Source organism: Diadema setosum, chromosome 6, assembly GCF_964275005.1.
Source record: "Diadema setosum chromosome 6, eeDiaSeto1, whole genome shotgun sequence".
NCBI classification, from domain to species: Eukaryota; Metazoa; Echinodermata; class Echinoidea; order Diadematoida; family Diadematidae; genus Diadema; species Diadema setosum.
Window position 1 is genome coordinate 24,267,260 of NC_092690.1, and position 144,179 is coordinate 24,411,438.

Sequence of the window (144,179 nt, forward strand, 5' to 3'; positions counted from 1 at the left end):
TCCACTCATCCACATTATTCCACAGTCTTTACCGCACAATATGCTTAGCTGGACATATTTTTGTATTCCACCGCTTTTTGAAATACACGCACCGCGCACAGAGACATTTATGTTACATTTACAAAATTCATGCAAACATCTCTTACACGCCAGACATTATACCGCATGTCCGTCAACAGAAGCGAGTAGCAGACATTTATGTAGGGCCTACATTGAATGAATGATCGTTCGATATTCCAGTCGAAGCGGTAGTCTGGTGATTTGAATTTCGGAGAAGACGAACAATAATTCATCGCCTCGCCAATCGTTTAATACACGGCCGCGCAGGCCAGACGAGATACCTCGGAAATCCGGGGCCCAGTGCCAAGCGAATCTCAAGTCTGCCCTTTGTCTCCATGTTTTACAATCTCGTCGAGGTTGAACATGACCTCTTCGTTTTGACTCACCGAGGTTCCCAAGGACACGTGACTGCATCAGCTCTGGTCTGGTAGGCACTAGCCTTTTGTCAAGACCCTCTCGCTGTAAGGGACGAACAACCCCACTCAGCTTGGCTCTCTTCACCATACAGCGAGAGGGCCTTGACAAAAGGCTAGTTAATATAGGCACGGGCATGCATGCCAGTGCTCTCGTGCAGTTGAAATTAAAGCCTCCGTTACTCCCAGCCATATAGGCACTTAGATATTTGTCTTTCTCTTTTTGTTTTCATTATTTGCCTTTAGCGAAAGAATAAGTTATGGATTGTAGACTGCCTTATGAATATCTTCTTGGACTAAAATTTAATTTTCAGGTAAACTGTACGCTTAGAAACATCCGTATTAAAGTGCCTTATGAATGTATTGTATAATAATGATAATGATAATAATAATAATAATAATAATATTAATAATAATAGTAATAATAATAATAATAATAATAATAATAATAATTATTATTATTATTATTATTATTATTATTATTATTATTATTATCATTATTATTATTATTATTATCCCACAGTATGTCAGCGCAGATTCTGTATAAAGTACAATGTAGGGCCTAGATCCATAATTAATGGCCTATGTATGCTTGCAGGATGCTGGTGCGTGTAGGGCTCTAGGAATCCTACACGCGACAGTAAAAAAAATAAAGGTTCAAATTTGCACCCTATTTGTCCCTATACCAGCACCCTGGGGTGCACATTTGTACCCTTTATTATGCAAGTAGAAAATTAAATCTCTGAATATTTATATTCGTACCAACAAAGATGCGGACATATCCATTAGAGTGTAAGTTTGATCGTACGAGTAAAACCTGGTACTCGTGGTCCAAATGTGTAATTGACAATGTATTAATGTTTATGGTGCATGTTTGCACCCTTGATTAGCACAAAACTGAGGGTGCAAATGCGCCCCCCTGCGGGTTAAAAATTCAGCAAATTGCACCTCTAAGGGTGCAAATTGCTTATTGCGGTGCAGAGTTGCACCCATTAGGGTGGTTGTACAGGGACAATTTTGGGGTTTAAATTTGAACCCGAATTTCTTAGTGTGTACTCAGTATAATGCAAACGGAAATATCATAAGAATATACCTACAGTAGTCTGAACACTTTTACTATGCGAGAAAAGACCTACAGCAGGCTGTCGCCTGAGACTATGAAACTACTTTTTGTCGAGCTTGCAAGAACACATTCAGCCCATAGTCACATAAGAAATAGAGCATGAAAAATATCGCTAGATCATTTGCGATGTAATTTTATGACTAATAGATTAGGCCCTACACATAATACAATAACCATGATCATTAACAGAGTACTTGCAATGCTGTATCTAAGTTGACATGCCATGTCCTGTCGACTTGGCAGTTCCATATAAACATGAATGATAAATTGACTCTCTCCGAATGATCAATAATGTGCAGGATGATACTGTGTCGTCGGCTTATCAAATTTGTCCGGCCCTTGCGTGATCAAACGTTTCTAGAATTGTGAATTTTGATCGCCTGCCTCGGCGCGCTGCCCTGAATTAGTCGCAGGAATCTAATGGTAATGACCATGTAGGTGTAAATGGCTTGACACCATCTGTTTAGAGAACCAAAGTGTGATGTCATAGCTATTCATCGCCATGGAGACTGGTTCTAAACAACCTCACCTGGCCCCAAGTGTTGATTACTAGTATGCGCGCACCTGGTTCGAACCCAAGCCATAACAAGACAGTGACATCATCATTTTGGTACTCCATAGTCTCACACATTATCCAGGGTTCGTCCTGTATGCACGCAGACTGTCATTTTCCCCACTAATAATCAACAGCCCATCCGTAACTCTGGACCCGTCAAAACTTATTTCGTATTTCGTCCACGCTGTGCAAAACACAGGTGTGGAATTTTCCTTCCCCTTGTGCATATGCCTGTATAGCTGTGGTGTGATGTAATTTATGTGCCAATCAGACACATCCAGCACCTGTTTCTTGAATAAAAAAAAACAAAACAAAAAAACAAACAAACAAACAAACAAACAAACAAACAAACAACAACAACAACAACAACACTTAACAACAACAACAACAACACTTAACAACAACAACAACAACAGCAGCAACACACCGCAGAGTTTTAAAGGGATGGTATAGTATTGGTGCAGATGAGGATTGAGCTTTTAACTTTTTGCGAGATACCAAGAAATCACTTATGAAATAGTATAGAGCATACCATGCCATTAAGAGCAATTCAAAGTTTATTTGATGAAAATTTGATGACTGAGACATCCAAAGACAAAGGAAAACAAAGCGGTCGTATCAGTAGGCGGGTCCCACATTTTATTGGGATCGTTTTGTTTTGGATATCTCAGCCATTTCAAAACCAATTTTCATCAAGTAAACGTTGAATTCCTCTAGGAATCACATGCTCTTTCATATTTCATAAGAGGTCTCTCACCAAAAGTAGAAACCTGAAGTTATGACACAACCACAACTATACGATCCCTTTAAAGCTTGATATTATGTAGAGTATAGAACCTTGAGTAGAACCAAGAACTGCACTGCCGACTTATGAGCAAGTATCGATCCAACTCGAATCAATTTTGACCGTACAAAATAATCAGCTCATTATACCGAAACAGTACTAAAGTCGGTACTTTCTGGTTTATCAAACGCGTTTATAAACAAGGTGTACTGCACGGCTCATTTAAAAAAAATCTGAAGCATCAACTTACATGCTTTGTGATGAAAAACAAATAAAAATCACGGAGATTTATATAGTCAAAATTAAGCTTTATTTGAGTGGGAGTGCAGAAAACGAGTGAAAGTGAGGAATTACCGGTTCTGGAACACTGAAGACAGCTAATCGATTAGGAATTAGGTTTACTAATGTATTCAAATCTATGGATTTTTTCCGATTGACGTTTGCATGGTTTGAGAGGCTAATAAGCTACTTCATATTTTGCACCTATACTCCGTGCATATTGATTCCATGAATCCATTTTGCATGCATTTACGATAGTTGTTGCTATACAATAAAATAATGTGAGACAAATCGTGGGCAAGGATTCTGGTTTTTACCAGATGCTATAGGCTCAGATAATTTTTAGTTTCAAACGGCTATGATTTTTCAGACAGCTGTCAGTTTTCTGTCGATGCTCAAAAGAATTACACAACGGCATTTGTACCTTTGATCTTGCCGCTTGATGCTGTCATCTTTCAAAGCAATCTGAAGATTTTTGTTTAATGTTAATTCATTGCCGGGTATTTTTTGTTTGTTTATTTATGAAATGAAACGAACCTTCACGTAGTGATAAAGCATGTAGAACAAAAGTCAATCCCGTCCAGAAGTATGTGCAAAAGTGTAAATCTGACCTATATGTTCTGAAAATATTTTAAATCTTACCCTCCTGGAAAGCCCATTTTATCACTTTTCCGATTAATTCCGACAAATGAAACTGCGTGATATGGTTTAATTTTCATAGTTTGTATTCTGCATAAATCGATATGTCAAGAGTCGTGGCCAGACACGGCCAGTACAGTAATTTAGATGCTGATTTATTTCAAGGAAATATGACAATTAATTTTGAATGTTAGTTGTCCAATTGGGCCAACAAAATATTACCATTCTGGAAGTTTGGTGGCCCGATATAACTTTTTAATTGGCCACGGGCCACCTGGCCATCGCTAATGTCGAGCCCTGTCTTATGCATGCACACACAATGTCATTATGAATTAAATACATAACAAAGCTCTTGTCCGTTCTAACTTTAACCCGCTCCATACGAGAACCTGATGGCCCGTGTGCAGTGCACCCCCGTTATAACGAACTCGGTTATAACGGAATTCCGGTTACAACGAAGTAAAGATTCAGGCCGCAACATTATCCATTCTGTGCATTTTATTGTGTATTTGTTCGGTTATAACGAAATTTCGATATAACGAAAGAAAACTGCCGGTCCCGAGGACTTCGTTATAACGGGAGTCCACTGTATCAGCTCGATGGGGTTTTGAGATATACAGAACGGGTAAATGCTAAAATCTCGACAATGATCGCAACGTTCTCCATATTATACAAGTCGAAATCCATTCGGTTCTAGGCAGTTTGCCATTGCCTCGGCTTCTCATGTTCGTTTTATCTTCATTCTATCTTTGTTGTAAATTTCGATTCAGTAATATCCGCTATGTGCATGGGACTTATTAGGGGATGTTATGATGTCAGACACAGGATGGTCCTAACAGACACCATTTCCGAATATAACCTTAACACTCATTATAGCTCGAAAATTGACGAAACGTGCATGTTACTAATATTTCCTGGAATATTCTTCTCTCTTTTAAGTGGATGACTTTAAACAAAAAACAAACAAACAAACAAAGCAAAGCAAAACCAAAAACCATGTGGTCCCTGTGATCATCACACACAGACACTCATTTCCCTTTTGGGTACCTGTGATGAGCTGCCATATTTTGCTCAGAATTTCTTTATTGTTATTTTTTTCAGGTAAGGCCTTAAATGTTGCTGATCCTAAATGGATGTGGTTTTCTGACGTATATCTTTCCGTCAAAAAATTTCTGAAACAAAATCATGAACAATAAATGATATATAAAATGTGTTATAAATCACTTTGAGTGTAAAAGAAAATGTAAGCATCGAAATACGGGCATTTTAAAAACTGTTCAAGAGAAAACAGTGGTGCTGTTGGTTTAATGTATTAAATCTTGAAAAGGGATGGACATTCCTCATTGTGACGTTTCCAGCCTTTAGCCGTTCCTGTGCTAATGAAAGAAATGTGCACAGATTTCACACATAAACCTACGGTCAGGTGATATGATGTGGCACGAATGTCTCCTTGACTTCTTCGAATTATGCAACGTTCAGTTTGGCGATGTTGGTGTATTCATAGGTTTGCTGCGCGAGATTCGGCACATCAGCTATATGCCCACGACTTTAAATTGGAAGATGGAACACCCTTTAAACGTCATTCGTGTCTTTAGCCCGGTCCATCAGATTTATAACTGCAAAAAATGAAATAAGAAATCACTCTCCTTGTTACATCTTGTTTTAAAACAGGCAAACAGAGTGCTTCCGTTTACTTCCTGGGAATGGACTAAATTGCAAAAACGTTTATTCCAAAATTGGCCTGGCATGACAGGGACGAGATGTTTTTGTCCCTACAAGTTCTCAGCAAACCGGATCTGGGGAACCGATTGGGCGACATGTTTAACGGCCTGAGGGCACCGATGTACTCTATAGGCATAGAGGAGTAAAACGTGCAGTCATTCCAATGACTTCTAGAGCACCGATACAACTACAATTATGATTATGGTGTAGTAAAGTGTGATGTCAGAAGGATCCATCGCCGTGGAAACTAGTGCACGTCGCGAGTTCGACACCCACGAATTATATACAGCCCACGAGTCACACAGCCCATGAGTTCGACACGACGCAAGTAAAGCCCATGAGTTCGACACTAACCAAACAAAGCTCATGAGACCGACACACTAAGCCCCGTGATGTAATGTCGTTCTCGTGAGCCGTTTTCACCTATCAGTGTCGACCTCGTGGGCCTTGTTTGCCTGGTGTGGAACTCGTAGACCGTGTTTGCCTAGTGTCGAACTCATGTGCTGTATGACTCGTGGGCTGCATGACCCTCGAACCTTTTTGTCAACTTCGAACTCGTGGGCCGTATGGCACGTGGGTTTCGGGCTCGTGGGTGACCCCATGGAAACTGATTCTAAACAACCACAACCTCACCTGGCCCAAGTGATTATGCGCGCACCTGGTTCCAACCCAAACTAGATTGACTGTGACATCATCACTTCGATACTCTACAGACAACGACGTGTAAAAACAAACAAACAAACAAACAAACAAACAAAAAAACAAGAAAAAATACACAAACAAACAAACATTGTACCAGTTCTTCCTCACACGAACGGTCGACACGAAACTTACAACTAGAATGTCCCGCTGTTTTCAAGTCTCGCCGTTAATTAATTAACTTGATGTGTTTTATGATCGCGAGCGATGAAGTATTTTCATTACACGTTCCGGTGTGCTTTCAATGCAAATTGCGGCTTGTTAGGAACACGACGCTGTCAGTCGTATACTACAATACTAGTATTGTAGGTTTAGCTGCGTCACCATTACAACATTGTAGGTACAGGACTATGGATTGTGATGTACAGTTATTAATACCATCCAGTCAGCCCTGAAGAACATAAATTGCAGAAACTGTCCCTGAGTGTAGCTACCACTTAATCAATGAACAAGATCAGTTTCGTGATCTCAAGTAGATGTAATGAATTAGTTTCAGCACGGTTTCAATGCCAATGGTTATATCCGGATCCCAAGGAGACCTCTCCAAGATAGTGAGATATTATTTGTGTAAGTCGTTAAAAGGCGAAAACAACAACAACGACAATCCAATCAAGATATTGGATTAAACTGCGAGGAATAGGACAACGGGATGAATTAACCTTTAGAAATAAAGAAACAACAACAACAACAACAACAACAACAACAACAACAACAACATAACTATTTACCTTATCAACCTCACCAGGTAGCAGTGATATCTAGGGCATAATAATGCCCTTCCGCGCCATGGTCATTATTATAAAGAAGTGAAATTTCTAAAGAACTATAAGGCCTATGTATTATACAACAACGTCGAAAAACACCACCAGTCATGTCGGCAAAATTTTGGCTTCTGTACGAACATTATGAAACTTTAAACTACAACATGGTATTAGGCACGCCATTGTGATGTTGGTCACATACACGCATCCAAATTAGCTGAAGAGGCGACTTACAAATTTCGCTTTGGTTCGTGTACAAAATAGTTGGGTCCTCTCCCCCCATAACTCAGTTATTACAACATTTTCTCATAACAGCTGCTGATCACTTTCATGTTAGCTCAACAAAATGTAATGCGAAGGTCACAACCTTTCAATTGCCATCATGACGCTTGCCAAAATATCAAATTAGTGAATATTTTGTTGTTGTGGTGGTGGTGGTTATTGTGTGTGTGTGTGTGTGTGCGCGCGCGCGTGTGTGTTTGTTTGTGTGTGTGTGTGTGTGTGTGTGTGTGTGTGTGTGTGTTATGCGCATTTAAGTGGGAAACGTAGGACAGCTTCCCCTCTCTTGCAATCTATTAGAATGGACATGATGTGAATGAAGATGCATGAATATATCGTATATATAGATATTGCCTTTTAGTGGCGTATATAACACTTGAGATTCCCGCGGGAATTATATTTCCCCCCGAGATTTATAAAACCCGATATTTTCCCGAAACGCTCAGCGCTGAGACTGTCTTGTTGTAAAAGGTTTGCTACGATAAACGAGGCAATATCTATGGTCAACATAAATACACATTATTTCATTATAGCCCTTTTGGCAGCCAGTCAATTTCTGGAATTATTACTATACCTGAGGTGACGTCACTACTGCAGGCACACGATATCATCGTTGCTTTAGCCACGTGATTGCATTATGACCAATCACCGACCAGTATTTATGTACATCATCCGTGTACTGAAGAAGGACACAGGCCTTGTTTAATGAACTGAGGACAGCCATGTTAGATAGACAGATTTGGAGGTGCAACTTCGTTTATGGCACCCGAGTTGGCATAGGCTGAAGTTAATACATGCCCTCGAATTAATGGTAGTTATAATAATTATATAGTAGGATTAGTACATCATTTAATATACGTGTAGGCATACATAATATTATATTCATGTAAAGCACTTTCATATTTGCATCTATATTTAGCCAAAACATACAATAAACACACACACACACACACACACACACACAAAGGGGATGATTGTGTAAGAAAAGCGGGCCCAGTGTAATGTACAATAATAATTGCTGGAGACGAGGATACCAATTAAGAATGGACAAGTAAACGTTCATTATTCTTAGTAGATTATGAAAACTTGTGAAAGAGTGGCTCTGTGTGTGTGCGCAAGCGCGTGCGTCTATTTGTGTATGTGCGCACGCGACACAAGAAGTCGATAACATCCCAGCTCCGGCTTTTGTATGACGGCTGGAAAAGGTTTGCCAATGTCTCGTTTTTCCATCAGTTATGGATACATCCCCGTGTTTGCCACATCTAACCACAGTCTGTTTTCATAACACGTCGTAGTCGTAGTCCTTTCAATTGCCATCATGACGATTGCCAAAATATCAAATTAGTGAATATTTTGTTGTTGTGGTGGTGGTGGTTATTGTGTGTGTGTGTGTGTGTGTGTGTGCGCGCGCGCGTGTGTTTGTTTGTTTGTGTGTGTGTGTGTGTGTGTGTTATGCGCATTTAAGTGGGAAACGTAGGACAGCTTCCCCTCTCTTGCAATCTATTAGAATGGACATGATGTGAATGAAGATGCATGAATATATCGTATATATAGATATTGCCTTTTAGTGGCGTATATAACACTTGAGATTCCCACGGGAATTATATTTTCCCCCGAAATTTATAAAACCCGATATTTTCCCGGAACGCTCAGCGCTGAGACTGTCTTGTTGTAAAAGGTTTGCTACGATAAACGAGGCAATATCTATGGTCAACATAAATACACATTATTTCATTATAGCCCTTTTGGCAGCCAGTCAATTTCTGGAATTATTACTATACCTGAGGTGACGTCACTACTGCAGGCACACGATATCATCGTTGCTTTAGCCACGTGATTGCATTATGACCAATCACCGACCAGTATTTATGTACATCATCCGTGTACTGAAGAAGGACACAGGCCTTGTTTAATGAACTGAGGACAGCCATGTTAGATAGACAGATTTGGAGGTGCAACTTCGTTTATGGCACCCGAGTTGGCATAGGCTGAAGTTAATACATGCCCTCGAATTAGTGGTAGTTATAATAATTATATAGTAGGATTAGTACATCATTTAATATACGTGTAGGCATACATAATATTATATTCATGTAAAGCACTTTCATATTTGCATCTATATTTAGCCAAAACATACAATAAACACACACACACACACACACAACGGAGATGATTGTGTAAGAAAAGCGGGCCCAGTGTAATGTACAATAATAATTGCTGGAGACGAGGATACCAATTAAGAATGGACATGTAAACGTTCATTATTCTTAGTAGATTATGAAAACTTGTGAAAGAGTGGCTCTGTGTGTGTGCGCAAGCGCGTGCGTCTATTTGTGTATGTGCGCACGCGACACAAGAAGTCGATAACATCCCAGCTCCGGCTTTTGTATGACGGCTGGAAAAGGTTTGCCAATGTCTCGTTTTTCCATCAGTTATGGATACATCCCCGTGTTTGCCACATCTAACCACAGTCTGTTTTCATAACACGTCGTAGTCGCTTGTTCATCCGGAGATGCGATTATAAGGGAGCAAAGTTCAACTCACCGTCGACGATCGCAGCATGCTTGAAATCATGTGGAACATGAGAAAGAGAGAGAGAGAGAAAGAGAGAAGGGGGGGGGGGGAGAAAAGTGGTCTGTCCTGTTTGAATAGTGTGGATATGTAAAGGAAATGACGCATAGTAGAAAAACGATAATCATGATAATAACGTAGTGACAATGATAATAACAAAATAGTAAATGATAATGATAGGCTTAATAATAATGATAATGATGATGATGATAATAATTATAATGATAATAATGATAATAACAATAATAATAACGATGATGACGGTAATTCTAACAATGATGATAATAATAATAATAATAATGATAGTAATGCTAATTATGATAATAATAACAATGATAATATCAATAACTATTATAAAGACCTGCACTGTTTAAAGATTGTGCTCGGAATTGTTTTTATCACTCGAAGTAATTTCACTTGTGTGCGTACGTGTGTGTCGTGGTGGTGTGTTGTGTGCATGGGTATTATATTTTGCCTAAGAGAGTACATATGGCTTATCAAGCTTTCAGCGTAGATTTTTAACTGTGAGCTCGTTATTACTATGAATATAGCATGGAGCTACAATGTGTTGTATTCATAGCTCCATGTTATTAGTGACTCTATTTGCCCTGCAAGCATGTTCCTGGCTATAAACGGATGCTGAGATAGAATTGTCTTCTTTGCGAGACTTCTTGAAATTCCGACAGGGTGTAATTACCAGGTAGCCTTGAAAGTGTCATTATTGAGGTGGAAGGGAGATCTATAGAAATCTTTGTTATTGTGATAATGATTCTTCCTGTTATTATTGCTCTTGTAAATGGTTCAGAAGTAGTCTTATGGTGATTTGCTCCTCGTGTGATGAGTCTTGGACTGTGCTATCTATTATTAGTATTTACCATTTACCATTTATTTATTTTGTTTATTTATGTACTTAGGTACCTGTATTCATTCATTTTTCTTTTCATTTACTTTTTCTCAATACCTTTGACTTTTGCTGTCATTCTTTAATCGTCAGACCTAAACTAATTCTTGCAATCAAATTTCCAATCCTGTCCTGTAATGAGATTCAAATTGTGCTATCATTCTTGTGATAAATTCTGTAGCAATTGCGGCACTGACTTAATAATAATAATAATAATAATAATGATAATAATAATAATGATAATAATAATAATGATAATAATAATAATAATAATTCGTGCACATGTAAAGGGGGGATTGTTAATGCCCTTTACCACTCAGTCTCAGTGCTCAAAGGGCGGGAACTTATGCTTGTTATTAATATACATTCCTGTTATTGAGTCATAACTGCCTTCTAATTTTTTATCTTATCTTAACCGGAAAAGATTATTTCTATTGATATAATTACAATGCTTCCTTCCCTTTCAAACCTTCTACAACAAAAGGCAGAGGGAAAATAGAGTAAACAAAAGTTCTGTCAATATTTACATTTCTGGAGTTTGCCTGATAGTTTCGGTCATCTTCGAAGAGGGGGCTATTATTTATGAACCATCTCAGAAGCAGCAACCAAAAACTTCATAGAATAAAGTTGCCAGTGTGTATATAGGAAATAAAGGTGTGTACTTAAGTGTGTGAATCCTTATCTGCAGCATGCATTCTCACGGCGTGAAACTTATGTTATCTACGATCCCTCTCATTGTTTTTTTAACTTAACATTAAATAGATGGTGTAGTTGTACTTGAGATGGGGATCCAGATTTTAACTTTATGTGAGATGATTAGAAACTACTTATATGACATATTATACAAGAGCATACCATTCTAAGACGAATTAAAACTTTATTCAGCATGCTCAGTGAAAATAGGTTTTGAAGCGGCTGAGATATCCATAAACAAAGAGATCCCGAAATGATGGGTCCCACCTTTAATTAGGATCCCTTTGTTTTACTTTGTATTTGAATATCTCAGCCTTTTCAAAACCAAAGTTCATCAAATTAACCTTTAATTCCTTTTAGAATGGTATGCTCTTTAATATTTCGTATAAGTTGTACATAATTATCTTGAAAAAAAAGTTGAAAACGTGAATTCCCATCTCAATCAAAACTATATCATTCCTTTAACGTACCTACAATAAAATGGCCGAATGCTATTTAAGAAAGTCGTACAATATATCAGTTATTATTAGTCATACAGGCATGACAGGGCGCAGCATAATGAAGTATTTACTGGCTACACTGATGAATGGCGCTTTGTGCAGCCGTGTGAGAATACAGTTTTACAACCAACGAAGGGGGGGGGGGGTAGGTCTGGCTGGAGAATAGAGAGGAAGGCTCGTCTTCGCGAATGAATGAAAATGATTCAAGGAGCATCATCATAGGCGACGCACTCGGGAGGATATTGCATCCGGGAAACTGGTGAATCCATCTCCTTTCCCGCGATTATTATCTATCTCTCCGCAGCACTCGATGTAAACCTCTCTCTCTCTCTCTCTTTCTCTCTCTCATATTTAGGGCCTATACGTAAATAAATGAATAAATGAATAACTAAATATACCTAACTAACTAATTAACTTAATACAAAAACGAATACATGTGTAAATAGATAAATGAATAAATAAATGAATAAATAAATAAATGTTTACATAAATATGTTTGTAATACATATAGGCCTACATATATAACTCTTGCTCCAGCTTTTAGGGAGACATCGTGTAGATAAGCAATGCCAGTAGTAACGTTTGAGATTTAAGGGATTTAATATAATATATGAAAATGTTAAGCAGACGCAAATTGGCTGCTAAAAGTCGTTTGTCTCCTCAGTATGGTAATCATGAACATTATTATGTCTCTCTAAAGCTGGATCCACATGCAGTAATATCAATACAAGTTGTATATAGACAAATATAACATAGGTGTGTATATTTAATGTTATCTCCTTGCCTGCCCTTTCACAAGTAAATCTTTTAGTTTTGTGTGTGTTTTTCCCAAACTCATAGTGGGATATATCCAGCGATTTTCATGATTGACCTAACATGCATGGTGACGAATTGGTGGCATATTTCTGATCTGTATATCACAAAATCGATAATGGAAGAGTGAGAGAGAATGATAGAATGAAAGAGAGAGTGAGAGAGAGAGAGAGAGAGAGAGAGAGAGAGAAGGGGGATAAGTGGAGGAAGGAAAGGCACGAATAGTGAAGAACATGAATGGAATGGGTGTGTGCATGCAGACAGGATTGTGTAGCTAATGCAAGGGGCAGAGTCCACTATAAGAAGCATCACCGAACATTACCGAATCACGTACAATCAAGGCGGTCTCTTACCCATGAGTAATGCCTCCTTGGTACAATGTTCACTCATGTTGGCACTGAATGATTGGAAGAAAAAGTGTGTGTGGTATGCTACGGTATGAAATGCATGGTGTATTCGCGTCGCAGTCTCAACCAGTTGGTAATACCCCTTTATTTAGACCTGTTTTGTTTGTGCTGTTTTAACGTTAATGTCTATTTCAGTCATAAGGGGGGGGGGGGGGGGGGGTCCAGTCTGCCTAACAATAGTTGATTTATGCACTGACAGAGCAAAGCACCTGACTCATTGACATAACCCACTGAATCATCTTTTCTTCATATTTTGGACCCCCCCCCCCCCCACTCCCGTTATGGTCGACATGAATTGCAGTGAATATAATTATATTATATATATATATATCTATATATATCTATATATATATATCTATATCTATATCTATCTATATATATATATATATATATATATATATATATATATATATATATATATATATATATACATAATATATATATAGATATATAGATATATATATTATCATTGTTATTATTATTATGATTATTATTATTATTATTATTATTATTATTATTATTATCATTATTATTATCATTATTATTATCATCATCATCATCATCATAATGAGTAGACATGGCGCCACGACACCGTCTCAAACACAATGCGTAGCAATAATGTTCTGGTTTTACGCTTGAGATCCCGAATTTCGTCACACAAACACTCGTGCGGTTTTGTTTTTTTCGTCCTGTTTTCCGTATTGCAATTTTAGAACAGATAACGTTTTTGTAAATATACTCTTGCGTTTACATTACTGTGTCTGATCGAGGGCAAATTTAACATCAATCAATAAATCTATGTCTCCCAGACATTGTGGTCCTTATGCCGACTGTGAAAATCTGTTTGATACGACGTGACGATCGTCAACGCTTCCAACCGGATGTTAGTTCACAAAACAAAAGAAAGTCCACAGGTTTAAAGATAGATCCATAGCATTTTAAAATAAGCTTGTATTAATACTCTCTTTCCCTCTCAAAACGAAAGCATGTATTGTATCACATCTTTCAGGACGAGTGGGATTCTAACATGAGATATTAAACCTGTTTCTCCCGCGTTTTTTTCCTATATCTCCGCCCTCTCCCTCGAGAATATTCTCAATTTTCTCTTCGCCCTTCAACTTGTGTGTCTTTCTGCCTTCTTCCATGTCTGTCTAATCACTTACTGTAGATTTCTTCCACCACATCCCAGATTTCACCCCCCCCCCCTTCCGCCCCTTCGATTGAGCTGTAAGACAACACGATTACGCCGTGTCCGTCGCACGCAGACTTGCGGAGCACGGAGAACCCCCTTTCACGGGGTCTCGCGCGCGATGTTCAGAGCTAGCGAGTGTGGGGAGAATCCTGCTACCACCACATCTACTGTTGACAGGCGAAGAGTTAGGTAAGGGGAGTGGAGAGTCCCGTAGGCGACTGCTGCACATATCACGATCTGAAAGGCTTGCCTGCTTGGTTTGCTGTCCTGGGCTGGGCTAAGCCGCCAGTCCGCACATCATACACACGCAGGCGCACGCACGCACACACACGCACACAATCTCGTTCGTGGCGAAGATTGATCGCAGAAACATCATCACGTCCTCCGAGGTAAGCTCTTGCTAGTCTGTTGCTACAGACCACTTTAATGTCATTACCCCTGTTTCACCTCATCTACTAACCAAGGAGGTAACATAATTAGGCAATCAATATAGCATTTGTGTGTGCATGTATTGGTTAGATGTATATTACATCTATGTGTCACGGGCCAATAACTATTATGCTCAGAGGTGTTCATCTAATAGTCAAACTTAGGAATACATTTTTTTTTTTTTTTTGGGGGGGGGGGGTTCGCACAGAATCGTTACTAACTTGTTACTTGTTGTTAAAGGGAAATGCCGCTTTATTTTCAGTGAGTGTAGAGTTTAGAGTAGAATCAAATTTAAAACACCAGCGAAATAATCAGCAAAATTTGATAAAACTTGAAAAAAAAAAGACCGCTAAGTAGGGCGTTATCAGCAAGTACGCATATCTACTACAGTGAAGATCCTTCGTGACACACATCTTCAAATTTCAAATTCAAATTCAAAGTTGATTTCATTTTTCGACAAAACATATGTTTCACTTCCTTTGATAACAGAGAATAAGGTAAATAGAACATAGTGAAATGAAAAGACTGTACAACAATTGAGGACCTATAGTAATCATACATTGTATAGTAAAAAAGAAACAGAAGTGATCGAAGTGAAGTACATTGTATACCGTTGTGCGAAAAATGGAGGGACCCACTAAAAAGACAGAGCTTGTAATGTGTGGGCCCCTCATTTGTTGGTGCATGAAAATAATCTAAATCCTTTTCATTTACACCACAGCAAATACTAGTCCTTTCTCGTATGAAGTAATCATCTCTAATTTATCGCAATAATATAATAATGTATTCATTAATTCATATATTTCATTTCCTGCCTATTTCCATCTCTGTACAATCACTTACTGCAGAATACCAGTATCCCATCACATCCAATTTACCTTGTTTATCTACATTATACCTATGAACGAGGTAAATTTTAACTTGAAAATAGCCTATGGAACAAAGCTGCGATGAATTCAAAAGCGACAACACAAAACATGGATTTTTGTTAAAATAAAGTACATTACTTAGTTTTAACAAGCCACTGTTCCAATCGCCTGTGTCTCCCCGATGATTTTTAAAGTGCAAAAAAAAAGAAGTAATTTTCAGGCAAAACTCAAAGAACATTTTGTAGTAACCCATTGGTATTTCTTAATTGTATGGATGCTGAACTGTTTCATTTCTATTTCAAACCATACATTGTTCATAATTCGGCACCTGTCCTCGTAGAGCAACGCATATTTTTTGTTTTTGTTTAATGTAGAAGTCTGTTCATAATCCATACTAGATTCACGAGGAATACTTAGAGGCATCGATTCAGACTATGCTTATATTTATTGAGAGTTGGCATGGCAGCCACACATCACGAATTTCACGTTTTAAGGGAACAAGGTCCATTCGATTTACACCACCGACAGTATTGTGTTGCTGCATTTGCTGCGTGCCCGTTCATTGAAGAACATTGATCAGGGTCTTTCCCATTCGTGAGCATCGTCTTTCAACCATGCCTTTTACAGATCGTGCTTTACCACTCAGTTTGACAGAGATAAATCAATTTGAGGATGTAGTGTTAATTGTTGCCTCACTTTTTTTTTTTTAAAAGTCTTCCTATTATCATTCTGTCGTCTTCAGATTCCCGTGCTTGCTCAAATTGCCGCCTTATCAAATATGCACATCATCGTACAGTCGGGAAGAGCGTAATAATGAAACTGCTGATTCTCTGAAACTTTTTAATCCTCTCCTCTCGATGTTTATACACGCTTCGTCGCTTGAAACACTTCTCTCCTTTTTTTTTCCTCCAACACGTAATTCTTTGTAAATTCCTCTACTTGAAATATCTGAAATCTCTCTCTTCCTGCCTCAAAACTAACTCAAGTTTTTGTTTAGAAGTACATTCTATTCATCACAGATTGCACAAAAATGCCTGTTTGACTTTATCTCTCACTTTCATTTTGTCAAGCATAGCATAAATTCATCCAAGTGCTATCTACTTATAAGCCATTTAATGGTGCACAGTAGCGGATCTGGGGGGGGGGGGGGGTTAAGAGGGTTTGCCCCCCCCCCCCAGAAAAAAGCCGATTTTGGGAGAATGATGGCGGGAGGAGGTTTTGTTTTTTGTTTGTTGTTGTTGTTTTTTGGTCGTCATAACCCATGGTCATTGGGTCACCCCCCCCCTTACCAAAACGCTAGATCCGCCCCTGGTGCTTTCAGACACACGTCCATACAATGCATGAATGGATATACGATGTATCGATATAAGACCATTTTAGACAAAACGTCCCGGTCGTATGAAGATACACACACGCTGTACGTGTACTGAGACACAAGGACCTATATACATACATCGTAAATTCATACGAGAACTCTCTATACAAGATAAGTGTGTGTGTGTGTGGGGGGGGGGGAGGGGGGGGCTACACTTCGATTACGGGCACCGGTTATATTGTTATATCATATTCATTTCTCGAGATCTTTGCAAGACCATACGAGAATGGAACCATATTTTGTTGCTTTTACTGATATTTCATGCCATCCTTCATTATAAAAATGAGTGTACGTGCATGTGGGTGTGTGTGTGTGCGCATAGGAGGACATTACAAGGACAGGGTATTACCGTGAGAAAAAAAAATATAGAATGGATTATATATCTGTATATTCATGTAGACCTATTAATATTCTACCGTGAATTCATCATGACGTAAACAGCCGAAGATAATAGGGGATGACAGTCACACAATATGGCTGTCATTAATTATTCACTATAGCTGTCAAGTTTGTATGTGTAGGCCTATGGTGAACTAGTGTAAGTGCAACATGTATAACTATCTATGTATATTATATGTGGTGTGTGTGTGCGTGTGTGTGTGTGTTTTACCAGTGTTGTACCCACGTACTTGTTTGCCTGTGTATGTCTTTGTATGTGAAAGCGCATTCATTATAGTATCCGTCCTGTTTTTGATGTCGACATTGTTATGGTGTAGGGCCTATGTATTAATGTACGTGAAATCAAGCTGATGAAAATGGTGACCATGTTGACTATAACTAGCTATCAAGTCACCCCATGTATCCAGGTGTGACAATACTTTTTCGTATGTGCAAAACACTTTTATGTGTAGGTCCTTATACATCGCCGAATGTTTCGTTGGTTATAACCAAAGGGAAAAAAGCAATGCAGAAAGATAATGTATGCCTTGGAATACACATCGCACTGTCTTTCTATACGTTTTATTCTATAGCTTCCTTACCCTTTGATTAATTTCATACTTTCATCCTTCAAAGATGCTAAGTATATCAGACTGGCATGAAAGAACCCAAATGAGGTGATAATGCATATTCCCCGGGTGAGAAATTCCCAAGGCCTTGTGTCATCTTGACACGTGTGTCCATGAAATATAACAAACGAACGAACAAGGTAGCGAAGCAAAATGTAATCGCGAGGCCTTGAAAGGCGACTAGGCGCGGAAGTACCAGTCACCCAAATCGCGTCTCATTACAAAGGCAGACACAAAATGCATTCGATGCATGCTCGAGCGCAATTACGGAATAGCGCAGACACTCAGGCAATTCGAAGCATCCGAAGTTAAGCCATTGATTGCTATGTATATACCCTAGCTTCGTAATATGTAGAATGCTCTTCGGGTTGAGCGCATGATAAATGACAGATTACAGATGTGTAGCAGGCATTGACTCAACCTAAGTGATTTGTCTCTAATGGAGATTGTTGTGACTGCGGGCTGCGATTTTGTTCCGAATGAATCTTTGAAGTGTATCATCCGACAGGCTCTCATTACAGTGTAATTACGATTGTGAAATTTGTATACAATTCTAAAACAGATTAGTGTTGTTTATTTCCTTTTTAAGGCAATGGTTTCATTGTGTGCGTGCTGCATAGATATTACTGGCGGCATTCTTTTCCTGTATGTGCTTTGCTCATGATTGTATTGTTTTATTCAATCGTGTTTCCCTCATGAATGGCACCTAAAAATGTCTACACCAATTGACTTACTGAGTGTCCCGACATCTTCCAGACTCCTACTTATTTCACAAAATACTGTATAATTACCATGTGAAAAGATACACTGTTCCACGGACCCATTTGGAAATGCGAAGAAGATAGCATGAAGATTGCCTTGTGTGTGTGTGTGTGTGTGTGTGTGTGTGTACGATTATAGTAGATAAGAAGATAGCTAAGATATATATATATATATATATATATATATACATATTTACATATATTATATATATATATACACACATATATAATCCTTATATATGTATATAATTATGTGTGTGTAATGTGTGTATGTGTTTACATTTAATGTAACTCAAAAATGACGTCGTCTAAACTGAAATCAATGACAAAGTAGCAAGGTTATAGGAAAATCGCACACAAAGAATAAAACTTACTACTATATAGAACAATCCAGGGAGGTGAACCTCCCTGAACAATCCAAAGTTGCGTGATTGTGCAGTGATGTCGTTTACTAGTCCGTTATCTAGATCTGATTATGTGGCGTCACACTCAGAGAAATCTGTCGAATGAACTATTTGGTATATATCTCTATGTTTCTCTGACATTCTCAAAGCGTTTGAAATATATATATATATATATATATATATATATATATATATATATATATATATTATATATATATATATATATATATATATATATATATATATATATATTTCGTATTTTTCAATAAAAAACACATCAGATGTGGCAAAATAATGATACATATCCAGCCAGGATGCACAATAGCATATTGCAAATAGACGGTCAATAGTGAAAGTTTTAATCTAAGAATAAATGCGGAAGGTATATACGACGGGGCCTGCTTAAATATGTATATATATATATATATATATATATATATATATATATATATATACCCTAGTTGGCACCTTAGGGATACATATTGGGGGGGGGGAGTGTCTTCATTAGGGAGACAACTGGTCATTAAGGAGACAATTTTCGTGTCTCCATTGCGTAAACTGCCATTGAACATGTAATAATAAATTTGCATATAAAACAAATGGAAATGTCTTCCAAATGACCCATCTAGGAGTATATATATATATATATATATATATATATATATATATATATATATATATGTATATGTATATATATATATATATTATTTTGAAACAGGAATGTTTCTGTGACAGAACATACTCGAGTATAAAAGGGAGAGCCAGGAAAATAGTGTCTAGATGAAGAAGAAAATGGTAGACTGGCCATGAAATTATGTCATCGACCTAAACAGAGAAAAAACAAGTAAAGATGAATACTTTTGTTACTGGGTGTGCCCACCGAACCTCACGTTTGATAGCTCGCCAACGCGTGATATGCCATGTCTGTAGTAGTGATATTGGTCCAATATTGGGTTTTCAGTTCATCATTTATCATCATTAGGTATAGTATTGAATGTTTAACATTCCCCTTCCAACTATAGGTAGCCTACTGCTCGTCTGCCATTTAACTATGACAGTAGATTTAAGGGATATCTTTAGCCACAAGGAGTATAATATTTTTAGTCAGGTATTATACTTTAAAAAAGAAGAAGAAAACTACGTTTATTTTCCTCATATGCATACATGTGTTGCAAATGTTGCCTGTCCTATGTGGTAGGTCTAATTACGTACATATCGCAGGCGCCATCTCACGCGCCGTACAAAGCGCGGCAAACCTACATCATTGTCTATAGTGCTGTGTGTGTATTGTCTTATTTAGTCGAATCTTGTGCAATATAAGCGCTTAACTGAAAAACAAAACAAAACACACAGATGTTGTACAGAAACACTAATTGGTGTTATGTTGGTCACAATATTGTCATGTTGTCGTTCCCAGAGATGTTGCGTCCAACGAATGATAATCAGTGTATTTATATAATATGAATATACATGAAAACTGGAAAGAGTTATGCCCTTGGATGAATTGATGGATGGATGAATGAATGGATGGATGGATGAATGAATGAATGAATGAATGAATGAATGAATGAATGAATGAATGAATGGATGGATGGATGAATGAATGAATGAATGAATGAATGAATGGATGGATGGATGAATTTACGAACGAACGAATGAATGAATGAATGGACGAACGAATGTATGGATGGATGGCTGAATGAATGAATGAATGGATGAATGAATGAATGAATGAATGAATGAACGAATGAATGAATGAATGAACGAATGTATGGATGGCTGAATGAATGAATGAACGAATGAATGAATGAATGAACGAATGTATGGATGGCTGAATGAATGAATGAATGAATGAATGAATGAATGAATGAGTGAATGAATGAATGAATGAATGAATGAATGAATGAATGAATGAATGAATGAATGAATGAATGAAGAACTAAGGTCTATTCAGACGGCCATAACCATGAAATTGCATTATTACGCACCCACTAAATCGTTGTGAATAAGCGCGCAACTATACATTGGGAATGATTCGTGCACGGTATCCTGTAGTATATATCGCTTGCAGATTTATTGCGCCTATAGACACATACGCAATCGATTAGCAGGAGTTTTTCATCATTGTTCCTATTTTTCTTTCTTAAGGAACATATTGCTATTATTACACTACGCTATTATTACACTCTGCTGGCTTAAATGTTTTTGTCCTTGGAAGAAAACGATATGAGGAGACTAAAACAGTAATGTGTAATTTTTATGAAAACCTAAACCTATACCGTGACTAAATTGGGTCATGTTAATATTGTATGAATAAATTTTCCGTGTTTTTCCTGTGCAGGGTAGCATGTTCAAATCTGCAGTTTTGTTGTGTTCATTACAAACGACGGTCGTGCGAGTTTGCATCTTACAAACACGGACGTCATTGTATCATGATTTTCCCCGTTTGATATAATATTTACATATTTCATGTATTTTATACGCGCAAATACACAGAGTTGACTCAGAACAGTTACACTTCAAGTTACATGTAATTTCTTTGGACAACACTTTTCAATCGCCAGCGACAATCACATCTTGGACAGCACATGTATTGTGTACAGCTGCCGGTCGTATAAGAGTGGCAACACTATAAAGCCAACAGTGTATGATAATCAAATCTAATTGGTACCAGGCTGCTTGCTATATGCTGTAACAGACGGTGCAGGGGGAAGGTGGGTCATCCAATTAAGTCCGTCACACTAATGGCCTGATGATATTCTTCTGCCTAGTTGACTCGACCGATAAATTTGATGCATTGTGACCACCCTCAGAGAAGGCTTGCAGACCGTCTTCCGTTTCACGTCTGATTATTGAGGCGAACGTCCGATTTGATTTAAAGGACAAGTTTAACCTTAAAGGGATGGTATAGTATTGGTGGAGATGAAGATGGAGCTTTTGCATTTTTGCAAGATACTAAGAAACCACATATGAAATGCTAAATGCTACAGAATATACCGTTCTAAGATGAATTCAAAGTTTATTTGATGAAAATCGGTTGTAAAGTGGCTGAGACATCCCAAAACAATGTAAAACAAAGCTATCCTAATAAGAGGTGGGTTCCACCTTTCATTACATCGCTTTGTTTTGGATATCTCAGCCATTTCATTTCATTTTTTTTTATTTATTTTTTTTTTCTACAGAAGAAGAGGAAGAAGCATTTTTGTATCGTATAATTGGTATACAACTGACTTCTCCCCTTCCTTGGTGGTTATGGGTAGGATGGGTTTATCGAATGATAAAGGTATGCCCATGTGTGCCCCAGTATTGAGAGACTTGTCTTGGCGTAGGATCAAACGTTACTTAAATTCCGGCGTATTAATCAGATAGATCGTTTCCGCTGCGAGTAGATCCTGAAAGAGCAAGAGGGCCAACACGTTCCTTGCTTCCTCGGACAGTTGCTTGGTTTATCGATAAGACAACGCTGTAATTAGGCCTACAGATACGGCTGTCCTATCTCTCCCCTCCCCCTCTTTTAAAGGAATTGAAGGACCGGTGGTAATTTCACTGCAATGTGTTCAGGCTAAGCAGCTAAACATTGACTAGTAAAATTTAAATATAATGAATTGAAAGATACGCCATCAAACCACAGAAATAGATGTGGTTTGTTGGACTTGATTGGATAAAAGATGACTATTCTGAAACTTTTTCATTTGTGCTTCAGGGTGACAGAATATACACTCATTATTTTTTGTTTTGTTTTATTTTCTTTGTTTTTGTCGAAACTAGTCGTAAATGAATCAAACACATACCTCCCATGCGGGAACAAGTTAGTAAACAAAGAAACAGACTGAATAGTAATGTGCATTTTATTCAGGGGCACTAAAACAGGTACACATTTACACGTCCTTATGATAATATGAAATAAATGCTATTGTATGCTCATCTCCTTGTTCCGGTATCTGTATTCCATTCTCCTCCTCAGCGCCCGCCTTCCCTTTCTGCCTTACTTTACTAAAACCGCGCCACGACACAAAAGCAGTAAAATTCATATCAAATCTCCCCATTCCAATAATGTTCTGCCTGCACTAATAGGTAGAACGAAACGGGGGAAAAAGCGCCAGCTACAATACGTAGTTTGACTAACGAGCACAAAATTCGGCTCCGCTGTAAGACACTCGCGAGAAGTCGTTTAGTGTATGCAATTTCGGATGGGCAGATGGGTATAAGTTGGGTAGCACGGGGGATATGAAACGCGTTATTAACATCTCGAAATCAGTGGCCATGAATTATCTTTATGCCTTTTCTTGTTTCGTGGCATTCGTGGCATTAAGATGTTATGGTCTTTACTTATATCCGAATAGAGGGGGTAAGAATAATTAGAGGTTAGAGACAAAGAAAAACAAAAAGACGGAGAGACTAATAGATAGATGGGGAAAGGTTGAATTTATTAAAATTAATCGAAGGCTGACCGAGTGATAAGATGTACAGAGACAAAGAGAATGGGAGAGTTTCTCTCTTTGATGTTTGAGGGGCTGACCTGGGATTTAGTATAAAGAGCGATTGGACGAGACTGCAACTCCGTTTTTTGTCTACATCACAGTCCCTGTTCACACTCGAATTTGCAAGTATAGGAACAATCGGTATGCAATGGTCAGTATCTTTCAAAATGATGAAATTTTCGCATCGAGTTGTGTTTACGGCAACTGATTGACCAAATGCCCTACATCGACTTAAATGATATTTACGTCGATGTAGCGCAGTTTGCCAATGAGTTGCAATAAAAAAGACTGGATGCAAGAATTTCATTAATTTGACTAATTACGCAGTACCCGCTGTGCTATAAGGATTACAACTAGCACTGGTTGCCCGGTGTGGAAGCTCGATGGTCTAGTGGATTAGACTCCCGTCTGGGGATCAGGAGGTTCGAATCCTGCTCGAGTTTGTATACCCATGATTTCTCTTGTCATGGCTACTACAAGACACTTGTCAGTTCAGTGCTTGTTTACGTTGAAGTTGGGCAGTTTGTCGATCAGTTTCAATATAATTATCATCTTTTATCATAACGATGTTACGCTCATGTCCGTTGACTTTCCAGATACGGGCCGCTGTCTTTAATGGTTGACGATCCACAGTAACTATTATCGTCAACCTGTATCTTCTTTCTATCTACATCACACAGCCTGTGCCCTAGGTCCTCATTTTGCAAGTATAAGAACAATCAGTGCGAAATGATTAGTATTATCTCCTATTATAACTTGCGCGATGTGACTCTCATTAGCCATGACTATCCGGATTGGGGCCATTATCTTTAATGATCCATAAAGATTGTCATCAAGCTGAAATTTTGTTTCTATTCTGCATCACATACCGTGTCCACACTCGATTTTGCAAGTAAGAACAGTCAGTACATAATGATAATTATTATCTCCTAAACTTGGTGCTATGTGACACTTTTGTCTTTTTACATCAGGATAGGGGCCAATGCCATTACTAATAGATAATAATAATAATGATAATAATAATAATAATAATAATAATAATAATAATAATAATAATACATTTATAAAGCGCATAATAAGCACATGCTTCTCTATGCGCTGTACAATTCAGATACAACATACAAACAAATGACTAATAAATGTAACACTCAACACAATAATACACCTTGTCGTCAGTTTTATCCGGCATCTCGAACTGCTTTGACCCTGATTGCAATGTCGGTGATTTATCCTCGAAATAGATGACTTTTTGCACAAAGTTGCAGAATTTCAAAGCAGCTGCTGAGACAGATACCACTCTTCTTAAGAAGACATGTGAAACCTAAAAATTTAGCATATTTCTTGTCTTAAATAGGATTTGATGAAACTTCTGATAATTCTGATGATCTCACTATGTTCGTTACAGATAACTTGAACATGGTATGAAGTGACATTTTAATCTACGTTTGAAGAACCTGATGGTAGAACCTTTAATGTATCACGCAATTCCCTTGACCTTTAACGTCAGAGACGGATGACATCATGTTCACCTCGTCTTGTGTGATCAATCCACTTCAGGTTCGTCCGTGATATTCCAGCGAGGGATGACAGTCGAGGAGGACTTTGAGAACTTCCTGAAGCAGCTCGGGGAGAGCATCTCGGAGGATGAACTGAGGGCGCTCACGGCGGCTTGTCAGGATGTCATACCCAACGAGGCCAGAGAAAAGATACAAAAGCAGCGCGACCTCTTCGGATACCTGCAGAAAATTAACCAGCTGAGTCAAGGTAAGAAGTGGTCATGGAGATGTAAGGGAGCTTTGAATGGTACCAATAAAGGCCCGAATTCACGAAGGTGGTACAAATAAAACCATGGTTTAAACCATGGACAAAAACCATTTAGCGCCAAGTGTCGCATGGAATATTTCGTCACGAAATCAGTCATTTCGTCGATGAAATTATTATTTTGTAACAAAATGACAACATTTTGTAACTAAATGAACATTTCGTCCACGGAATGATAATTTCGTTAACGAAACCTGTCATTTTATCGACGAAATGACCAATTTCGTAACGAAATATTCCGTGCGACACTTGGCGCTCCATGGTTTTTGTCCATGGTTTAAACCATGGTTTTGTTTGTACCACCTTGGCTCAGCGACTAGGTGGCGACCTGGTGGCGACCTGGTGCTGCTCTGGTGGCGACCTGGTGACAACTTGTTGGCGACCTGGTGGCGACCTGGTGGCGACCTGGTAGCGACCTGGTGGCAAACTGGTGGTGACCTGGTGGCGACCTGGTAGCGACCTGGTGGCAAACTGGTGGTGACCTGGTGGCAACCTGGTGGCGACCTGGTGGCGCTCTGGTAGCGACCTGGTGGCGGCGACCTGGTGGCGACCTGGTGGTAACCTGGTGGAGACCTGGTGGCGCCTTGGTAGCGACCTGTTGGCGACCATATCTCTTGCGGCCAAGTCACAGAGACCTATGGAGACCTACCTACCGACGACAATGTGATGGAGACGTCGTGGGGACGTCCCGAGATTGAGAAGATGTCTTAGAGACGTCGAGGTGACGTTCCCGCTACTTCCGGGCAAATAAAGTTGTCACCCGAATTGTTTGGAGAAGTCTCGGAAGTCGCCTGGAAACGCCTCCTTCGTGAGAACGCAAACCATCTTTTGGTCTTACTCTTAAGAGTTGCGGAAGTCGCGGCGTTATCTCCACTATGAAGTGGGATGGGCCCTTAGTGAGCCGTCTGTTATTTTAGTGATTGTAATGCATCATTTTCTTGCCATGAATTAGTTTGTTGTTGTTGTTTTTTTTTTTCAAGGGAAGTAAATGGATGGGGGAAATGGAACAGGTAAGCCGATCTGCATTATGAATTCCCATTGACTCTTTGCTGACGTAGTCATCAGTGGTCATCATTCCGAATAATAGCTATTTTCTCCCGTAGTCGGTGTGGATACGTATTTCCTTGAGGTCGTTCACTTTGTAAGCTTTATATGAGAGTCACACATTGAACAGTCATGTTTAACAAAGTCATGTCTGTAGAAAAGGCTAGCTGACAATAGCTACATTCCTTTCAAGTAATACGCATAAGAGAACAGCTGGGTCCTTTGCTTGGACAATAGAGTAAACATCTGCAAAGATTTTTCGGCGTTGCAAAAAGCATAACTCTTGAGTCATTTATTGACTAGCAAAACATCGGCTGAGCTTTGAATCCACCCCTCCCTCTACAACTCATGATTTATCTGTTGTCAAAGCGTGATGTTGTGCTATTAAGTAATGTTTCGACAATGTCATCGTCAAAAGGTTGTCACTGGTATTGAATATTTATCACTATTTTTTTTTATTTTTTTACAATTGATAAGATTATCGTCAACATCATAAATCATCGTCATTGCGCTACAATCCACAAGTAGATCGAGCTTATGGATCGATGCGTTTGTATGTGTGTGTGTGTGTGTACGTGTGTTGTAATGCAAGTTGTGTCGTCTCTAAATTATCATGCATTTGATTATTCATTCGGAAATTAATGCGTTAATCTGAAGGTGGAATGATTATAATCCAACGTGTAGTTACTATGGTAATTATTATCAGCACCATTCTGGGAAAGATTATTTTGTCGATAGTAGTGCATGAATCTATATGTGTGTGTTCATGCTATCCGTATTCCAGCTTGATGACCGTGACCATAAACGGAAAGCAAAATAGGAAAAAAAAAACAGAAACAGGAGTTCCATACTACTTGCGTTTGATTTCGATACACGCTAATGAAAGAGAAAAAGAAAAGTATACTCATTTCACAAGAGAGAAGTCCTTTAATAATGCGTGCGCAATGTCAGTAGACATTGCACATGTGTGTGTGAGAGAGTGAAGTGTGTTTGTGTCTGTTTGGGGTGTGGGGCTTGCATTTTATGTGTGAATGTACGTGTTATGTCTTTATGCGATTGTGTGTTTGTGTGTGTTGCGGTGAACAGGTGGTCGGGTGTAATCTAATACGTTGCTTTTATGATCCACGGTCAGAAGAGGGAAGAAAAGAAAAAAGAAAATAATAGAAATCGAAAAATCTGCGATGACTCATAGGTGGAGATATTTGCATTCCCTTCGAGGCAGCCTCCGTCTACATACCCTCAGATTATGTTGCCAGAGCAAGCATGTGTGTGTGTGTGTGTGTGTGTGTGTGTGTGTGTGTGCATCTGTCTGTGTAAATTTTCTGTTCTATAAAAAGGTGTCAGACAAGGCAGCAAAGACAAAATCAATACTGCAGTTATTTGCATGGGGCAGAAGGGTTTTTCCTCGCAGGGACGTCCTACTGCTCATATATACTGCTGGGGAAAAACCAAGTTCGCTAATTCAGCAAAGAAAATCAACACGGCTCTACATCACTTTAAATTTTCAGACTGAGTGTTTGTTCGTGTGTGTGCGTCTGTTTGTGTGTGTTTGTGTCTGAGGTTGTTTGTGGTGTATGTGTGTGTGTCGATTGTTTTTTTTGTGTGTGTGTGTGTGAGTGTGCGCGCGCGCGCTTGTTCCTTTTCAAATTCTATATAAGCATTTGAATTATGATAATATACTCAAAAACTTCATAGTATTGTCTTTTGAGAGAAAGTGCTAAAGATCTTAATTATTATTGATATGATCGCTATGTATTGATGTTTGCCTGCAGGATTGTGTTGTCGTTACTACAGCAGATTCTTTGTCGTAATATGATTGGTAGATGCACGTAAATACACTACACAGATGGAGCAATTGCAATGATCATAATACATTATACTTTAAACATAATATTTTGCTGATATCACTAAATAATTGGGATGATGATTGTTGACTGAAATTGATCTTAAAGAGTATAATCATTCAGAGTGGCAGCTGTTGATTAACAGCAAAATATATTTGCACTCGATTTTGTGTAATGGACTAACGATAATCAAGCCGGCCAGTAAAGCAGCTCCCAATAGGTCTAGTTTTAGTGGATCGGTTGTGACGTCCAATAAGCCTGACCGATGTGATATTTCGCTTCAATTTCAATGAACGCTTTATACAGTTTTGCTTTTGTAATAATCATTTAATTCTTTCCTTTCTATCCACCGTTAATAATACCGGTTGGATTTATCCCTCTGAGACGGAAACGTCGTTGTCGCGTACGTGAACTTCCTAATGACAGATTGATTGCAAGACTTGTCATTGTTATCCACCGAGATTTATACTTTCGCTTGCCTCATATCGCATGACTCAAATTCATGTCTGAAACATTAATTTCAAAATTATTGAATCTTCAGAGGAATGCCCTTGACTTTTAGCTAGTTAGCATAATGTTTCGTCAAACAGATGTTGTTTTGAGTGGTCACACGGACAGTTAAAAAGCTCTCAACTGAGAACATTTTTCGTTCTTTCGTTTCCTGGTGAGCGGATAAGAATGTGAAGAAAGTTTAATTACCAGGGTCCCGTTGCTAGAAACTTTGCGTTTAAACGCAACTTGCAACTGATTGTCACTGGCCAATCAAAATCATTGTTGCATGCATGTCTTCTTAATAGGGCAGACCCTGAGCCAATCAGAATGGTTGTTTCAAAATTAGCAATTATTTGCAATTGATTGCAACTTTCTTGCAACGGGGCCCAGGTCATTCTATAATTTTCTTGCTCTTTTCTTTCCCTCTATTAATATCTGTCTATCATCTATGTATAATTTGTTGTTGTCCTTGCATATATTTCGATGATATCAATAACACTTTACCTTTACCTGGGGCCATCTTCCTCGTCAAGCTTAGCTTATGATGATGGTCCCCTGCATTTCATTTTTATCATTTCCTATTGCTTCCTTTTATATATAATATTCGTTCTTGAAAAAAAAAAATGTATGTATGATCCAAACGTTACGAATATTAGCTCTGTAAATGACTATGTAAGTATTTTGTTGATTTGTTGATTTGTATTGATTTTGAAATGCAGAAATAAAAGCTGAACTGAACTGAACTGAACTGAACTTCGCCTGTCCTGCTCATTGTCCATTATAGGGGATGGCTAGTAACTGATCAGTGGGAATCAGTGGGAATGCTGGGGGTGAATGTTCCAATCCTTGTGGGATTCATTTAAGAGTACATTATATATCTATTGTTGTGTGAAAATTATTTGCTTCAGAATGATCTCATATTCAAGTAATGTGAAGTTAAATGTTTCCAGGTTAGCATGCCTGTACAGTGACGGGGCATTAAACTACACATTACTTGAATATGAGACCGTTCTGAAGCAAATAATTTTCACAGAACAATAGATGTATAATGTACTCTCAAAGGAATCCCAAAAGGATTGGAACAATCATCCCCCAACATTCCCACTGAACCCACTGATCAGATACTAGCCATCCCCTTTAAACGTCTTTCTTCATCTTGCCTTATTTTATTTCTGCAGTTACTCAATTTACCTACCTTTTCCTATCGTTTTAGTATCTGTGCTATAATTTTTCTTTGCAACATATTCTTCCGCATCATTATCTCCATTGTAATATAATTCCTTTTCCGTATGTCTGTTTATATTCTTTTGTTGCATGCTGGCAGACAATTTATGTTACCTGGAACACGCCTTAGAGAAGATCTGCAGACCGGATCTCGTTACCATGGTGATGGAATTCAGAGTCAACGTCCCCGCCAGCAAAGACCTTAGCAACGTTATAACGGGACCCGCCAGGAAATACAAAGGTATAGTGTGACGTTTGCCTAGCAACCGTTTTGAAAGCGTATTAGGGCGGCTTAATCGGGCACAATGTGACAGCAACCCGTCAGTGAGGAAATTGCTGCATTATACATCAATTCGTAAATGAAAAAACAACAAAGGTGTAGATTATAAGATCTTAAAAGTTATCCAGCATCAGCAGGGATAGGGAGTATAGATGACTGATTTTTATGAGGCGTGGGCGTAAACGTCCTTGCCCTTGTTTGTTTGTTTTTATTTTTTTTTCTGAGTTATTGAATAAAGAGGACAACTTATGTTGGAAATAAGCAGGAGAGCTTGGTTTTGATATGATATCACTTTGGTGGACACTGGTGGAATATATTGCATTGTTTTTAAATGCATAACGCGAATGTTTTAGAGCACATTGCATGATACAGTTTTATCGGCCATGCAGAATGATGATTATTGAAAATGTCGCACATGCATTCAGATGCCTCCATGGCATAACGTTGAGGTGTACTTGTAAAACAAAACAAAAACAAAAACGCAGTATGCTATTATAAATGAACTTTGACAGCTGCCTTTAATATTAAGGCGAGCTGGCATTCATGTAAAATGAATTTATTTCAAATGATTGTCTCATGTCCTGTAGGTATAAGGTATTCTGTATGTTTGAATACTATAAAGATAAAAGATAGTATATGATCAGGGAAGAAATCTATTCCTCATTGTTTCAATCTTTGTGGTATTTATGTAAGAGTAGCCTACATTTTGTATATCGTTGTGTGAAAATTATTTGCCTCAAATCGGTCTCATATTCTAGTAATCTGAAGTTCAATTTCTACAAGATAGCGTCGCTGGTCAGGCATTATACTGTCTGATCTGTCAAGGCCTAAATTCGGCACAAGCGCAGTGAAATAGTTGATCAGTTTACCAACGTGAAATTCAAAGCTCACTTGTTCTTTAGAAACAAAGATTTTTTTCTCTGACAACTAAGAAGCTTGAACGACGCTATTAGACCTGAGACTTGCCCGACATATTATTTATACGCAAGACCGAGTGCATCAAACTAGGGCTCCCGAGCACTAAAATGCATTACATTGTATTATACAGGTGGGTGGAATATAGTTTCTACGAGGCAAGCAACTATGACAAACATAAATTTGAATGCACGGGTATATATAAACGGATTCATTTTTACTCCTGTCTAATGTCAGTGCGTGCTGGCAGGCATGTAAAAATTCATAACTTGTTCGCATCTTTATAATCAAATGCCCCTCTGGAAAGAGATCAGATCTTCGAATGTATTCCCATGGTGGAAAAAACGGGACAGACAGTTCCACTTGCCATCAATCTGCCTGTCGCCACTGGCGAGTATCAACAATCTTACCGGAGAAGATGGTTAGGTTCCAAAGCAAGTTCAGGCAGTCAAAAATGATTAATTCGACTCGCTGATTTTAGGCCATTAGCTGACAAACTGGATTTTCTCGAAACTTCTTGCTCAGGAGTGACAATAACAAATCAATGATAACAGTGACCATAAAATCACAAAATTGACGTATAAGTATTTAGGTTTTACAGAAAAATGATTCTATGTGATGTTTTCTTTCAAATCTGTTAAATTACACCTCTGTCACTTTGTGGTCGCAATCGCGTTTTGAATATTCGATGAATGGTAGGAACCTCCATTCTGGGTGTCTAAGTTTGACAATGTTTGGATTTCTCGAGTTTCAACATGGTGCCCCGGAGGTTTATTCATAGCCCACGTCCATCTCCTATATGATGGATACTCCGCCATTGTTTCCCCGGCGCGGCGGTGGTGGATCGCGGGGAGAAATGAGGACAATGGGGGTGAAATAGAATGGGGGGGGGGGGGGGGGGAGGGGGGAGGAGGAGGAGGAGGAGGGGGGGGGGGGGGGAGGGGATTCTGTAGTTGGTGTTTTCGGGACCCTACCCTGGATTCTCGGGCCGAGGTGCGTATTTTATTGTGAAAATATTCACCTCTTTTCGACAGGTGCCGCATTTTACAGTGTGCCACGAGAGGATGTCTCATAGTGATGGCAAGCCCCACGTATAGGACACGATACTCTCATTTTGTTTCCTGGTGTCCCATTCGAGCCACTAAAATCTCTTAATTCAAATTTTGGTGGCCCTAAAATGAAATGTAGTGGACCGTAATAAAAGAAAATACAAAGATTCATTTTGAATTTTAGCTGTCAATGCAGCCACCAAATGTATATATTTACTAAATTTGAAGTTTGGTGGCCCGATATCAATTTTCAGTGGCCCCGGTCACCAGGCCACCACTAATGCAGAGCCCTGCTATATGGATAACCAAACCTTGTATATCTTATGATGATAGTTTTGTTACATGGGCGTTGACAAACTGGAATACAGAATTTAAATCTTTTTACCTATTTTAAGGAGGTATTATAGAAACATAACCGTGATCAATATCCATGTTTTGATGTTATTGTGTTTAATGCGTATATAAGCCCATAGAAGCCTTAGAAGATACAGTTAATAAGGCTAAATGAAAAAAAAAAGACGGTGAGACATTGCATGAAGCTGTGCACCTTTCACACGAAATATTGAAATCAACTGAAAACACGAGAGGAAACTATAAGTTAAATTAACACGCACCTCAAGAAGTATACAATTTATATACTCGTCCATACAAATAATATATTACATATATAGATGGATAGTTGGATCAGGGAGGTGAGACAGCCCCTGGTTGGATAAATGATAGCCATCAGTTATATTCGAAATAAATGGCATGTCGTACCTCGATACTGATTACCATAATTTGTCACAACTATCACATGGCACAGAGAATGCATACTGTAGCCTTTAATCTAATAATGCAAAATAAATGAAGTGTCCGCGGGCAACCATTCACTGTGCGTAGGTGTTCCCTTTCGAATTGATATGTGCATATTATAGCACATCTTGCAAGCATGGGATGCTTTGCTGTGAACGTGTATTCATGACGTGAGGGTTTTTTTTTTCACTATTATTATTGGGTATAAAAAGAGAACACGACACCCATTATCACCGAAGAGACACTACATTATTATAAAATGCGACGACTCACACTGTATAGAATATCGCACTTATGAATTTGCTCGCACAGCAGTACCAGCGTCATGGGGCTTACGTCACATCCTGAATGCAATGTTATGCAAGTGACCACAATTAATAACAAACCGTTTTTAATTCTGGCAAGGAACTGTTTATTCGAATAACACTACGGCCTACATGCTTCCATATAAAATAGTATAAAAATAACGCGTGAAGGCGCCAGTGTGATACTTATGGTATAAGACCATTCTTTATGGTTGCTTAAATTCTTTAAAACGTAATATCACTTTTTCGACCACTAATATACATCGTGGCGTATCAGATATTAACTTGTTGCCCTCATAGTATATATATATATATATATATATATATATATATATATATATATATATGAAGAGTTTGTTTGCAAAAACCGATAAGTCCATTTTTGAAGATTTTGAAGTACGCTCTCTGTCATAAAGTACAAAATAATCCCTTTTAAATTATATATTGGTCACTACATATAAAGGTACATTTTTGAAGTTATGGTCAAAAGAAGCAAAATTTTTCTTATTATTCTCTTTATTTTTCTTGACCTTTAATCGCAAATATCTCCATTTGTCAAATATGGACTTATCGGTTTTTGCAAACAAACTCTTCATATATATATATATATATATATATATATATATATATATATATATATATATATATCATACATATATCATCTATGAAGAGTTTCATTACAAAATTGGCTAAAGCGCATTTTTAACATTTTAAAGTGATTTCATTGTCAGATACATCAAAATAAACCTTTTCAGTGATACCTCACTTTTGACATGACAAAAGATATTCTTGAAGTTATGATTAAGAATATCCTTTTTTTTCTATTTTTCTTTTTTTAACAGCTGCAAATGGCAAGAACGGTCTTAACTCACTTTATCTTCAAACTATTCATAACACACACACACACACACATATACATAGTATATATATATAAATAAATAAATAAATAAATAAATAAATATATATATATATATATATATATATATATATATATATATATATTATATATAATTATATATATATAGTCTGAAGAAGAAAAATTAGCTATATAACTTTAGAATCTGATTTATGGGGTCAAAGATCACCACATTTAACTACATTTTGTAATTCAATTTATTTTCTGGTCATGTTCTACAAGGTACAATCAAACATTTTCTCCTTTTTTTTTTTTGGTGTAACATGGATAGGTATGAAGTGGAAAAGTGGTCATCGGTTAACGATACTGGACCTCATCAAAATGTAAATGAAGCGCCATAATCTATCTATAGACGAGGTTTCATGACGTCAAGTGACGCGTTGCCTAAGGAGCAAAAACAAATCACTTACAATAATAATTATACAATGACACATGAATAAATGACATATCGTACGGTACGATGTACATAATTGTATCTCCCCCCTGTCTCTTTCCCCCTCCTCCTCCTCTTCTTCTTCCTCCTCCTCTTCTTCTTCTTCTTCTTCCTCCTCCTCCTCCCCCTCCTCCTCCTCCCATTTCTTGTGCAATTTGCAGAAATGAACAAGGACACGGGACAGGTGCCCGACGATATCTTGGAAGGTTTAGCGAAAATACAGCTAGCCGCCCCTCCGTCGAACGCGGAGAGACGAAAAGGGCGGGAAACCAGATGAGCAGACGACGCGCAGAAAGGATCTATCGACGTTAAGATGATGAAATCGTCACCAACCATGTTCTTGTCTTTGTTTCCTTTTGTATAGCATAATATCTTACAAAGACAGATGTGATTTTATGTGTCTGATGTAATGCACACACTTTTCTCTCTTGCCTTCACTATATATGTCGTAATGCTGTTCATGGTTGATTTTCTTTTTCTTCGTTTTCCAGTGGATATATTTGCCATTTCTTGCGCTCTTTCAGCGATAACATTCTTTTCATCATGTCCGAGCGATGCGCTTGATCAGCTGGTAATCTGAACCGACAGAATTAGATTACTGGTGTGTCTGAATTAGCGACTTGGGTAGAGGCTACTATATGAGGCTCTCCTCTGATATTTGACAGAGGCGATTGGAGTAGGTGTACGTGTTGCAATTTAGGCTTCCCTTGTCGCTGTGACGCGCTCATTCCACGTGTAAGTGTTGTACGAATGAAAAAACCCTGTGCTCCCAAATTGCACGCATGCATGGCGGCTTGACGCTAGTGGCGCCAGCACTTCGAATGCTCTTACCTCCACATGCTCGTGCATAATTTATTCCATGCCAAGCCATTGTCAGGCAGACACCCGGTAGGTTAGATAGAATGGCTTGACGTTTTGTGCGGAGATTGTTGATTTCAGCAGCTTGTTGGTTTGACACACACGCGGAGACGTACACACACACACACACATACACACACACCTCCTCCTTTCTCGCTCTCGGGTCCTCCTACTTTTCTATTCAAAACACTAAACGTAGTAATGAGAGGCTATACTTCACGCAGGAGACATTTGAGATCTAGCACCTATAGAAACGAGTTCATCGCAGGCTCCAGGTTCCCTCGCATGAAACAAAAGCAAGAGAACTGCATGTCACCCTGGCGAAAAATTAATCATAAACTCTTCTAGGTCGCTTCATCCACGACAAATTTACTAAATCTGATTAGCCCGTTGAGGGCAGTCTTGATTTTGGATATTTCCCTATAAGTGCTTCTGCAAATTCTTATTTTTATCGTTTAATGCGATTTGACTTTGAATTTTTGATTCGTTGCCAAAGGAACGAAAAGAAAACCCCAAAGTGACGCATATCTCATACTATAAAAGGCTTAAGGAATTCTTTAAAGAAAAAGAAAGCGCGCAGGTACTTGGGTTACTTCAGTTGAAAGTGGACGATCTTTTTCTGTCTGTCAGTCTGTCTGTCTGTCTGTCTCTCCCCCCCCCCTTCGCCCCCCCCCCCCTCTCTCTTATCCACGTTATGTCATAATTGTTATGTTCGTATATATATCAAAAGTGTATGGACTTCATTGTGAATCTCATACTTCCATACTCTCCTTCAATATATTTTGTTGTCGATTTCAATAGGCCTACACTGCTGTCTTCACTGTGCTGAATCTCATATAGTACACAATGTATTCGTTTTATCCATATCCATGAAAGATTTACTCAATCTGATTAACCCGTTGAGCTGATTTTGACATATCACACGTTTTACGTTTCCCGTAGACACCTGATCAAGTACAAAATACTCGAGACTTTATAGTCTTCGACAGGTTACAGAAGCGGGTGACATGGTCTGTCTGTTTCAGAGGCTGAACAATATTGTGGATCGTTTTGTGATTATCTTGAGACAATGTGAATTTATGTAAAGAAGAGAATGATATCGTAAGCGAGTTTTTAAATTGCCAATATTGAAAAGAAAAATAAGATTTCGATCATCTTAGTAATGGATTAGCTCTCTTATATTATATTCAGTTACAGAACTGACTATAGCCGACTATATCGATTACTCCTCCTTTTATATGCGAGTTTCAATTAATGCTCAGTCACCCAAACCACACGATATTGCTTTAATCTCTAAATCGTATTTGCACTATTCATCGTTATTGTTATCACGGTCGGCCTCATTATGACAAGCTTCTCCCGCCGTCATTCTCGATCAGTACTTGCTGGAGTATAATGATGATGGTTTGCTAAGATTTAAGACGGTGGTGGTAAGCTGCGGCAGCAGGCGTGGATATTGTTTTGGCGCCAATAAGATTATTTATCCCCTCGACACGCTCAAAAAGCTCGTGGCGGGAGAGAAAGTTGCATCCGATTATTGTCATCCACACCTTCCCGAAGTGCTCCTCGAGTACCCAGGCCACTCGTGATGACCGCTTGTCATCACCTCGGTGTGAAAATGTTGTTAATAGCTCACCCAAGGCTATATGCCATTATAATATTTTCATCTCCGTAATGCGATGTCACCCCCAGACAATTTTCTTCTTGAGTCACCCTGAGCGGGCATAATAATTACCACGTGGCATGGGATGGCAAGTAATGCGTCCTTATGTTGATATGTAGCAGTCACTTATATAGTCTAAATAACCTAAGAAGGAATGGATTGTTGTGAAACCAAAAGCATAAGTCTTGTCGCAGCTAGTATAGGCATGTATGTGTGTGTTTGTTTGTCTGTGTCTGTGGAAGGTGCCATCTTGTTTTCGCGTCATTATCGTACATGATTGCGTCTCCAATTGACGCTTGAAAATATCTCCACAAGATGAGCTGTAAATGTTCCATTAAACAAAATTGGTGGTCCAATTCATATAGAAAATGTCGAGCGTTGCCGAGTGGCCTTTAAACAATAATACGGATGTTAAATGGACTCAAAGAGTACTCAAGATATTAATTTTGAATAGGATGTTGACACTATATTGAAATATCTTCGAACAAACATACTAGAAAACATTTCCGACATGAGTATTCTACACTGTCTGTGGAATGAGAATTGATGTAGTAAATAGGACCACCTGCAGGTTTTCCCTTTTTACAAGAATTTGCCCATCTATTTGAAACTGCGGTTTACAAGACCTTATTCTGTAACAAAAAATTTTCATATACATTGTTTGTATGTCGGGCATTGTTAACTTTCTCAACTAGATTAAAAAAGATTAAAGATAACAGTTGATGCAAACTGTTAAACGATTGGTAATTCGTCCTCCCCCCCCCCCCCCAAACGTCACTGTTTGTTGCTTGAAAAAAAAAAAAAAAAAAAAAAGGAATGAGCATTTTAACGTTGGCACTCTTGACGTTGAAATTGGGAAAGGTTTTGTGTCGGTGTGTGCCGTTCCAGCCATCGAGGGGTCGCTTGAGTAGCTGGAGTGTAAAATGGCGCGCTGCAGACGCTGCACAATTTTGCCCCTGTCATGAAGTCACCGCTAGGTGGCGTCTTACTGCATGGAGCCGTTGAGCACATGGAATTGAGTGATTGAGATGTCGAAGAAAAGGCCAATCGTAGAATAGACTCCAGTTTGTTCGCCTTCTAATTCTATCCCCTCCCCCGATTCTGTCAGTTCTTCCTCCCTTCTTTCTCTCTATCAAAATGTGCTCTTCTTTTACTATATCTTCTCTTTTTCTATCTTTGTTTCATTTTTTTCTCCTTCTCCCAATCGTCTTTCACATCTCTTGTTTTCCTATAAGAGCAGATTATGAAAATAATTCCACGTATATCCTTCACTCTACAAAACGAATTTAGCAAAATGATTAGGGAGAGAGAAACAGTCAGAGTGATACGCATGATATATTGAGTGCAATCATAAGCTGCCATAAGCTGCTAGAAACCCATAGAGAGCATGGAAAGATTTTTTTTTCTTCTCTTTTTTTTTAGCCCTTACTTCATTTCGAATTATCTAATTATGATATCGTCGGCACAGCCAACCGCTGCCTGGTGTGTTGTCGCGTCACTAACTCGCCGGCGCGTATTTTGAGCGTTTATGATTCCTTTGCAGATCAGCTATGCGTCAAATCTGTCATGTCTAACAAGCATTAATAATGTGCACACACATTCGCTGCATGCTTGATAACGTCATCGCGTACGCTCCAGTTGTTAATGTGAAACGTTTATAATTTCCAGGCTGGGGATGCTTTATTTGATGAAAAATATGTGGATGGTACAAGGTATACGATTTCCAAATAGTGGTCCTGTTATTGTTTAATAATACTTATGCTAACATTCTTGCATTTGAAAAATATTGAAGGTACTCTCATTATGACGATTAATTGTATGTATTTATAATGTAAATGAACACTTGACCTGCCTATTATAAAGAGAATGTATTATTACTGTAAGTGTGTGATTCCAAGCAATGATTAATCTGACTAATTACAGTCCTACTCTTACTATGCCTTGTTATGACTATCCGTATCAATGTGTGTGTTGACGAACAATTATTTGAATCATTGGAGTAAATGATAAACAATCTTTTTTTATCTAAATGTTCTGGTGGTTGTAAAACATTTCCAGTAAATACGTTTGTTTTTGTTTTTTTTAATTGGTATTGGTTTGAAGATAATGATATGATTGCATTTTAAATTTGGAAAGCTAAGAGGAATGCTGTGTACTCTGCCGTCTTGTATTCTCCGTTTTGGAATCTTTTGTCTGTTTTCGATTTAGTTCTGTAATCGTTCGATTCGATGCCTTTAAGACATGTGTATCGTAAGAATGATTATTTTTTTTCTTTCTTAGATAAGATTGCTCTTGCTTATCTTCGTCGAGTGAATCAACCTTACGAAAAAAAAAAAAATGACACTCGTAGAGTGTAAAAATCAATGAAAAAAAATATCAAACTGAATGATGATATAATATTTTCAATATTACAATAATACCATTATGCAGGGCTATAGACATAAGCGATGGGGTCACTAAAAACTGATGTCGGGCCACCAAATTTCGAAACGGTTATCTTTTGATGGCCCGGTCGGGCAACTGTAAGATTCAAAACAAATTGTTACGTTTACTCTCATTTCTGGCCAATAATACTTTTTTTTTTTTCGGGCCACCAAAATTTGAGATTTAAAGACTTTAGTGACGCAATCGGGCTACCAGAGGAAAATGTTAATGTAGAGCCCTGATTTGCCTTGTGTTATGTTTTGTTGGAAGAAAAAATGAGAATGAAAAAAAAAAGAAGGAATTGAATTGAATTGAATCATGTTCTGCATAACATAAAGGTGTTATCTTTGATATTAGTGCAGGCATGTGGGCCAGAATTCGCTAATGATGTCAGGCATGCACCGACCAATTTGTAATTTTCCTGGAGACCATTCTAATATATAACTAACTAGCCTTACAGCTAGTTTTGAACTTGGGTGTGCCTGGCACTTGTCATATAGTGAAAGAAAAAAAAAAAGAAGAATGATGTACTATGTGTTATACATCCAGTCGCATGCTTTAGTCGTATACGAGATTTATACCCATTCTATAGTTTTCCTTAGATTAGATGAATAATTCAAAATGTAGTGTGTTTTCTGATGAAAAAGTAAAAATATTACTAAATTTATTTCCTATATAATGTAATACACATGTTAACACGTTGTGCACCTGACACTTCACAATGTGTGCGCTAATGAAACGAACAACAACAAACAAATGAAACTGGAAGTAAAATAATGACTAAACAATTATTGTGTCCTACAGGTACTAAAGAAAATGATAATGCATAACAATTACTTTGCCTTCGAATCCGTTATAATGATAGTGTATTCAATCGAATAGCCAATGATGTACACTAGTTGTGTACAGTAGGTATAGACTTCTTCCTATCTATGGTATAATGAATACATTTATGTATACTTAATGTTTTGCCACCTGCATTTAGTGACAAATTGGAAACATCCGTTGTGGGTGAAATCCCCAGGTTGAAAATCGGCTGTCTAGAGTTATTTCAGTTTACTGATGTTTATACTGTCAATACTTTTGGCTATAATAATCATTGGCTGCGACGTGTAGCCGTGAATTCATCAACACATTTTTTTTTTTTTTTTTTTTTTGTGAGCTTGAGCAACGCTTAATTTGTCAATTAGAAAAAGGAAAATGCCCAAGACAACTATACCCCTCAGAATAGGTTTTGTAATCAAATTTGATATGTCATATTTCTCTTAAACCGGCATTAGATAATAATATGACAACATAAGAAAGCCTGATTAATTATCTTTAAAATGACTCCTGACTTGCTATTCATTTTTCATTTTTATTTCATTTCATTTCCGGCCAAAACATACAATATGACAATTTCATATAAGCAAATTAAGTACAATGTAACTAGTACATTTCCAAATGAAATTTAGATACACGTCATTTGTTTACATGACTCAATAAACATACTAGTTGAAAAAAGTACATGGGCAAAATGTGACTGAATCATAAGAAAGAAAAGGTCGGAAATGGAGGGGACTGCTAAAAAGCCAAGCTTGTAGAATGCAGTCCCTCGTGAGTCGTGAAAATTATAGTAATAATGTAGCAATGACTGGGTGTTCCTAGACTGGGTGTTCCTAGAATAATGTAGCTATGACTGGGTGTTCCTAGAATGTGCAAAACAGCTGAGTATGGCGACAGATAAAAAGTGAAAAGTCGTAAGAAAATTGGTGTTGATAATGACTGTTTCGATGAAAAGGGGCTATTGGCGAATTAAGGCCAATTAATCCGGCTTTCTTGTGATGTCACATTTGAATGAATGATGTAGTTTTGAGACAAATTATAGGATACATCAAACTGGATTGCAGGACTTTTTTTTTGGGGGGGGGGGGTTCTAGCCAATGAGGGCCTTAACCCCTTTTTTGTGCTCACTTTTGGGTATCGGTTGACACGGAAAACACCTAGCATTTCCGCACCATATAAAAGTCCCTGTATGGCAAGGAAAGGGATTGGGGCATTGTGTTATTATGAATGTCATTGTTGATATGTAGTTGAAAACATTGTTAATGACATTGTTTGATTGGAAGCATGACAAAAACTGAGTAGATAATAATTGCATTGCTTATGAAATTGCATGGCTTGATTATGCTTGTCGATACAAACAAAACAAAACAAAACAAAACAAAACAAACAAACAAACAAATAAACAAACAAAGAATACTGTCGTCCTAACTTGTTCTTTGGATTATTTGTAATTGGCGATGGTTGATGCTTGCTAAATGTAATTGGCATATTATTTGCTTTTACTTCTGAAAGGTCCTTTCAAAGAACCTATGTATAGAAAAAAATCATTTAATCTTTACAAATAATGTGCAATCATTTTTCAAACGCTGCGTAAGCCCAGGTATTCGTACTAAAAACACCATGTTGTCTCGGACAAATTAGTAGCCCAAACGGAATTTATTTCAAAATGCCTCTTATTAAAATTTTACGGTTCAAACAGTCAAACGTGATGTTCGCGAGATATGACATCACGAAAGAGTGAATGCCGAACTTTCGCTTCTCGTAAAGGATAACGACCTGTTCAACTTAGTGTAGTGTAAACAGTTTACTCGCTTTAAAAAAAAGAAGAAGAAGAAGAAGAAGAAGAAGTTAGGTAATCTCTATGATAGGATATTTATTTATACTTTTTTGTATTGATATTTGTTTATTGTATATACCTATTGATGTATGAAACACTTCCACAATTAAACATTCACAGTGAATATTACGATCAAGAAATTTACGTGTTTGACATCAATTATTTGCCTCCTTTTTCTTGTTTCTGTGGCTGGTAAGAGTACAAGTCAGTCAACCGTCAGTGCGGCTAAGTTAATTCTTCAACATTAAATCACATCATAAATTTCGCCGTTCACTGCATGGATGAACAGCAAGCAGGCTGTAATGTGTGCAGGATGAAGTGCTGTGAAGTGTGCGTGATGCTGTGATGATGCTGATCTGTAGAATATGTTCAAAGTATTTTGAAGTATGAATATGAAAATTGATGCAGTTTCTCTGCTTTTTCTCCTTACAATATGCATGATTATGAAGCGAGAGTCGTCGCAGAGGTCTCACTTTAGTAATGACAAAATTATTATTTCAATCATTGATCGCAAGGCGGGGTTAAGTTCCATAATTATATGTAAACATTTAAAAATGAGTATAAATATCATCAGATAGAGCAAAGCAAAATTGTTCCAGTGATACGTCTCTACAACTGTTGCATAACAATTAGGGATATTCTTGAAGTTAAAGGGATGGTATAAACTATAGCTTTGGTTGAGATCGGGGTTAAGATTTTAACGTTTTGAGAGATAATTATTTGAGAAATCACCTCTCAGAGGAATTCTAGGATGGATTCAAAGTTTATTTGACGAAAGTTAGTTTCGGAATGGCTGAGATATCCAAAAACAGAAAAAAAAGGGTTCTATAATGAAAGGTGGGTTCCATCTGTTATTAGAACCTCTTTGTTTTTTAATATATCAGCCATTTCAAAGCCAATTTCATTGAATAAAACTTTGAATTTCTCTTTGGATTGTAGGCTCTTAAATATTTGTAAGAGATTTCTCATTATCTCACAAAAAATTGGAAAGCTGAAGGCCCATCTCAACCAAAACTATACTATCCCTTTAATCCGTTTAAGATAAAAACGTTCCAGACATGTTCTTATCATTTGGTTAGTTTTCTAGCAGATTACATTTTAGATATCTCAAATCAACAAGAATTGAGTTGACTCATCATTTCTTCAGCAACGTTTCCCCAGGGAGTTTATTCGTTAAACGAATATAGGATTGCCAAGTGGCTTGTATTCCCATCGTTAATGGAGTTCAGCCTGAGATATATATGTGCGTATACACTGGAGACGGGCGAGTGGCATCTGTAGATGATACAAGTAAAGCGTATTTTAGATACACACCTTACCAATATGAAACACTGAATGCCAGGTACAATAAATGTACACTTAAAAAAGCATAATGTGTACGTGGATTGAGTGTATGCAGAAATAATTAATAGGACGACAGATCAGTGAAGTATGAGGAAAATCAAAAGTTATTTGAATTTTCAAAGTAACGCCATCTCAGTATCAGAAGACTATTCAACAATTCATGATGTCATAGTCAGTTCTAATGAGAATTCCACAAATGTTCATTTTTAATGAAAAGTATACAGACATTCCGTCCACTTATACTGTATGACCCATCATGTTGAGGGTAATAGTGTATTTCCCCTGCCTTTTGAAAGAGGTAAGCCAAGTTCTCAAAAGTGAAAATAATGATGTTGAATTCTCTGTAGGGATGTTTTCTTATATCGTGATCCAATCGAAATTCGACATCACGATTTGCTCTATATCATAGTCTCCTTATCCAGCGATGATGACACGGAAACTTTAAAAATTCATAAAGTTTGAATGAATTTTTCTCAAACTTCGCTGGTGCATTTATTCTACATTCATTTAGCTCAATCCACATGATAGTTTGGTTTATGTATTCAGAGTGTGTGTATTAAAGCAAGTGAATGATTTTAGATGATGCGTGTGCATCAAAATGTGCATATGCGAAGTTTTTGTGTGAATGTGTGCGTGTGTAATTATGTGTATGTAGTATGTATGTATGTATGAATCACTGGCGTAGCCAGGGGGGGGGGGGGGGCGATGGGGGCGGTCGCCCCCCCTAAGATTTGGACCGGGATTTGGGAGGCGTAAAAAAAAAATGCGTGTATACTGTATGCATGCACATGAAGCGGGTCTCCTTTGCAACCTTTCATCAAATAAGATATTTTTTTTTGAATATTTCACTCAAAGTGTGCACCAGATCGTTGAATTTCAATTCAAAATATGCAAAATCTCTCGTGCTTGGGGAGGGGGTATCCCCCTCTGTGCCTCTTTCCCTAGCTTAGTACACTTTTTAGATTTACAAAAAAAAAAAAAAATGAATAATTCCTGAGTGCACAAGACTTATCACTATATTCCGAAAACTCAAGGTTCCCTCATGTATAAGGGAATTTCCCCTTTTAATCGACCCTTTCCTCCCTCAGCCCCCCCCCCATCAGTTTTTTTTTTTTTTTTTTTTTTTTTTGGTGATTTCCCAAATGTTGATTCCATCAAATATGCGTATACGAGATATCTCAATTTCAACCTTAAAAAGGCAAAAGCTCCATCGGAAGGGAAGGGTGGACCCACGCCTTCTCCCTGCTCGCCCGCCCCTCCCCCCCCCCCTTCCGCCATGCATAGAAGTAGACTGTGGCTATACCCAGATCGCTTTATTTCAATTCTAAAAACGCAAAAGCTCCGCGAGCGGGAGGGGGAATCCCCCTTCCCCTAAGCTCTTACTAGACTTTATACATACACACAGATGGTGCACATTCGGAATAAGAGCTAAATTCCGTGATTTTAACACTTGATGAAAAAGTATTGCACCAAAAATTTGCACCAGATCGCTGAATTTCAGGTCTGAAAACGCAAAATCACCTTCGTGTGGGAGGGGATATGTCCCTATCTACACCCTCGTGTGCATGCTTTTCTGTTTGATTGCTGAACTGCAGACAGCGTTCATGATATTCACTGTAAGAATTAATACACGAAGATTATTTAAATGATATACCATTTTATAGGCAAATTGTTCAATAATAATCTACACTAATACTGCAACCTTAAACAAGTGGGACTGTTTCAACTCGCTAAAACACGCAAAAACATGCATTAAATTGCACCATTTGCAACATCAAAATGCAAAAAGTTCTCACCGTGGGAGGGGGACACCCCCCTCCCACACCCTCCCCTCCCCCTCGCTCGCTCCGCTCGCTCGGGTTCAGTCGCGTTCATGATAATCAGTGAAAAGAATTAACACAAGATGTGTATTTAAAATTGTACCATTTTATAGGCAAATTGTTCAATAGTAATCTACATCAAAATATACTGCTACCTTAAACAAGTGGGACTGTTTCTCGTCGATAAAACGCGCAAAAACATGCATCAAATTGCACCATTTACAACATCAAAATGCAAAAAGTTCTTACCGTGGGAGGGGGGACACCCCCCTCCCACACCCTCCCCTCCCCCCTCGCTCGCTCCGCTCGCTCGGGTTCAATCGCGTTCATGATATTCAGTGAAAAGAATTAACACAAGATGTGTATTTAAATTGTACCATTTTAGTAATAGGCAAATTGTTCAATAATAATCTACATCAAAATATACTCCTACCTTAAACAATTGGGACTGTTTCTCGTCGATAAAACGCGCAAAAACATGCATCAAATTGCACCATTTACAACATCAAAATGCAAAAAGTTCTTACCGTGGGAGGGGGGAGACCCCCCTCCCACACCCTCCCCTCCACCCTCGCTCGCTCCGCTCGCTCGGGTTCAGTCGCGTTCATGATATTCAGTGAAAAGAATTAACACAAGAAGTGTATTTAAATTGTACCATTTTATAGGCAAATTGTTCAAGTGGGACTGTTTCTCGTCCATAAAACGCGCAAAAACATGCATCAAATAGCACCATTTACAACATCAAAATGCAAAAAGTTCTTACCGTGGGAGGGGGGACACCCCCCTCCCACAACCTCCCCTCCCCCCTCGCTCGCTCCGCTCGCTCGGGTTCAGTCGCGTTCATGATATTCAGTGAAAAGAATTAACACAAGAAGTGTATTTAAATTGTACCATTTTATAAGCAAATTGTTCAATAATAATCTACATCAAAATATACTCCTACCTTAAACAAGTAAGACTGTTTCTCGTCGATAAAACGCGCAAAAACATGCATCAAACTGCACCATTTACAATATCAAAATGCAAAAAGTTCTTACCGTGCGAGGGGGACACCCCCCTCCCCCACCCTCCCCCCCCCCCCCCCCCTCGCTCGCTCCGCTCGCTCGGGCTCGGTCGCTTCGCTCCCTCGCAGACTAACCGCCCCCCCTAAGATCAAATCCTGGCTACGCCGTTGGTATGAATGTATGTATGTATGTTTGTGTATATATGTAGGTCACTGTAGGCTCTATCTGTTTGCATATGTGTGTGTGTCTATAATCACCATTGTATGTATGTATGTAATCAAGACAGTACTTATTTTTTTATGCCACAGCATTCATCATGGTTCATTATGACACAGTTTTACAGGTCCATACAAAGGAACTGACATTGATGCTAAGACTCCTTAGCTGCAATCTGTGTTAAAAACAACACACACACACACACACACACACACACACACACACACACACACACGCGCGCGCACACACATACACACAAAAAACCCACCAACACCAATTTATATTCAATTAATGAAAGTATGTTCACGAGTGGTAACATTTTGTAAATCGGTGTTTGTGTGCTACTATAACAGTTCACTCTTCTTCTTCTTCTACTTCTTCTTCTTCTTCTTCTTCTTCTTCTTCTTCTTCTTCTTTAAGTGTTTCGGAGTAGGCATTTGTGCGTTATATGGTTTTTATTGATATCACGCAAGATATCCAGACAGTGTATACTCCTGTATATAATGTGGAATATGAATAACTTTCATTTCATTTAATTTCATTTCAAAATGTGCTGATATCCTGCCCAATACAATTTTAAACATATTTTGCAATGGCGCCACCTCAGTATGTTTGCCGATGACTCGACTAGTGACGAAGCTTTGCTCTACCAATGCACCTGCAGTGCAGTCGCATCCTTTTACCCATGCACCGTTCGCCACCGTTCGCATCAGGAAACTCAACCGCTCGATACGCGTCACTGGTTACCTCCGTCGAGAAGCCTTCCAACAGTCCGACACCTTCTGTTTGGTGTGTGTGCGCCAGAACCGAGCATCCATCCGTTGATCGAGAGCGACAAAAGTTCAACCTACTGTGATTCAACTGCTGTATCAAGTCAAAAGTGGTGAGTGTGACTAGATATTGAAAGTGCCAAAAATTCCCACGAAGTAGGGCCTATTGTGTGTGTGTGTTTTTTTTGTGACAGCCGTTTCGTATTTCTGATCCTGTAGCAAGTAGCAAGAGACCAACTTGTCGCATCGCGCATTGCCATTATTTTGGTCTGTCCATCAATCCTCCATCATCATCATCATCATCATCATGATCATTGACATCATCATCATCATCATCATCATCATCATCATCATCATCATCATCATCATCATCATCATCATCATCATCTGACCGAAAGATTGGTCTGTATCTGATCGTTGTTTGACGTTGGTGGTTGGGGATATGTTTCGCGGAGACTGCGTCTGGCTTCACGAATCCCCTCCTACACGTATAAAGTTAAACTTTACATGTCTACGGACATGCGACGGAGGAGAGCGATAATGTCAACAAAAAAAAAAAAATAAAAAATAAAAAAATGAGAGGCTCCTCCGGACAGACGGATCTTTCTGTCTACATCATTATCATCATTATCATCATCAGTATATGGAAGTAGTAGGTAGTCCTGTCGAGACTTCCGGTCGTTCCTTCACATTGTACATGATCCCACCTAAAGGGAGACTGTTCCAAGAGTCGACCACTCTTTGACTGAGTGATTGTGATCACCATGATCACGGAGCAGCATCAGATCATGTTACATGCGTTCACCACCAAGTCTAGAATAAAACACAATGTTTGATAGAATTTTAGAGCTCTCATCTTTTAAACTTAATAAATATTGCGCCATTCAATTGAAAAACAAAGTTTCAATGAGCATTCATAATCTGACCTTCATAAACAAAGTATTCAGATACAGATCATGAAAAGTGATCAGATTTCTGTTTTTGGAATAATTTTGTAGTCTAATGTGTCGCCTATCATCTGCCGAAATTTCGAAGTATTTATGATCAAAGCCCAGGAAAGGCAAGAAATTAGTGTTTTTCAGGGCCATGATTTTCCGACTTTCAGCGGAACAGAAACGTGTCCGAAGATTTGGATTTAACACTGCAGATAGACTCTGCCCCTAGCAACGAGGGAGTGATCTTATTGGTCAGTGCGTGGCACCCCGGTTACTGATTGGTCATGTGTAGACCGCTAGCGCAAAGTTTGAATGAACATCGCGGAGGTTGCTATGAGCAGACCTTCTAATGTCAAGAGGTGAAAACTGTCTTACCTCCCTTGATCACGATTGCATCGGAAAGAAAACTTTGAAGGCAATTTTCTCGAAACGCTGATTTCCTAGACCACTCGTCATGGTCTCCTAAAATCACCAATATCTCTGCAAATGAGTAGCGTGCTTTTATGAGTCGTGTTATATACGAAATTAAAGCGGAAGAGAAAGGGAATAGTATCATGTCATTTTTGGAAAATCATCCTCCAGCCGGCCCCCGACTTTGGGATCCTTTTGTTGTAGCGGGTCACATTTTGAGTACCCTGGTGGGGTATCTGTATGTACCGGTACTGGGCAAGTCCAAGATTTAAACGCGCGCGTTACGTATGGGACATTCAGAGACTTTTATGACCTGAAAAATAGTGTTAATGGCTTTTGATCATATTAAACTTTATCATGGTGATTGGTATCTAAGAGAAGTATAATCATGCAAAAAATGGAGAAAAATGACCTTCACAATTATATTCTAGAAGAGAAAATATGTGCCGTTACGTATGGGACCAGAAAAATTTTGTTTTTTTGAACATTTTTTTCAGCCTCAAAACTCTCTGAAAGTATTTCATTCTACAACTTGTAACTCACTGTGATGAAAGTCACAACACTCAAGATTATCACAGGTAAGTTTCGTGTCATTAGGCAAAAAGCTCTAATTACAGGTTCTAATTAAAGACAGACATGACGTGTTACGTATGGGACAGTTACGTATGGGACACTTTGTGCCCCATTCGTTTAGTGTGTGGAGAACCATGTTTATGGGTATTTTGCATAATTATTGAAGTAAAATCAGTTGAAACTACTCAAATACTGATCCAGATTGTCAAGGAAACAATATTCCCCAAATATTCACCGTCCTAATCATATTCAATCATATTTTTATATTTTTATGACCAACCTGAGTATGCATGCCCTTTGTCCCCCATTCATTTAGTGTGTGGAGAGACATGTTTATGGGTATTTTGCAAAATAATTTTGCAAAATACCCATAACCAAATTTTTGCATAATTATTGAAATGGAATCAGTTGAAATTACTCAAAAACTGATCCAGATTGACAAGGGAGCAATATTCCCCAAATATTTACCATCATAATCATATTTAATCACATTCTATATATTTATGACCAACCTGAGTATGTATGCCCTATTTTTATCAGGATAGTTACTACTGAAAAATTGAATAGTTTAAAGTGTTTACTTTTATTGATGAAGGGCAGTTTGCCATTTCGTTTCAATAAAAAACAACGTGACACAAGAAATATCAATTTTATAGATAAGCAATACCTGCTGCGTGGAACCCCAGTGATGAAGCCTGTCTAGCAGTCAGGTCATTGATTCGAGTCACACCTCAGTATGCATACCCATGAATTTTGTCATGGCTATTATTGAAAACTGAATAAGGACAATTTGTGTGTCACTTGTAATAAAAAAAATCATTTTACTTTATATTTTTTAATATGTATCACAACCATTTCAAATTGGATCTCCCTCACTAAACTTTGAATTCCTCTAGTCTTAGGATTGTATGCTCTTTAGTAATTCATATAATTGGTTTCCAATCATCTCATTAAATGTTGAAAACTGAATCCCCATTTCTACAAAAAAAAACTATACCATCCCTTTAATGCTGATTTTGCATTGTGTATTTTGCCATTTTCCCCTCCCCCTTTCTGAAAATTGTTCAGTCAAGTACATGTATTGTTTAAAGTGTCTATAACTCAAAAAGTAGCTACAATGTTGGGATGCTTTCTTCAGGATGATTGACCATTTGTGTACTGAGAGACCTTCCCAACTAGCTACATGCATTCATATGCAATGTTTATGTATGAGGATGTCCCATACGTAACACATTTGTCCCATACGTAACATTATTTCAATGCCTAATAAAAAATATTTCTTTTACTGTTTTTTCTTTTTTCTATGGTATTTGATTTCTCTAGACGATAAATTAGAACTTTCCAAAAGGGCATTAAAATAACCTTAGCAATTTCAGAAAAAACCTAAAAAAATGACCTCAATTTGTTACGTATGGGACATCTCATGATAGGACACGAGCTAATTTGCATAATCATTTGCATAATCCCTAAATTTTCATACCAAGTTAAACTATTTGATGAACTTCTTATGTCCACATATTAACCAAATATCATTTGCTTTCCTTTGAATTAATATGAATTTTTATAAATGTCCCATACGTAACGCTGTGTTTCACATTTATGCAAATGAAGCCCTTGAAATTTGCATAAATTTACATAATATAATTTTTTCCTCCATGGAAATCAAACTTCAACTCATAAGCTTCAAAATGATACCAAACATGTCAATATTGAGCAAAGATGAAATTTTTCCTTCTGAGGGGACCTTATCTTGGACTTGCCCTACTGGATATATCTCAATACACTGTCACTATTATAGATCACTACATAGTGAAGACAAGACTGGCTCCTATGTACTTTTGTATCCATGTGGATATCTTGAATTCTGCATGCCAAAATTTGCACCAAAATCACAAGAAATACTGTATTACTTTCAATCACTGACATTAGTTTGAACCAAATTGATCACAGGGAAACGTTCATTTTGACATTGACTTTCATGTCATCACTCAAAACAAGTCACTCTTCGCAAGCAATGGTGATATGAAGAGTTTGTTCGCAAAAACCGATAAGTCCATGTTTGCCAAATGGAGATATTTGCGATTAAAGGTCAATAAAAATAAAGAGAATAATAAGAAAATTTTTGCTTCTTTTGACCATAACTTCAAAAATGTACCTTTATATGTAGTGACCCATATTTTAAAAGGTATTATTTTGTACTTTAAGACAGAGACCGTGCTTCAAAATCTTCAAAAATGGACTTTTGCGAACAAACTCTTCATATCATAATTATACACTGCACAATCTGAAACTAATGTTAATGCGACATATCTTTCAAGTACGTAACTGGGAGCTAAAAATCAGTGCACAATTTAATGACTTATGGCAAGTTGAATGACGTCAGTTGAAAAATTTTTAATGCAGTTCCTAAAGTGCACATAACACACACAGACAGACCTATAGACAGACAAACAGACACAGTCAGATGCATATGTGTGTGCACACACACATACATTTCTCAACTGACTTCTTTCAACTTGCCATAATCATTGTACACTGATTTCTTCTGAACTACTTTCAATAGAGATGAAGTACACTGTATGAACCTCTGGGTAGATTATTTTTGTGGTTTGTGCAGTGCTGAAAAACGAGTGTGCCGTAGTGCATTGTTTAATCCTCGGTAAAAGTTCATTAGCTTACTGTACAAAGTGTATGTAACATTTTTCAAGTCAAAAGTGCTCCTTGTGCAACTCCAAGTAAAAAAAAAAATGTGTGACCCGCTGCAACGAACGGATCCGAAAGTCGCTGATGGCTGAGCCGAGAAAATCAAGTTTGAAGTCAGATCGTCAAGATCGGTCAAAACTGTCAAATTTCTGTTGTTGGTATTTAGTGTTGTAGTTTAATGTTTCGTCTATCAGCTGCCAAAATTTCGAATTAAATGATCAAAGGAAAGGCGAGAAATTAGTGTTTTCCTGGGCCATCATTTTCTGTCTTTCAACGGAACAGAAATGTGTCGGAAGATTTAGATGTAGCGCCGCAGTTAGACTCCGCCCCTAGCAACGAGGGAGTGATCTTATAGGTCAGTGCATGGCATCCTGGTTACCTTTGATCACGATTGTGTCGGAAAGAAAACTTTGAAGGCAGTTTTCTTGAAACTTTGATTTCTTAGACCGCTCAACATGGTCTCATGAAATCATTCAATATCTCTGCAACCGTGTACTTTTATGACTCGTGGTATGATTTACAGTTCAAGAGTAAGGGAATGCATTTCAGAAAATCAGTTTCCCTCAACTTTTGGATCTTTTTGTTGTAACGGGTCACATACACTAGCTCCTCTTCGAGGTTTGATGCAGTGTTATCCCAATCAGCTGCCTCTTAAACTGTTCTAGGGAAGAAGCAACTGGCACCCTGAAAAAAAAAAAGGGGGGGGGGAGGGGTCTAAAGTATAGTGATGTGTAGTGTACATCCCTCATTGGTGAAATCCTGATCAGTGATTGGTCAAGATAGTGTCATGTGACCAAACATAACATTGCTATGATTTTTATGATGTTGAAAACAAAACATCAGTGGAGGACACGATACAGTACCATAACAATGTCTTTGGTATATTGCACTTTGGTTCTATACGACGAATGCCGTCATCTATCAAACATTCGAGCGATCAATATGGTTTTCCAGCAGCAGCAACAAACAAATGAACAAGCAAACCAACATTACAAGTTCAGTACTAACTTTACGGAAACTACTACTAGGTGTTGCAAAATGAACCCTATGCATGTGGGGATTGCAACAGCTCAGCAGCAGGAGTAAGTACGTACATACTGTACATGTAGCCTGTGGACTGATAAATCTGCCTCTTGTTCGGTGGTCTCTTGTTTACTGTATGGTCATAATACAGTCGGCCCCTCAAAACAGATAGACATTTTCCATTCAGTCTGCTGTGCGGACTTTCTTGCCGCACAATGGCAAGTAGGAAACGCATATACATAAAACTGGGTAGTTTTATTTTTTCTGTTACAAGAGATCACAAAAAATGGCATTTTACCTTTACTAAATGAGCCAAGCTTTCCAATTTCATGATTTATTCCTCTTATTGAAATACAGAGAAATTTAGGGAATATTTAGTTTTTCAGATATTGCATATCAGGCAAATATTTTGCAAGGTTTTTATTTTTGTGAATTTCATTAATTGGGTGCTATTCGCAAATTTAAAAACACATGAAAATATTAACTCTGATTCCGACATGAGTTTGATGTGCACAGATTCATTTCTTTGTTCAGTATTGTACGGGAAGTCCTGATTCACTGAAAATTAGACTTGCTAATGTACTGTATATGGCATGAAAGTATAACACAGTAATTCACAATGTGTCACGGAACCAAACATAGGCAGGGACAAGACTGTTGTGCAATAATAAACTTTGGAAGGAGCAATCTTTGTCAAGCACATTGAACACTCTATTTTCACCTTGTCATTATCAGAGATAAATTCTGTTTTTGTTTTGTTTTTGTTTTTGTTTTTTGTTTTTTTTTTTTGGGGGGGGGGAGGGGGTTGGTTAGCACACTTGTCTTTCTAACTGCAAAAAATATTTGCTATAATTATAAACGCATGTGAAGAGTGAAGTTATGGACAATCTTTTTAATGCTATATACTTTAAAGCTGATTTGTTAGATTCAACACTCAGACAGAGACAGCTGAGCTTTAATACAGGTCATATACAATGTAAAATGGAAATTAACCACCATACGATTGCATCATAACCAGATGACATAAAAAGCCAATTATCATAATGGTATTCATAAATATGTATGTACATGTATACATGTATAAAGCCCCAGGCCCAATGACACTTGCATGTCTGGGAATTCAATACGACGCCATCAATTGCTGCATGTATGAAAGCTTCGCAAATTAATGCTAATTTCGACACATCAAGAGTAGCACTCAAGTGGTTGCAGAAAATGCAAGTTCATCACAGGGGAAAGGACACAGTTACATCGTACCTCCCCTTCTCTCTCTACATCTCTTTTTCTCTCTCTCCCTTTCTACTCTTCAACACACTCTAACCCTGGAGGGTTCAACCACAAGAAAAAAAAAATGCATTTTGTTCTCCCCATCGTGATTGTAGGTGTGAACTCATACAATGTATGCACTGTTGTCTGGCACCAAGCAAAGCTGCACAGGCATTCTTAAGTGTCACTGTTTTGACAAGCTTTTCTTTGCAATTTCTGATGGTGTTATTTCTTGATGTTGTCATTGTTATCATTATCATAATTGCTATTATTATCATCAATGTTATTATTGTTATATTATTATCATTATTATCAGTAGCATCATTATCATGTTTTTTAAACATATTCAGCTAAATGGCTAGAGTGCAAATAATAATGCTTCTATACCCAGTTTTCATTTCTGCTGCACAGCATAGGTCAAAGATTATTTGCTGCTTAGAAATGTGCAATGTGTTGTCTAAAGTTCAGTAAGCATATTCATGAAAGTTTATTTTGTTATAAAAATGTGCATTCATCGTACATTGTACATTCATAATCCATTTCATTGCATCAACTCATTTAGTGTCTACATTTTAAATAGAATTTGATAACTCTGACAGGAAATTTGCCCATTTCTGTGATCTCTTACAACTCAATTACTATTTCTGTTTAGGTTTCCTTTATGACCATAAACATTAGTTTTTATTGATTACTTGGTTGTTTTGATTTTCTTTGATTTTCTTATTTATTTTGTTGTAAATACATGCACACTGTACACTGTACAATATGTATAACCGCATCACATATTTATCTTACCTTTGGAATGTGCATTATCACATTCCAGGAATTGGATGCTTTGAGAGAGAATGTTGGTGGAGTCTGCTCAGCTGCCCCCAAAATTTTAAATTAAAGTCATTTCAATCCAGGCATCTCCTCTGCGGTGAGAGTCGCCAAACATGGTGATAAACCGTTAAAATCTCCCCGTCCTCTTACTCTTTATATCCCCCCCCCCCTCTCTCTCTCTTTCAATCTTTCTCGCTTATTGAAAAGATTACAATGAATTCATGACCTGCGAAAGGAGAGGGATGGTGCATTCATTCCGTGCTGCAAAGAAAAATATTGGAAGTGGGGGTGAAATATCGAATACCTTACTTAGGCCTTTATTCGCCGTTTTTTGACGGTACAATACCCCCTAACCCCAGGGCCTCAGCGGCTTTGTCGCTCAAATTCAAGAGCGCTTTCTCTACCTCAAATAGGAGCTGTCGCGGTGTTTTGATAGCCTCGCTAGTGCAGGGTATTTTAACAGATTTCCACATAAATTGCTAGAATGGTACTGGGAACGTGTGAGAAGGTGTGGTAGTCACGAGTAGAACCTTGCATGAAGCGGTCAAGAGCACCTTTAACATATAATGTGCAGGGATACAAGGCTGCCCCAACATCCTTTTTTCCTGTGTGAAGATACCGTATTTGTGTCAAGATGAAATAAAAGTCAAGGACACTACAATAATTTTGTGCAGTTTTACCTTTTAAGTTTCACCCAATAACTTGAGAAGAGTGTAGAATGATATTCATTGTTCACCAAGCTGTTTGATGTCAACTAGTGGTGTTAAAATCATTCATTCATGAATTTATTTTTTCCATTTCCAACAGAAACATAGATATTTTACAGAAATTGAATACATAAATTACATCACAATACATAATAAAGGATAAATTGGATATACATAAATTACATCACATTACATAATAAAGGATAAGTTTACAGAATATTTCATGTATCAAAATGATATAGTGTATTCTAAAATTATATCATATACAGTACAAGAGAAAACAGTGAAAACCCCCTGTACACTGCATTATTCTGATACCACAACTCACAAGCCCTTTCCCCCCTTTTTTCAAAGCCATGAAACTTTTTATAGAAGCATCTATGCGAGAAATGCAATACAGCATAAAAACTGTATAGAAAATTGCAAGCTTTCCTTTGCTATGGCTATATATTATTTCTTGCAAATGGCCAGTCTTCAAAACAAACTCAATTGTGCATGGTTATGCAGCTGTGAGTCACTATGCTTCTTCATCTGCAGCTGGTAGTAGTCCTGACGTTATACTTTTTCAAGTTGACATTTTGCACATAAATTATAAAATGATTTTGTTTCTGGAAGGTGTGAAACTACTGTTGTAATGGTAAGTCAGTTTTTAATTGATATCTTTGTCATTTGGCTTGTCACCAATATCAGTAAGTGAGTAAAGGGTAAAAGCAAAGATTTGTACCAATCCAGAAGAAAAAAAGCTTTAAAAACATGATAAAAATTCAGAATGCTCATGGGTTTAATCACAAAGGAAGACCTTTAGGTCATGTTAATCTTTTCTCAATTCCAATGAGGGTGGATTAAGAGCGTTTTTGAATCAAGCTCGTTTGATACAGGTTGTGGGCAATACTTGAGGGTACACTACATATCATATACTTCACAGACCCAAAGGATTCCTTGTGAAATCAAAGTCAGTTCAAATATAATGTCAGCTCCTAAGAATAACAAGCACCATCATAATACGATCCATAACTCATGCGCTCAATACACATACCAGACATGTCAGGACCTAGTCTTTCTGCAGGGACTGGAGTTTTTCCTCATATAGTGTATCTGAATTTTAGACTACTTCAGTACACATGGCTTGTCACCTCCCTGCTATAAAAGTATGCACAGTGATATGGAATTCTATTTTGTTTTGTTTTGTTTTCCTGAGAATACGAAAAGAATTTCATTGTGTTTTTCTGTCAACAGAATTCACATAATGATGTAAATGATAGTAAAAATAATTGTATTTAATGTAAAGAAAGCTCTTGGTAAAAGACTAACTGACATCAGTGGTGGATAGAAGAGCTGGAGGGGCAGATCTGCTAGCATCAACAAATACATAAATCACACAATTTACCACACAATTTATAGGTATAATCTCCTATTCAAGAGTCCCACTGAATTACAGCATGTATTCATTGATGCTTCATTTACTGCCAGGACCATTTTTCTGAAAATCTACAAAGATGAGATCTCTTTTTCTGTTGTTTTTGTTGTTGTTCAGGTATGTTTAAGTTTGGGGGAAAAAAAAAAGGTAGAGAGAGGTTTTGGGGATGGAAAGAATATTATATTCCAAATCATCATACAGTGGGGGCGCTGTGGTATAGTGGATAAGACTCCCGACTCCCGATCGGAGGACCCGAGTTCGAATCCCGCCCAGTGCTTACGTCCTTGGATAAGATGTTTTTACCCACTACGTCCCTCTCGACCCAGGTGTATAAATGGGTACCTGGCAATGCTAGGGTAATAATAATAGCAGGGCCCTCTGGTAGAACAGTGGCAACACTGAAGAGGCTACCCTGGGTAAATAAGACCTTATTATTATTATATTATTATTACAGCCCATTAGATAACAACAGTCCAAATATTCAAGGGAGAGAAGGGGACAGATATGTTGCAGTAAGTTCAGCATTCTTCCTGTCAGGGATTTTTGATATATCTCATGTTACATATGAAGAGTTTGTTTGCAAAAACCGATAAGTCCATTTTTGAAGATTTTGAAGTACGGTCTCTGTCATAAAGTACAAAATAATACCTTTTAAATGATATATTGGTCAATACATATAAAGGTTCACTTTTAAAGTTATGGTCAAAAGAAGCACAAATTTTCTTATTATTCTCTTTATTTTTCTTGACCTTTAATCGCAAATATCTCCATTTGGCAAATATAGACTTATCGGTTTTTGCGAACAAACTCTTCATATCTTGTTGTTTGCTTGCACATATTTCATTGTAGCAGTACTATAGGGACATCAAATCATATGTCATGCTCCATTATTACATGTTTTTTTACCAAAATATCATACTTAGAGTTCCAGAGCTCTTGATTTATATAGTACCTCAGTGGCATATTATTTAAGATTTTAAGAATGTCTACTATATAATCCATAGCATTACTGTACAAGAGTGGTACATCTCTATGCTCACAGGTACAGATGATGATATTCTGTAGTTTCTCTATCATGAGAACCATAGTGTGTAGAATCTATTTATTGTGACTATTATTTTGTGACTAGAGGACTCTTTGCAATGTTTACAAGTAACTCACATTGATATCATTTGAAAATACTGCAACCAAAATGAAAAATTAGAAATGCAGAGCGGATGACTCAAATAAGAGAAGTATTTTTTACACTGTCTTATTTATGAAACACAGATATATCATTGACTAATAAAATTTGCATTTACAGGATGACAAGATGCAACACCAAAGAACAGTTTTGGGGTTGTTTGTGTGTTTATTTTGACTGAAGAGGCACATGTATGTTCTGTTTATTTGATTGCACTGACTGTGCTGTTTCATAGTGAATTAGATACATAGTGTATGTTGTACAAAATATCTAATTATGTCATGTTTGTATGTTCTTTTTTAATGAACTGCCAGGTAGAAACACCCCCTGTTATATTCTGTTCCTGCAGGTGTAGAATACTCTGTTGTCAATGGTATAATTTTATTTTGGATTTATTCAAAATTAAAAAGATATTTTAGTGCCAGCCAGTGATAGAGTTATGAATTTACATGAGCTAGCTACATGTAGTATGTTTCATTACATCACAGTCTGAACTTATTCTTGCACTCTTCATAAAAGCATGCATAGTATAGGCCTACTTCCTAATATTGGTGCAATGTATATGACAGAAATTGTCACTGTTTTGTTTAAAGCAAAGTAAATCTTAGCATCAAGTAGAGTCTCTCTTTGTAATGCAAATGCTGCCAAATTGTTCTCCAACAGCTAGAGCAGCAGTTACCAGTACTGCAGCACCTCATCACATCATTTTTTAAATTATTTTTTTAGTAATATTGAATTCAATTGTTATTGCTCATTTCATTAGCTACTCAAATGGCTCATTTAACTATACTATCTTCTAGCTCAAGCGCTTGTTAGTAGCATGGGATGAACAATATGACTCACATAGCCCTATAAAGTTTGTATTGTTGTGTTGGCCTTCATGGTTATGTGCATAACATGTACATAAATAGGAGATGGACTTTCAAATCAAGTACTGGATGTATCTTGGTAGAAGAAATGGAGGACAAAAAACAAAAACAAAAACAGCAACACCCAAATCAAATAAAGAATACATATTGGTTGTATCTCATCTCTAGAACAACTTTCTGTATGTGCGGCTGAATTGATCGAAAATTGACACTTCCTATTTGGATACCGCTGGCAATCAACCAGTGCAATTTGCGAATGGAAAGGAGTGGGGGGGGGGGGGGGAGGGGGGTGGGGACATGGGTATGAAAAATGACAGGACTCGAAAATGAGTTTATGGAACTATGTGCATCTTGAATCCTCGCAGAATGCCCCACTTTAAGAAAGACACTCGAGATGTTATGTAAACATTGAGAGGTGGGATGAGTCACCACAAATGGATGGAGGAACTGTACGCCTTCGTCTCCCTCATCTATCCATCGTCCTCCTTCCCTCCTCCTCCTCTTCCTCTGGGAGGAGCAGTGAGGGGGGGGGGGGGGACTCTGGACCAACTAAGTGGAACATTCAATCTCATTTACCCACCCTGCTGCATCGTTAAACATTCGCCATGAATTACAGGCCCTGTAGAGGCATGTACAGTATGCCCTTTCGCCCCGATCTTTAATATGTTCGAGCTTGTTGACACCTATTCATGAATACAGGCTACATTTGTGTGGTTTGGTGATCTTTTAATTATCATTTCCACTATTAAATACACTTGTATTTGTGTTTCATGAATAAGGATTAAAACTTTTCTTTCATTCATTCATTCATTTATTTGTTTTATTTCATTCTTCAGATAAAGATTGTAGAATAAGCATTCATATAATACACAATATGTACAGGTATAAAAATGTTTTGAAAGATATTTTAGCAAACGAATACAGTAGAAGAAACAGAGTACATTAAAATAAAGTAAAATTAAATAAAATGTGTCAGCAAAAGCCTATGAGGCTTGACAGGTAGATACACCCACTATGAGTCCTGTTCCACAGGCAGAAAAATCTTTGGGATCCTGAGGTCAGAGTAATATTCCAAGCTTTGGCTCAGAATGGCACATCAATGGATGAACATCAAGCCAACATCACGACGGCCCTGGTTCTGATGTTACATCAACATGACATGATTTCTTCATTATCTTGAAATTGTATTGTCACTGTATAAAACATTGTGTCCATAGGGCTGATTGAGAGTTATTAAAGCCCTTCTTGGCTGCCACATTCACTAGGAAAAGCTCAACAAATCCATTAGTGCCTTGGCTATAGGATCAATGCATAGTTAGGCAAAAGAAACAATCTTTGATGAGATGCAGCATTTAAGCAGACTCATTTTTTTTTTTTTAGTGGAAATGTCAGAGGTTATATTTTGTATTAAATTTTGTACTATGATGCAAAATTTAACAATAGCATTGACCAAACAACCCAAACCCCCTATTAAAAAACTAGCTAACAAACCTCTGGAAGGATACTTCTTCCCAAGAAAATAAAACGAAACAAAATTAAACGATGGCATGCTTTCATTTTACATTGTAATATCTGACAGAGAGTCACGTGCAGAAAAAGCATGTCTTCTCCTTAACAATATTCCGAACATTCCTTTATTGTACCCCCTAACACCTCCCCCCCCCCCCCCGACTTGGACGCAGTGTAGATAACTTTGTCTGTCAGCCACTTGACATGGTCAAGTCCACCCAAATGATGACTGTACCTTGGTAAATTGTGTCGATTTTGAGGTGGCGCCATTTCGTCATGAGCAACAGGTCTTGCGTTTAAGAGGGCCTATTGGGCGTGGTTGGAGTACATGTATGGGTGTTTTGTTATGTGGAGTGTGAGGATGTGTGGGTTTATGGGTACATGGGGGAAGGGGTTGCAAAGGTTTAGATTTGTGGGTACATTTTCATTCAAGAGTATTAACTGCAAAGATTATTGGTTACCAATCTGTAGGATAGTCCAGAATATGACTCTGGATTGACCGATGTAGCAATACAATGCATCCCAACAATTATACAATCATGCATGTTTACATGTGAACAATTGCATAATCAAGTGCTGCTCAGGGCTGCCATGACCTAAGTTGGCAACTTAGAGAAGGTGGGGGGGGGGGGAGGGGGGTTGGGTTAGGGTGAGAGGGAAGGGTCACACTGCCAGCAATATGTTTATACAGAGCCTTTTTTTTTGAGGGGGGGGGGAGGGGTTGGTGTGCAGGATGCAACATATTTTTTTTTATTTTTTTAAACCACACTCCAACACTTACCAGTACCTGAATTTTACTTGCCTGAAAAGAAAGTCCCAAAATACCAGAAAATGAAATATATAGGAAAAGTGAATGAACAGCTAACGCTGATTCGCAGGCAACAAACTGGGTTTGATCGAGTGTTGGTGTTGCTTTGCATTACGATTTCTTCATGTTTATCGTATGTATCAATTGGAAAGTTGCTGAAATAAAAATTTAAAGTGCATTGCATTGACAGTCATATTATCTTTGGGCTTGTGTATGGTTGACTTTGTGGGTTTGAAGTAGAGGGGGACGGGAAAATAAGGGTGGCTTCAAAACTTTTTGCTTGCCCCATTCTGGGGCAAGGTCAACCGCTTATGTAGCACCTTGGTGTCTGTGGATGATTCACAGTATGGATAGCTAGGTACATGTTGATGTGATGGGATAGGATGTGGATGGGGTCAGGAGAGTGTTGTCAATGTCGTTTCCAGAATATCATGACAACCTGAATTCTATGTTAAGCGTTGCTATGATAATATTTGTCTGCCATCCACTTTATACAATCAAGCCTTCGTAAGGGATGGCTATACCTTCGAAATTGTGCCAATTTCCTTAGAGGGCGCCACTCGGCGAGCAACAGGTTTTGCACAGTTATTTTTCGTTTTTCTTTCTTAAATTTCCTTTAACAACCATACTATTATTGGCCTCTGCTAACTCTCACTCTATCTTTCTGCCGTTTTCTCTACTGGAGCCAATTTTTCCCTCTCTGAATCATACCCTTCATGTCAATTGATGCAGAAATTGGAGTTGATGTTTCCCCCTGCTGGGGAGAGACCCCGAAGCTTACTTCGATTATCATCGTTATGCCGGCCACTCTATGCCGTATAACTTTGCAGCAAGAGTTACTCTTCGAGAGTCGATTTCAAATGTGCGTGTTCCATGCCCTGCCACCGCAAACTTGTTTACGATCATAGTATTGATGCTATTTTTGAAGCCGCTGCAATACACATCCACATATTCACAGCATACAGGAAGGGGCTAAAGTCGTTAGATTTTCTGAGTCCAGTATCAGGGATAGGACATGAATCAAAACTGTGTTTCATCATGTCAGGTGTCAAAGAAATTTTAGAAAAATTCTAATCCATCTATCAAAGCCATTTTACCGGACAGAATAACAGCAAGTAAACATGAATTTAGGCCATGAATGCAGATACTCTTGTCTACATTATGGGAACCTGGTATACCAGGTTCCTGTATTAGTTGATGCCACAGGATCCTGGTATATCAGGTTCCTGTAAGGAACAGGTCAATTGAATAAAGTGATGATTTCATTCTGTAGTATGATACTGCTATAAGCTGTTATTTCCGCAAATGAAAAGATGACAGACATTTTTGTGAGGTGTTGTTTTTGTGAATTGACACAAAGACTATTGTAAATATAATGCACTATTACCCTAGCGATCAGTGGCAACATTTTCACGTCTTGTTAACTTCGCGGTCCAACTGTGATTCGTGAAATTCGCGAAGATTAAACCCTCACGAAAATAACAGCTTATACAGTAATAGATAAACACTAATTTTAATTTAAATGTGCAATCTAGTGTAGTTACATAACCTGAAGGACATAACTTGACTGATAATGCTAAATTTTCCCGAGGAAGATGCTTGCTACAGTAATTTGTTGGACGTTATATGGTCAGTGGATTGTACAGTGTAGATACCATGGACCCTACTACTTTGTGGTAGGGTCCATGATTACACCAAGAGCAACTAGCATCCTTTTTTACCCTCCTTTACTTCTTTGAATCCTTTCTACTTTGTCTCTATCATTCATCCCTCCCTGCAAACCACTTTTACCTCACAATCCAACCCATAATGACTTCCTGTCTATCAAAAGAGGTCATCTCATGTCAGCCAATAGGATTAACTTTTCTATTGGGATACTTCAAATAGTCCATACCCAATCCAGGAAATAGGTTTAGTGTCCTGAGTGTTGCTGAGATTTGGTTGAGATGGGGATTCAAGTTTTAAAGGGATGGTATAGTTTTGGTTGAGGATCAGGAGCTTCAGGTTTCCACCTTTTTTGTGATACAATTTTGTATATAATGAGAAATATCATGAAATATAAAAGGCCATACAATTCTAAGAGGAATTGACAGTTTATTTGATGAAAATTGCCCTTGATATGGCTGAGATATCCAAAATCAAACTCAAAGAGGTCCTAAGAAAACATTTTATTTGGACATCTTTGTCTTTTGTTTTTGGATATCTCAGCCATTTCATATCGTGTTTTCATCAAATAGACTTTGGATTCCTCTTACAATTGTAATATGCTATGCTCTGTAATATTTCATAAAGTGGTTTCCAATAATCACACAGTAAGTTAAAGTCTGATTTGCCATCTCAACCAAAACTATACCATCCCTTTAAAGGTCCCTGGAAATAGGATTAGCATTTACTGTCACTCTCATTTTGCTGGAGTCTGCCAGTCACCAAATTCATAATGTCTGAGGGTTGATTAAATTTAAATCTACTGTGTTAGCTTCTACAGTCTCACGGGCAACATCATTGTATATAGCATGTTACAATACTTTATGGTCCCAAGATACAGCTTGGTATTACTATTAATGAGAGGAATTCTGTTGTTTGATAGCCATAATGTAAAAGCAGAAAACAATGTCATCATAACACAGACATTGTTCAAAAGTGGGTGCAAGGATTTACAGAAAACTGTATTTTTAATAAACATGGTTTCTCTTGGACTTTCTGATGTGTTTACATCCATCTTGTGTTTGGACTTTTGAGTGTTTGTGCCCGTCTCACATATTTTCAGAGATCAAATTACTGAACCTCTCAACAGCTCACATATTTTCATCCAAAATAGCTCAAATTCGTCTAGATATATGCATGGGGCCAATATGTCATTCAAGTCATATTTCGGTCTACCATATTAGGGTGTAGCAATACTTTATGATCCCAATTTATGAGAAAGTTGGAGAGATATATGACAGCTGTGTGATCTCTCTGTTAGGTTTATAAATCTCTCACTCATGTTTTCTCTAATCCCATCTCCTCTTTCAGATGTTTTTGTCTGTCCGTCTCCATTTTATGCCTTTTAAAATATGTATGTTTAAATATGTATTTGTTTGTGTATCTGTGTGTGTCTGTCTGTTTGTTCATCTAGATGTATTTGTTCCTTTTTTTTTCCTTTTTTTTGGGGGGGGGGGGGGGGAGGGGTGTATATGTGCCAGTCTCTATATTTGGTTGTCTTTTTCAAAGCCAAGTTGCATGTCTGTCAATCTATTTGTAAAAGTGTGTTTACCTGTTTGTCCTTGTAGTTCGCATATTTAGGCCATCTGTTTCATACAGTCTCATTGTTAGTCATAGATTGCTTTTCTGCAATGCACTATGGTGCATGTCTGTCATATCTAACAACATTTGTTCACAGTTGTTCGATATATCTTTACAATTGTTTTACTCTATATCTATATATCTGTCTGTATTAATATGTTTTTGTGTCTTCTGTGTTTTTCATCATTCGTCTGGATGTAAGTTTTCATGCTTCAAATTTGTTTTTCTCCATACATCTGTCTGCCCTCCTTATCTCTCTCTTTCTTTCTCTCACATTCTACTTTATATCTATATATTTTTTTTTGTCTGTCCCTGTATTTCTGTATCTGACAATATGCGTATATCATATATTTGTCTGTCTATTCATTTGTCTATTTATGTGCTAGTGTATATGTCCTTCTTTCTATGTATAGATCTATCTCTCCATCTGTCTATGTACTCCCAGGGTAACATTATGTATTCTTCTATCCATTTGTATCTATATGTTTGTCTATCTATTCATTTATCTATCCATCCAGAATATATCTCTCTCTATCTATAATAATATCTATCCATCTATTCATCTATCTATGTATCTCTCTCTATATATATCTATTCATCTATCCATGTATATATATCTTTCTATCTCCACCTATCTATCTGTCTATCTATCTCTATATATCTATCTACTCTTCCATTTATCTACACACATCTCTCTCTCTCTCTCTCCATCTATCTATCTGTCTATATGTCCATCTATTTATCTCTCTAGTCACCTACATTTAGCCATCTATCCATGTATCTACCTACCTATCTTTCTCTCTCTCTCTCCATTGACCCTATGCCTGATTAACCTCTATAAATTAAACCAGTCTGCTTTTTAACAAAGGAACCAATATGAACTCAAGCGTGGCCAAGAGGCCTATTGTGTTGACTTGACTGTGTACACAAAGAATGGGATTGGGCATTGAGCTGCCATTTTTATTCAAATGTGAACAAACCTATTATGCCAGTTAATTCTGATTCTAGTCTCTGTGTTTTACCTGATTCAGACCCCAGTTCTTTCTAGCAACAGCTGGGCCCTGTTGCATCAAAAGTTGAGATCAAAAGTCTGAATTTCTGTCTCTAAATACGCAGTTGGCTGATACCTGAGCGACTTATCTTGACTTTCAGACTCACATGTATTATGATTGCATCTTTTTATGCAACATGTTCCTGAACAAGTCTCTTTTAAAGTTTATTCAATTTAGACTTCAACTAACAACAATAGTAATGATGATACTGATGCCAAATATGGAATGGCAATCAAGACAAAGTAGACAAAAGTGTATTCTCTGACTCATATTTCATTGTTTTTCCTCTGCATTTATTGTGGAATTGTTTCTAGATTATTAGATGTGAAGACATGCATGATTCACTTGTATGGAATAAAAGAAGATTTTTCATTTTTATTTAATAACCTTGGGCAGACCTCTATTCAATAAGCTGGCTGTTCAAGCTGGGTTGACAGTATGGAAATGAGACTAGATGTTGTGAATGTTGACCTTTAAAAGTTCAAGAAGGACTGTTGCTTTCAGAAAGTGAAGTATGATGTCCTTTGAAACATGTGTCATACAAAGTAACATAAGACTTTGTGTATTTTGCCTTGGATCACTGATAACACCTCTACCCCCCCCCCCCATTCTTCTAATAATGTGGCAGACCCATAGATTGCATGCAGGTTTTAGTAGCTTCCATTATGTTTGCCTTGCCAATATTCACATTAAAATTCCTCTCATTTCTAAAAGGCCACAGACATTGTACTTGAGTGGTATAACCCAGTGCAATGCAACCTGGGCTAGGTCATTTATGCCCGGACTTTTTTTTTTTTTCATAATTGAAAATATCTGTGGAGTTGTCCATATTTTAGCATGTCTTGTCATAAAGTGAGAAACTACAGTGTACATTCCAGTTAGTGAGGCTGCTTGCTTCAGAGTGGATAGCATTAATGAACAAACTTGGTCAAACAATATGTATTATAACCCTTTATAGAATATTTAGTAGTGAGCCATTAGATGTTTCAAAAGTTTGAATGTTTGACTTGTTTGTTGCACAGTTTTAATTTCATAATAATCAGGGCTGAACATTAGCCTGGGGTCACCAATTTTCCTTCTTGGTGGCCCGATTGGGCATCTCAAATTCAAAAGAATTTTTCATATTTCATTTTACTTAGTTTTGGCCACTACATTGCTTTTTCAGGCCACCGAAATTACAGATTTGAAGATTTTAGTAGCCCAAACAGGCCAGCAGAGAAAAACAGTAAGTATCGAGCCTTGATAATGATTTTGAAACAGTGTATAAATTGTTGTCATTATTAACTCTGTTCCTCTTTTTTTTCTTCATAATTATTACCAGTAGTATTGGTATCTGATTACTGTTGCTCTGCAGACATTCAGGTTCAGCATTGTAGAAACATACATACATATCATACTCATAGTATTCTTCACTTGCCATACATCTTTGTCCCAATGAATTGTGATACATAAATTAAAGGCTATATATTTTAGCATATACATGTGTAATCATGCTCTTTCTTTATAAGGGATAAGATTACATTGTAAACCAAAGAATTCAGAGGAAGACACACTATTGCACAAGGTATAGCATTTCAAGCATGTATTTGAAAGTAGAGACAAGAGCTTCATTAACTTTCAAGTATATCTAGAAATGGAATCTGCAAGTTCTCAATCTTATTGTTTTTCTCTGTCAAAATTGTCCTTTTTTATCCCTTTGAGAAAGAGATATAGGCCTATAGAGAGAGAGAAGGGAAGAAAGAGAATAGGAGACAGGTAGATTGGTAGAGAGACGGATGGAGAGAGAAGGAGAAATATATAATATGGGAGAGGGAAGAGTGCTGGTTGATTGTATGTACAGTATTTTATCCTTTTTGGTTTGAGGGCTCCAGCCACAAGCATAAATTTGCTTCTTAGGAGTCCTGGCATGTATTTGTTTTTTGTTTCTTGTACATTGTTTTATATTCTGCCAAAATTCTGCCAAATGAAGATACATATGATGCCTTCTTGTCAATACCAGAGATGTCAGTATGTATGACAGTTCATATGACATTGACGTTAGGTGAGATGGAGTGTTGAAAAGACTGCCAAAGAGACTAATTGTTCCTGATGACTTCAGAGACACCAAAACCTGTGCAAACTGATGTGTCAATAACCTCTTTTCTCTTTTTCACTACCCCCACCCCACCCCCTCTCTCTCCTTCTCTTTTCATGCCAATAGTTATCCCTCCCTCCGAGTGGTCCTATACATGCACCCCTGCCAGTTCCTGCTGAGTGGTACAATCCAAGCTCCGCAGGCCTTTGTCACGCTCGGAGACACACACCGCTGATGCCAGTGTGCGCTTCAGTGAAGTGCGTGAGCCTGCCGATCGAGCTGGGGTGTAGTTGTTGTACCCAGCCGAAGAAGACAAGAGCCGAGTGGAAGCCGCCCTTGCCTTGTCGCTAGCTGGATGAGGAACTCTTCTGCAAGCTAGCTGCCGTGCCGCGGACAGCTAAACTGGGACTTTATTATCTCGGATATTCTCACACCTTCCATCTTGCCACGGATGAAACGTTTTATGGGATTCTGCTGAATAGGTGAGTCTTTTACTCCTACAATGTGCTCAGATTCTGAAAATATGTAGTATTCCTTCCCACTGCTTTGGCTCTAGTGGAGTTTTTGATCAATTGATTGCCCACATCTTAGTGGTATCAAGACGGTGCAGAGCTGGGGGAGGGTGAGGCCGCCCCATTGCCCGTGTGTCCCCCATGCCCGTAACAAGCGAGCGACAGAGTATGTCTGTGTATGTGTGTGTGTGTGTTGGTGTGTGAGTCGGCCCAGAGGGGTGGCTGTGCACAGCTCTACAAGAGATTGGGTTCTCGCACAGGGTGAAGATGCTGGGATGCGGGGGTTGGGGTGCATTTGTCGCACCCAAGCTGAGGCATACTCGTAAAAGGAGCTTTTGCTTGGAACTCCACCACAATGTGCTTGGGATAAAGTGTCGAAAGGAAAAGTAAAGAGAAGACAAAAACAAAAACAAAACAGTTATAACATGAACTTCATTGGTGTATTTTGTGTTCAGAAAAATTCTCAAAATTAATATCTGTAGAGAAAGATCTACAGTGTACATGTATGCAAGTAGCAAATGGTGCCATACCACGGCAGCACAAGGTGATATGTTATACACTACAGTATACCTGATACTGTCCATGTGTAGATCAAATCAAAATTCGATAATTTTATGATTATATGATCTTAATCTATGTTTACATATTGTTCTGATGATATTATTGATAATAATTCCAAGTAGTCAAAGTTTTGAATATTCTAGAGCTGGAAAAAAAATATGCTAATTAATCATGAAACAGAAAGGAAAAGGAGCAATAATTGCCAAATTGCAGAAAGTTGTATGGATTATAATTAAGAAAGCAAAATGATCTCAGAAAAACAGGTACTGTAGGTAGCTGATGATAAAAATCGGCATCATCCCGACCACATCTTTGTGTGTGCTTGTGTGTGTATACAGGGAGTGGTATTGAATGGGTTACCACAGTATCCTGATAGCTTATGTACAGCACAATCTATATATCATGTTCAGATTTAAACAAGGTAATGCCACAGTCACATAGCCATCCCAGATCACCCCGGACCATGTCTGTGTAGATCCGGGGACATCCAGGAGGCCAACACGGCAACTTTTGGAGGTCAATAACATCCGATGTCATCCGGGGATTGCTGTGTTGGCAGAGCAATCCGGGATGGTCCGTGTGGCTGCTGTGTAGTTGCCGTGTTGATCCGTGTAGATGCTGTGTTGATCTGTTAGACGCCACGCTCTTCCGGCCTTAGCCGTGTAGCTGCCGTGTTGATACCATATGTACAGTCATATCAAAGCTCGTTGACACTCCATCGAGGCCGAACTATCCCGGATCTCCCTGCATCTCTCCGGATCTCCCCGGATCACCATGTAGATCCTGGAGGATCCGTGTTTATATGTGACTGGGGCCTTATACCCATTTGGTTCAGGGCCCTAAATCTCTCTAGTTTCTGTAGTATTGGTTGAGAAGAGGATTAAAGGTAGGGAATCCCATTTGCATGCCTTAAATGAAGAGTTGTATAAATACAGTGGTATGTTGAAGAGAGTATCATTTTAGGAACTCCCATAAAGTATTGAAAGTGGAAGGTAACATTTAGTACATTTTTATTGACCGTTAGATTTTGAATTGAATTTTTTTTTTCGGGCTCACCGTAAATTCCAGTACATTACTAGGCTACCTTTGCAGACCCATGCACTGCATGTGTGTCCATCATGTATATTTTGTGAAGAAAGTTCATCCAAACTTACAAACATTTCTATAATATACGTTCTTGCCACACACTCTATATGTTATTACATCAGCTCTTATACTTTTAGATTTGTGTTTATAGATAAGAAATACAGAAGACTGCAACAAAAATGCTAAGTGTGGCTGACACACAGAACTACTGAGTAGTTGAGATTTGTGCATTATTCAAATTGTAGATAACTGTTGACTTCCAAATTTCTCAGCAGTGGCCTAAACAAGTCCCCTGAGGTTCATATTTAATGTTTTGCTGCATTTTGGGAGGTCTGTAAAAGGTACATGTATCCCCTACCTTTAAGCTCTTAACTTTTTGCAAGATACTACGAGACCACTAATGAAATGTTACGGAGCATACAATTTAATGTTTAGGATCCCTAGGTTTTGAATAATATATATCAGACATTTCAAAATCATTTCCATCAAATAAACTTTAAATCCCTTTACATGCTTATTCATATAGAGGTTTTTCATTATCTCGTGAAAAAGTTGGAAACCTGAAGCCCCATCTCAACTAAACTATACCTTCCCTTAAGTAAATATCTATACAAAACACCCCAATTTAACACCATAACACCAGAGTGTAGTCCCCTTGATGTCCTGATGAGTTCTATAGTACTGCCACCTTCAAGAATCGCCTGACCCATTAGGTGTAATCTGTACATTAATTAGCCTGATTTAGTTGATGCGTTGACGGTACCCCCGATGTCCATAAAGTATCCCAATTATCCTGTTGAGTGGGATTGGATGCGATGGAGTTGAATGCTTTAATTAGCCGAGAATGCGGCCAAAGTAGTCGTGCCCCACTTGCTGGATCCCACTTTAAAGTGCTCCCTCAAACCCCAAAGTCAGTGCAATGCATATTTCTAATCAATACTTTTCTGCCGTACACCATTGGTACATTGTATATCCACCTGCAGTTGCTTATCGGGGACAGCTGTCTAGGTCATTAGCAATAACGACAAATGTACTTAAGTACTAATATCATTAGGCCAGTATTTGAAGGCAACCTGCAATGCAAGAATATCAGCACGTGTATCCATACGTGATCTTGAAATGATTTTGCATTGTCATTTTCACATACAACTCTTTGTACAGGGATTTTGTTCTCTTCTGCTACGTAGGCCCTACGGGCTTAAATTTTCAGTTTGCAAGGCAGACAGATTTTTCGTAGAGGACTATTTGATGTCCTTGAGAAGGGGGGGGGCGTTTACGAAACTCACTTCTGGTGCAGGATTAAGGTTTTCAAACAACTTTCGGGGAGATTTAGGCAGTTGGTATTAAAATGCAGAGTGGTTTTGATTATGGCATTAGAAACACATTTCTGAAATGACAAAGAAAGTGTGATCACAAAATGTGTTTCAGCCAGAAACACATTTCTGTACAGTTGATGAATGCAACTTTTTAGTCGTTTTGACACACATTTATATACTGTAGCTTGGACCTGCGTATGCCAACCACTGCCAACTACACATCTCAACTCCTCAGGTCAAACTGCCCATTGGAGAGCTGTGCACAGTGACAAGGCCTCCCAATCGACTCATGACAGAGTCGATAAATGCAACAACTCCAGAAGCGCACTCTTAAAGGCATAATTTACAAACCGGTTTTCATAGTGGGTATTGAAATGTGTTTCAAACATTGGAAAGTTGATGCAGTGCTTGTATTTGTAAATGCAGCCGAGGTTTCTCAAACTGGAACTCTGAAGAAGCAGTGGTTCTTCTTTTTTCAGGGCTCACATTTACCTTGATGGCACCTTGATGACCAAGGTAGCGTCTGAAATCCGGAGAAGGATGCATAATGCAGATGTGGGTGATTAATCTGAACTCATCGCATCTCGTCGAGAATTGATTTCTCAGGAGGGCTTCGCTTGAAGTGCTAGCATATCGCCCGTTACAAATCAGCTCTGCAGACTAATGTGTGTCAGTGATTATGTTTGTGTGTGTGTGTCTGTGTGTGTGAGAGATAGCTAATGTTTCAGAGGGAGAGATAGAAAGAGAGAGAGAGAGAGAGAGAGAGAAGAGAAAATGAGAGAAAGGGCATAGGATGCAAAGATTCTTTCATCGACATAAAAAAGGTAAAACGTAAAATGTAGTTCTCAGAAGGGACCGAAATTCATCTTCACCATTTGGAATTTGCTTGCAGTACATGGAAAGGGTCTTCCAAGAAGCTTGTCTCACACATTCATTATGTACAGAGGTGTCCATTTGAGAGTAAAAATTGACATTTTCTGCAGGCATTTGGACACTATGTTTTACCATCAAGTGTAGAGAGAGAGAGTGAGAGAAAAGTTCAAGAAAAAAAAAAAAACCCAGAAAGAAAGGAGGATGCTATTAAACATCCTTTCATCTACAGATCATGGAGCTGCCATATACAGATCATCCAAATTTGTGCGTAAGAACAGTAAGATTCCATTATGTGTACGTGTATATGTGTTCTGTGTCTATTGTGTGTCCTTTGTAATAACAGTAAGGTTTATAAAGGGATGATACAAATAATTTTGGTTGAGATGGAGCTTTATGTTTCAAACTTTTTTTGTGAGATAGTGAGAAACCTCTTCGGAAATATGAAAGAACATACAGTTCTAAGAGGAATACAAAGTTTATTTGATGAAAATTGGTGTTGCAATGGATGAGATTTATAACCAAAAATAGAAGGTCCTAATAAAAGGTTGGGCCCACCTTTCATTAGGACCACTTTGTTTTTCATATTTGGATCTCTCAACCGTTTCAAAATTAATTTTCTTCAAATAGACTTTGATTTCCTCTTAGAATTGTATACTCGGTAACATTTTGTAAGTGGTTTATTAGTATCTTCCTAAGAGTCAAAAGCTAATTTAGTGTTTTCTACTTATCCCACAAAGAGTTAAAATGTATCCCCATCTCAACCAAAACTATACCATCCCTTTAAAGAGAGAGAGAGAGAGAGAGAGAGAGAAAGGGAAAAAAAGAAAGATGATGAGATTCCATTTGTTTGCTCAGCGAGCTCACGCTGGAGTTTAATGATACCTCTGCTGTCAATAAAGATGTATTTTCTGGCAGGGAAGAAGATGTACATAATGCCCGCTGGTATTAATCGACACTGACTCACGCACCCACTCGCATAGTAAATGATGCCCTGTTCTTGTGGCATCGTGCGAGTAAAGTATTGAGCGCAGCGTTGTGCATAAAAAGGAGCAGCACCCCATGTCTCTTTCAGAATCTACCTGTTGGGCCTCCGTCAATCTCGGAATGCAAAATGAGAAACATAAATCTGCCGGGAGCACACTATGTAAAATACTTGCCTATTACCTCTTGTACAGTTGATGCCATGCACATACCATTATAATCAGTGGTAGTGTAAGGGTATACATGTATATTATGTTAAATGCCATCAATGCAAGAGTTAATCACGTGTAAGGATTTTGTGCAGGTTGCCATGGTAATTAGCTGTTATTTTCAAGTTTATGGTTAACCACAGAACAATGCAGTGGGCAGGATAGAGTTTCTGTATACATGTATAAGAGTTTCTTATCCATTACTCCCTATATATTTCACTGTTGTAAAAATGCAATTTGTCGGTATCACTGTGTTCATTTGACTAATTTACATCTTGACTTTGGAAGAGAAATGGATGGAAAGTGGAGAAGTATTAAATGGAAAGTAGTATCTGTCCATAGCTGAGGGGTGAGTGGTGGAGTGAGTTTAAAAGAAAAAAAAAAAGATACGCTGTACATAATTATACAGTATGTACAATGTTTCTCTTGGAAGATCAGATCTAGAATACACAGTACAGTCTAACAAACCCACAAGCCATTATGAGAGATACGTTTGTAGTACAGGATGAAAAGAATATAATGAAAACTAGCAGGGAGCAGAGGAAAATGTGACATTGATTTAAATTGGTGATAACCTGAAAATTAATCACTTGTGATTGTGCTCATTAATACACATTCCTTGAAAATAGCAACTATAATTGCTGACTCAAGAAACCCTGAACTCTCCATCTTATCTTTCTCTCTTTTCTTCTTCATCTGTCTTCTTCTCCTTCTTCTTCTCCTCCTTCTTCTTCTTCTTCTTCTTCTTCTTCTTCTTCTTCTTCTTCATTTCAGTTTCCTCTTCCTTTCCTCCTCCTTCTCCTCCTCCTTCTACTAGTATTTTGTGGTATCTTTTCCTCACCTCTTTCCTCCATCTATTCTCTCATTCTGTCTTTCTTCTTCTTCTGCCTTCTTCTTTTTCACTTTCCTCTTCCTACTCTTCCTTTTCCTTTTCTTTTCTCTACTATTGTCCTCTTTTCCTACCATCTTTTCTTCCATCTATGAATTTCGTGCTCTGGCCCTTTCCATCTCTCTTTTTGCTATAATTATCTTTCTTTCATTCTATCTATCCTTCCCTTTCTATCTCTCTTTCAATCCTTCTCTCCCTCTGTCTCTCCCCCTCCATCTTCCCTCTTTTCCCCCCTTTCTCTCTCTCTCCATCTCTTTCCCTCTCTCTCCTTTGATCAAAATCCTAACCATTACTCTCCAGTATCACTTGTCAGACCTCATTCTTCCGGCCAATATTTGCTGCTGGCGACTGTTAACGTTGTCGGCTAGCGGCAAAATTGCCCAAAACTCCTTCCCAAATTGCCTCGAGTGGAGCACGCCCAGAGCATGGCAAATATCAACGGCAGGCAGAGTCTGAAATTAGCTGCGGGGAGAAGGCGGAGCAGGCTGGAGGAGGGGAGGGGAAGGGTGCCACTTCATCCTGTTCTGGTTGCTATGGAAACAGAGATGATGTATTGTGTTTTTGTTAAGTTTACAAACTGCAGTTTCAGTCATGGTGTAGACCTAGTAACTTATCTATGTGTACAGATAGTTGAAACTCTCGCAATAGTCCAAATAAATTCTGTGTACTAGGATACACCATGTATGTTTGTGTGTATGTGTGCATGTATGTGTGTATGTTTATGTATAATTTGTGGGGATATGTGACTGAGAAAAGATCCTTGATTAATTCCTTTTCTATAATTCAAAGCAGCCGAGTGTGTGATTTTGCAAAGGCTTCTTGAAAACTCAAATATTTCTTTAATCTTCTGTTTGAAGATTGTGGATATCTCTCTGATTCAGGAATTATCATTAAAATATACATCATTCTTACACACATGCCAAAACCAAACAAACAAACAAACAAACCTTGTACTACTTTTTGTACAGTACATGTTTAGCGAGTCTAATTTTTTATGTATCAGGACTTCTGAACAATTTCACTAGCAGAGAGTGTACAATGAACAGAGAAATTTATGTTTGTACACATGCATGTCACATTCATGTTGGGATCAGAGTTTTGATTTTCACATTGAGATGTTATAAAATGTGCAAATAGCACTCAATGCAAGAAATTCACAAAAATGGAAGCCCTGCAAAATATATTGCATTTATTTAGAACTGCCCGATTGTTCCGTGGAACCTCCCTGACTTTGAAGGGTAAATGTGGGCAGTCCTGCTATTAAGTGTTGTTGAACTCCCTCATACATGAATGAGGATTATACTGTAATGCTTAAATATAATATGTTAGATTACAAGTAAATACAACACTGAGGAATGCTGCTGAAAACAATTTTCAGCTGGCAGGACAAACTGTCGCTGCATAGTTTACAGATTTCTAAGGCAATCACTGGATGTCCATTGCAGTGGTTGAAACTCTTGATTTCTTGGCCTACATGTACAGTAGTGTGGTGTAACAACACATTTTTTTTTTTTCATTTCGGTGTAAACAACAATGTCAAATATTGTCAATTTTTATGTCACAATTTTTCCCACGCGAGAATAGGCCTGGGTATTGACGCCCGGGTTTCAAATTTCATTTCATTGACCGGCCTGAGAATGGAAGTCAAAAATCGTCAGCTGGCAGCAACATTCCAGGACCAAGTGCTCTTTGGATTTCAGTCGAACGACGGATAATATCAAACATGCACAATACAAACTGGATGTCTGCACAGTGATGCATCATGCAAAATTAGTGCATAGCTCGGTCTCCTTAGTGTTTGCTTTTGGAAAGGGGACTTTGATCACATTTCTGTGTTTGCAGGCACACAGGTTCGAAGTAGATTATTCCATTGTGAAAAAAATCAAGTCTGTTCGCCGCTCGCTCGCGGGCAAACAAGGGCCGAGGCAGAGCGGTCAAAAGCAGATGATTAGGGGCAATGTGTGATGTATATCACACGCTGATCAAACAGTCACGTTGTGTGGACTTCCTGTATGTTGCTATGTGTTTGTTTGTATGTCATTGTGTCTTCGTAGTCTTCATAGTCTTCATAGTCTTTTGAAAAAAATCAAGTCTGTTCGCCGCTCGCGGGCAAACAAGGACCGAGGCAGAGCGGTCAAAAGCAGATGATTAGGGGCAATGTGTGATGTATATCACACGCTGATCAAACAGTCACAGTGTGTGGACTTCCTGTATGTTGCTATGTGTTTGTTTGTATGTCAGTGTGTCTTCATAGTCTTCATAGAATACTTAAAGGGAAGGTTTACTTGACTATGTATCCATGTCGATTCATCGAATGGAGAGATATTCACCAGGAGGACACTCTTAAACAAAATGTTGGGGGAAATTGAACAATACGAACTCAGAAGTTACAGTGACTTTAGAAAGTTTAAATAATCTTTTTGTTTGTTTGTTTTTAGTTTTGCTGTCTCCACTAGAGGGGAACTCTACAAGTTCAGGCGCGGCGCTAGGGTGCAATTAACTCGCCAAAAGCTTATGACCTCGAAGCCTCAGTTGCAAAAAGTAGACAGCTTGTGTGCGTAAAACCGCTGGGGAAGTGTTGCAGGACAATCGCAATATCTCACCTCAAAGCCATCAAATGATTAAATCTATACAGCAAACTGAAGAAGAAACTATTCTCTAACTCGTAATGTTAGTTATTTGGGGTTTTATTGAGGATAAACGTGTGAAAATAATGTCGAAACTTAGCTTCCAAAACAGAAAATTTGGTCTCAAAACAAGTGTTATTTTCTCACATTTTCCTTCATTGCACAAAAATGAAACTTCGGTATATGACTTATGGTAGTATATCCATGCTGCTCTCCAAATATCTTTTCTGTATCATTTGGCGCACAGCTATGTCTGGAAAAAATCGAGATCACTGTCACTTGTGACCCACGTAAAATCCATGGCGTAAGGAATACGCAGTCCGATGTATTGGTTTTTGTGCTGCTTGAAACAGTTGAAGCACAAAGCAGGGTTCCTCTCTTGCCCACTCACCACCCTGCTGACCGAAAATCGACCTCTGTCGCATTGCGCCGAGCCTGACACCGCTGATTGGCTAAGCGTGCACTCACCAGTAGAAAACGCATGCGCAGGAGGATGATCTAGTTGTGCATGTCCAGTATCTTCTCTTAAAGTTGGTTGTCTTTTTGCTCTTATTTTTACCTAACTACTAATTGCACAAACACGAGACTTCGCAGGTAGTGAGTCTGGTGTATACAGACTAGTAATATGTTGATCAAATGCATATTCATGCAGGCGCAGACTTGTGTCGGGAAAAAATCGTAACCCTTTCCCACAGTCGACTCAAGCAGAAAAATACACATATCTCGAAAGATACATCAGCGTTTTCGCCCAAAAATCATATGAAGGATGATATATTCATATTTGATATATGTGTGAAGTTTCAAGGGATTTGGTGGTAAAATAAGGGAGATACGAGGAGGTGAACTTTCGAGATTTTTTGTCCTTCCCTCCGCACAGCGCTTCGATGACCGTTAAGAATTCAAAAGCTTTGGCCTCTTATCAGTGAGTTAATTGCACCGTAGCACCGGGGCTGAGTTGTGATGTGACAGTTGTGTAGGATTTTCGAAAGAAAATTTTGATTTGAAGTTCATACAAATTTCTTTTCCTCAGACAAAGACAGAACACTTGACCTACAACTCTGCCTCCTCTGATAGAAGCAGAGAAAATGATGCTTGTTTTATAACATTTCTCATCTCAGATCGAGGGAATGAGGCCTACAACATGTACTTGTTATAAAAGCAAATGAACATACTATATTTGAAATTCTTTGTACAAATCTCATTAGATTTATTACACCTGTACCCCACAAAAAGTAGAATAAAGACATCTGACTGATTACAAAGTATATGTGAAAGGTGTTTGGTAGTTTTTACTGCATATTAATAGCAGTGTACACTATGGAAGTACTCAGTACATCCCAGAAGACTTGCCATGTGACCCGCCACATCAAAAGGATCGTAAAGTTACGACGGCTGAGCCGATAAAATCGAGTTTGAAGTCAGATCATCAAATCGGTCGAAACCATTAGTGCTGTTTTCGGCATAATTTTGTGGTCTAATGTATCGTCTATCATCTGCCAAAATTTCGAAGCTAAATGATCAAAGGAAAGGCAAGAAATTAGCATTTTTGTGGGCCATGATTTTCCGACTTTCAACGGAACAGAAACGTGCCCGATGATTTGGATTTAGCGCCGCAGCTAGACTCTGCCCCTAGCAATGAGGGAGTGATCTTATTGGTCAGTGCTTGGCATCCTGGTTACTGATTGGTCATGCGTCAACCACTGGCGCTATTAAGCTTGAGTGAACATCGCAGAGGTTGCTAGGAGCATACCCTCTATTGTCAAGAGGTGGAAACTGTCTTGCCTCCCCTTGATCATGATAGCGTTGGAAGGAAAACTTTGAAGGCTGTTTTCTGGAAACGCTGATTTCCTAAACCACTTGACATGTGCTAATGAAATCATTGATATCTCTACTACTGAGTACTTTTATGAGTCATGTTATATATGAAATTAAAGTGGAAGAGTAAGGGAATAATGTCAAGTCATTTTCAGAAAATTGTCCTCCCCGGACTTTCAGATCTTTTTGTTGTAGCAGGTCACTTGAAGTCTCTGAATAACTACTGTACAAGTAGTCAGACTTCCTTCCTATTACAATACCTCTAATCTGAAAGTTGTTTTACGGAAGCACGGAGGTTGCCTCAGATCAATAAAAGGCATCAATATAGAATGTCTTGGGAGATTCCATGCATTCCCTTCTAAACCATAGGTACATTCTACCCTGTAAACTACAATGTAATGCGCTCTGCTGGTCATTGGACCGTGTTATTAAAAGAGAATTGCAGTATTACTTTACATGTGCTGTGCCAAGAGAGTTTTTTTTTTTTTTTTTGCCCAAGTGTCATTATATCAGTTTCTGAATTACACAGAGGGTCCAGAATTTCATGAACGTGACACTGTTAGAGATCAGCATGAACTTTGTTACATTGCACCCTCTTCCAGTCTAGCTTCTGCAACATACAAAATTGTACTTCATATGACTGCTATGACTGCACTGCAGTCTACATTGTATATCATCACCTGAGAACCAGAAGGGTGCTATTGCATTCTAAGATTTGAGTGTAGGCCTATAGAAAATAAAAAAATGAAACCATCAATTTTCTGAAATTAAAAGTTTATTCACTCAAAAGTGGGTAGATTAATGTTCCAAATATAGGTTAAAATGGCACCTTTGTGATTTTAATATGTATAACATTTTACTGAAAATAAAAAAAAAATAATTTGCGATTCGCTCTATTATATAGAGGAGATTGAGCCCTACAACATGGTACAAATGACTCAATTACATTGTAATACCCCCCCCCCCCCAAAAAAAAAATGTGATAAAGCCCTTCTGGTTCTCACCCGATCTACTTGGGGTGCGTTTATCAACTCTTTTTCTCGGCAGAAACAGGTTTTCCAAACGGCTTTCAAGGAATTTTTACGAGTTGATAAACGCAAAGCTGTTTTGATTATGGGGTTTGGAAAGCCTTTTCGAAAGCCGCAAATTTGTGCTTTCAGAAACAGGTTTCCGAAACGGGTTTCCAGAAACCTGTTTCTAGAAGCCCTTTGAAGCAAGATAAATGCAAAGCTGTTTTGAAACGGCTTTGTACTGCGGTTACAGTATATGACCCCTTCTCCTCTAAGTCAAATTGCGCAATGCGAAGTGACAAGGCCAGTTTTCGTGTTCGCGATGAGTTGATAAACGCAACTATTTTGGAAGCTGTTTCTAAAGGGCTTTGGAAACGGCTTTGGAAACGGCTTATGAAAGCCGTTTCAAACAGGGGAAAGATGATAAACGCAGCCCAAGATGTACATCATGTACATTTTCATGTTCCCATCTGTGATACAAAAGCACAGAGTACTTTGTTTTTGGGTGGTGTAGAAAGTGTGATTCTTGCTTTGGACGAGTACTACACATGCAAATGACAGGGTATGGGACTCACTGGGAGAAGAAAATCAATGACTGTGCATACAGCTGTACAGTACAGTACAGTCTGAATTCAAGAGTCTGTCTATGTCTCGAGGATCAAAGGCACATTGTTGTGCGTTGGTTCAGTTCACACAGCAAAAAGACTTCATCGGAAAGCGGTGGGGGATGCTGTGAAAGGTGAACTAATGTGACGTTGTGCGAGGAATATCCAATTATGAGCACAAAGGGGATACAGGTGCTGTGAGCCTCAATCCATTGTGGGCTAAAGACCTGAGTATTGATTGCTGATTCAGTCTGCTTTACTGGTGTGATCTTAATAACAGGATGTCAAAGTCCTATCTTGAATGCTCATTGTATGTGATATTGTACATGAGATATTGTGCATCTAGTACCTGTAAATAGAATCAGAGACTCCAACTCTCCCGTTTTCGACGGGAGATCTCCCGCCGAAAACCCATTTTTGCAAAATCTCCCGTTCTCCCGCTTGAGATTTAATTTCTCCCGCCCTGGCTCTTTGTCTCCTGTTGGAAAGGATTTCTTACTTATTTCTATAGTATGTTGAAAAAAATAAGCCTTAGATAGCACCAGAGAGCATCTAAAACCCTAGGAACTTGGCGCTTCGCACACATCAACTTTGAGTCTCCCGTTTGTTAGGGGTTTCAGGCGGGAGAATCTCCAGATCAGAAGGTGTTTTGGGTTGGAGTCTCTGTAGTATGTATTGTCTGTTTGTTTGTTTTTCACCAAAAGCACGAAAACAATCTTGTGCCAGTCCATGTCAGGATAATAGAGAGATCTGGAATTAAAGTGATTAGTGGATAACCAAAGCTGGACTACATCAGTATTCACATCTTTAATGCATGCCCATCAGAGATTATCAAATTATGCTTCTCGTGTATCAATAATGATGTGGTTCTTGTGTACATTGGTGGACGTACATCACACGTTCGAGTAGGCATGGGACTGACGAAGTGATGTGGGGATCCAGGGAGTGTATCATGTGACGCATTCCTTGCATTTCCTGTCAGGAGGAGTCCTTTTGCTGTTCTCAGCGCACATTGAACTTTGACCCCACAAACATGGGTGAGAGGCAAGGGCATTCTGTTTATAATGTGTGATGGAGAAGAGAGCATGTACATACATTTGTAAAGTACGACATGTATGTACCATTTGTTTAGTATACAATGTTTACATGGCCTACATTCTGCGGACTGAATATGACTTACTGATAAACTGTTACAGCAGTATAAATTAGGCCTACTTGATGTGTGTGTGTGCTTTTGTTTGTGTGTTTCCTATATATGTGTGTGTATTTTCTTTTTCCCCAATGCTCCAAGCACCTACTGTACATTTAGACCCATACAAGATACATGCATATTTATACACACATGTGTAGGATCATACAACCTTCGAGGAAGATTAAAAAGCTCTAGAATCTTTTTTGATGTTGCAGCATGGATTCCAGACATGTTGTGTAATGATTAGAATTACAGTGGTTCTAGCCATTAAAAATACATATATTTAGGACTCGATACTATCTGTTTTGTTTGGTGGCTCATTCGGGCCACTATCGAAAGTCTTAAAACATGAAATTTGGTGGCCCAAAAAAGATATGAAATGCCCCCCAAAAATGTATTTTAAAGCAAAAGTAACAATTCATATCGAGATTGAATCTTAGTTGCACGATCAGATAACCAAAAGATAAATTTGGTGGCCTGACACCAACTTGTAGTGGCCCTAGGGCACTGCCAGTGTTGAGCTCTGAAGTCTTTGAATTACAAATATTACGAGTCAAACCATGAATTTGCTGATTCATAATAGATTCATAAAGGTGGATGTAGTTACTAATCTTATAATGGTGTGAAGAAACCTCTAGCAGTTCAGAAACTAAAAGTAGGACTAATGGTTGCTTTGCTTTTTTTTTTTGAAGAGTAATCTCACCCCCCCCCCCTTTCTCCTCTGCTGATGTTGCCTGCAAGGTTCGTGTAGAGTCTAGTAAGTGTCTTGAATCTGAGAAAAGATATTCTAGCCTGTGTGAGATGATATATTCTAGAATGTGTGAAATATGCCAGAGCTGTATAATATTCCTCATTAACATATTCGTGATCAGGCAGTAGAGAGGATACAAGGTGATATAGGGGGACAAAGAGGAAAGGGATAATGATGATGAAGAGTAGGAGGAAGATTTAGGAAGGGGGGGGGGGGATGGGGGATGATACGAGCCGTTGGATAATGAATAAGAAAGTAAGAGATGTCCCTGCTTTGTGACGGCGAGAGAAATGACTTCATCAACATACGCCTCATCCTCCTGATGAGTGCGAGTGGTAATCAGTATAAAATGACTCATAATTTATCAGACCAGCATGCTCACCCTCCTCCGAGAGAGATTCTATCAGCCGTCTCGTTCCCCTAGCTCTCCCCTCCCTCCCTCCCTCTCTCCCCGGAGCGCTTGACTTTAGTCAGCTCCGGTGGCTCCGATGGTCGCCACGGCGACAAACTGTCGATTGGAAGATGGATGGGTCTTCCAGGCGTAGCCCAGTACATCCTGAGCTGCGCTGAGCTCCGTTGCGCTGGACATGTCCTCCTTGTTGCATTTTAGTGAGACGATTGCGTTGAGGGGAGAACACTTTGATGGATGAAATCACTCTGTGCAAAATTTTTGAAAAACGGAAGTGAGCAATTCTACGTTCGAAGGCAGAACGTGTACTGCATTTTGATACAAGGAAGAGTGAAGACTTTGGGAGTTAGTGTGATTCTCATATTACATAATTGTATCAGTGCTTACTATAAATCAATGAAATGTAAGATTCACAAAATTGATTCTTATAAAGATATAGAGAGACATTTTAGATATCACATTTTGAAAGCAATTTTATGTGTTTTGACACATGTCATTTTTTCCCCCCAGAATTACGGATAAAATGACTGAACTGTATTAAAAGAGAGATGGCAAAATGCTGACCATTCATTTCAAGACTACACTGATAAGAATTTTATTTTGATATGCAGTACATGCACTGGATTCCATCTGCAAGAATAGAATAGTGCCTGGTTCTGCAGACTTCAAGCATTAGGTTCCAGCTTGATGTTCCAGAAGTGTGTAGTGTAGTGTTTTTCAAGTTCCGCCCCTATCCGATTATATACTAAGTAGATTGTTGGTAGACACAAAGGAATGTACAGGTGCGTCAGTAGTGGTGCTGTGGGGAGTGGTACCAGTGGTGTTGCTGTAGAAACCACAGGAGTGAGTCATGAATTGCCTTGGTCACCAGTGTGGAAGAAGTTGAAGCACAATTTTTTTTCCCTTTGTGTGTTGTCCACATCATAACCAGTGCTGGTATATTTTAAGACAAACAGGGTTTAGCCTGATTTTCAGACTTTAAAGGCATTATTTACCATTAGCAGATAAAACAAAAACCCAGCTTTAGTGCTTCAAAAATAGTAAAAATGTTAATCAATATAATCAATGGTAAGAACTGCTAGATATACAAAATGTGAACAATATGAATAATAAAATTGTTTGTAGAATAAACTGTCTAATAGTTATGATTTATTGAGAAAAATAGCAACATCTCTGTATATTTTCAGCTTAATTGCAAAATCTTTTTAGTAGTATGGAAGGATGTTTTGTGATCCACACCTGACTACACATCATGCATCAAATGTGATAACTCAAACAATTTTAAATCACTGCTCCCAATGGTAAACAGTAGGCCTACAAAAGCCTTTTAAACCATTATAGGCCCTTTCCTCTCTTTCTCTCTACCAGAATTTCAATTGATAGTCTTTCATCAGGCTGAATCCTTACTTTAAATGTTTCCTCCTTGATATGGTAGTCGTGGGCCCCATTTCATATTGAAAAAGATGTTAGGATGGCAACTCTTACTTGAACGGCAACTTCCAATAGCAACAGCCAATCAGGAAGCTGGATTCTTGTCATTACCATGACAATTTGCCATTCCAGCAAAGAGTTGCTATTATAGCAAGTTTTTATGAAATGGGGCCCAGATTTGCATCTTGTATACAGGTCTCAGAATGTGTTTGGGCAGTCATCGCTATTTACGCTGATAGATTCCCTGCGCAAATATTCTTATCAAAGAGAGTCAATAAACTTTAACAGCTTTATTCCTTTGTTGGGTTCCCTATCAACATGTCTGTAATGTGCTCAGAAAAAGCAACTAAATCTTTAATACTCATGAGTATTGATCATTTTAGAAAATGGAGGATGTTTAACACCAAGAATCAAAAATTCTGTTTTGTTTAGTATTTCTTAGGTTGATAGGGCCTATTTCACAGTTTTGGTATGGTTACTGTGAAGTTTCCTTTGAAGATTTATGATGGTTAAATGTAAATTACAAATTGTAAATGTAGTTCTGCTTTTACAGGTGTATCCCAGAGAACTAAGTATGGGGTATGAAGCAATAGTAGTGTAGAATTTTAATATAATGAACAATTTAGTAGTGACCAAGAAAAAAAATACTGATGGTATGGGATAAGACTAGTCATGAGAGTGCTGAATGGTTGGTGAGCCAGAAAATGAGAGGGCAGATGGTGAGTGGGAAGTAATTTAATAATGGATGGGATTCAACTCTATGGGATTTTGTAAGGAGATACCAGTCCAGAAATGAATACAGGTAGTTTGGCTCTTTGGTCAGCCTGTTATCCACACAGTCATCTTTAAAGATGAGATTTTCAGATAGCAGAAAACAAGAAGTGTGATTTAGGGTGCGTTCATGCGAATTTCGTAGTCAGAATTACAAACATGAATCATGATTCAAAACGTCGTTTCAAATCACAGTCTCTGCGGAAGAGCGTTCATGCAGGCTTTCGTTAACGCTGATTCTGGCTCAGCTCACCCTCTGCCATTGCGCAGCGCACTGCGCAGTTTGACCTTGTCTCTGCAACTCGAGCCTGACCTCCTGTTGAAGCCTTCTTTGGCCAACTGATGTATACGTTTTTATTTCGGTGAACATCGTCTAATTTGCTGTGGTATTCAGGCTCTGCCCACAGAACGAGGAATAATCTTAATTCTTCGTCTGTCCAATTGGTTCCTTTGGTAGAACAGCTGGAGCCATTCAACTCGATCGGACAGTAATTAATGCATTATCATAATAAACAGCCAAATACTTGCATAGAATCGGTGTATGGCTTTGATGTAAACAAACTAGTGCAAGTGTAATATGGTACCGAAACACACAATTCATAAGACGTACGCAAGCGCGCGAACAGAACCGGAAGCTGTGGGATACCCCCTGAGACATGCTTGCGCACAGCGCGCAATGACATCGTAGAATCATGATTGAAATCACGGTTGCGTTTATGTGGTTTCTGCGATTGTGATTCTGACAGAATCATGATTCAAAACGCCCTTTTTTCTGCGTTTCAGATCGGCGTTTTGAAACGCGTTTTAAATTGAAAAATCGCATGAACGCAACACAGCTATTAAAACACGTTTAGGGACTAAACGCGTTCAGAAACACAATTCTAGTTTCGCATGAACGCAGCCTTAATGGTAATGTTGGTTCCACATCTGTAACTACAGATGTACATATTTTTGTGGTTAAAAAAAAAAATGTAAAGTGCTTTTTGCCATCCCCTATATTTGTGTATGTTTGTACTTGTGTTTGTGCTTCCTGTGAACTTTCTGTTTCTTGGCATTACCTTTATCATTTAACCCGTTGAGGACGGTTTGATTTTGCTACAACACGCATTTCCCATAGACACCTGCCCGAGTATACTCGGGACTCGTCCTCAACGGGTTAAAGGTAATTCCATCTTGATATTAAATTTTGTTTTGTATGAGAATAGAAAAATCAGGGATCACTGGAAGTAGATGAGTGAAAATGTTGAGGGAAAATTCAGACACATTGAAAGAGTTATGAACTGTGAAAGTCTATCACAAGAGGCAGTTCCCATGTGACATAGGTGTTGAACAGGTCTCCATTTAATCAGTACACAAAAATTTGCAAATTTTTTAGTTTTCTCCCAAGCAAGCATTTATTCAGACCTGTTCCTGCTCTTGGTAGTGATAAGTACACATTTTGGTTTGCCTGCTCAACAGATTTACATATTTTGCCTGTGTCCAAAAATTTGGGTAAAAAAATAAAGATTTTTAAAATTTCTGTGAAAATCTGAGAGAGAGATGCCCAACACCCACACACCACACAGAGTACGTGATTTGTCTTACTCTTCAAACTTCAGTTCAGTTTCTTATGAGTTAAAGTTTTTTTTTTTTTTTTCAAAATTTTCACTGTTTTTGCTTATTCTAATTTTTACTATTTTTTTTTACAAAGCAATATATTTTGAAAATTATGAGTACAGGATTTCCTTTTCACTGGCACATTCCCTTTAAGTGGCCTGTAGCATTCTAAGAATGGTATCCAGTGGACAATATCATTCATAAAGTTGCCAAAAACAGATTAATCAATTGTCAGAGCCAAAATGTGACATTTTGTTTTCTTGTGAGATTTTGATGACCAGCGACATCTTTTAATTACACACATATGCCATAATTTTATTCCTTTTTTAAACTTCTTTTGAGCAGAGAGGCTTTGTGAAAAGAGCTCTTATCCCTCTAAGGCTGTAGCAGGCTCTCTGATGATCAGCCAAATTAATTTGTAGACATACAGTTTGTATTAAAGATTGAGCATCAAAATTGTATTCGTTTTACCTTTTTTTATGGCAAAAATGCACGATTCAAACAGATGAATGTTACATTGAAAAAGCTTTGATAGAAATTTCTCATTATTTTCTTTTGTGTGCTCAGGCAAGATGCGTCACTGTAATATTTCAGAACACACCAATTTTCAGTATTCTTTGTAAAACTAAGATGAAAGTGTTTTAAAGGACGATTATTAATAAATATTTATTTTTTTAATTTTGATTATTGTCAGTCCTGAGTCCCCACTGTGGTGTGTATGTATTTTTCTGTGAGTGCGAATACGTGACTGAGTGTGTGTCTAATAGTGTTAATGTGATTAGAAGTATGTGTGTTTGTTTGTGCATTATCATGTGTCACACTGTGCCATTTCATCGTCTACAAAATGGCGGCAGAAGCTGCGGGGGTTTACTTTTGAAGTAAGGCATAGTGTTCCTCGTACTGTAGATGACACTTTCAGGGATACGGCTATTGAAATGAATTTCAGTGATTCATGAGAGATTGAAAGAACAGCGTTTGATGGGATTCCGTGACCTCAGTCTGCGGCTCAGAGAAAAGAAAGAAGGGGAATCATAGAAATGCGTATGTAATGCAGGGAGGACGTTTAAGATGACAATAGTTGTGGTGTTGGCGCGTAAAGAGAGAGTTATTTTGACTATCAGAATGTGCAAATGCAACATTCTACCAATATTGGAGGTTATATGTACAGCAAGGATGTCTTTAGTCGTCATGGCAATACAATGTATTAAGTAAAGCATACAATATGACAGTATTCTGTGTCGCCATGGAAACAATAATGTTGGTCATCTGGCCCTGAGGGACATTTTTGCTAGTACAATTCATTTGCTTTATGCATTATATTCATAGAGTACCGCACACATACACTGTACTTTGTTTATTTTGTGAATCAGAATTTAAAAGGATAATCTTGCATGTGGTCAAAGCAGCCAATTCAGAACCAAAGTGAAAGAAATGAGAATTAATTGCTTATCGCTTTTCAAGGAGGAGAGACAGTGATTTCCAACCCAGGAGATATATTGCATTGTTGTCTTTTTGATAACTGTGGGCAATATTTTACCATGTCAACTTTATGAATGACAGCTGACTTTGAAAATTCACATGCACACCAAAAAAGAAATTTAAATAGAAAATAGATGAATGAATAGAAATACAATATTATTAAACAAAACCCATGTAAATAAGAACTTTATCCCATCATGGAAATATGATCTTGTCAGCAGTTTTGTATTGAAAATATATTCTGCTCTTGATAAACCATCTCTAGCTATTCCACACTCAAATTCCCCTTGATGCTCTGTGAATGCTATGTACAATGTACACCTTTAAGCAATCACCGTGCACCATAGCTTCCTGTAGAAATTCTATAGCATCTCATGTCGGGAACTGGAGACACTCGGGCAGGAACCCTTCATTGATCAGAGCGGCGTCGGTTGACACGCCAGATTCCAGTGTCGGATGTCTTCTCGGTTTCCGCTGGCAACGGGGTCATCCTGGTTCTCCTCTAGAGATATGGTGAGGAGGATAGGAAGATGAGGAAAAGGAGGAGGAGGAGGTTGAAGAGAAAAAGAAGAGGAGAAAGGAGAATTCTATATTCTGAAAAATATCACTTGGGACTAAATAATGTAGAGGCTGATTGTTATGATGACCAGGTTTTCAAATTGGCACATTTCACCAGAAATACAAGATTGGGAGGATAACAGGGAGGAAGTTAGAAGATTTTGAACCATGGGAAGGTGCTGAAAAAAAGGAAGATTAGAAACAGTGAGAATGAGACTGGAAAGGGGGGAGGGAGAGGGTGGAATAGGAGCATAAATTTGTTTGCCCCTCCCCTCTCCTGGCATCATCCCCCTCCCAAATCCTAGCTGTCGTCAACAATAAAGCTTATCAACTGGAGACATCGCGGGTTTGGACGGAGGATGTACCAAAAGCCTGGCAGATGGCTCAAAGGGGAGACGAGATCGCGAAGATGCAGATTGTAGATGCCGTCCCCCCGTGGATGCGATTTGTCTCGCTAGGAGCTGGTATCGATTTGTCTCCGCGGTGACATCTTCCTCCACCTCATCCCGCCCCGTTTCTGCTATCTTCCGGTCCTCCCTCCAGCTGAGCGTGCATTCCTACCACGCCATGGAGAGATCTGTACCCTCTACGCCTGTTCACAGAACATTTATAATATGCCTTTGGAGGTTCGTCATAATCGATTGCTTTGATGAATCCTTGTGTATTGTATGTACAAATGTTTGTACCTACACTGTATACATGCGGGTATACAATCCGTTCTAGTGAGTCAGTATTCACCCTATGGGAGACCAGTGATGATTGCCTAGTAACTTAGCAGCAACATCCACTGTCGCTTTAGCCTCATCTTTCAAAGATACGTTGAAAGTGAGTGTCATAACGAATATCATTGCCTGCATGCAGATTGTGGATTTGATGCCACAGTCTTTGGATTCTCACATGTTCACTCTTCTCTTGAAGAGTCTGCGGTACCGCTCCCCCCCCCCCCCCCCATCTCCACCCTACAGTACATACCCTAACTGTCTTCCTCAATCAGGAATAGAATGGTTACATATTCGCGCGTAGTGTTCAGTCACGCACTCAAATTTCTTGTTCTACTCGAGCACAGAGCAAGCCTGAAGGATATGTATGATTGAAGCTCAGAGAATATGCATGGAGGATTGAGTGACGTCATTGAGTATTTTTACAAGTACGGTACTCTCCATATAGTCGGGTATCACGATAATCCCGTACTCCACTCAATCGTGTAAGAAATGCTCTGCCAGACACTACCCGATTATTAAAGTGGAGCCTACTGTATGAGCCATCCTGGGCTGTTGCCATAAAGTCACCTGCTTACTGTTGAGTACAAATCACTGTAGCGATGTAAACTGTGACTTCATCTGTGTACATCTTATCTGCTGGAAAAAAAAAAAACAAAAGAAGAAGAGTTTTCCGCATCAGGAGCTGCCAGATTCAAATACCCAATCCCTTCCCACTCGATGCTCCCTCAAGCGAGCGCCTCTGATGGCTTCATCAATATTCCATGCCCTAAGATTTGGGGGGGGGGGAGGGGATATCTGCACCCTGGCAAGGACCCCCCCCCCCCCCCCATGCATTCTTTACCCCTATGCCTGAAACTGTCAGGCTTCTTGGGAATAAAACAGCCCTCGTATGCACTCTTCCATCTCTAAGCTGGCCCCTGTACAATGAATATACCGCTGCAATCTCAACATCCTACAAAATGTTGGTTTGCCCACTCCTGGTATGGTGAATAGTAATGCCAAAACTTTATACTTTGTAGCCCATTCAGTATCTTTCTCAAAATGTGGTCATCTAAAAGTAAAGTCAGTTGTACACCTCTGCACCCCTCCCCCCCCCCCCACAACAACTAACATACATACAAACAGTATAAACTAACAACAGCTATTAAAATATATGACTAACAACAAAACATAGAAATAAACAAACACAGACAAACAGACAAAGGAGAGCAGTGTCATCTATAGATTTAATACCCGGGTACAGACTTACTGTAGCATTACCATAGGGCAGTCTTCTGCTTCTTTTTCACATTGAGAAAGTCTGATAGTTTCTTAGCTGTTATAGATATGCATAGTTTTTATGTTATAGGAAAACATCAGAAATTCAAATTTGTTGGTCTTTTTTTTTTGTCCCACTCACATGTTGCACATTGAAAGTTCATTTCAGATATTAAGAATTATCTTTTGCATGCAATCCATTACCGAGGGTGGAAATTGTGAAATTTTGTTCTTTTGCTCATGCAACATAAATATCTAAATCTGTAAATTTGTAGCAATATAAGCATGCTGGATGGCCATTTTCTCTAGACCCCCTGTCCGACTGATAAAAGTCTCTTTATTTCTTTACAAGTATCATCAAAATTTTCAACCAAAACTTCACCCTGCATGATGACTGTATTAAAGGGACTGTACAGTACTGGTTGACGTGGAGATTCATGTTTTGAACATTCCTAAGTGAGATAATGAGAAAGCTCTTATGAAATTTGAAAGAACATGTAATTTTAAGAAAGATTCAACGTTCATTTGATGAAAATTGGTTTTCGAATGGCTGAAATATCCAAAAAAGTGATAATGATAAAAGGCGACAGGCCACACCTTTTATTAGGATCTCTTTGTTTCACCTTGTTTTTGGATATCTCAGCCATTTCAAACCCGATTTTCATCAAATAAACATTTGATGCCCCTTAGAATTGCATGCTCTTTGACATTCTGTACGAGCTGAAATTTTCGCGGTGGTTTTATTTTCGCGAATTTCGCGAAAAAGCCTTTGAATCGCGAAAATAACAACGCGCAAATAAGTAAGTTCAGTTAGACCCTCGCAACTGCGAAATTAACAACACGCGAAAATGTCCTCGAAGGACCAATTCGCGAAAATATCTGTACGCGAAAATTTCAGCTCGTACAGTAGAGTATTTTCTGAATATCTCACAAAATGTTAAAAGCTAAATCCTCACTTCGACCAGAACTGTACACACCCTTTAACTCCATGGAATGAATAGACTGGGTGTATCATAGTGTCTATAAATACTTGAACCTCATCATTCAATATGTGACACTGTCAAATCTGGACTATGGCATGCTATATTTGTTTTTTTGTTTGTTTTTTTCCCTAAAGGAGAGAGAGGTCTTTTTGAACACATTGCTACTGTTGTTTGAGAAAAGACTAAATGTTGTTTGTACGCTGGCTTCTTTTATCATTTGGGGAGCACATTAGCAAGCAATTCAGCAAGGAGGCCAACTCCATATAAAGCTGTGTACCCAGAGGGCCATTGCCTATTTTGCAGGGGCCTTCAGTCCAAGGCACAAGGTTGACAAGAAATCAGAAATCTTTCTACTGCGGCCTTTCCTATAAAAAAAAAAAAAAAAAAAACCCACACACATACACACACACACATTTAACAAACACACAAATTGCACAATATGCACACATTTCACAAACACACACTTGCATGATACATTTTGCTATGCATACAGCTGTCCTACATCTATACCCAGATGTACTAGTGTATGTAGACACAAAGGCACAAGTGCAAGTGTGACACCCAACTATAAATTCTAATGATATGCAGAAGTTGTAAATCCAAACAACTTCCAAGCTTGCTGCGATGATGATGATGAGTGCATCCCAGAGTGCGGGGGAGCGTCCTCGCGATGCCTCACAAACTGCGGGCTGATAGCGGGAGGGGGCTCTATTTGTAATAAATTGGATGCAGAGGGCCTGCATGGAACATTTCAATGATTGCAAGTCATACAGTGTTTTTCAGCTGTTGTGTCAAGTGTGACAGTGTTATTTTTTTTCCTCTGTCTCTTTCTCTCAAGATCTTTACCATTTAAATGAAGGGATAAAGACATGCATGCAAGAAACTGCCAATCGAAACATAGCAGAAAAGGTCCAAATTTAGGAAAGAGCAAAGAGCAAAAACTAAAATGCAGACTCATCTGTATCATTTGAAAGACAGTTGATCTTATCTGGAACTATGCTATAAAAACTTTTATGTAATTAATGATGACTACGGGACAAAAGGAAACTGAGGGACTGATTAAGATTTTTCTTTCCTTGTATTTTGTAATTATGTCTGCTGCTAGGAGAAGCAAACTTGGCTTTGCAAGATAGTGATGATAATAGTGATAGTGTACACCTCTATAGTGCAACAACCCATCAAATACATGTAGATGCTCGAGGTGCTTTTAGTCTTGAAGGTCAAGAAAAAAAAATATAAAAAAATACTACACGACATGCTCTTCTTTTTGTTTGTTTGCTTTGTTTTGTTTTGTTTTGTTTTTGCCTTTTTTTTTTGTTCAGGAATGTCAAAATCATCTTAACCACATCCCTCAGATAATTTATAAAAAGTACCACTGCTGTATTTTTACAGTTTCCTTTACTGTCTTTATAGCTGTACCACATCTAAACTTAGGACAATTTTGATCTTTGGTTCTGTTTTTTGTCAAATTTGTTGAATTTCGGAAGTCAAATGCCATGGCTATCAAACATTGAGAATTAAAGTAGGCCTACCTCTTTTAGCTCTCATCTTTTTTTTTTCTCTCTCTCTTACTCTTGTTGCTCACCTGCAGTGTCAGATACTGTATACGCTGAATATTTTTTCGAGGTTTTTATTTCTGCGAATTTCGCGAGTCGGGTGCTATTTGCAAAATTAAAGACATTCAAAAATATTGACTCTGATCCTGATATGAATGTGCCGCACATTTCTCCATTCAGTACAGTACTCCATGATCGTGATTTTAACCACTCGCGAAATTGTCGGGAAGTCCCGATTCGCGAAAATTTAGACTCGCTAAATAGGCCTATATGGCATATATACAGTATTTTATTCATTGCAAGATCTGCCTCATTACCCATTTTCTTTTCTTTTATTTTCTTTGAAGTGTGAAAAAATGTCTCTTTCTCCATGATATATATACAATGGGTTTAGATTTACCCAATTCAAGTTTGTGATGATATAACCCTATGCATAGATACATGAAGGTAGGCGTAGGTACAGTAGAATACATGTACCTACTTACATACTAGATACATATCTTTGTATTAATTTCAGTGTTGTACTGTAGATCTGCAAGCAAGATTGTGCATCCTGATGGGATCTCATTGTGCAGCCTTTATAGTCAAATTTGTTTTCTAATGAACAAATGACACAATATCAGAGATTCGTCACCATTGTGCAAACGTACTTTGAGTTTAGATGTTGAGCGCTGCATAGTGTGCTGATGTACATTATGAGATCTTATCTGCTGTGTATGTACATACCAAAGTTCCTTTTGGTTGGAAACCCCCTTACGGTCTGTGATTTGAAAAAAAAAGGGAAGGTAATAAGAGCATAGAATTAAAGAAACAAAGTATGGATTGAGACTAGCTGTGTGGCTGCTTTTCAAATAGAAAGAGAGGATTCAACCTGCAATGCTTACAATATGCCCTACAAGGTTTTGATTTAGCTTTGATTTTGTCATTTGTTTTGAGTGCTTTTTTTTGTTATCTCCTGTCTGTGCATTTCTTGCTTCATTGACATATTAACCTGTTGAGGACAGGCTTAGTATGCTACAACACGCAATTCCCATCGACCCCTGCCCGAGTATACTCGACGGGTTAAGAAGTATTTCTGACAGGTTGTTATGAATGATGCTGAAAATGCATGATAGTGAGAGTTCCTGTTCTATTGAAGTTGATCTGTTAACCGCGCTAAGTATTTTCAAAATTTCCCTGACAGGGGAATTTAAAAGAATTCAAATTCCGATTTGTATCACGAACTATCGGAAAATCTCTGCTATCGTGACTGTGAATACGTCAAACCTGTTTTCTTTGGGAGGAAATTCCAGGCTGTCGCAATTCATCAAGGCGTCACGTACAAACCTTCCAACCATAGCAACAATATTCTGCTTGATGTCTTGAAGACTTTACCTATTGACCTGTCAAACAAATTCATGTTATTCCATGTAAGACCCAGTGTAGTCTTTCTTCAAGGAGAATTGATTTTTTTTTTCTCCAACTCCTCTCCAGAAACTGTCACTTGCATGTCGATCAGAGCTATTTACATAGACTATTGTAGTGTAGGCTACATAACATAAATAATTTTGTGTTTGTTTGTTTATTTGTTTGTTTTTGCACAATTTCTGATATTTTTTTTTCTGTCACCATCTGGCTTGTTAGTCTACATTTCAGACCTATCTAGACTGTTCTTCATACTGTTTCTTTATTTCCTTTTTCTTTTTTTTAGGGGGGGGGGGCAATGCCTACATTGAGCTTCATTATATAGAACACAAAATAAGTAAAATGATTATGTTGATTTAGATCAGGTGAACATAATTCTTCTGACACCAATTTAAAAGCACTTCTGAATATTAAAAAAGAAAATTCACTCTGGACATGATTTTGTTTGTTTGTTTTTTAATATTCTTAAAAAGGAAAAGTCCAGCCGCAGCAGTGACATAATACCACATTCATGAGTGAAAAAAGAAAAGAGAAAATGATGATGGCCTTGAATCTAGGCTAAGGTTAGGACTGAGAAGGCTCTCCAAGAGCTCATGGGATTTCTGAGGCTCCCAACCAGGTCACATGACCAGCTGTTCAGGTCAAGAAGTGTTGAGAGAGAAAGAAGAGGAGGAGAATGATTGAGAGGAAAAAAAAAAAGAGAGAAAGAGACATCTGAACAATCATACAGACAGACAGACAGCGGGAGGGACAGATGGACAAAAAGGCAGAAACATTTTGGAGAAGTGATGGAGTGGAGGCCATAGAGGTCTCATAATTTCTTGAATCGGAATTAAGCCATGTCAACTCCTGTGTTGTGTTTGTGCTATGTGATCTGGATGGAGGCAGATGTTTGACTTGTTGACATAAGAAAAAAAATCAACCACTGAAGATAATTTGATGAGGTGCTGAAACATGTTCTAGACTGACCCTGTTCAGATTTACTAGTCCCAAGTCCAGAAAGAGAGAAGAATTTTGCTGTACACATAAAATTCATATTGAATATCATTTTCCCACATGTTGATGGAAACTACTTCCATCAATGAGCTGCTATACAGAGGCCTGGGGGGCATTTCATGAAGCAGTTTTGTTGGATATTTTTTTGACAGACTGTTAACAATCTACTGAAATCCTTGCATCTGATTGGCTGAGAGTAAATTTGTCCGACAACTTTGTCGGACAAAATGCTTCATGAAATGCCCCCCTGATCATATATCTTACCATCAGGGAATGTATTAAACACGATCGGCTAGTACAACGAATCTAATTTGTCTTTACAGATGTTGAGGTAAATCCAGCAAACTGACGGTCACCGCGGTGTTCATCAAGACTGATTCGGCGCCAGGAACACCGCCCTCTGGAGCCCGCCTGCTGAAGATGGAGAACGAAAGTACTGGAGAGAATCCAGACGACAATGGGGGCTTCCCTGTCAAACTGCAGGTATGCAGGTCCTCAGTTCAAATGGCAGTGATGAAAACATTGTAATGCTCAACAATTTCCTGTGCCTTTCTTCCAAATTTTTCTTAAATGTTTGTCTTTTTGTGTAGGATGCAAGAGCAATTGCATTCAAATGATTAAATTGCTATAGGTCTAATGAATTCATGACTGATTGGTACTCTTGTGGTGTGGGAGTACATGTATAAAGATCTAAGTGGGTATTTGATTGTTATTGTTTCTCTATTGATATTACCATGTTGTTATCCAGTTTGACGTGATGGTTTGTGTCCATGGTCAACTGGCAGTATCTTACAGGTTCAAGCCTCGTGCAGATTCCCCCTTCTCTCAATTTCATACGTTAGTATAAATTAATTTGCTATTTGCTCCAATTAATATCATAAAAGGAGCACTTCACAAACATGAAAGGAAGTTCATAGCATGCTTAAAGGCATTAGACCTATTTACCATTTGCAGATGAAACAAAAACCCAGCTTTAGTACTTCAAAATAGTTCTAAAATGTGAGTTAGGGATAGAAACAACCATTGTAAAATATTAATCAGTATTTAAAATGTGAACAATAATTATAATACAATATTGCTTCTGGAACAAACCATCTACAGTTATGGTTTAGTGACAAAAATAGTGATATCTCCTTACATTTTAGGCTTTATTGCAAAAATTGTGTATGGTAGGCTATTTTGTGATACAACTGACATATACATGCATATACGATGCATCAGGGTGTATGCGATAGCTCAAACATTTTTTTTTTTTTTTTTTTTAAATCACTGCACCCAATGGTAAACAGTATCTTTAACATTCACTCTGACAGGAAGAGAAAAAAATGAAGCAAGCAATACAGTGGAAGTTTCTTTCCAAATGAAAAAAAAAAATGAATTCTAAAGTCCTAGGACAGAGCCATTAATGGTCAGGGTCATAGTATTATAGGCAAATTAGACATAATCTTTCTGTTTCTAAACCCCAGATTACAGAAATCCCCATACAAAGCTCTCATACAAAACTTTTATACTGCCATGAATTGCTGTGTTATATACTCACATTATGCAGCAGGTGAAAAAAAAAGAAGAAGACAACAACAACGAACAAGGAGAATACTTATATAGTAGGAGGTCATTTGTTGAATATATCATATGAACACCAGGAACCAATTCCATATCTCCCTGTGGATCAATTGTTGAAATTTGAGGGTACCATAAATTTTGCTTTTGTCTTTGACGGGCTATACCCCCAATAAATACTTTGAGCCTCTCTATTCAAGTAGTATGAGGTATTTCAGTCAGCTGCCTGTGTTCCAAAGTTCAATGATTATTCTTCACTGAAGTTTGAAAATAACATTGCCATCGCAAAAGGCATAGAAAGTAGGTGTATGTTGAAGTATATTCCTGAAAGGTGTCAAAATTATGTCTTGTGTCAGCATTAGTAATTATTGATATTTTTTTTCCGCTGTGACTTTTGTTTTCTATATTCTGAATTTTGGTTGCAGGAAATTCAGTATGAGCAGAGTGTTTTAAAGTTCATTGTTTTACAGTTGATTTTTAACCCGTTGAGGACGGTTTGATTTTGCTACAACACGCATTTCCCATAGACACCTGCCCGAGTATACTCGGGACTCGTCCTCAACGGGTTAAGCAGCAAGAATTCTCCTGAAATGATTTACACTTGGAGCCTTTGGTTATACAGTGGACTCCCGTTGTAACGAAGTCCTCTGGACTGGCAGTTTTCATTTGTTGCATCAAAATTTTGTAATAACCAAACAAGCAATAAAAGACATTGAGCAGATAATGTTGCAGCCTGAATTTTTGTTTTAACCGGAATTTTGTTATAAATGTGGTCATTACAACGGGAGTGCACTGTAGTTATATTTCTTAATAATGTAGCTAGCAGTAATTGGCTTTAATTTTAATGTAAAAAATGAAGAAATCATCTGTTCTAAGAGCACTCAACATTGTCCTCTGTGGGTTTTCTTAGGCTGCGTTTATCATCTTTCCCCTGTTTGAAACGGCTTTCAAAAGCCGTTTCCAAAGCCCTTTAGAAAGGGCTTCCAAAATAGTTGCGTTTATCAACTCATCGCGAACACAAAAACTGGCCTTGTCACTTCGCAGCTGCATTGCACAATTTGACTTAGAGGAGAAGGGATCATATACTGTAACCGCAGTACAAAGCCGTTTCAAAATAGCTTTGCGTTTATCTTGCTTCAAAGGGCTTCTAGAAACAGGTCTCTGGAAACCTGTTTCGGAAATCTGTTTCTGAAAGCACAAATTTGCGGCTTTCAAAAAGGCTTTCCGAACCCCATAATCAAAACAACTTTGCATTTATCAACTCGTAACCGTTCGGAAAACCTGTTTCTGCTGAGAAAAAGAGTTGATAAACGCACCCCTAAACATTCTTCTCATCCCCTAACAACCCATCTCCCTCCCCTTACCCCACCTGCAGGAGCCTCCCACTGCTCGTGGCAGCAGCCGTAAGAGCAAGTACCGCGACCGGGACACGGACGAAGAGAGCGAGCGGAGCCACAGGGGCCGGCGGGGCCGGCGACACCGCAACCGCGACCAGGACTCGCAGAACGATGGCGACAGGAGGCGCAGCAAGCGAGTGTCTGGCGTGCCAGGAGAACGGTCTGTTACCATAGCAACAGCTGGCGCGACCACGGACGAAGATCGAGATGAGGTGGGTTGTAGATGCTGGTCTATCCAGTGGCGCACAATGTGTTTATTGGAATTTTACCTCCGTCCTTTTGTACCTTGTTCCTTTCGTCTGTTCATCCTTGTTTCATCATCTTTCTCGTCATCATGAAAACCTGACAACAAAGTGGTTTAATACTTGGTGAAGTTTTCAGCAAACATTACAATGCAAGATTAGCTGATTGGGTAGGGAAAGATTTGGTCAAAGGTGAAAGGATTGAAGTCAAAGCTCAAGTTTTCATTTCACAAGCAGGAATCAATGAATATGAGAAAATGTGATCAGTTTATTGTAGTTGACATGAAGCCGCAACGCGACAAAGCCTTTTTCTCTGTTTTAATTACTAGGTGGATCTGCTTAAGTCAGAGTTCAGTGCAAAGTTCTGAAACTTTGCAATTTTAGTGATAAGTACAAAACTGAAAGCCAGTTTGACAGAATTTAATCACCAATCTTAGATACAAGTGACAGACCAGTGTCAGGGTGTGGAACAGAATTGATTTTGAACCTCAAGGATCCAAAGCTTAAATTTGAGGTGAAGCTTTTGGTGTGATTACGAAAATGATCAGATGTCTCACAGATCATTTCAATGAATTCACCAGATGACCTGGTATACCAGCACAGATTAATGATGGCAGGAAAAGCAAAAAATGGATGTGATATAGGCCTATATGGAAACATGACAGCCAGGGATGTTTTTAGTGCCCAGGTGTCCACTTATCCCTGAATTTGCATGAACAGTTTTATGCATTTGCTGCTTACCATGCAGGAACTCACGCACAAGAACAACACACTCCACAAGGGCAATCATTTTTCAAACGGTAACAAGTTGAGAAGGAAAATTTGTCTTTCAACATCTCTCGGTGTGAGGTCACATGTTGCAACACCGCTAGTTTGTTTCAATTCAAAGTCTTTTGATTGAGGAACCATGGATGCTTTTAGCAGGTGGTTTTAAGAAAACACACATGGATTTCAGATTTGTACAGTCCCCATAATTTGACTGCAGGCCATGGTCAAAGAGATGAAAATAGGATCTCTCAACAAGAAGAGGAAGGCAGTCATATCGTCAATGATATTTCCTCTACGATTTATTTAGAAGGTCCCCCCCCCCTTCACTAACTATGCTCATGCTCAATGGTCATGACCCATTGTATGCTTAACAAGTAACCATCACCATAAAAGTTGGCTGAGATGATGACAGTCATAGTTTACAAGAGTGCAAAAAACTATTTGAAATCTCTGGAATAATTCCTAATTTTTGGAAATCATTGGGCATGTGTTACAACCACTAGTTCTCAGCCACACAACCAGTGATGTGCATTTTTGCAGCTGCTAGCCATAGAATTGTTAAGCCCTTGATAGAGCATGTGGTAAGCATTGGGAATTTGCCAAAGAGAGATGTCAAAGGAGTGACCATTCCATTCCTTTTGATAGTCCGTGGTTCTAGTAAAAATTGGCCCATTATTGTAGGAAGAGGAATCGATTTTAATATGATGTCTGTTTAATTTTTTGTATCAGACAGTGAGATGAAAATCACACAATAACAGTCAGAGAGTAAGACAAAGATGAGATGGATGTTTGTATGTATGTTTGTTTGTTTGTTTGTTTGTTAAACTGTATCCTGTTAAGAGGGATGGAGCACATTTTAGCATGAAGAGCTTGAAGTTATTCATAGTGAAAAAATGGAACATAATTATAAACAGTGGGTATCTTCCTCCCCTAACCAAGCAGTAGTGTCTAAACTTTGGTCTACCAGAATGTAAGATGCCTTTCCCATAACCCCCATCTGTAAATCTTCTTCCCAAAACTGCTGCGGATTTTCCAAATAGAATCCGTCCAGAAAGTGACTGCCTTTGACCTTTGCATTGTCGCTTGGGGACCCTGAAAACAGACCCATTAAAGTCAGCACCTCATGGCCGTCACGCTAAAGTGGAAACAGCTGGCTGAGCCGAAATGATTTTAGACAGCTTGGGATCTGTTAGCAAGTGAACTACTGCCGATAGCACACTGAGCCGTAGATCTCTGAAGCCCTGTTCAGACCCAAGAGTTATGCTGGTCTTTCAATAGTACGAGTCAAGTTTGCCTGGCCGCCGTGCCATTGACAGTGGTCAAGACAAACCAAATACAAACCTAAGCCGTGATTATCTCCAGCTCAAGAAATAGCTTTCAATATACTGTCAGACTCTCACTGCAAAATATCCTGAGGGTTATCTTACTTGAGTAAAGGCTGGAGCTGAATTGGAAGGGTGAAAGTTTATACAAAGATGATACCACTCTTTTATAGGAGTTGGTGTTAAACAAGGACTTAGAAATCGAATAAGAGCAATGTTATCATTTCTTTTTAGATCAACCTGTCATTTTTGAACAGTGGCATTCTGACATTGGAATGCATCCTACAATGCATGACCTTTGCATATAAAAATGTCCTCTGCATGTATGTATGTGTGTCATTTGATTTCCTTGAAGTCAACTACATTATAAATTAGTTTCATGTGTATCTTGTTTTGACAGAACAGAACAATGTGAGGTGATTTGCCAAAAAGGCTCTGTTTTTCTTTTTTTTGTGTGTCGGAAAGAAATCATTGTCTGAAAGGGGTACGAGCAAATCGGGCAAAACTGTGATTTATGCCAAACTTTGAGGAGAAACTCTCCTTGCCCTTGTGGGTGTGAAGTGTCTATGCCAGTCAAAGCACAGCTAGCAGGGACTCAAATGTCGCAAAGGTTGAATCTGGGAAACACAACCCCACTCTCCCAAGAATGTTATACCGTGTATCCATCAATAAATTATGTACACTCAAGAGCAGCAATTGAAACCTAGGTGGTAGGCAGGAGAGACTTGACAAGGATAAATGGAAGAACAGCGAAAGGTGAAGTTAACCCGTTAAGGATGAGTCCCAAGTGTACTCGGGCAGGTGTTTATGGGAAATGCATGGTGTAGCAAAATCAGTCCGTCCTCAACGGGTTAAGGGTTTAGATTCAGGTTAACCATTTTCTACCCCAGTCCCCCTTTGACAGCCCAGTTACCTTATAGGACCCTACTGCGAATTTCCAACTGTTAACCCGTTGAGGACGGACTGATTTTGCTACAACACGCAATTCTCATAGATGCCTGCCCGAGTTTACTCGGGACTCGTCCTCAACGGGTTAATGACATTAAGTGTTGTTGTACTGTGTATGAACTGAATTTCATACAAAAGGGAGGAAGGGGAGAGAGAAAGGGAGAGTGGTGGGGTTGGGTGGGATGGGGGGAGGGGAGGGTGCGGGGCGGGGAGTGATGCTACAATGCCAAACACAGGGGACAAATGTAAACAAATAGACAAGAAAGACATGCCCGACACAGTTTGTATACACCGACGGAAACAGATGTCTGTGAAAAGATGGATTGTAGAAAGGCAGGCAGACGTGAGAAACATATGGAGAGACACAGATGAAGAAAGGAAGATAGAGAGATGGCTAGAAAGAGAGAGATATATACACAAAAAGAGATATAAGGAAAGAAAGAGAGAAATATATACACAAAAAGAGATATAAGGAAAGAAAGAGAGAGATATATACACAAAAAGAGATATAAGGAAAGAAAGAGAGAGATATATACACAAAAAGAGATATAAGGAAAGAAAGAGAGAGATATATACACAAAAAGAGATATAAGGAAAGAAAGAGAGAGGTATATACACAAAAAGAGATATTTATAAGGAAAGAAAGAGAGAGATATATGATACACAAAAAGAGATATAGGGAAAGAATAATAGAGATATATACACAAAAATAGATATAAGGAAAGAAAGAGAGAGATACATACACAAAAAGAGATATAAGGAAAGAAAGAGATATAGACACAAAAAGAGATGTAAGGAAAGAAAGAGAGAAATATATACACAAAAAGAGATATAAGGAAAGAAAGAGAGAGATATATACACAAAAAGAGATATAAGGAAAGAAAGAGAGAGATATATACACAAAAAGAGATATAAGGAAAGAAAGAGAGAGGTATATACACAAAAAGAGATATTTATAAGGAAAGAAAGAGAGAGATATATGATACACAAAAAGAGATATAGGGAAAGAATAATAGAGATATATACACAAAAATAGATATAAGGAAAGAAAGAGAGAGATACATACACAAAAAGAGATATAAGGAAAGAAAGAGATATAAACACAAAAAGAGATGTAAGGAAAGAAAGAGAGAGGGGGAGCGAGAGACAGAAAAAGATAGGAAGAGAAAGAGAAAATACAGACAGACAGATGAGATATTGTAGACAGAGAGAGGAAGATATAGAAAAACATAGAAAGAGACAAATTGAAAGAAACCAAGACACATTAGCCGTGGTCACAGTACGTGAAACTATACGTATGCGTAGTTTGTTTCCAGATGACATCTGGAAGTTTGAGCACACAGTTACACTACAAACAAAACTATGCTTATAATACATTGTAGTTTCACTGATAGGAAATTACGTCTAATGAGATGGAAAGGAACATAAAAAAATACAGACAAACAGACAGACAGACAAGAACAAGAGACAGACCGAGACAGAGTGAGAGAAATCAAAAGTGAGAGAAGTAATGAGGGAGAGAGTTGTGCACACATTTTTAATGTTCAGAATTCACATACATATTGAAAGGGAAAGATAAGAAGGGTTAATTCCCAATTTATCCTGATGGAAATGCCCAGAAAAAATACAATCACTCCTCTGTGTATTTCCTCTGTAACAGGATAGCCCATTTCAATTTCGCGTAGTAAAGGAATTGTGGTCTAGTGCCAAATTGTCACATATTTTTGAGGACTTGTGAAGAAAGGCTTGCTTTTTGATATATGGCATCAGTAGCACTTAAATCATTGTTCTACATTTTGTATGGGCTTTGTCTGATTTCTTTCTAGTAGAAGTATGTTTTGTTTTCGATGGGGGAAATTCCCAGGAAATGTAACATCTCTCTTCGATTTGACTCATGTGCAGAATCGTGTCTGGGCCCATGCCTTGCTGAGACATTTCACATTCCCAGATAATATCCCCCACCCCCACCCCCCACCCCCCCCCCCCCCCAATCTCCATCCTGCCTGTGGATCAAGTCTGTTATATTTTTTGACTTTTAAATCAATGTTTGCATGCACGAACAATTGTCATGTCCATTTCAATTTCCCAAAGTATGTGTGCGTACCGTATTTGTGTCCCTGTGTATGTGTGTGTATGTGTGTGTATTCCTGTAGGCGTATATATATAGGAGTGTGTTTGTGTGTTTGTGTGTACAATTTGTATATGTTCATTGCATCCGTGCATACTTGTGGGGGCTGCCAGTGATCATATCAGACCCATTAATCATACCAGAGCAATAAACTAACAGAGAGAAAGGGATGCTGTCTGTGGCTCCCCAGTGGTACAGTCAGCTTCCAGAGGTCCCTATATATCCCATCAACTCCCCCCTACCCTACCCCCCCTTTTACCCCGCTCTCCTCTTCATCTCTCTTCCAAATTCTTCCTCATCCCTTCTTTTCTTTTCAGCATCTCAATTTACATGTGTATTTTTCTGCTGTTATCTCTACGTGCTTCCTCCCAGAGGTTCAAGTTTCATATTTTTGTGAGATATATATATGATCATATCATATCTTTCCTTTCCTGTATCATCAAAGCGTAAATCTTCAGAAGTATATCTTTCTCTTTCATTGAGCATTCTACTATTTTTATCTCTGCATGCATGTTTCTCTCTCCTTATTATAAAGTATATGTGCCGTCATGTCAAAGAAGTAGGTACATATTCAGCTGTGTCTTGAGCAATTCTCTTTCCACATATGTTTCTTAATATCTATCTTACTTTTTCTACCTGTATTTGTTTATCTGTATCTCTCTCTCTTTATTTTTCTCACCCTCATTCTGCTTCTCTCTCTGAAGTATACCATACATCAGATTTCTTAGTAAATTTTGTTAAACATTTTATCTTCCACATTGTATACATAATATTTCTTTTTTTTTTAATATCCGTCTCACTATCTCTACCTCTATCTGCCTGTCTGTCTGTTTGTCTGTCTGTCTGCTTGTTTGTCTGTCTGTTTGTCTGGCTATCTGTCTGTCTGGCTATCTGTCTGTCTGTCTGTTTTTGTGCCTGTCTGTCTGTCTGTTTCTCTGTATGTCTGTCTATCTGTCTGTCTATTTGTCTGTTTGTCTATTTATCTGCCTGCCTGTCTGTTTGTCTGTCTGTCTGTTTCTCTTTCTCTCCCATTTTCTCTCCCTCTACCATTCACTGTCCATCTCCAGCTCCTGTGTGCCATGCCCGCTGGCTGCCAGTCCATCATTCTGATCCAATATCATCAAGAATCTCTCCTCCTAATTTCTTCTTTTCTTTTGAGGAGCACCTCTCCCCCACTCCCCCTTCTCTCTCTCTCACCTCACACCCCCCCCCCCCCAACAAGTCCTCTCGGCTTCCTGTGAAATTTCCTATTCCCGTGATCATTGGCATCGGAATCCTAAATGTCAACTTTCACATCAAGCTGATTCTCAGTTTTTCAACAAGTAGGAGGAGGAGGAGAAAAGGGAAAAATTGTATTGTTCATTGCGGCATCATTTTATTCACTGTAGCGCTTCAGGCATTGTTCAGTTGCGTCTACATGGGGATGAAGATTTTTCTTTCATACATTTATATGTAACCACAACTGAATATTATGAGGCAATTTCTGGTTGGTTGAAACATGTGTAGAAGCTCTCTGTAAAAAAGAGATGTTCAGTTTGGGATATTGGCAGCTTTGAACTAGAAAGATGTTGAGGTTTTATTTTTTTACAATTAAGTTGACAAGAATGTTAATTATATAGAATGGGATGCTTGTATTGAGCTGTCACAAATGGAAGCCAGTGTTTTGCAATAAGTTTGTACGATTGTGCCTGTCTGCACAAGAACATGTAACACCCACGCACAAAACTCAGGGCGCCAATCTACACTTGTCGCTCTTTTTATTTTTTGTTTTGTTTTGTTCTTGTAAAAGGGTGGGGGGGGGGGGCAACCAGTTTCAATCAAGGCATCGATCAATGGCAAGGCCCCAGATTGGGATGCAAACCCCACAGAATTTGATGCCTGGTACCGATACTGGACACCGTCTGGTGGCCATAGCACTGCGATTGAGATTCAGCAATAGGCCTTGCGATTGATCACCAACGTTATTGGAAAGAGGCCCGGGCGATAATTGCTTTCTTTCCAGAGGGGGGAGCGTACAAACTTGGAGAATATTGGTTTCACCTTGACCTTTGACCTCAAGACCACTCGGAGGAGAGTATGCAAAGTTTGTGTAGTGCCATAAAGAAGTCTCTCTTTGGATGTAGTGTGAACGAAGAGACACTCTTCCGGCAGAAGTTTGATGGAAAGTTGTATAATATTGATCAAGATTTTCTTTGCCAAATCCGTATAATGTGTACATGTATATGAAGAGTTTGTTTGCAAACACCGATAAGTCCATTTTTGAAGATTTTGAAGTACGCTCTCTGTAATAAAGTTCAAAATAATCCCTTTTAAATTATATATTGGTCACTACATATAAAGGTACATTTTTGAAGTTATGGTCAAAGAAGCAAAAAATTTCTTGTTATTCTCTTTATTTTTCTTGACTTTTAATCGCAAATATATCCATTTGGCAAATATGGACTTATCGGTTTTTGCAAACAAACTCTTCATATGCTTTAGGTGATGATCTCTTAGGGGACAGTGTTGCCCTGTGTAAGGTCTAGATGCTCTGTCCTTCAGGCTTGTGTTGCCAAGTTTTCAAGCAACCAATAAGAAGAAAAAAGATCATAGGAAAGAATTCTTTTACTTGGATGCTGCATAACCAATTACACTCATTTATGTCAAATGCATCTCTTTCTTCTTTGTTAGAAGGGAGGAGATGAAAATACTGTACATAACAGTTGAAAATTCCAGAAAAGAAAAAGTGAAGCAGGATTCAAAGGAAGGCACAATATATATATGTGACCCGCTACAACAAAATGGTCCTAAAGTCGCGCACGGTCGAAGCCGTGAAAATCGAGTTTGAAGTTAGAGCATCAAAATTGGTCAAAACTTACGATTTCCTGAATTTGACATATTATTAGAGTCTGACATGTCTTCTATCATCTGTCGAAATTTTGAAGCAAAATGATGAAAGGAAAGACCAAAAAATAGCGTTTTTCTGGGCCATGTTTTTTGGCGTTTCAACGAAGCAGAAACTGGTTCGAATATTTAGATTGAGCGCCACACAAAGGCTCCGCCCCTAACAACAACCAGAGTGATCTCATTGGTCAGTTTGCTGCTTGCTGCTAACTGAAGCGTGAAGCTCGCACACTGCCCAGTCGACTGGTGCGGGCGGGCGGGTTGCGCTATGCCTAGCCGCTTCTCCTGACATCCTGGTCACTGATTGGTCGGTGAGGAGACCGCCGACGCTGTGTTTGAATGAGCATTTCGGGGGTTGCTAGGGCTTAACTTCTATTGTCCGGAGGTGAATACTGACTTGCGTGACTCTTGACTGTGATTGCGTCGCAAGGAGAACTTTTAGGGCGCTTTTCTCGAAACAGTGATTTCTCAGACGTCTTGACATGCTCTCTTTTAAACATCGATATCTCCGCAGCCGATTATTTTTATAAGACATGTTATATATCAATTTAAAGCAGAAAGATTACGGAATTGTGTCATGCAATTTTCAAATAATCGACCTCGCCCGACTTTAGGATCATTTTGTTGTAGCGGGTCACATATATATATATATATATATATATATATATATATATATATATATATATATATAAACCAACAACACGGTAATGGCATTACTGTTGAGTGGGATACGTGGGTATTTGAATCATGGTGTTGGGAAATACATTCAAGTTATTACAGACTCAGTCCAGTTTACTGTAAAACCAGAAATTTTTGCTTGTGTGAAACTTTTGCAAATTTTGCAAGGAGTCAGGATTTGTTAAAGTAAAATGCACGTAAAAGTTTTTGGCTACACAGTGCATTGGATGCCAGTGGCAATTTGCGAAAGTTTTATGATGCGAAAAAGACTGTTGGCTTTAATATGAAAGTTTCTTGCTGTGAATATTTCTGGTTTTCAGCACACCCAGACTTGCTCACAGTGATACCATGTACTGTAGCTACATGGTACTTCCTCACCTTTACTTCAATATACTCCAGTAGCTGTTATCCACAAGTATGTGGATATGACCCAATATTCCCCATACCTCTCAGACAGGACTTTAACATGTGAGCCGAAAACATCATCAATCATACAACGTTTCTCCCCGGGAGAAACTGTCAGGTTGTATGTTTTCTCAGAGGGTACGACCCACTTTTAGTGTGGCTAGCATCCCGCCCTTTACCCCCTTTTTGACAGTGGGTTGAAAGGAGAGAGAGACATGGTTGATCTCTGCCACTGTATGTAGGGACCAGTTTCACTTTCTCTCTGTGTGTATCCCTCCCCCATCTCTACCCTCCATCTTTCTTCACATTATTTCTCTCCTATTTATCTCTCCCTCCGTCTCTGTCCTCCATATTCTGTCTCCCTCGTCTCTTAGTTTCCTAAGAAGAATCTTATGTTTCTCTCTTTCTGCTGTCTTTCTCTTTCCCTAGCAACCATGTGTCATGTTCCCCCATCTCTTTCTTTCCCTAGCAACCATGCATCTCTTTCTACCAGCTCTCCCTCTTCATTCCTTCTATCATTCCAGTTTCTCCCTTCCCCTAGCAACATGAATCTCCCTTTCTAATATCTCCCCTATTTTCTTCCTGTTTCTCTCCTTTCTTCCTTTCCATACAACTGTGCTGCTTCCTTTTTTTTTTCATGTCATTTGTCTCTTCTCCCTGTCTGTCACTCTTGCTTCTCCCGTTGCCTAGCAACCTTCCACATCTCTTTCTACCATCTCTCACACTTCTTCTCTTCTGTCATTCTTTTACACATTCTCCCTCTCTCTACAATGTATCAGTCTTCTTGACATGTTTCCTACTTTCTATGCCATTCATTCTGTCTCTCATTTAACAGTATCTCCTCTTCACCCCTTCTCTTTCATCATCTTTCTTTCTCCCCATCATCTCATCCTCCTACTACCACTTTCTTAAAGGTCTAGTTTACCTTTGGGAGCAGTGATTTCAAAAATGTTCCAGATATCACATTTGATGCATATGTGTAGGTCTGTTGCATCATAAAACATCCTACCATATGAAATATTTGCAATAAAACCTAAAATATAAGGAGATATCAGGGTTTTTCTCAATAAACCGTAACTGTATACGGTTTAGTCTGGAAACATTTTTATTATAACTATTGTTCACATTTTGTGTATTTAACAACACTTAACATCGATTATACGGATTCAAATTTCGACAGTGGTTGTTTCTATCCCTAACTCACATTTTAGAGCTATTTTAAAGCACTAATGCTTTCATCTGCAAATGGTAAATTATGCCTTTAAGTCTCTTCGTTTTTCCATCTCTCATCTTCGACTTTTTATCCTCTCATGCTATCTCTGTATCACTTGCAATCACATGCACATCTCTGTCTTTCTCGTACACAGTTTGTTATTGTGGTCTTTTTTTGCCATCACCTTTTTCTTTCTGTCTGTCTGTCTGTCTTTCTTTTGTTCTTTCTTTCTTTCTTTCCTTCTTTCTTTCTTTCTTTCTTTCTCTCTTTCTTTCTGTCTTTTCTCTCTCTCCTTGCCCTTTCCCTCTGAGACGAGTGCAAACCTGTCATTCCTTCTGTGGTCTTTAAATACCATTGAGATATAAACTCTCAGGGAAGGCATGCTGATGCCGTTGGCCCAGTTTCCACCTCAAACGTCCGATCCCTGTTTGGGGATGTAAACCTCAGTACATGTTTGAGGTTGTCTCTTAGTTTACTGTCTTTATAAGAAACCATGAGATGGTGTGTCCCCCTGCTCCCCTTGATATGGGGTGGGGTCAACATCTGAAGATGTGATACATGACATTGTGTCAGTGGCTGCTTGTTGAATACAATAAAAGATTGAAGTAAAATAGGACCCACTCTTTTTTTCGTTAAAGGTTTAGAGCTGGATATGGTGACCAAACTTCATCACAATACTGTAGATTAAGGAAAGTGGAACAAAGTGCTCGTTTGATAGTTAAAATGAGATATCTGTGAAAATGGAAAATTATAAAATTTATACCATTGTTGAGATGTTCTAAAAACAAGTGCAAATTTCTATTTGCATGCACCATACTTGTGTGCTATTAAAAATCTTTAACTCTGTGGAGAAGGGTTTTCTTTCTGTAGTACTACACAGCGTTTATTCAGGGAGGTGAGACACCTCCCTGGTTTATTTTATCGTGTCTATGTCTACTCATTCACATCTCTGCCTCTTTGATTATGTAGGCATTCTCTCTGTCTGCTATGATTGTGTCCGTGATTATTCAGCTGTTATCTTTGTTTTTATACAGCTTAGATTGATAATAGTTGTCCTTCGTGTATCTTTAACTCCCTAATTGGTATAATTGTGTAGATTATGTTCCCTGCATCTCTTTAACTTAATGGTGTATACGATGTAGTTGTTCAGAATGTATTCTATCTATCATCATTGACTATTGCTCTCCTTGTACACTGCATGATGTGGTAGACATATAGCCTGTATAATATAGGGCCTATATCGATACAGGTATATCTCATTTTTAAGGAGTATTGTATGTTTTTCTCTCTCTCCCTCTCTATAAATTTTCTCTCTTTTGCATTCTGTTCCCTACGACCTCATCTATCTCTTCTCGCACTATTACTCCTTAACAAGTCTTCAACATTGGGGCCTTCTTTTATTCCCTTTCATTTTTTTTTTACTTTATGAATGAAAATGAAAAGTTGGCCTGAACTACCATTCTCACCTTTTCTTTTGTGTGGATGTGTGTCTGTGTTTGTGTGTATGAAAATACCACTCGCTGGAAGCTTGGTAAAAAAAAAAAAAAAAAAAAGAAAGGGGGGGGGGGGGGGCTTATCTGTGGGGTCACGTGAGGGTCAGTAACAGCAATTTTTTCGAAAGCGGGAGAAACATTGGCACAATGCTTCCAAGTAGATTGGCATGTTGAGGGGTAAAAGGTCTCAACTCACTAGCTTCACAAGGTCAAAAAAAAAAGTGACAGAAATCTCTATGGATAATTCTCATGGGCAAACGGCAGCGCTGTTCAGTGATAAATAGCTGTGAGCAAGTGCTCTTTGCATAATGCATGCGTTGAGGATACCATCAATTTTGACAGTAATCTCAGTCATCTTGCTGAGAGTGAACTGGATGATTTGCTACATTGCATACATGCATGAATGGTGTATACTCCTTGCATGTTTGTGTGAAGCAGTTTTCAACAATGATGTTGTTTATGCATCATTGTAAATGTCTAATTTTTGATGGATTAAAGCTTGGTCAAATTGTGTTTATTTCTTTTTCTAAATTTTCTTTATAAATGTTTTATTTTTGTAATTTTGCATGTACTCTGAGCAAATTATGAGAATTAAGCATTAATGATATTGTATTCCCTTTTCTGTTTTTATTTCATTTTATTTCATTTTGTTTTGTTTGTTTTGTTTTGTTTATTTCATCCATTAGACACATGTATAGCTTATCACTCTCATTAGCAAATCACAGGCGTGCAGAACAAAATTTAATTGATGTATATTCACTGTTTACTGTGAACTCTCCCTAGAGCCCACTTTATGCATTTTACGAGAACCAAATGGATCTTGCACACATGGAATTATTGGAGGAAAAGGGTTAATATTTTGCAACATTGCTATTCATGTGTGCTGTACAGTATCTTCTGATTGTAATTACTACAGCCCCGTGACTCAACCTCTTCCTTTGCAAAGCTGAATTTATTAACAGTTGTTTCGGAAAAAAAAAAAAAAACACACACAAAACTACACCATAATAGGAGCAGTTGGAGAGTGTAAATACGGTGTAGCTGACATGACAAGACTATGGGAGTTAAATAGTATACTAACACCACAAAACTGTAGACACATCCTTCATTCTTTACATTGTATGTGCCTAGCTTAATTTGCTGAACCTTTTTTTTTTTAATTTGTATAGTATTTACTAATCCATTCAAACTTAACCTGGTTGTAGCATCATCCAGCCCATTCAGGGTCCCATTTCATAGAACTTGTTATCGATAACAAGTTAGGATAGTTGTTATAAGCTACTGAAATCCTTGCGCCTGATTTACTGAGAGCAAAGTTGTCATAGAAACGGGGTCCAAGTGTAGCAATGTGCTTCAGACCTACAGGATGGCTATGGCAATACGACAGGGATTCGGAGAGTTGTGTAATCAAGATGTATTGGCAATTACTGCAAAAACTCATATTTTCGCGAGGGTTTGATTTTTGCAAATTTCGCAAATCACTGTCCAGTTGCAAATCTAACAACAAGGGGAAAATATTGCAACACACTAGGGTATCAGTGCATTTATGATAGCCTTAGCATTGCGGCATGACATTTATGTGAATTGGCGCCAATGGCTTTTTTTTTCTTGTGGCATTAATTTTTCATGAATCGCCATTGGCGTCTAATGCATTATAGTGCAGACATGAACTTTTGCCGGCATTTTAATTTCGCAAATCTTGGCTCTCGGGAAATTTGCGAAATTAAAATGCTCCTAAAAAATCCTGGTTTTACATTAATCTTCTGGGAGGCAGTCATGAAAGGATCTATTAACGTCAGCAAATGAAACCAGAAATATAGTGAGGAATAGAGATTTGCAGTAACACGTACCATGTGAATGTATTGCTGTTTGGAGAAGGAAAACCCTGGAAAGAGGAGAGTTGTGGAGGGAAGCGACATAGGGAGTATGTAAGGAAGGCAAGTAGTGACAGTTGAGGACAGCAGTGAGCTAGAAGTTGAAGTTGCACTGCTGATGATGGGATGGGTGGAATAAGAGATGGACAGCTGTAAGGGAGAATAGAGTGAGAATCAGGAAAAGTATTGACAGTCGGTTGAAGGCAGTGGTGTTTTTTTTTTTTTTTGTACTCCAAGCAAAAGGGAAAGAATTGGAAATCCAAGATACAGAACCCAATGAGAATGAGAATCCTATGTCTGAAGTAGCAATTCCTTGAATTTATGACCTTCTGCAAGTAATGCCCACCTCACAGCTTCATATCGGATACATCTCAATGGCCCTTTGCAGTCATCCGGTGGGATAAGGTTGCATCTCTGGGCTATTCATTTGAAATATGACCCCCTTTCTTTGTGCTCTCACGATTCACCCCGTTCAAGTCCACTGTCAGATTGTCGGCGATCGAGTCTCGTTGCATTCATGAGCAGCCCCGCATTCAAGTGCCAATTCAACTTCTCATAACATCCAGGTTTTACTGCCGTCTTAATTTCGACATGTCTGCAAAGAATTGCCCATTCGTGTTATCCATTAGAGCTGTTTACTGGTGAGCCTTCGCTCACAAAAAAAAAAAGAGAGAAGAAAACCAATGTGATTCCTTGATAATGGTGGCTTAATGGACATGCATCCACTTAAAACGTTGAATTGATTGTGTGTGCGTGTGTGTATGTGTATACACTTGTAAGTTTCCACACAATTTTTCTATGTGCATTATGAAAAGACCATGTCTCGAGAATGCTTTCTAGCAATACCTGCCATCACTAGTTATTATGTGCATTGTGCATATATGCAACACACATGTACAAACACAAATTTAACAGTGTACATTTAAACATGTATGTAAAGATAACATTAAAAGACAAGTTCACCTTCATTAACATAAGGATTGAGAGAATGCAGCAATATTGATAGAACACATCATTGAAAGTTTGAGGAAAATCGGACAATCCGTTCAAAAGTTATGAATTTTTAAAACTTTTGTGTTGGAACCGCTAATATTGCTACATTCTCTCAATCCTTATGTTAATGAAGGTGAACTTGTCCGTTAATGTGTAATTAGCTCATCACCCATAATGGTTCTGGCAAAGTGGCACTATGTATCAATACCCTCTTTTGATATGAAATGATGCAGATTACAAGAATATAAAAGTATGTTTGATCAATTTCAACTCATGCTGTGTGAACCAAGTTCATTGTTACTTCATTTTCTTTTCTTTTCATCTCTCTTTTCTCCTTCAACTCAAAATCATAAATGACACTGTGACACAGAGATGCAAAAATATATATGCTAAAGACAGACAGATGCACATGCATACTTACATACATACATACACCGTACATGTACATACATACGTACATACATACATAAATACCTACATACACTGATTTGATATGCATACATACAAGACACCCATTATGGGAATAAACTCAAATACACACATGCTATTAATACACACTTACACACACACACTGTACATTTGTACATGTACGTGTGCAGTATATCTGTGAGAGTCTGTAGACCCTATATATTTCTATCTTAACAAGATCCTCACAACCCCCCACAAAGTCAGCATTCTAACATTTGTATGTATGATGACAAGGACTCCTTTTGTTTTGATAGACTTCGATCAATATAAAACATTTTGGTCATTGGTTGGAATGGAACGAGGAAAACACCCTGTTCTTTACATGAGAAGCTCTGTTGTGAGTATTTTAATGCATATGAGGAGAAGCTGTGTGTGACAGTTCCTTGACATTTGCTCCTGCAACAATTGCTCCCATGAAATATCCACACGCTATTCAAAGCCAAACATAAATTCTGCCCACAAACATAACCCTAACCCTAATCCTAATCCTCAAGTCAAACTAGACCTAAAAACCTATCACCACCCTAACCCTAACCCAAAGTCCTTGGAAAAAATAAGACCAGAGGAATTGTTGCAGGAGCAAAGTTGTGTCACCGTGTTTTAGATCACAACTGGAATGTCAATTTTGACTTGGACCACGTTACCAGTATATTAAAATACGAGAGGAAGACTTTGTTCTTGTTGGTTTCATTATGTATGCTCTCTTCTCTCTGTCTGTCTCACACAGGTGATCGAGGTCCAAATTCTTCCCCAAGATGACAACTGGGGTGAAAACACCACGGCCATCACAGGCACGTCGGACCGATCATCTCAGGAGGATCTCACCAGGTTGGCCAAGGACATGGATGGGAGTGTCGGCCTCGATTGCACCCGCTACTTCAGCATCATCATCGCCGGGGCCCTGTCCCTCGCTGCTTTCCTGTCACCCATCGCATTCGTGGTGCTGCCTAGTGTCATGTGGGTGGTGGACGAGTGCGGAACGTCCTGCGATGGCCTCTTCATCAGCATGGCCTTCAAGCTCTTTATCCTCCTCATCGGGAGCTGGGCGGTGTTCTTCCGGAAGCCCAAGGCCACGCTGCCGCGCATCTACCTCTTCCGCCTCACCATGATGGGCCTCATCTTCACCCTGCTCCTGGCCTACTGGCTCTTCTTTGTCATGCGCGTCATCACGCCCCAGGAGCCCAAGTACGAGGGCATCGTCACATACGCCGTCTCCTTGACAGACGCTCTCCTGTTCCTGCACTATATCGCTGTGATCCTCTTTGAGCTACGGCACATCCACCCTGTTTACATGCTGAAGGTCGTCCGCTCGCCAGATGGCCTGAGCCGTTTTTACTCCATAGGTCAGCTGAGCATCCAGCGCTCGGCAACGTTTGTCTTAGAACAATACTATCGTGACTTTCAAATCTACAATTCGCACTTGCTCCGCGTGCCGACAACGTCACGCGTGGCGCAGAAGCTGAGTAACTTTAAGTTTTATGACGTGGATGGGGTCGGCAACGATTCCGTGACCGGCCACTCAAGAGCCATTATGACGACGGCAGCGCACCGGCGCGACCAGAGCCGCAACGAGCGATTCTACGAGGAGCAGGAGTATGAGCGGCGCATGAAGAAGCGCAAGGCCAGGCTAGTGGTGGCCACTGAAGAAGCGTTTACGCATATCAAGCGCGTCCATGAGGACACCCACCCAGGGAGCCACGCCATGGACCCCACGGAGGCAGCCCAGTCCATCTTCCCATCGATAGCCCGCCCCCTACAGAAGTACCTCCGGATCACCCGGCAGCAGCCCCGATGGCCGATGGAGGCGGTCATCGAGCACCTCGCTCTCTGCGTCAGCTACAACCTGGCCCCCAGGAGCTTCCTGGAAGCCTTCTTCGAGCCGGGACCCTCCATCATGCTGTCGGAGCACTGCCACCAGCCCACCCAGGGCTGGGAGCTGGTCTCCGACACCATGGTGAACCGACCACTCAAGGAGGGCACAACGTTTCAACTCAGGCAGGGCGAAGTCTCCCTCCAGGTCTTTGTCATGAAAGTGCCACACTACAAACTCAATGAAGAGGTCTACGATTACAAGCGGAATCGCTTTGCCCTTAGGCTCCAGTCAGAAACGTCCGTGTAAAAGAAGACTTATCGCACTTCACTGCTGCAGAAGGAGATGAGGATGTTATCTTTAGAATTGGTCAAGCCTTTTGTGCAAGGGTCGTATCTTGAGTTACTGTATCATGCATATTTCGTGATCTGTGGTTGATCCCACTGCTGCTCGACATGCACTGTGCTGCACATTTTGCGAGAGCGCGTACATTGTGCATGCTAAAGTGTGCAGAGGTTGGCAGAATTTTCTCCCAGGACCAAGTTTCCAGCAAGGATCCAAGCAAACAAGGGGTCCAGGAGGCGTGGCCGATCAGTCTTCTGCGCGAGTTCAGACTCTACCCCAACTTACTTCTCCACTTCTTTGAAGAGCACTTGCAAAGGCCACTCATGGGAGCTCCTAGTAAAGATGCTATTTCTTGGATTTCCCGCATCACCAAGTGAATGACCAATGGGTGCCAACATTTAAAGCATACAATGTACATGACAATCTTAAAGTGTCCCAATTGTTTTACTCTTCCGCCATTGACTGCGAATTTGACAATTCCTTTGCACAAGACACCCACTGGGAGACTCCATAGGAATATCATCTCAGCCCAAATCAGAAACCAGAAACCATTGTTGCACCTGTGACTCTTTTGTCCAGTTTGACTGCACTGCAAATGAATTCCTCTCTGAACAATGTATGGCTTATTTCGCCACAGTAACGCTAATCACATTAGCCTGTGCTACCAAGGGTGCAAGAAAACAGTCTACTGTGGCATACAGGCTGAGGTTGAACTACCTTTGTTGTGCAGATTAGGGTTTAGAAGTACAATCCATCACATCTGTGCGCATTATCTTGACAGGAAGCTGTGGGTGCACCAAACTTCTTCGCTTTAAACCTTATACACTGTCCAACAAGCCTCTGCTGCGAATGGCTCAAACGTTGAAGTTGTCTGTGCATTTGAATTTCTGTCAACATTAAGGAATAGTGCCATCTGCATCTTGGATAATATGTTTCATTTTTTTTGAAGGTGTTTTTGTTGTGTCTACTTGAGGTAGCATTAACTAATCTTCCAACTCTCAAGAGATCTTAGTTATTGTCAAAGTGGACACTGTTATGACCACCTTTTTTCTTGTAAATAGCAGCCTTAAAATCACCCCTTCAATCTAGGCATCTGAAAAGTTTTTTTATGACCTCTATTTCTCACTACGTCCGGTTCTCTTGTTCAAGTTTTATTCTGTAGCTCTTTCCAGATCGTAATCTTGGCCCATTGCCATGAAGTCCATCTCAATCATTTGAGGGCATTATGTGGTGTAGAGTCACATTTGTGTGTATCATAAAGCTGTAACAAATGCAAACAGAAGGAAAGTGACCAGAAATGAATTTGTATTAAAACTAGGCATATGCATCAACAAAATTGGCAATTCACTGACTTTTCATACACATTATGTTTCCATCAATGATAATGTTTTTGTGTAATGACTTGCCTTTTGGCATGAAGAAATAGCACTTCATTTGATGACCTAAGGCAATACTCAAAAATACAATCTCAGATTTGCTGACAGGAGGAAACGCAAAACAAAAAGCAAAAAACAGAATTATTTAGATACCTACTAGTCCTTTGTTAGTCCATGACCACACACCATACATTTACTCTGTAGACATTTTTTTTTTTGTTCTTTTTCAGGTTAGAGTCAAACTATAGAACAAGTTTTCATCCTTTCTTGTCTACTTCTTATTGAGTAAGTCAGGTGTCTTCCAGCAGTTAACAGAAAGAAAAAAAAAAATGAATATCATTCCTGTCATTAGATCGTCAATTATGGATGGACCTGATATTGAATTCTATGGTAATGTTAGCAGACCAGTCCCCCAATCAGTAGTAACTTTCCATTTCAGGCAAAATAGTCTCATCACCCTTTATAGGATAGGAAAAAAGTCATCCTGTGAAGCCCAGCTGATGAAAGTGCCTACGTATATCAATTTTACACATACACTTGTGGATATGATATCAACTGTATTAGTAATAGAGTGCACTACACATGCTTTGATGGCCAAAAACATCATGCTCGTGAAACATGGGTTACGATGGTGCCAAGTTGTACCATAGGTGAGGTACGAGTTATTAGGCTACTGGTGACCAAGCAACGTGATATGCACATCTGTTGTAAAATGTTTGCATCAGATGTACAATGTGCAAGTAGAATGTAAACTGGCTCACAAGACGATCTCATTTTCCTGTGGCTACAGAAACACCTGCTATCAAAAGGGGTAATGATAACGAGAAAGTTATTGTAGGGCACCTGTGACTTCTGTTCCATTTCATAATAGATGGATTTTGACAAGCAGATATTTTTGGATTGGTCAGATTTAATGCATTGGACAGAGTAGCTGACAGGCATGCTTCAAAGTGTTCAATACAGTTGAGAAAAAAGAAATGATGGTCCAGACTTGAAGGAAACTAGTGAACACAGTACATATAACATGTAATTTAGTCATGTGTGCATTTAGATATCAAGGCAGCTGGAATTTAAGAAAGCATCTTTGCACAAGTGTCGGCTGGAGGTCCGCTCTCGCGACACTTTTCTAAAAAACAACTTGATTGATGGCACGTGCCCTGGAGACATAAAGCTTCCAACCAATCAGCACTGAGCATTTTAATTGCTGCCATGGTAGTTGCAGTTATTCATAACTCTCAGCAGTTGCAATATTTTTGGGATGGACTGGACGAGAATTGGCAGATAAAGCACTGATGTGTAAATAGAAGTCTCAGTGTTCTCAAGCTTGGTCATAGACGTTACGCTTGTCAAAATGTGCATCTTTTGTCATCTGTGTTCAGTTTCTGTAAGTAGCATGCAAGAGAGAGAGAGTGCACACAAACCTGACGATAAGGAGAAACAGATTAGTCTTGATTCAATACTGCATTACATTTTGAATGTGCACTTGGTATGGCTCTGGACTATTTCTAATGATGTAACTACTCAAAACAGGATTATCAACGATCTGGCGGTGATTTTTGACAATTCAAGAAAGAAAATAAAACGGATTATGGCATTTTGATTGCAATTGTACCTCATGTACACTACTGTAAAATGATTGTAACAAATCGATGTAATTATTTTAAAGAGGGAAAACAGATGCTTGTCATAGATTATAAAGAGTACTGCAAAGAAAGATAAAAATAAAATGAGTTGTGAAGTATGGATTATTGATGTTTTCTTCATTAGATGTAAGCAATGCTTTATTGTGCCATCTTTGTTCTTGTGAAGGCAAACGAATAAGTTTAAACCCTCCAGTACGTGTATTCCGTGTTCTGTGCAGATTGTATTCCTGTTTGTCTTAAACACCTAAATCTTGTTTTATGTCAGTTATCATACAGTGGCGAAGACGTACAATGTGTTTATTTTTCGTCTGTTTATTCTGTTTATTTTAAGTGTTGTTGGTCAGAACAGGTCTGAGATCAAATTGTTTTTTTTTTAATTCTTGTATTCTAGAGATGTATTCGAGTGTTAATACCACCAGTGTTGTGCTTCAAAAGTGTTTGTGTTGTGACTACGAGTGCTGTCATCGAACGACGTCGGAAGCTGTCGGATTGAAACGGTGATGCCCTTTCCCCGAGAGATTCTTTGCAATCTCTGGAGTTTGCACGCTGTTTCAACGTTTGATATGTTTTGGGCATCACATGTATTTAAAGTATAAGACTTGACCAAGGAAGAAAGGAGGTACTTGCTATACGTTGTATATGAGAACCAGCACAATTGGAATGGTGCATTAGAAGGGCATGACCCTACCATCATACAATGTACTATTGTTTGAAATGGACTTTTAAAACATGTCACCTTGTATACTCGTACTTTGAAAGAGTTTAGTTCTCCTTATTTGTTTTTGTTTTTTCGTCCTGTTCTCATGTTTGCCATGTACATTTTCAATCTTTTTTGCAGCGTGTATATTCATTCTTCAGTTATGGAGAATTAAGTGTATATTCATCAGAAGTGTACAAACTGTTAATCGTGCAAATCATGCCTGTAAATATACATCACATGTAGAACTTGTTTGCATATATGATTATAAGGAAAGAAAAAAAGAAGAAAAAAAAAGGAGAACACTGTGGTATACAATCTATGTACTTGTGTGCAAGTCATTAACTTTCTGTGTAGCCTTTTTCCTTGTTCGATAGATACGCAAAGACTGTAAATCTTTCGGGGAAATTTTATAATGTTGCATTAACAACAATTTTCATTGCTTTCTAGTGTTTCTACATGTGGACCTTTAAACTGATTGTTTTCATGCAGATGTTGTCAAGAGATGAGGCTAGATAAGACTTTGATGAAGTAAAGCATCCTCAATAAGCACAAGCAGTACTTGCTAGTTCTAGTAGCAGTTCAAAGTAACCTTTGGTCTCTAAATTTGTGCAAAAATGCATACCTGCTTTCTTAATACGTGTTTCTGCTGCTCAGTCTATCTGCAAATGCTTTGTCTGACGACAGAGTAAAATTGCAGACTTGTTTGAAGTCATTTTGCAACAATTTTTTTTCCCGCAAATTTTTACCCCAATTTTTCGCTAAAACCCTTGAACAGAATAGCTTTCGATATTATCACCTGTGGTGTGTAGTGTTTAGTACTAACTGTTTTATTGGATGATCATGGGTCATATTTATGAAGTCCAGCAAGTATGTACTGTAGCTACGGAGACCTGAAATAAATGAATTGCGCCATCTTTCAGAACAGAGTTTTGCTAAATTTTTCCTTCAGTATCGTGTAACACTCGTGTCAAAGACAAAATGCATATCGGTTGAATAGTGCTTGTGCATTTATTTGCATCGTGTAGAATTTGCCACATTTCGTGTATATGTCAGATATTATATCTGATTAATATGTTTGGTTTATGATTCTTAATGTCAGAACAGTACCCTTTAGTGAAGGATGGTCCATCATAATGGTGCCCTTGTACTAACTTTCCAGTAGAAAATAAGTACTGCCATGAATTGACCTGAAATCTTATATTAAAAGGAGTTTGATAACACTGACAGGGAAAGATGTATTTACTTCTGATCTTGTGCCAATTGTGGTCACAAGCAAAAAAGAAAGCCTGTTTCTTTTTCCCAACCTTTCCTGCCATACAGGCTTAATATGTTTTTCATAAAGGGTATTCATTCCTAGTATAGGAGCAAAGCTCCAGTAATTTTAGAACTAATCATAAAAAGTATCTTTATCTCATCAGTACATCTACCAGGGACTGTACCATCTCAGTTCACTGACCCATTGTAATTTGAAGTCATAATTTGTTTCCACACGCATAGGGCCTGTTTCATAAAGAGTTCCAATTGATCTTATGCTTGATTTACTGAGCGTAAGATCGACATTGATTGTAAATTTGTTTCATATTCAAGATACTTCCACTTGATTTAAAACACAGTTTGAAAAGCAGATCAGGCGTATCTTTTTTGAATCTTCTATCGTAAGATCAATCTTACGATCAATCTTTATGAAACAGGCCCCTGGTGTAGAGAAGAGGTCTTTTTTCTCGAAGTAGAGTTAAGAAGTGAATTCTGTAAATTAAAGCTCCCAATAACTCTTGATTCTCTTCTTTTTTGATATTGTGTTGTTGCTCTTCTGATTGTATTTTGTTCATTGCAGACATTCATATAAAATTTGCAAAGTTTTTACTTTGCAAATTTTTTGTATTTACAAAGTTTGTTGTTTATCTTTGCTTTACCATTTCCTCTGGAAGGCCAGGGTAAAAGACTGACCAGCTCAAGTTCAGGATTTTTTTTTTTTCAATTTTAGCCAAAAATGTCAAAGTCTTCACTGTTGTCTGTTTTTATTCTTTCACACACATTTGAATTCTTCCATTTTGCTAGATTTTTTGTGTTTGTGTTTGAAATGAGTTTGAACTGAGAACTTTTATTTGTGGTACACTGGCCAGAAGTCTGCAAGTGTTAAAGTTGTTTCCTCATTCATTTTTTTTTTCCTTTAAAAAAAGTGAGAAAATAAAGAATGAAAGAAGGCATTGCCTTGATGTACAGTGTGTGGAAAGGATGAATGCCATTTTTAATCTTTATGGTAGAGTACAATAGCACAAAAGAAAGGAAACTTCTGTCTAGTGCATGTCAAGCCTGGTATTAGAGATGAGCAAAGCAAAGCAAGTCCCGTAATGAGATAAAAATCCATAAGATAAAGCCAATATTCATGACTATCCTTGTGAATATTAATGTTGTTTTTAATGTAATTATCATCATTGTTTTTGTCAAAATCAGTCATTACTGTTTGAACTGTTTCGGAAATTTACAAGAACTCATAGATTTGATAAATGGAATCCACAGCACCAGTACACCACACATATTTAATAGTGTCAGCTCTTATAGTGAACGGCTGGTCAGCATTGTACTGAATGTTGTTGGTCTTTTTTTTCTTCTCCAAATTCCTACGTCAAATGCGGCAGTAGGAAAATGGGCCAGTATAATAGAAAGAACGGTAGCAAGCCATTTGGAAGCATTGATGTGATGTATATGTTGTATGCCATCAGAAAAAAAAAAATAGATATAAATGCTTCTCTCAAAGAAAAGCTAATGTCATCAGCACAAGGGAGTGCATTCGTTTTTGTGGATATCATTTTGATATTGATAGCATTCATGTTGTAAGAGAAGAGCTGTTTTTATGATTTATGTATTTATTTCCTTTCTATTGTGTACAAATCATAGGGAGGTTTTTAGTAAAAGTGAAACATTTTTTTTTCTTTCTTTCTGAAACCAAAGCCTCGGAATTCATTGATTGATGATTTTTAACCATGTGAATGTGCAGCGTCATTTACTAACTTTATTTGTGTGTGTAAGCATCCTTTTCTCCATGTGTTTCAAATGCAACTGGTATACATTGCTCGCTTAAATCATTTTTGATATTAAGGAATTGTGATTACGTCAGTGTCGGTACCGAGCAAGCCACTGGTTATTGTAATGGAGATTTAAAAGAAAAAAGATAACAGATTTCTGAAATTCAATATGTGATTATGTTTATGCATTGCTTATGTTTTTTTGTGACATTGATTAAAAATTCATGAAAAGGGCACATGATGCTTGATGATTTGCAGTTATTATTGTGAGAGTTCAGAGGTCAAATTGAGTGATCATTAGATCACATGCTTTTCATGTCCAGTGCAGATAATTCCTCTGTTCACAATATGTTTCTTGTGATATTGAACTTGTTAAAGGGATGGTATAGGTTTGGTTGAGATGGGGATCCAGGTGTTAACTTTTTTTTTTTTAATTATTAGAAACTACCTGTGTGAATATTAAAGAGCCTACAATTGTAAGAGGATTAAAAGTTTATCTGATGAAAATCGGTTTTGAAATGGCCGTGATATCAAATTAAAACAAAGTGGTCCTAATAAAAGTTGGGTCCCACCTTTAATTAGGATATCTTTGTTTCATGGTATCTCAGAGCACTATTTCAAAACCGATTTTCATCGAATAAACGGGGGTTTACATTTCTCTTAGTATATTGTATGCTCTGTAATGTTTCATCTACACCGTAGTTTGTTTCTTTATTATATTGCAAAAGGTTAAAAACCTGAATCCCCATCTTGACCAAAACCATACTATCCCTTTAACCCTATGTTTGCTTTGAGTGCTGATTGGTAGAGAAAACCCCATAGCATTGTACACACTGTCTACGGTCCTTGGTGGACAAAGGTTTAAAAGCCATAATGCAGGGCAAGGAATTTGTTGCTATATGATTGCCAATTGGCGCAGTCAGATTGGCAAAAGATAGAGAAATTTAAGATCAAATTTGAGATTTAAGTTTGCCTCCTCCTCGACCTCCTCTTTCTCCACCTCTTCATCCTCCTCATTCTCCTCTTCCTCCCCCTCCTCCCCCTCCTCCTCCTCCCCTCCTCTCCCTCATCTTCCCCCACCACCACCACCTCCTCCTCCCCCTCCTCCTTCTCCACCTCCTCTTCTTTCTCCACCACCTCCTCCTCCTACTCCTCCTCTACCTCCACTTCCTTCACCTCCTCTTCCTAGTCCTCCTCTTCCTCCTCCTCTTCCTCCTCCTCTTCCTCCTCCCTCCCCACCACCTCCTCACCCCCTCCTCCATTCTCCTCCTCCTCATCCTCCTCGTCCTCTTCCTCCTCAACAGTGGTGTGATTTATTGGATAGGTGTCTGCTAGAATAAATACACACCATCTGCATCATGTGTATGATGAGTGTGTGTGTGTGTGTGTATGTTTGTATGTTTGTATGTTCTGTGTGTCTGTGTTCTGGCCAAGATGATGCTCCTGCAGAAGATGATGCTTCTCAACTTTCTCAGAGAGAGAGAGAGAGAGAGAGAGAGAGAAAGAGAGGGAGAGCTGGATTAACCTTCCTGACACCAGTGTTTACATTACTGTGCGGGCGTGGACCCTGTTTTCACAGGATGCGGAGAACAGTTCCCGCAATTCTCACACACTACACAATGTTTAATGTCGGACATACTGAATGACTGAGAGTGAACAAAAGGGTGACGTGGGTATGAAAGACAGACATTATGTCATTTTAACCCTGTTGTGTGCTTTGAGTGCTGATATGCCGAGAACATCCTGTAGCATATTGTACATGCTGTCCATACTCCCTTGCACAGAAAAGGTTAAAGGAATGTCATTCTTTGGGATGTCGAATATGTTTTGCCTCTGTAAGAGACATGAAACCTTACATATAATCAAGTTGTTCACTTCCTAAACACAAATTTACAATTTGCTTCATTGAAACTGAACCATAGGGCCTACTGTAAAATCTATTCTTGCTATCAAAAAGCACAATGTAGAATTGATGGACATTTATTAGATAATTGAAGGAATCTTCTTTCTTTAAAAAAAAAAAAAACAAAAAAACAAAACAAAACAAAAACAAAAACCCGAGTTCCTGATAGGGCCCACAATATATCAAACCCTTTTGGAAAGTTAGTGGCCCCACAGAACTTTTGAGTGGACCCAGGCCACAGGGCCACTGCCAATGTCAAGCTCTACCTGCTCTACAGACATCATACAGTTTTACAGAAGCACAGCAATTACTTGACCGAAAGAATTAACGGTCTGTATCTGGTCATCGGGGATATATTCCGCAGAGACAACGTCTGAGTGGATTCACAAAATCCCCTCCTATGTTTACGGAGGAGAGCTGTAAATGTCCAAAAAAAAAAAAAAAAATGATAAAAACTCCTCTGGACAGATGGATTTTTCTGTAGAAGAAATTACATACTAGCTGATGCTGAAACAAAGGAGCCAAGTTCCTGTGCAAACTGCTCCCTTGGCTGACAGCATTCAAGAACCCGTAATGTGTGAGGTCCCACACAAACAAAGGGACATAAACTGTTGCAAAGCTGAACAGCATGAAACGACACATATGGGGCTGTGAGAAGATTTCTTTGTACTGAATACAAGAGATCCGTAGATTGCAGTTAAAAGGGAAGCTAGACATTATTGTTCCAAGGAAACTATTAAAGGCCCCCTGACATTCATTTAATGTGTCGATATGGCTTCTGCTATGTGAATGGGTCTAAATGTCTCAAATTCAGTATAATTATTATCCTGTTTAAGGCTAGTTCTGAGTAGGGCAGCTAGGTATCTATGAGAAATATGTGTTAAAGAAAAATCAGGTAATTTTTGATAGGATAATTATATTGATCTTTATGTATCAAAATGTCTTTTTTTTAATTACAATTTTTCATTATTTCTAAATTGCCCCCTAAAAAGAAAAAGAAAAAGAAATCTTTCTGTATTTTATGACGTCTTCACCAGTAAAGTCGGATCAGCTGCAATAAACATAAGAATACTGATTAAATGCACTTTGCCAAATTCTGGAACACTTCCCACATAGTAGTGATTATCGTGCTATCACACTGTCTGAGGTGTAGTTCGATAACACTTGTCTTTTTATTGTAAATTTGGCAAGATATTGAAGAGATGCATATCGATTAGGCACTGTGATGCCTAGTTCAGCTAAATTTCCGCTTAGTGACATCACAAAAGGCAAGAGAGATTTTCAAAGGATGCAGAAATAAAAGAACAAGAAAATTATACAAAATCTGCAAAACATTTCTTTCTTTTTTTTTTCAAACAGTTTCCAAATTTGTGATTAGTAGACCTTTTCACATCAACTGTCATCAGGAGTCAACATTTAATCACCATAAGGGGACATTTAACCCGTTGAGGAAAAGTCCCGAGTATACTCAGGCAGGTGTCTATGGGAAATGTGTGTTGTAGCAAAAAAATCAGTTGTAGCAAAAAAAAAAAAAAAAACCCGTCCTCAACGGGTTAAGTTTAAAAGAAAGAGAGAGAGGAGGAATTTTCAAGTTATAGGGCCAACACAGAGCAAGAAAAACCTACTTTTAAAGGGCCCTATGCATTGCAAGTGCATGTTTAATTGTATGTGTGATACCACTATCATCACTTACAGTATGTATGTGGCCAAGAGAATACCTAATATAGGTGCCACATATTTTGCAATAATATTCTTACTATTTTTCCTAAAATCACTTGGACACCTCCACCAAAAAAAAAAAAAAAAAGCACACACACACACACACACACACACAAATACGTGTCTAAATCCGAGGACCTGTTTCACCCACAAGAATTTTACCACATAACCGAGGACCTGTGTGTATAAGTACGACTCTTTGTACCCCTACATGCAAAAGCAGACCGTTTGGAATGGTCTGCGAAGCGCGGACATCCTCGGTTCTCTGTGTGTCCTCGGTTTAAATGTAAAGGTTGTTTGTGTGTCCTCATTTTCCACCATGGGTAAGTGCACACACACACACACAGAGACACACACACACAAATTCCAAACCAAATTCTGACAGTAACATCATCTGTAAATCATTTATACAGTATTCATATGTTGTTCATATATTAGCTACAAAAGATAAGAGGAAGCACCTTCCCTTAGACCAAGTATAGCTTACGTGTTTCTGTGCATTTTTTTTTTTTTTTTTTTTGATAACCCTTTGAGGATGGGATGATTTTGCTACAACACGCATTTCCCATAGACACCTGCCAGAGTATACCCGTGACTCATCCTCAACGGGTTAATCATACTGAGTAACATGGAAACACTAAATCTGGGTACAAAAGCAAAAAAATGTAAAGACTTCAAACCAGCAAAATCACACTGCTCTATAAAGATGGTACACGCTGACCTCTTGTCAATGAAGTTCCACTGTGTCATACTTTCCAAAACAAACTCCATTGCATTTTCATTCACATGACTCATCTGAATAAACTCACAATGCAGGAAGACAAAGCAACAGAGGAGGATGCAGTGTACATTTCACTTTTTTGATCTCTTTTATTGCTAGCAAAATTTCTTTTCATCAAGAAAAATTTGAGTTACTTGTGACTGTCAACAGACATCAGGCTGACAGACAGTTGATTATGTAATGTGTACCTTACAAGAGTAGATTTATAATCCAACCACCAACAACACATCCAACATCATTAATTGTATTACAAGAAATTGGGTAATGTGATATACGACAAATATAATATTTCAAAAATGAAAATGATTACCACGGTAGACCTTTTAATGTACAATAATCTCCAGAATGCAGGAAAATATAACAATCCAGAAATCAACTTTCTGTTTTTCATTAATTACATATTTTAGCATGTTTATTACTGTACATGTAGAGAAAAGCAGACTCTGTAACAACAAACATTAAAACAATGAGCTAGTACAAGACGTTTTGACTGTGATTTAAAAATTATCATTTTTCTTATTTAATTTGTTCATCCTATATACTCTAATCAGGCTGGGCTTTGCTAAATCAGGGGCATGTGACAATTGTCAAATCTGGCACACATATTGTCTGCGATGTAATACTCAAGAATATCACTGGATTTCCCAAATCAATTATTCTTTTATGAATAAATATTTGAATGCCAATTTATGCAAGAAATTGGTATTTGGGCTTGAACTGCTCATGCAAGCTATGGGAATGTGTTTTTGGAGGAAATATATGATATAATACTACACTGACATTGTAAAACCTGAAAAACAGCTATATTCAAATTGATTCTTTTGTATTTTCTTGTCTATGCAATTTCTCATGTATCTCTTTGTTTTAAACAAAGCAATGAAAAACAAAATCTTTAGTGTACAACACTGTGACCTTGACCTTGAAAACATACATACAATTTCAAGCATAGAGAATACATGATGATATAACTGAATAACAAATCAAAAGAGTGATTATGATATAATTCCTCTGATTCTATGAAATTTATGTGTTATAATGCAGGAAATTTCATTTTCAGCCCACAAACTCCCGTAAAACACTCTGTGATGTGGTAAGTCTAACTGTTATTCCAAATTTTAAAAATGTGGTATCAGAAGATGCACATGACTCTAGGCTCAAAAGTCACGAAACGCCAAGATGCAATTTTTTTCAGTTCGGTACTGATTGCGGTAAAACAACAGGGGCGGATTCACCAATTCCCTCCATTCAACTCACTATATAATGAGTTCTACAATTTATCGCGAGGTATGATTCATACTATTATATCACTTTCAATATTCATGCACAAGTATATACGCACTTGACCTAGAGAAGCTGATTAATAAAAAAGATACCACAGCTTAGCAAAGGGGACATAATCATTTTCCCATTCATTTTAAATGTTGGCTTCCTTACAAGGTATGCTACCATCTTTAATACCAGTGGTATTTGAGGAGGTTTCAGATAATTTTCGACTCATTTTCAAATAATTGTTGTTGTTGTTATACTATGTACATAATGCCGGATTTTAATTCAATATTTTTTTCCGTATTAATGTGCTTAGAAACGTAAGTATCAAGCGATAAGTGTTATCTATTATCATTTTATTATCAATTTATTATTATTATTATTAATATTATTATTATCATTGTTATTATTATTATTATTAATATCATTATTATCATTGTTGTTGTTATTATTATTATTAATATCATTATTATCATTGTTGTTATTATTATTATTATTAATATTATTATTATCATCATCATTATTATTATTATTGCCATTATTATTACTATTATTATCATTATTATTATCATCATCATCATCATCATCATTATTATTATCATCATCTTTATCAGAATCGGATGGCATTTCTGTACAGCATTGATGGCTCTGATCCTCAGTCATGTCTAGCATGGTACAGGACAAAAAGTCAAACTTCAGAGTGAAAAAGCCTGTTTTCAAGGGACCTGGACGGGTGGAAAACCTACACCTCATCTGTGTTTCTTTGCTCTGGAGGATCTCAAAGAGAACACAGATTTGAGATATGATTATGGTCTGCGAGATCTTCCATGGCAAAAGGTGTGAAAATATGCAGCCTTGGACATTTCATTGATATGCTCTATTTGCTGTGAATCCTGATTAAGAACATCTGCTTAAACCTTCATTTGCCCACCTACTTAGCATAACTTACCAAGCTTTTTTTATTCAGTAATGCATCCGCACATCTGGATGCGGTTGCCATGATTACAAGACTGTGACCCTACTTGCATCATGCCACTGAATTTGTTTTGTGCTAGAAATGTCACCTCTTAGAATACAGGTATTTCCCGGAAACTCAAACTTTCCACGCCTCCATGTAAGACCATTTTATTTCTGTCCATCCCGCAAAGTATCAAAAAGTACTTGATTTCTTGAGACAAATCGAAAGAAATATTGTACATCTCCGTTATTCTTTGTCAAAAAAACAAACAAACAAAATAATGAGGAATTCAACAGCAGCAGAATCAGTGGTGTCTTGTAACCTGGATGCCTCTGCCAGCTTTCTTTGATATCATGTACGTGGATGACTGCAGACTGTGTGATATAATTTGTCTAATTACTCGCAAAATTTTGCCAATGCATAGCTTTTCAAAAAGCATTTATTTTACATCTATTATACTAGTAATGATAATAATAGGGGGTATTTATAAAGTAGTTTTAAAAATTCTTTCATCCTAAAACAATTTGCTACATTGTAATTGTTACAAATTACTTTTGTCCATCCTTCTACCGTTCCCTTTACTATGGAGAACGACACCACCATTACATATTTTACACACTTATTGCACATTTTAGCGACTACTTGCGGATGTAAACATAGACATGTTTGTTGCTTTCCAATCAACAACCATTAAAGGACACGAGAGCTTTTAACACGTAAAGAAAGAAACAATAACAAATACGCTGCACCATACACCGACAACCACCTAGATTAATGATCGAAGGTGATCATTCACATTAACACATGCTAGTACTGCTTATATGATAAATCTTTCATGCCCAGACAAGTTTGTTCAATCACTCACAAATTCGTTTTTATCTTGATATAATATTTCCGATGCTTCATTTTCTTTGTAAGAATACAGCGAGACTAGGATTCTGTTAAAATGTTTTATACTAATTGTACAGTATTAACACTTTTAGTCTCATCACTTTCAAATCTCTCTTCCAAAGCTTTGTTTGCCACAACTTCATTCGTTCCAATGGGCAGATAGGATTAAAAACAAGAGTTTAGAAAAAGGCATCTACAATGTAATACCATATTCTCTATGTGTTTGCTTGCGAGAGTACATAGGAAGATCAATGAGGAATTTCAATGCTGCCATAAAAAAAAAAAAAAATGGAATAGCAAAGATTTTGACCTTTCAGAATTCAAAAGCCAGTTACAAAAGAGAATGGTCAATTACTGTTGGTCACTGCAATACCTTTCTTCAGCAGTGATGCATCAGTGAGAGTACATTATCAAGATTACGTGAACGAATCATATGAGAGACACCAAGAGATATTATCCCATGATATACATAATGAAGAGTATATCATACCATATATATATTTTTTAATTGCTCCATAAACACTGATATTTTGTTTCCCTGATTATTCAAGTTCACACTTTTTTTTTTCTTTTCTTTGACTACATGGTTTTTCATCATTCTTGGCAAACTTTACTACATTGTAATGTATATAAAGTGATGTTTTGTGCTACGAAACTTCACCAACCCTTTGCATGCCAATGCAGTCACAAGCCAAAATAATACCATTGACAATTGACAAAATTCATCAAAACCTTAAAGATTAAGGAATAATGGTGCAGCTGCCACAGCTATAGGAATCAGTAAGATTACATGGTCCCTATTCACTGTTTGAGTCAGAACATCATGACCACAAAAGGCATCGCAGCAAACATGGTAATCAACAGACGGAAGGCAAAACGAAGATGAATGAATTCTTGTCATCACAATATCATAAAACTGTACTGTAAAATCCACAGTCAATGCAAAAAATATGCACACCCCAGCTTTTGTGCCAGACAACCCCAAAGACCTGGGCCCCATTTCACAAAAAAAAAAAGAAGAAAAAGTTGATATGATAGCAACTCTTGCTGGAATGGCAACTGTCATGGTAATGACAAGAATCCAGCTTCCTGATTGGCTGTTGCTATGAGAAATTTGTCATTCCAGCAAAAGTTGCTATCCTTACATCTTTTATGAAATGGGGCCCAGAATACATTAGCAAATCCCACGAGAAGGGGGTCTTATACTGTACATTTATGTTCATTGCTTTGCTATAATAAAGAAATAACTTAAGACTCGACAATGATATGCTGAAGATTATGCAGATTTGTCACAATACTGTCAATAACTGGGACAGTACCCATTTACAATTAAATCAAGATATTCCATTCCACCTAAATGCTCTATATTTTTACTTCATAACCACTTACCAGTTATAGCCCTGTCTCGAAAATGCAGTGCATGAATAGAATAAAGGGTAAAATGAAATTGTTGGATCCAAGAACATCACAACACGTCTTTGTCCTAGTACAAAATAATAATATCTGCCGTGAATTCAACGTCCTCGAACATATATACACCATCAGTTCTCCTATTAGATATGGGGTACTCCAACATTGTGTGCGTGGGGACTTCACTGGCAAAGGCTGAACTAGTGGCATAAATAACATCTATATCAGGATACATGCACTCGTAAACACCACACAAGGTTTAGACTCTACCAATTTCTGAAGCTTGCTATGCAACAGCATCTTTTAATATAGATATACATGTACATATAAACTGTCTTCATTGGCAGAACATGCGTTGGTTTGTATTCCTCTATTCAATTCATACAGGCTCTGTGTTAAGTGCAGAATCGGTCACTCTAGTATTGTCTGCAAAATATATATTTTGAAAAAAATTTCCCATAACGATTTATCAGCTGTTTGATTTAAAATACAAAACATCAGCATTAAATCGAATACAAAAATTCAAAGTACACTGCACTTCCGTTATAATGAGCAAGGTTAAACGTAATTTTGATACAACTATGTAAAATTTAGGTCTCAAAATCATGATCTAGATTGCTTTGTCCACTTTATTTGTTCAGATATAATGACATTTCGATATAACAAAAGAAAACTGCCAATTTTGAGAACTCATTATAACGGGAGTCCCCAGTATCAAATATTTAAACATAACATAAAGAAAGCACACACCATGTGTGCAGTTTGATACCCATCAAAAATAGTAAATCCACAGATTACTTTGCATGAGCACAAAACAACAACAACAACAACAACAACCATAAAACAAAATGGAAAAAGGATACCTCACTGGAAAGGAGTATAATGATAAAAGAGTTATTCCCAACTGGGTTTGGAGAGTCTACCTTATACAAGGCAGGACAATGTTTGAATATGAAAAAATAGAATATACTCTATTGTAATTTCTACCTGCCAAGAAGCACAGGAACTGCTTGCCACCATTAAAAAGAGAGACGCCCTCTTGGAGAACTTCTCCAATTCCTCGAAAATATCATCATAAGCCCGGCAGAAAAGGAGCATGTTACGAACAGACGTCTCTCTCAAGAAACGTTCATCAAATTCTAGAGGAATGTTGCCACTCATGCATGGATCGTCAACTCGATCAGAGTTTGAAACTTTCTGCGGGTTGATGCGTGACAAGCGACGATTTGTCTGTCCCACTGTCTGTAGCTGTGAGTTATTTCTTCTTCTCACTCTGTTCCATGTTCCACTGCTCAATCAACTGCGTCAGTTCCATGCTCAGTATCCCCTCCACCTCAAATTCCCAAATGCCGTTGCCACTCCCCTGGTTTGTCAACTCAAGGTTTGAAACTTTTCCTTGGGTTGATGAATGATGAGTGACTCAAATGTCTGTGGCCGCAGGTTATTTCTTTTTCTCCTTCTGTTTTAGTTTCCACTGCTCGATCTGCTCCTTCAGTTCCGTGTTCGGTATAACCTCCTCCATGGTCAGTGGCTTCCTGTTGAACGGGTCGATTTGATCACTGCAAAACGACAGGGGAAACAGGGGGAAACGTGACTGGTAAAACTTAGGAATTCATCAATACATTCGACAAGATATACAAGAAAAATGACCCACACAAATCATCCAATTAATTAAAAAAAAAAAGAAATTTGAAAGTAATCTAGAGATGACAACTGGCATAAGATGGGCATTAAAATAAAAAAAAGAAAGAAAAAAGACTCAACATTCTTCTCAGCACGTATCATATCATTCTTATATTGGCTGACATGATATATATTTATTTACTTGTTTAATAATAATAATAATAATAATACATTACATTTGTAATGCACTTAATACAATGTTTCTAAGCGCACAGGGAAGAGACGAAAGGAAAGATGAAAAATGAGGGAAAACAGACAGGTCAAAACATAAGTAAGAATAACATGACATAAATCAAATGTGTACCAGTAATTAAACACACACAATTACACTCAACACTTTAACTTAGGGAAGGAATCAATATGGGAAAAGATAAGTTTTAAGTAGTGCCTTAAGTTTCCTTCATATATATTCATACGTTTCTCTCACTGTCACATATCTACACACCTATTTGTCATTACTTATTGTACATATTCGATATATTTACTTACTGCAAAAATGGAAATTTTCACGTATTGTGTGGAACTAAGACTGGCATGAAAATAAAAGCACACAAATTTTTTTGCCTGCCATGCATTCCAGTAGTTCGTGCCTTGATTCTGCAGAATTACAAACATGCTGAATTCATCCTACTTGGCCGAGCGCGAAAAATTACTCACGCAAAAATATCTACTTTTACCGTATATCTATTCATCTCTGGATGTTATTAATGTCATCTAACCAAATCTTTGGCTCCTGGATGAAAAGTATGGTAGTCTGCTGGTGATACATTTCATACACACCTTAGAAGATGCCGAGCTATTGTGGGCCTGTCGATGTTCATTCCAGATGTTGGCAGGGTCACCGGGTCAATCATGAGGGTAAAGGTCAAGGGGTCAATGAATTCATCTGGGGCATCTGCAAAGAGCTCTTCTTCCACTTCTTTCTTCTCACTCAGTTCCTGCATTTTAGAGAAAAACATGCAAATATAGATAAATATATATGGAAAGAGACAGATAGATAGACAGACAGACAGACAGACAGACAGATAGATGAATACAGATAGACAAACTGATAGATAAATAAACAAACGCAAACAGAAAAACTGACCAGTTATTGTATGTAATGTATAGAATTGTAAATAGGACCATGCCACAAATTGTATGCAATTTATTTCCATTTAAACAGACTACTTACATACTGAGAAAAGGAATAATGAAATTAGATGTTCCACATCCGAGAACTAATTTTAAGAAACGTAGTGTAACATATCGAGGCACTAAACTATGGAATAATTTTTCAGACGATGTATAGCAAAGTGTATCTTTTTAGTAATATTAGTAATAATAGTAATTGTGTGCATTGAACTGTAACATTGTGCATCAATCATTTTTTTTCAGTATCTTAATTCCCATTTTCTTCATGTAATATGCATGATTCTGTATGATTTGTTTTGTGTGTGTTTGTTTGTTTGTTGTTGTTTTTTGTTGTTCTTTTTAACGTTTCTTATACTACGATGTATAAAATGTTGTATTTTGTAATTGTATGATTTTTACTTCACGGACTCACAGAAGAACAGCCATTGGCTGAAGTGAGTGACCCGTGGTGAAATAAAATAAATTCAAACTCAAACTCAAACTCAACCAGAATGAATATTATTTATTAGTGGAAAATTGAGCAAAGAAAATGGGATTCCATCAGGATTCCAATGGAATCCCATTTTCTTTGCTCAATTTTCCACTAATAGATAAATAAACAGATAGATTGATAGATGGAGAGATAAACAGATAGATATATAAATGAACAGATAGATAAATGAATACATATAGACAGAGATACAGATGATTTAAGAGCCTGGTACGAAACAGATTAAAGAATTAAAGTGGATGCAAGTCAGAGAGGTGTTTCTTATTCTCATGTTTCAAAATCCATGTCCTACCAACATCCATACCACAAGATGCATATTTTCCCATTTCTGGGTTGCCGACAAAGAGATTTAAACTATTAAAAGACAGTGAGGTACATGTGTATACTGCTCCACTGGAGTACTGAAACTCTTTACCATAATGTTGACAACAGCTGTTTCCAAGATGGCAAAGGCAGCAAGTGAGTTTAGCAGAATGAAAGTCGACCGACTGAAGAAATACTGAACTTACCATGGCATTCCCAGTGCTGGGAAAAAGAAGTATGCTTTAGTATTAAAACTAGCACGAACCACATTTCTGGATTTGTCTAGCCTAGCCATCATTGCTAATCCATCTCCCAGCAAAAACCAAATGAGGGCACATGGATTACGAGACGTGAGAATTGACTGCTACAAATGAACATGTCTAGAATATCTAACTACATTCACTGCTGACTACTTTGCAGAACGATCTATGATATTTCACGAGGTTCTTATTTCCACAACTTCCCTGAGGTAGGTGTTACTCACAAATTGATAAACACATCATGAAAATATTTGTTCTAATCCCGATGTAAAAGTGACAAGCACATGTACAATTCTACATTCATTACTGTACTCCACGCTCGTCAATTTTGGAACCACTTGTGAAATTAGGAAGTCCCGATTCACGAAAAATTAGACTTGCTGAATGTTATGGCGAATACAGTTACTCCAGCACACCCACCTTGACTCTCTCGGCAAACTGCGTCAGTCCCTCGATGACCTCCAGCTTCGTGCCGATCTTCTGCAGGACGCGCTCGGCGCGGACGAACAGCATCGGCGTGTAGTTGCCCTCATCCTGGGCGGTGGCCTGGCAGAAACTCTCGGCCGCCCCGAGGTGGATGTACAGCAGGCAGATGTCCCTGACCAGCTGCTTGGGGTTGAAGTCAACCTCCTCGAAGTCGTTGACCTTGAGGGCGATCTTGTTGGGACCTACCTGATTATCAAGCAATCCAATTCAATTTCAATTCAATTCAAAATTCATTTCATTTTCCAATTATGTATTATTTTCCCAATTTACAACACAAATTAACAAGGTATTCAAATGACATAACGATAGACTCAAATCAAGTGACAAATATCATTCTTTTAAGACATTTAAATGTTTTCCATAATTCTACGAAAATTGGAGAAACACACATACACACACACAACACCAGAGAGCAGTGCTTGCATATGTGCATTTTTTTTTTGTTTCAAACAAAACTGAAAGAAATGGCTGTTAAGCAAAACCTTTAAAAATAATGTCAGCATCAGCACTAAGATCCAATTTGCAAACAACCAAGGGTCTAGTGAGGAAAAGTTTTCAAGACAAGTTTATATAGTTGATTGTCAATATTCATTATTACCAGGTTGTTTACTGCCCATTATAATCTGATTCCATGAATCATTCCATCATTGCCTTGGCACATTGACGCAAGCGACAAAATCATTCAAATTCATGATGTGCTTACATATGGCTTGGGTACCATGTTCTACTTGGATGTCATATTATACGCAGAAAGACTCATCCCATTTAAACATATTGAAGTGAAGACAATGTAATAGTCCATTGGAGTCCATGTAAATAATGAGCAAAGTAACATTTTGGTCATTACAAGCAAGGACCCTCATATCACTTGCTATCTTCTGGCAAATGTACAGCAATAATTCTTGTAAAATTTGATTTGTGCATATGACCCTTTTGTGGCAAATCAATAATACAAGTTTGAAGCCCAAAACGTGTATAAAGAAGAACAAAAATTCGGAAAGGATGAAGGAAAATGAGTGGAAAACAATGAGGGAATTCAATTCAACACTTTGATGAATCTTTATGTCTGTCTAGAAAGAAAATGAGCTCTGATGATCTTCTCATCACATCTAAAATATTAGCCTATGGGCGCCTGATAGCTTAAAAAAAGACTCCACCATTATTCTCAGCCTGCTAAAAAGAGAAATGTATTATGGAGATTTTGACCGCAAAATGGATTAAGCATCATTCTAAAAATATTTTAAAGTAAGTCCATCATCAAATAAAGCAAAATAAAGTCTTTCCAGTGATACCTCACTTATTCCACAACACAGAATGTTCTTAAAGTAGTGATTAAAAATCCCACATTTTCTTAGTAGCACATTCTTTGTTTTTCAACGAGTTTGATCACAAATATCTAAGATTTACAAGAATGCAGTTCACTCGTTTTGTGGTCAAACTCTAAGTTACGTACATGTTGACATGGATGTATGTACACAACATCAGTTTAAAAAAAAAGAAAGCCATCAAAAAGCACAAATGTGATCAGCTCTTACCAGTTTGTGAAGGAAATTGTTGAACATCATGGCTACTCTCTGCACCAACACCGGGTGGGTAAAGATAGTGGTGATTTCTGGGAAAGATAAGATAGATCAATGATTTACATAATTCAATTGTTACTGCTATACTCTACATAAACTTAAAGGGATGGTACAGTATTGGTGGAGATGAAAATTGGGCTTTCAACTTTTTGCGAGATACCAAGAAAACACTCATGATATAGTACAGAACATACCATCTTCCAGAGGAATTCAAAATTTGATGAAAATCGGGTTTGGAATGACTGAAACATCCAAAAACAAAGTAAAACAAAGCAATCGTAATAAAGTGTGGGTCAAACACTTTATAACAATCACTATTTTTTTGGATATCTCAGCCATTTCAAAACCAATTTTCATTAAATAAACGTTGAATTCCTCATAGAATTACATGTTCTTTCATATCGCATAAGAGGTTTCTCATTATCTCACCAAAAAATGTTAGAAACCTGAAATTAGGTCTCAACCAAAACTGTACAATCCCTTTAAATACATTTCCATAAACACTGGCTAACAACGTACACACTGATTTACATAATATAATCATTATTTCTATACTCTAAGTAAAATTAAATAAATGTTAGTAAATATTGCCTTACATGAGTACAGAAAATGTTTTCCCCATTTTCATTTTACTTCATTTCGCTTTTGGCTATGACTCCTTAACCCACTGCATACTACATTCATTTCCTGTCAATAGGAATGTGTGTGAAATTTGTGCACAGTGGATTCATTGGTGCAGAAAAGGTTAAAGGGCTCTGTTCTGTTCCTTTTCACAGGGTTATGATACATACATTTCATATCTGTTCAAACTTACCATTTCTGTATACTCCACCATATGACTCATATCTGTTTTCACTTCATTGAAATCTTTAAAGGCTTCTGTCGCAGTAGAACATTGGGTGGTAAAAAGCTTTAATGGTGCACCACATATTCTTTCTTGAGTATGTACAGGTGTATCTAGCCCTAAAAAGGGGCATATTTCCACTCCCCACATTTTGGCAAGCATGTTCTTGCCATTTTTAAGAGAATGAAAGGGAATTCTCTTGAAAATGGCAAGAACATACTTGCCGAGAAGTTGGGAGTGGGTAGGCCCTTTTCAGGGCCACATACATGCAAAAATGAAAGAATGTGTGGTGTGCTGTTAAGCCTTCTCCCATCCAATTTTCACTTCATTATTTTTCAGTTTTGCTCACCGCTCGTGATGTAGACCAGCGTGCTCATGGTCTCGTTGGACATGATGTTGTAGAACCGCGCGATGCCGCACGTCTGTCTCAGCGACTCCTCCTGCTGGCGCCGATCGGTCGGCGACAGTTGCATCCACTCCCCGGACTCTCTCTGCCCCTGGAGCACTTTGATCTGTTTCACGTACTATGGTGTTGTCAAGGTAAAAAAAGAGTCAGCACAAATCCGTATCAATAAAGGCCCACAAAATAGTTAATGTAGACAACAGTACTTGAAGTTCTGAGATCATTTGCTTTAGCTGAAATAGAAATAGCTGAAGAAAAAAGAAATATGCTTGAAGATTCATTGAGCGCGAAAAGGGACTTTAGTGTAAAGTTTTGTGGGGTTTTTTTTTTCAGCACTATAATTCTTGTATGCATCACACTGCCACATTATGAGTAAATTTGTGTCATCTCCAGACTACAGCTTACATTCTCTGTTCTATGCCTTAACAAAATGGCACTTCAAATAAGACATAAGATTACATGTAACTACAGAAAGTTGCCCATTTTTTTTTTTTTGTTTTGTAACTCATGTGTTTAGCCCAGTACATATCTGCATTTATCAAGCAATTCTACTGACATGGTGCTCAAAATCAATTTGCACAAGACAAACCAGTTGTGACAAATGAGATGATTAACAATTTGTATAACATTTGATATGTGAGGCGTATAAGGATCAAGAGCCTGGAAAAGTCATCCATCAAATTTCAGACCATCAGATTCTTTAATTATAATGCAGCAGAGAATACCAACACAGTGACTGAATATCACTCATAATTTCATTAGAAGGCATCTATCCACTGTATAAAAGTATAATCAAATCTGTCAATAGATAAGTCATATTTCAATTCAGGATATGTTTATTGTAGTCATAAGCTTTTCATTAAATACTCTATCAATAGACCATGGCGACTCCATTACCATCTTAATCACATTTATCATCATCATCATCATCATCATCATTTATTTCATTATCATTACCATGGTAACTCCATCTCCAATCTAATCATACTACTCATCATCATCATCATCATCATCATCATCATCATCATCATCATCATCATTATTCATTTCATTAACTACTCCATCATTACCATGGCAACTCCATCAACATTCTAATCACACTACTTGTCATCATCATCATCACTGCATATTTACATCGAGGGCCTCGTCGAGAAGGAAGATGGAGTCGTTGATGAGGTGGTTGACAAATTTTAGGAAGAGAGGTGCCACAGCATCCTCCATGTGAGCTATTGCCTCCTCTGCAACAATCTGAGAAGGTGTAAAAGAGAAATTTTAGAATGCATTATGAGGCTACTTCAAGATTGTAGCCACCGCGCAAATGCATATCAAGGGCACTGTTTAGCAATGGCTGTATTTATCTAACTGTAGAAATGTGGTTTGAAACACATTCTTCGGGATGCCTCGTTTATCGCAAAAGCGTAGTCACAATTTGGGAGTTGTCACTGTGCATTCGGGAAGTACAGCAAAGCAATATAGACTCTTTTTTTTTTTTTTTTAACTACAAATGAAAACATGGCTGCATTTATCCATAGCACAAATGTCTGAAACATATTCAAAACAGCAATTACACCCAAGAATATCTTGAGATAAATGCACACGTGTTTACAGTTTGAAAGCTTTGAGATGCATCATTATACTTCTAAGCACCATGGCTATGAAAGTTACTAAAAATGAGGTCATGAACAAAAATAGAAAGTTGAAAATATGTTAAATGGTCTAGAAAAAGCAAAAATCTGTTGCTTTTTTCTTACAATTAATAATGTTATCTAAGTAAACCATTAGGTTAATGCTTTTGGTCACAAATCTTAGCACCAAAAAGGACATGATTTTGTTTGGTTTTGCTTGAGTGTTTTCATCAATTTGCATACCATGATAAAACACAGCAAAATTTGTCTCTCCATTTGTTTGTTTGTTTGTTTATTTGTTTGTTTGTTTGTTTGAATTCAGCCATCACAATGTTAGACAGCTACATTACCATAAAATTAATTTTGTGTAACACAAATTAGTGAAATGGTCACCCTACACACCATAAGTTGTTGGTCAATATGCTTGATACTGTGTGCTATGTGCAAAGGGTGGGATGACACAATTGAACTGGGGAAGGATATCTTTTTCATACATGGGAGAAAGAGAATGCCATAGTTTTAACATATTAAGTAATATTGGCACCAACAAAACAAAAAGTCACTTTTGAATTTTGGATAACAAATACTGGTACATGTAGATCTAGAAATTTAAACAAAATCTAAGCAATGATTGTGTATTGTGAAGGTATGTAGTGTTGATCTGGCGAGCATCTCATTGTATCTTTGTCATGCATTTCCAATAGTCAGCTACTGTGTATGTGATGTGTTCCAAAAATCTTTCATATTTCATGTTTAATATTGTTATGTTATATCATGATAAAGGGCTCCCAATAAAAACTGTGTTATTTACAGGTACCACTTTCAGGGTTTTGGATACCCTGTTTGAACGAGACCTATAAAAACATAAATAAACTAGAAAAGCACTTGCAGACCTCTGCCCAGCAGCTCATTTGCATTCACAGAAGCATGCTGAAAATCGCCCAATTTCCCAATGATAAAGAAGCCTTGTGTTGGTTACCACATCGGCTTCCTGCTGCACAGTGGCTCGAGCAGAGCATGCTCTTTTGTGTGCATAAACCTCAAACACGCACAGCTTGAACTCCCAAGTTCATTGACCCTACTTCACCAATATGCCAAAAAACAAAAAAAAAAAACCAAAGAACAAAAAAAAAAAATCTTTTAAAAATTCATAAAAATTCCTGGATCACTACCAAAATTGAATCATGGGTTCCTTATGTCATTCTCAACTTTTCCTGTAAGTTTCACTCACATCCATTCACAAAGTTCGGAGTTATTTTGCAAACAGACAAACAAATCAATGCCAACAAAAACATAACCTCCTTGGCGGAGGGAATAAATAAAGCAACTCCTGTCACTGAGTCTCACCTTTATTTGGTTCCTGTGCTGCGGCATGCTCCAGAGGTACTTCAGCACTTTGTACATGGGGCGCCGATAGTTGAACTTCTGCTCAAACTGGTGGGGGTCACCAGTGAACTCGATGTCGACGAAGATGCTGATGAGGGAGCGGGAGATGTGCTCCCCGAGAGGGTGGGCGTTGAAGGCTTTCTGCCGGTGGAAGCTGTCGGGACAAAAAAAAAAATCCCCAAATGCACCATCAGTATAATAATCAGATGTCTTTGTGAGAGCTTTACCTCTATTTATTTGTCAACATAGCACACAAGTTATGACACTCTCTTTTGTTATTCGTATCAAACATCACATAGTTATCTGTTAACTTGGCAACTGTAAATCCCTCCATATTATAAACTCTCACAGTCTTGACTGAAAAAATACAGTTGAAATCTAATGCAGTATGAATGCAAGTGGTTACAATAGATTGAGTTACGTTGTGTGTGACATCTGATCTACAAAACAGAACAAAACAAAACAAAACAAAACAAGGATTTTTGGGTGTCAAGGACCTGAATTGTATTCTCCCATCCCCTCACTGACCCCCTCCCCCCCCCCCCATCCCCCCATCCCCCCACCTACCGGAGCAATGGAGGGTGGAGTCATGGAAGGTGGAGCCATAGAGGGTGGAGCAGTAGAGGGTGGAATCATGGAAGGTGGAGCCAAGAAGAGTAGAGAATTGGAGGGTGGAGCCATGCAGGGTGGAGCCATGGAGGGAGGAGCCATGGAGGGTGGAAAAATGGGGAATGGAGCCATGGAGGGTGGAGTCATGAGGTTAGAGTCATGGAGGGTGGAAAAATTGAGGGTGGAGCAATGAAAGGTGGATCAATGGAGGGTGGAGTCATGGAGGGCGGCGCCATGGAGGGTGGAGTCATGGAGGGTGGAGTCATAGAGGGTGGAGCCTTGGAGGTTGGAGCCATGAAGGGTGGAGCCATGGAAGGTGGAGTCATGGAGAGTAGAGGAATGGAGGGAGGAGCCATGGAGGGTGGAGTCATGGAGGGTGGAGCAATGGAGGTTGTAGCCATGGAGTAAAAGGGAGGAAACAAATTTGGTAGAGCAGATGTGGGAGGGGCAACTAGGGGAGGAGCAAGAGGGTGAGGAGCAAAGGCAAAGATTGTAGGTGCAAAGGGGGCAGGAGTGGGGGTGGGGGACAGTTGGGGGGGGGGGCTGGAGGAGTGGAGATGGGGATATGGATGAGAAAGGCACTGAAAGCAACTCACACTGGGATGACAATACCACGAGTGCCCGGCTTCTCCTCAGGCATGAGTCCTTCCAGAATCTCGGCCAGCTTGGCTCGCTGATGGGGGTTGGTCATGTGACTCTTGTTGCCCATGAATACAGTCACAAAGGTCATCAGGTCCTTGAGAGACTCACCTGATGTGAGGGAAATAGAATGATATAAAGCCAACAAATGAATCTGAATCAAAATTGGGATGAATCTCAGTTGAAGGTTATAACAGATCAGATCAATTCAATTCAATTCAATTCAATTCAATTCAATTCAATTTAATTCAATTCAATTCGTGTATTTCATTCTCATTTTTCCTTCCAACAAAACATAACACAAGGTAAATCAGAAAATCCATCATAAACATATATACACTACAAAGTGCGAAAGATAAACGATAGACAACAAACTAATAGAAATAAATTATGTATACATACAGGAAAATACAAAGTTTCATATATTTTGAGGAGGAAAAAAGAGAACTGAGATGTCCACTAAAAAGCAGTGCTTGTAGATTGTGGATCACTGAAAAAGTGGATATTTTTGCGTGAGTAATTTTCTGTGCTCATGCTGGTAATATAAATTTCAAGTGTTTTTAATTCCACGGAATCAAGACATCAATGGAATATATAACAAGCAAAATGATTCTTATGTTTTGACTTTTGTGCTGTATTATCTGAGTGTGCAAAATGCATGAAAATTTCCACTTCAATACAGTATTCATTTTTTCAGAGGGAAGCATCGTGAGA

General features: G+C 38.3%; 3 protein-coding genes across 3 annotated transcripts in view; 2 read left to right on the forward strand and 1 right to left on the reverse strand.

Annotated features, from left to right (window-relative positions):
* Positions 1-25,301: 25,301 nt before the first annotated feature.
* On the forward strand, positions 25,302-35,113 carry LOC140230259 (astrocytic phosphoprotein PEA-15-like). The gene is made up of 3 exons (XM_072310436.1): positions 25,302-25,482; positions 30,244-30,384; positions 34,998-35,113. The coding sequence occupies exons 1-3, from the start codon at positions 25,302-25,304 to the stop codon at positions 35,111-35,113; spliced, it is 438 nt and encodes a 145-aa protein (XP_072166537.1).
* A 32,225-nt stretch (positions 35,114-67,338) lies between these two features.
* On the forward strand, positions 67,339-116,588 carry LOC140230034 (vang-like protein 1). The gene is made up of 5 exons (XM_072310238.1): positions 67,339-67,385; positions 68,361-68,716; positions 96,147-96,306; positions 98,759-98,992; positions 114,923-116,588. The coding sequence occupies exons 3-5, from the start codon at positions 96,244-96,246 to the stop codon at positions 116,312-116,314; spliced, it is 1,689 nt and encodes a 562-aa protein (XP_072166339.1). The 5' UTR covers positions 67,339-67,385; positions 68,361-68,716; positions 96,147-96,243; the 3' UTR covers positions 116,315-116,588.
* A 16,713-nt stretch (positions 116,589-133,301) lies between these two features.
* The window catches only part of LOC140229657 (ubiquitin conjugation factor E4 A-like), a 23,543-nt gene continuing 12,665 nt past the window's right edge, over positions 133,302-144,179 (reverse strand). Inside the window, exons 12-19 of the mRNA XM_072309900.1 lie at positions 143,423-143,576; positions 142,179-142,371; positions 140,341-140,454; positions 139,153-139,327; positions 137,915-137,991; positions 136,314-136,565; positions 134,487-134,644; positions 133,302-133,582 (exon numbers count right to left, since the gene is read on the reverse strand). Of these exons, the coding sequence (XP_072166001.1) occupies positions 133,465-133,582; positions 134,487-134,644; positions 136,314-136,565; positions 137,915-137,991; positions 139,153-139,327; positions 140,341-140,454; positions 142,179-142,371; positions 143,423-143,576 (1,241 nt within the window). The 3' untranslated portion in view covers positions 133,302-133,464. The remainder of the gene's footprint in view (positions 133,583-134,486; positions 134,645-136,313; positions 136,566-137,914; positions 137,992-139,152; positions 139,328-140,340; positions 140,455-142,178; positions 142,372-143,422; positions 143,577-144,179) is intronic.

Bases quoted from the DNA above. Each gene is read 5' to 3' on its own strand.
- LOC140230259 (XM_072310436.1), top strand. From the start codon at position 25,302: ATGACAGTCGAGGAGGACTTTGAGAACTTCCTGAAGCAGCTCGGGGAG. The intron at 25,483-30,243 runs GTAAGAAGTGGT...GCATGCTGGCAG, and splicing joins AATTAACCAGCTGAGTCAAG to ACAATTTATGTTACCTGGAA. The intron at 30,385-34,997 runs GTATAGTGTGAC...TGCAATTTGCAG, and splicing joins ACCCGCCAGGAAATACAAAG to AAATGAACAAGGACACGGGA.
- LOC140230034 (XM_072310238.1), top strand. From the start codon at position 96,244: ATGGAGAACGAAAGTACTGGAGAGAATCCAGACGACAATGGGGGCTTC. The intron at 96,307-98,758 runs GTATGCAGGTCC...CCCCACCTGCAG, and splicing joins GCTTCCCTGTCAAACTGCAG to GAGCCTCCCACTGCTCGTGG. The intron at 98,993-114,922 runs GTGGGTTGTAGA...TGTCTCACACAG, and splicing joins CGGACGAAGATCGAGATGAG to GTGATCGAGGTCCAAATTCT.